We start from the raw sequence: 137,842 nt of genomic DNA on the forward strand, positions 1-137,842 counted from the left end.
GCTTCAACCTCAGAGTGAATTAACCTAAGCGAACCTAAGCGATAAAAAGCCATTGCCCTTGTGATGGGAGGCTATATCATTAATACCACATTAATATAAAGATTAAACTGATGGATAGTTCTCCAGAGACGGTGTTAACTTGCCCGGAGATTAAGTGTGAAATCAATCGGTATCAAAATTCTTCCTGACATTACTGCCTGGCATCTAAATCAACCAATCAGAACGATGCATGGTAAACCGGCCTTATCGCTTGCTAACAGCCTGAGAGACAGATTCTCTGACAGCTCATTCTCTCTTTTTTTCCTTGTCTCTTTCTGTCTTTCATTCTGTCTTTGTTTGGTCTGCCGTCCTTCTCCTCCGCCCCTCTGTTCTGGTGAACAACACCAAAGGGAGAGTGTGCTCCATTCATGGCAGTCCCTTCACAGGAGCGTGGGGGTTGTATACATGGGAGTGGCTGGTCTAATGAAGGTTGATCTACACTTGTTCAAGCATCCATATTTCTACCATTTGAAGGGAGAAGGAGGCTGTTAAACATTCGCTGAGAGGGTGACCCCCCTGACCCGGAGGGCTGCTGTCCATCCGTTCTGGGTGATAACCAGGCAGGCTGGATGGAGGAGCCATGCAGCCTGGGGGACTATTAACCCGTCGCTCTAGTCCTCCCCGCAGCAACCACTTCAGCTAGCCTAGACCCACAGAGAATGCAGCACTGCAGCACACAAGTGGTCTGATCTTTCACTCTGTTAAAGACAGCAAACCATCTTCCACTGCTCGCATTTAGCTTTAGTACTTATTTCTGCCACACCTTTTCCCCCTGCAAATCACTCTTGTTACTGACCATTGAACTCCTTATGTTGGTGACTTGTGTGTAACCACTTTGATTCGAACCCAGATTGCATGGGAAACCAAACATCTAATTCCTCAGTCAAATGGAGCTCACTGTAAACAGTGTTCATTTAATTCTGATAGTGTATAAATGAACCCTCGGATTTAAATTAGCACTCTTTTTACAGTGAGACATTAGGCTTCTGGGCTTCAGACAGGGCTATCCCCCTTTGGCGTCTGCCCTGCTGGGAATCCTGTTCCCGGACAAGCCCTAGTGTAACGACCCGGATTCGAACCCAGGTCTCAATCATCGATCCCTTAGCAACAGGGGGAATCCCCCCCTTGAACATGGGAGGTATTAGAATTCCGACCAGAACGTATGAGTACCCTGGGTACTCTGATGCACTTGGTAAAATGTAAAATAAATAGAAATGTAGATGAAAAGTACAGTAAAACCAAAAGAAGTTCAGGTAACAAAAAAAAATCTGTATTTATCTATTTATTCTCTCATCTTCTTCTTTCTCTCTCTCTCTCTCTTTCTTTCTCATTCTCTCTCTTTCTTTCTTTCTCTCTTTCTAGAAGGTTGTTTTTCTTTTGTCACTCAGTACAGTGGCATCATCTCTTGCTTGTCCTCTTTCTCTCGACTCCCTGAGCCCTCTCCACGTCTGCATGCCGCTGGTTCACACTGGCGATCACAGAGGCCAAAGGTGACATAGTGGAACACATAGACAAAGACTGGACACCGTGTCATCTGTCGGACCCCATGCTGCCGCCACCATCGCTGTACCAATTGGAGCTTTCCTCATCTGTCTCTGACACCCCCCACCCCCCTTTACTCTGTTCATCTAACTCTCTAAGCTGGACACTTTCTGTTTTCTGTTTCTCCACTTTTGCTTTTGATCTCTCTCTCTTTAGCTGTCTCTCTACAATCTATTTCTAACTTACCATTATCTGTTTATATATCTATCTGACCCATCTATCCATCTATTCTATACACCCACCCACCCACCAAACTTCTCTCTCTGCTGTGATTTAGGACAGGGGTCATCACATGCCGGCCTGTGATGTACATTTTCGTGAAACTTTAATATTGCTATTATACGCGGTCAATAATCTTACCAAAAACACATAGACCTATAGCCCTAAATGTATACTAGTGGACTCCTAATATGCCATAGTGTCTATGCCAATGTGTTACACATTTTTTAAATGATAGTATTTCTGCGTTAATTACATTGGTGTCTTACCTAGGCTGAAGAACACCTGGGGACTGGCAAGTCAGCCTCTGTACACTGGCTGTATACAAGCGTCAAAATGCAGCATGGTCCAAGTTCTGTGATTTCAATAATTGGGTCTTATGATCTGTACAGTCAGTGCTTTATTTGCATATTACATGAACAAACTAAGAACATTTTAATTTTTTATCAAATGTCTGCCACAGACAAGTCTTCCACTGACACATTTATCCGTATATATGGACACATTGATGACCCCTGCCTTGCAGGAGAACACATTGGGACAGTTGGTGACAGTGAGGCACACTCAGAGTGCAGCAGATGGGTGTCCTTTGTGTCTGTGGCTGTTCATTCTTTCCTGGCAGGGACCACCTCATAGCTGCACTCCATTGTCATTCATTTGGTACACAGGGGTTTGTTCATTTTCACTCAGTGGGCAGTGCTGAGCCTCAACACCTCCATCCATCACATGGGTAAATACTAGGTTGACAGATGCATACAGTGCGGAGGCTGTCAGAGCTGAGGCTCACACACCTCCAGACCATCACAACCTCTCTGATCAACCTTCATCAAATTTTTTGTGTGACTCTGTACGCGAACCTATCGGTGGAAATGTGCTAAAACATTGTAGTTTAAATTAATATTTTAATTTAAACATCTGCATACTCCTCTTTATTTAACATTACATCTCGAGATCTCGTATATGTTGCCTGCCTCCACAAACGGGGAGGAAGCTCAGTGTTGACAGCAACACACAAGAGGGCAGAAACAGGACAGGACCAAGATGTATTTTTTTTTAAATAAAACGTCTAAAATATAAATGTTGCTTGACAAAAAAAACGAATTAAAGATTCTTAATGGATCATCATAAATGACAATGATAACCTTCATTATGTTTTAGCTATATATTTGTATTATAACTAATAGTTGCCATCAATAATAGCCCATAGTATTTTTAAGATGTCTTAATGAAGGCCTAATGAATGCCCACAAGATAGCCACTCACCCAATTAATTATTCGTTTTTGTCATTTAGAAAGGCAGGGATGTTCACTTTTAACTTGACCAAAACAATAAGAAGACACATGTAGAAACATTTTCATGCTCAGAATTGTATTTGATGTTTAGTAAAAATGTGCTTATGGTATATAAATACAGACACTTGACATTTACTTTTGTAACATAAATTAAGAGGTAGTGTAGTGTGTTTTATACACAAATTAAAGCTTAAAGCTTTTATCAACTTTGACTTCAAGTGAATAATAATAACAACAATAATACAATAATAATATCCTAATTATAATACAGGTTGTATTTACATTGAGACTGACAAAAACATTGTAGAAAGAAAGCTTTTAGACACAAAACACCACCCTAACACAACAGACTCAAATAAATAGAAAGGCCTACATTTCGGCATTTTAACAATTTAAAATTGTCATATAGTTTAATTTAATATATTTATAAAACAGAATATTACATTTTAGACATATTCCAGCAAGCATCCAATGCTGGAGCCTCCTCCTTAAATGAGGCCTAGTTCCATGGTCGATATTCCGGATTGCTAACAGTTAATCCGGTATATGGGAAGTTTAATCCCGTGTGTCTCTGTGTGATGGACTTGTCTTTTACTTCATCCAAGGAGCCGTTGGCTGGAGGTGATGGGACAATGGTGCTTTCCAAAAGTGATCTGTCTGTTAAAAAAAGAGGGGGAAAAAAGGGTTTTAAATTACAGAATAGCAAAGTTGTAAATATGTAGGCTATTATTTGATTAGACCAGTGGCAGTGGTCAGTGGTCTATTGGCTATTGAGCTTTATAGTATTTAAATTATTTGGAACATATATATAGGCTATAAATCTCTTACTTGTGTGAGTTGTTGTAAATATGTGTCTAGGCCTAATTGGTTTTATTTAAGGCAATAACAGGCCTTTCATAATGCCTGTTATATAGGCCTATATGCTAATATTTTGACTATTGGTCTTTATTGTATTTAAAAGGGATATTTCACTTTCAAATAAAATAAACATTTAAATAATGTATAAAAAATACATTTATTTTCTATATCTTTGTTTATGTTTATTTTATTTGAAAGTGAAATATCCCTTCAAATTATTCTGAATAATAGGCTAAAATCTCTTACTTGTGTGGTTTTTCATGTGGTTCTTCAGTGCTTGCACGTCCTGGAACGTCTCCCCGCACACGTCGCAGGGTAACGCCTGGTCCTTGTTGGCGTGCGTCCTGCGCACGTGGCTGTCGTGCGCGGCGTGCGAGGCGAAGGCCTTGCCGCAGTGCTTGCATTTAAAGGGTCTCTCTCCGGAGTGCTGGCGGATGTGTGTGCGCAAAATACTGGAGGCAGTGAAAGCCTGATGGAGAAGAGAAAGAAAAATAATTGTTAAAAAAAAATCCAGTGAGGAAACTCACTTTTAAATAGTATGCATTTTAAGACTTTTTCCTTAAATTAACTACTATTCGATTTGGGAATAAGGAGGGCGGGATAGAAGGGCAATTCGCGCCCCTTGAATAGGCCGTTCATTGCTTTTTACGGCAAAATAATACACAGACAGACTGTACCGAGGCTTCTCTTGATAACGAGGAGGAGGAGAAGGTCAAACAAAGCACTCGTTGGGTAAATAAAAACAGGGAGGACACCAAGGACAATACTTGGCCTCATTCGAGAGCCGTAAATTAAAAGTATAACCTCGGCGGACAAAAGGGTGGGTGTACATCTGGCGATAATTAGCATGTAAGTGTGTCCAAGGAGCGTGCCAGTGATAATGAGCCAAATGTTGCACGAAATGAGGAAAAAAGCCAATTGGTGAATCATCCTTATAAGCATTTGTAAAGATGCGCATAAGAAAAACGACGACAACACATGCCTACTTTATATTCCAGTGGTTCTCAACCGTTTGAGGCCGCGATGACCCCTACACAAATTCATATTTGAACTGGGGACCCCCCACACTGACAAGAATTGTAGGAGTTGAGTCATTACATTTTGTTTGACTCAGATACATAGTGAAAATAGTAGATCTACAAGCTCACAGCCCTGCAGTGCGTCTTTGCCTCTTTCTTATATTATTTGAATTTTAGCTTTTTGGGGGCCAATGTTAGACCACTTTTCGTAGTATAGTTTTTCTTTTCTTTCTGTATAATTTGTTTTAGGGATTAAAAAGCTCTTACAAGTCCATAAATTGTCACTGTCATCTGGGGACCCCAGAACCACTGCTATGTTCCACAATAAAACCTACCTTATTACAGTAGACACACTTGTAGGGTCTCTCTCCGGAGTGCACCCGCATGTGTTTGTTGAGACTGGAGGACTGGGAGAAACTCTTCCCGCACACAGAGCACTGCGGATCACAACAACACATCATAATCATCATTAGTTTAGATAATATTATTCTAGACATGATTTATTCGATCGTTCAATAAGCATTTGCATTTATTTTCTCCATTATGTCTATTGTCATTCAGCGCTATATAGGCCAATAAATGTGTTGTGAAAGTGGAGGGAGCTGTCCTTTCAGCACCAACTGCCCAATGCAAACTAGAAACTACATCTACAAAGCTAATGCTGACAAGATAGCCTAGTTTCCCAAACAGTGGGTCCCAATTGTCGATTTTTGTGGGTCACGAGTAAATATCCCCCTTTTCTGTTTCTTTTCTTTTTTTTCAAAAAATAAAATAAAAATGAGTTTTACATTAAAAAGAAATGTGTCATCATTATTAAATCTACCTTGTGAGGCCTGTGTTTCTCGTGCACGTGCAGGATGTGAATGCGCAGTCTGTCCCTCTTCTCGAAGGACCTGCTGCACAGGTGACAGGGGAACTTGCGGTCGCCCTGGTCCACGCAGCGAGTGTACTTGAGATGCTTGTCTCTGTAGTACCTGTATGCGAACACCTTCCCACACCGGTCACACTTAAAACCCTCTGCAGAATCTGGTCAAAAATGAAAGAAAATATGATATTATTAGGCTATTATTCAAAATTTACTTGAGTAAAAGTACAAAAGTATTGGCATCAAAATGTACTTAAAGTACAAACGTTTTCAAATGTATATAATATGTATAAAAATCTTTTAAAATAGCAGATACAAGCTCACAATGCATTGCATTGCTATTTTCAAATGGCCGAAATGTATATAGCTGAAGTGGTTACTGTATGCTGTGTGATAATAATCAAAATCTACAAAGTAACTATAGTAACTCAATTTGTCAAATAATAGTAATGGAGTAAAAGTACAATATTTGCCTCTGAGATAGTGGAGTATAGAAGTAAAAGTACTGAAATTTGGAAATACTCCAGTAAAGTATAACAAATACTTCAAAATTGTACTTAAGTAAATGTACTTAGTTACTTTACACCACTGATGGGGAAAGGGAATGAATGGCAAATGTTTTTCAAGTATTTAGGCCTATAGGCTATAATACTGACCTTCTGGGGGATGCTGCTGTGCCTCATTGTCCTCCGTGGTGAGCTTCAGGGTGAGTGGAATGCCCAGGAACTGGACATAGCAGTCTCCATACCACACCAGCAGCTCCTGACCCCCCGGTGTGACCTCCTTACAGGCCTCGTAAAAGATCTGACCCTGGACCTGCACCGCAATCAGGTTCTGCTCCTCCGGGAAACGAGCACACTTCACCAGGGACATCCAGTTGCCCGAGGACCCCCTGCCGTCCACGAAATGACTCAACCTGCCGTTTTCGAACACCTGGAGAAGTGCGGATTGGGGGATAGGAATTTCGTTAATATATGCACAAGTTACCCACTGTAGATGTATTTATTTTAACTCAAGGAAAGAGATTTAAAAAAACTATGCCATGGGTTGTATAAATAATTTACCCTGACGTTTAGAATAGCGGAACAAGTTAAAACAACTGACCCATATAGATGGGAACAATCGACCCCACAACGGCATTGGTTGTTCCAGTGCGCTCACCATTTTTAAAGTGAAATTGTGGCTTTCATGTTTGCAATGTAATTAAAAAAACACGGCCAACAGTTCACAGACAGATCCAAGTTATTAACTTTACATCTTCTTGTCATAATTGAGCAAGTATTTATTTAGTAATCGAGTAAAAAGCTAAACAAAGTCACAACATGTCATACCCTTGCCGACAATCAGTCCACCTAAACTTAAAAGTGAGAATGTTATTTCTTCTTACCTCCCACATCAGTGTGTTGTCGTCGTATGTTTTGATCTCGCTGGTATTGACCAGTTTCCCCTGGAAGGGACCGAACCGCGTGCCTTTAGGGACGCCGCTCTTATCCGAGGTGAACACTCCGTAATGGGACACGTTTCCACAGGTCGTCTGGAGAACCGTTAACCCTATAAAGACAGACAATAGTATTATGTGTCAAACTTTGGATCTGTATTAAATTAGAAAGAGGAAAGGGTCATAATTAAGCCTATAGGCCTGTCTAAATAAAATTATATGCTTACCTTCAGGGAGTTCAAGAGTTTCAGTGTCCATGGGGAGAATTCGGCTGTCAGAAACTGCAAGGAAAAATACATAAGCTATTATTAATATATAATTGTGATATAAGCGCAATATGCCATGAAGTGCAATATGGGCTATTGGGCAAGTGCAATATTATACGATATGATTCCCCGTGATCCCCCCTTATTTTAATATTTTAATATTCAAGACTTAAAAAATATAAATGTATTTATTTATTGACCATGATTATTATGTCAGTATTATGACTATGATGGACACGTTTATGCATGGCTGTTGCTCTATCAGTAGCCTAGTTCTTTCTTTGTTGATGCTGCTATTTGTTTATGTGGATGCACTAAACAACATTTCGTTATGTTCCATACAGTGACAATAAACATCTTATCTTGATCTTATCTTATCTTATCGTATCTTATCTTATCTTATGGGAAACAAGCAGTGTAACTGTCTAGGACTTGCATGTATGATAGGCTAATTTTTGTCATTCTCATAATGCCTAATCCTATGCAACATTCACCAGAGAACCAACGCGTAAAACGCACCTGATGACTTTTCGGGCAGCAGAGCCGCGCCCGACGTGCCGTGACCCACGTTCTGCTGTTGGCTCCGAGAAGTCCCGTAGAGGACCGTGAACAGGTCGTCTTCACTGAAGCTGTACGTGCGTGTTTTCTTCAGCGATGGATCCCCGTGGATCCCACCGGATCCCCGGAGGAGGAACGAGTTGTCCTTCGGCGGCGAGGTGGAGGCGGAGGACGACCTGTCGCTGGACGGGCTGAAGTCCGACAGGGACAGGGGTCCGCCGGCGGCGTGGTGGTCCGTGGTCACCATGGCGGCCACTAGCTCCTCGTGATGATGATGTCTGGGGTAGACACCGGGCAGCATGTGGTTCAGATACGGGATGCTGTGTTGCAGGACGTGTTGCACGGAGGCGTGGTGGTGGTGCTGGTGCTGGTGGTGTCCGTGCATGTGTCCGGGGAACGGAGGAGCCCCGCCGGCGAAGTTGAGCGGCATGGAGGCGTGTTGTTGCTGGGTGTCCGACACCAGGCGTCCCAGAGACTTGAGAGGGTGGAGGATGTCAATGTAGTGGTGCTGTCCTCCTCCGGGCAGAGGGGACGGGTAGAAACCCGAGCCAGGGCTGCCCTTGAGCAGGCTGGCGTGGCACTGGTAGCCCTTGTTGTTGTTGTTGCCCTTCATCGTGGACAGTGACACAGACATCACAGTGGCACAGACTGTCCGTTGTTCAAAGAAAGTTGAGATTCTTTTTTTTTTTTTTTTGTATGGGAGAGCGAGAGGGAGGAGAGAGAGAGAGAGAGAGAGGGAGAGAGGGAGAGAGGGAGAGAGGGAGAGAGGGAGAGAGAGACAGTTAGTTGGGAACATAAAGCAAGGAACATACAAAAATAATTCATAACCTTGTATTCTATTACTTTATAAGTAAAAACCGCAGGCAGTTGATGTACGAAAAGTTCTGTCAAGGGCCCAATTTGGATAGGCTAATTAGGCTACAATATCTTGAATTTAAAAGCTTATTATAGGCCTATATTTTAAAACAGTACATCACCCGAGTTAATGGACAAACGTTTAAAAAAAGAGGGTCAAATGGAACAAACTGCTATTGAATAATGAAGACAGAGTTTGCAATATTTCCAGCTGAAGGCACACGGCACACATCATCAATAGCTATCTTTATTCTTTATACGAGTAAGTAACAGCAGATAGTGCTTTCTGTGATGTTTAGGAATGAATCACTTGGTAAATAAATAGGACTTGAACCCCCTGACAAATCAGGGTCATGACACTCTAATTAAAGGACAATGTGGTTCAGCGGCAGAGGTCAGCATTAATGAAGCATAGCTTTTTATAGACTATGCAATAACAACGATTTAAACGTCAGCGGGACATTATTTGACTAATACAGCAGAAAACTCGAACAGAGGGGATTTAGACTAAATTCAAAAACGGAATTCTATCATCATCCAATATCCACAAAGGCATTTTCTTCTTTTACTCTGTTGTCTAGCCTGTATTTTTCATAATACGTAAAGAAAGCTATAACAAGAACTTACCCCGTAGCCTGAGTTTGTCGTTGTCGCGGAGAAATCATTGATGTATCGCTGAAGTGGGTCGAGTCATTTCCATGCGATTATACCAAGTGGTCCGTCCGTGTATAGAATGAGAAACAACGGTATATTATGCTGCAGGTAAACTTCAGAACAGTCCTGTCCTGGTTAAGTGTGAGTGTTCAGTGTTGATCTGAGGGACATTCAGCAGATCTCTATACTGTGGACAGACAGGCAGGCCTTTTAAAGATGCTCCTCCAACACCGTCTCCCTATTGGTCAGAAAACCAAATGCATCTCAATGCCCACAGGAATACCTACCTTTTCACAGCAGTCACAGCATAATCACTGCTCACAGCATGCCTGATGCCCCCATACCATCCATCCACCCCCCTTCTCTTATACCCCCCCCCCCGGCCAGTTCAATTCAACTCAATTCAATTGGGGTTTATTGACATGGGAAACATACGTTTCCATTGCCAAAGCAAGTGTGAAATAAAATTATTATAGGCCTACAATCTCTCTCTCGCTCTCCCTCTCGGAGAACAACGGCGTTGTCGTTGTTGATCAAAATAGAACATTGCCTGTGTGTTTTCAATCATTATTCGTTGTGATAAATTATATATAGGCCACCCCTCAACATAAAATGTGTAAAACACAACAGAAAGCATCTTAAATTAATTAGAATGAATCAGAGAATCTAAAAGGACCGATTAATAAAGTATTCAATCAAGTATTCAATCAATCAACCAAAAAATGAAAACAAATGTTAATTATTCGTTAAAACCAAATCATTCTAATGCATTTCTGTAAATGTAATATTGCTTTATTACACAGGTGAAAATATAAATAACATCTATATACCCTCAATGGCCCGTTTCCCTGCCTGTTCAAACACAAAAAGGCCACTCCAATAAATGTTGCAATAACAGAATTCTTTATTTACAAGGCAAATAGCATCAGCGAAGCCATATTAGTTCACAACTTGCATAATAACTGTGTTTTTAACTTCTCTTCTTGTAGATCTAACTTTTGCATAAAACGCTCACACTATGGGGTTATAAACGTCAATGCGGGTGTACAGTGTGATTTGAAAAAAAAAAAAAATACATTTCGGAACGCGCAACAACTAAGCTTTCTCAAGAAAGTCCATATAATATATTACATATTGCTTCAATATCCACATGTAATCTTTTTTTTTCTCCATACATAGCCTCAAACAGTTCCGTGAGAGAGAGAAAAAAATAATAGAAATTATAACACAGTCTTCAACCCAAGACAGAACAGAGGAACTGAGCAATGAGAGATAGTAATATGTGACTTATTACAGTGGTTCTCAACCTGTGGGTCGGGACCCCACATGATGTTGGGGGGGGGGGGGTGTCCCCAAATGACAGTGCAGTGACAATTTGAGGACTTTTAAGACCCTTTTAATATACCTAAAAAAGAGACCATTACTGCATCAAAAGCAATAAACAAACTTTACTATAGAAACTGGTAAAAAAATGCTAAATTGTCAAATTTCATAAGAAAGAGGCAAAAATTTGGATAATAGCCAATCTACAAGCTCACAACGCCTTGCGTGAGCTTGCAGATCTGCTATTTTCACAATATTTATCTGTGAAATCTAGTCAAACTAAATGTAATGCCTCAACTCAAAAAACTTTGGGGGGTCCCCAGTTCAAATATGATTATTTTGGGGGGTCCCCAGTTCAAATGTGATTATTTTTTTGGGGGGGGGGGGGGGGGGTCACGGTCTGAAAAGGTTGAGAACCACTGGCTTATTATACTTCGTTGCTCGCCGGTGCCTCACACCCAAAATAGCCGATCTACAAGCTCACATCGCATCACAGATCTGCTATTTTCAGTGCCAGACATCTGAGGATGCACAACTATAGTACAAATCAGGCTCGACTAGTCTCCAGCAACTAAGATGAACTGAGCAATAATAATAAATGCACCCAATAATGTACACGAATCATTTAGGCCTATACAAATTTATACAGAGACAGCTTTATAATAATGTACAAGAACGAGAACAGACGAAATCTAAGGCATTATGCTAGGGTTTTAGCATTTCAAGGTTCTTGCATTTTAGCTCTATGAAATTGGCAGACAATACAAAAACTACATTTAAAGTTCTTGAAAACCATAGGTAAAGAAAAACTCATTTTTGTTTAAGTGGGTCCAAAGCCTAGATAATTCATTTTTTTCTCCTTTTTTTTTTTTTTTTTGAGGGGCAAATAATTTGTTTGCACCAGTTCCATTATAAATGCTAAAAATGCATTGCTACCACATGGCTTTTAAGTCATTTCAAAATGTTGACAATCTTTGGAAATTTGCAAAGGGTTGTGATAATTCCTTAAAATGGCTCTAAAATGCTTGTTCTTCACAACTGCTGTATGTTTTGTTTTATATTTTTTACAAAGGAAACAGCATTTATCAAAACGTGTGATCTGTAAATCGTACAGCAAAGCTACTGTAACACAACTATATTGAAAGAGTCCAAAAAACAGCCAAAATGTTATTGTAGACTCCTCTGCCCCAAAGGTTAACTTGCTAGAAAGTTCGAAATTCAGCATTACAATAATTCAAAATAAAAAAAAAAGGTTTGGGCAATATGCTATCTAAAGGCTTAAATGAGCGAAGTGCAACGGCACACCATGCTGTCAATAGGGTTTGACATTACAGTAAATTCTAGATTCTCAGGCCATTAATGACAATACATTCAGATTGTTCCATCCTCAGCCCATACAATTATCCTGTAACATCGAACTTTGAATGCAAAGTGACATCAATTTGTTTCAAACCTGCTTTCTGTTCATGGGCCACAAACCCTTCTGTCCATTAGGTCCTTTTTGTAAAAACCAAATAAAAAACCAAGGCTGGTTTTTATTAAAAAAATAAAAATAAAATTATCATAATAAATCCAATCAAAAAGGCAAGGGATATTTGGCTTGCTCCAAGTCTTTCCTGGGTTAAAATAGGTCATATCAAAAGTTTTCATTTTTATTTGAGGAAATACTTTTTTGAGGTTAGAGAGAAGATGACTTGCTTTTGATCTGGTGACAGAAAAACCCCTACTGGAGTCAAACAATGGCATGTTGTCACTTGAACACTGTATAGTTGAACCAACTGCCTGAGGTCACAAAATATGGCTAAAATTTCTTGTCAGAGAGGGTCAGTGACCATATGGCGGCCATGTATGAGCTAACAGCAACATGGCCACCATGCGATGGTCAGTGCAGTCTTTAACTCTGACCTCTGCTATAGAAGATGGCTGGAGGCTGAGAGGGCATGTGTCAATATGCGGATTAGAGCCCCATTGTCCATTTTACACATGATGGCCATTTTTGCTCTTTTGTCATATTTGGCTATGATGTAAAGAGTAAAATGTCCTCGGTGTAAATATGGTCAAAGATCATCTGCACGCCTCAGTCAGCGCTGCATAATCTAAAAGGACTGTTTGTGTGTATGTATGTGTCTGTGTGTGTGTGTATATGTGTGTAATGTGTATGTGAACTTTCTTGGTACAAATTGCAATAAAAAACTACTACTGCGTCCAAACACAGAGCAAAAATGTCTTTCATCAGGAAACTGTACAAAAATTACAAAAACTAAACAAAAAGAAAAAAGAAACCCTAAGATTCTCAAGTAATTGTTATTGCTTGTTTACATCACACCAGAACAGTTTGCACCTAGCAGCTTGTATGAAGCGTTGCACTCCAAACAACATAGAAAGCACACTTCTGTTTATTTACTTTTTTTGAGTTATTGTATGGCTGTGTTGAATTTGTCCCGTTATTTGACTTTTTTTTTCCTTGATTTTTTTTGTTTGTCATGTCCTACGCGAAAGGCAGAGAAGCAAGCGATTATCTGTACACTGTATACACAGCACACCCCCCGCCCCACAACCCTGACCAGAAGAGAGACCACAAAGTCCTACTTCCACTCAGCCTCCAACCCCCCCTGCATCGTACCAGATCCTCCCATTTACCAAACAAACAAGGGGGAAACACACAGACACACAACCCTGCTCCGAGATGCAGTTTTGACGAGACATTTTTTGGGTGGGGAGGGGGCGAGGGGGTGAGGGGGACGGGGACGAGGGGGACCACAACCCTAAAGGAAGAAAATAAATAGGAAGAGAAAATGTTTTTAGTTTATTGGTATATACAATCTCTGTGATCCGTGATTTTAAAACCGTAATGCAGATTTTGACAACTTGTTCTCGTCTGAAACTACAGGACCAAAGTATAATCCACAATCCACTGTTATTAGAAGAGTCTCTTCAGAAAGAATACAACCATTACAGATAAAATAAAATTTCTTCTTTTTTTTAACAAGTGCCTCGTTCACACTTTTAACCATTTTAGAAATTATTTATTTTTTACCCCGTCATTGCTACTAGAATAAAGAGTCATCTACAATAATTAAAAAGAATCTATACAGAAAAATAAAACTTAATTTAATACATGATAAACTTCTGCAGTGTTTGTCCAAGATCAGTTTTTCAAACCACATCTTCATTCTAGATTCTTATTCTCACTCAACAAAAAAAAAGAAAGAAAAAAAGAAAGAAAGAAAATAAAAAAAACTCAATAACTGAACAGCAAAAGAAAAAAAAAGGCAAAACCGGCTGCATGTCCAAGCTCCATCCATAATCCACAACCTAACATGGAGTCTTTGCTGCCATTTTGGAATCGCACAATCTGAGAACTATGTGAGGGAGAAAAGATGAGGGGTATGTGTAAGGGAGAGGAGGTGTTACGAAAAAGGTGAGAAAAAAAACTGTGAGAGGGAGGGGGGGGCAAAAAAAGACGAAGAGAAAAATCAGTGTACATTGTTTTTTGAGATGAGATTGTAAATGGCCGCAGTCCACTGAGAGGAATACATTCATCAGAGGAGGGATCCCCGCCAGCCGCCACCCCCCCCATCCTCCTTCAGCCAGCGTCTCCCCACCGGGAGGCCTACAGTAAGTCACAAAACGGTGAATGCAGCTGGACAGACAGACTGGCTCATCGCGAGGCTCTCCCCTCTGGTGGGTTTTAGGCGTGTTGTGGGACAGCTTCACTGGGGTGATCCTTCCCCAGTGGCTCGCTGCCTCCGTCTCCCCCACTCCCACTCTCCCTGCCTCCGTCAAGGGCCATGGCTTCCCACCGGAGATCACAAAGCAAAAGACAGAGAGAGAGGCCAGGTTGAGCGAGCATCGGGAGCTGGGGGAGACGGGACAGGGGGCATGGTGGCCTGGCTGATTCAAGGGGCCGTCGGCTGGTTGGGTAGTCATGTAGTAAGAAGGACCAGCGTGCTGCGCTCCTTGAACCAGCGGATCACTGAGGTGCTGGCTGCAGACTCCCCGCGGGTCAACAGTACTTCTGCAGGGAAAGGAGACAATTTTCCACTTAAACAGACGTACACTGTCATTGGATCGAGTTGCAATAACATAAATGACAAAGGTTCATCCAAGTGGTAACCCTGATGACTTTGCGCAATGCATCATCCATACATTGCGCACACACACACACAAACACACACACACACACACACACACACACACACACGAGAAACCATCTCAGAGCCTACAATCAACCCTGAAACCCCACAGTTAATCACCTGGATCTCCACTAATGGCCAAAGAGTTAAATAATTGACATAATCTAAGTGGCAATATATTTCTATAAGCAAGAAAGGGGAATAAATCAAGGGACAGATATACCAGTACCTTATAACAGTCTGACGTGCAGACAATCAAATGGCAGCACTTTGGTTAAATATTCATGGCCTTTTATTGGGCTTAAAAGCATCAGAAGCAACAACACTGTGTTTCCCACATATACCAAACTAACTGTAATGATTGTACATGGTTGACGTTAAATTAATGACACAGACCAGTAATGGAATGCAGACAAAGTAAAATATATATCAGCCATCATACAATCCATTTACCATACACTTATGTTTCCCTGAGAAAAGAGTGTAAGGGAGAGTGTGTCTGTACATGTATGCAAATACATCAGTGCTGCCAGCTCACCAGACCACCGTTTTGATGAGTGTGTGTGTGGCACTGGCTTGCATGATTAGTCATCTACTAGAGACGAGTTTGCAGTATTCTAGAGCTATACCGCATGACGACTTTGAAATCCACACACAGTTCAGACAGTTCATCCTTTGAACATGTACAGTAATGTCTACATGAGCTAATCGGTCTGGCGCTAAAGTGCCCACTGCTAATTACATCATTGTCATCCTCTAAGTTCAAGTCAAGAAGCAGAACTCTGGCCAGAAGAGTTACGCAAGCTAACAAGAGTAAATTATTCACTAGGAGAGCCGCTCAATAAGCGCACGCGGACACTTAGGGTCTTGCGATTAGACATATACCTACTTATGCCACTTGGAATGGGGAGAGGTAAAGAAATGCATTCAATTGTCCGGGGACCCCTTATGCAGTTGTTTATTGCAAAAGAATAATCCTGTGGGCTCCATCTTTTTTTTTTTTAAAGAATGAAGGTACCTTTTATGGTTGAACTGTAGAGCTTCTGTGTTTTAAATCTCTCAAGAGGATCAGACCGTTGTCAAAGTCTCCCATCATTTGTCCACTAAAAGACCTCTTTTCTTTTCTAGCCATAGTCAACAACCCATCTAGGTACAAATACCTGTTCTTGACCCATGGAGGGCATGCTGGTTTGTTGCGTTTCTACCAAGACCATCCAGGTACACATAGCTGTTCTTGCCCCACAGACGGCATTGTTTGGTTGTATTTCTACCAAGACCATCCAGGTACACATACCTGTTCTTGACCCATGGAGGGCATGCTGGGCGAGGGCCCTGAAGCCAAGGAGGTGACACTCATCTGGCCCGCCATCTGACCCATGCTGCTGGTCGCCATGGAGACGTTGAGGTTCATTCCGTTGCCGTTGTACATGTTGCCGTTATTCTGCTGTGCGAACTGGGGCGACGCCTGCTGCTGCTGTGGGAACATACTGGTAGAGAGAGAATAGAAGATGAGGAGAAGATGAGCAGAGTTCAGAACTTCTGATGAAAAGACAAACGTGACGGAACAGTTGATGTTCTTTGGGAACATCAAAGAATGAAGCAATTTAGTTGTATGCAGACACACACACACAGTATATACATTTATACCAAAGCACCGAAAAGTAACGGACCACCGCCTAACGCAAATACACATATTGAGGCAATGGGCAAAGAAAATTGATCGCAGTCTAATTGCACAACAGCTGCTGCTGCCGGTTAAAACGATGTACAAAAACGAATTTCACCCACTTTTTTACCTTGTAAACCTGTGATGTGACAAACCTGATTCTGATTCTGATTCTAAAACCAATCAAAGACAACTTGTGATGAAGGACTTTTTAATATTTCAGTATTTGACATTATGTTTTGATAATTGATCATTCGAGTTCAGCCAATAAGAGAGCCAATAAGAGCTAATTCAAGGCCAGGTGTGTTTAACTTAGTTTAGCCAGGTGCGTTTGATTTAGTATTAGCTTTTTTTTTTGTTTGTCAGTTCAGCATGTTACATGCCGTCGATGAGTGAAGTGAGAGCTATTTTTCTGTTTGGCATAATTCCTTGTTTTTTTTATTGTGTTTGTGACTGTAAACCATCAACTGTACCATCGAAGATACTTCATTATTTTATTATTTGCATTTTTACAGATCCACCACAGTGGTCACACCTTCCCAAACAGCTGCCAACCAATGGTTAATTAATAAAACCAAAGGATTGGACAGAGGCGATCATCAAAAATGCTTGTGTTTCTAGCGCATACTTTTATATATTTGATGAATGGGTTTGTTATAACCATTAATCAGAAATAGATTGGGGAATTAGGAAGAAAATAATAGCTGATTTCTTTCATATCTCAGCCCATTAGTGCTTGATGATGTGTTCTCAAGAAGACTGTGTCGGGTGTGTGTTGGCATGGATGTACTGATTGTCTATTGTAGGGGTAGGCAACCTTAGAAACGGGTGCCAACATTGGCACAGGCGAGGATGATCACTGACACACTGGCATAAGTGTGAGAGAGGGTTTATTTTTAATTTTAAATATTAAAAACAAGTTTAGTCAGTTGAATTAAGTCCATTCACTTCTATATACAAATTACATCCTGCACACAATTCTACATTCATTCAAATTGATAACTCTAACTGGGGAGGGAGTCTGGGAGATAGGTGGGTTATTGCTCATTATATCCTGATGTGAAAGAAAATATTTCTAAAGAAGAAGAAGAAAAAGGGGTTTAAACACTTTCGAGAACGAGAACAGACCAAACAAGTGTGTAGTATTTTGTTCACAGATAAAGTATCAATGCACACACACACACACACACACACACACACACCATACTATACAATGAACTTTTAATTCATGGAAGTATTCTGACTTGTAAATAGCGACACCTGGTGGCGCAAACACAATACTAGCAATATTGAATGTAGGCCCTCAATTCATGTTTAGCAGCTGAAATGTCAGACAGTCCACTAAACAAATCTCCATAAAAGTGTAAAAAAAAAGAAGCTCCTAAGAGGCCAATCAAACAAAAAAGGTCCTGCAATAAGACACACACACACAAAAACAGACATGGACTGTTGATATTTTGCAGGACTGGATGCAGGAATAAGAAATTACAGCTGATGACGACAGCTAGAGCTACTTCTACTTGATGGTAATGGCTGAGTTAAGGGCCAAGCACGATATGCGATTGTGAGCATCCACATTGTGAGCACAAACGTGCTGCGCACAGTCGGCAGCAGTGTCAGAGCGCACACACAGGGGCAGAGAGAGAGAGATCTCTGCCCCCATGACAGTGGTGTTGAAAGACACATGCAAATAAATGACATATTTATAGTTATCGTGCTTGGTGTGTGAAATGCCCTTTAGCTAGGAAACGTAGCAGCGTGCAACATTCTTTCTCACTGTGATGATCGTGGTTGTGTTTCATGAATAAACTCATTTCTATAATTCAAACCAACTGTGAATGAATTACTTTTGAAGGTTACCTATGGTATGAGCGGGATAATGCACTGGAAGCAAGTCGTTTAAGAGGTATTTTCTCTTAAATATAGCAACATGAATGTTTAATATTTATTTTTTAATAAAAATGAGTTCTTCAGGAAAGTGTTGCGTTTTTAGAATCGGCCTCAGGTCTAAATGGGTTAACTGACTTGCTCCTAGTGCATTATTCCGCTTATCCCCCCGGAAGTGAGGTTTTTTGAATGCTCTCAGTGCATTATCCCTTACATACAGTATAGTTCCACTTTTTCCTAGAGCTTAGAATACACACAGCAGTAAGTACAGACATGAGGAATTCACAAACTGGCTGCTTTAGCCCCGGCCAATTATTCTCACCTGTTCCCCCCCACGTTGCCCTGTGGCCAGCCATTCATGTCAGGGGAGCCCTGGAAGGCCGCGTTGCCCTGGCCCGGCTGCATCATGGGGGATTGGGCATGAGCCATGCGGGGGGACAGCAGGGGGCTCTGTGGCGTGCCGGGACCTCCGAATCCTCCGTCTGCTTGCTGGCTCATACCTGCAGTGGAGTGACCGAGACCAGTCAGAGAGGCATACAGTAGTAGCTACCACTCACTAAGGTGAATGGAATAGTTCCAACAACCACTTACCGAAGGCATTACACCTCATGGAATGTTAGTTTGTAACTTTTGCTACAGTCCCTTGGTTTTTACTTACTTACTTTTAATTTGACATGACTTTCTATTTTACTTAATTTGTTAGTGATTTTAATGGATATTGCTCTATTGTTTGACATATTTCTGATTATTCTCATTTATGTACTTTCTATTTTCGTACTGTATTTTTTGCAAGCAATTTCCTAAGGAATGAATAAAGTTGTGTCTGAATGTGAAAATGTACTTTTACACATAATAGTCAAAGATATGCATTAACAATGTGACAAAATGGTAGCAAATGACCCATGGAGTGATTTTAATAACCTCATGTTTCACTGAGGATTGTTCATTATTGGTGAATTGTTCTGGGATGCGTGGTTAAGAGTAAGCAGAGACAAGGTTAACCTACATGCACAGCAGCACATTAGTAGTGAACAGGCAAGGGACTAGAGAGTGGAGGAATGAGGAGGTAACAGAGGGAAGGAAAGGAGGAGACAGAGTTCAATTAACACACAGTACCTTGCGCTTTATGTACCAACCCACCGGCTGGTATCAGATTAAGAATGAGGGATTGATCAAACATGTTGTTATGCCAACTCTGCAGGACAGCGATAGCATCCTAGATTATCAGATTATCCCCCGATTACACCCTGCGAGGTCAGATCTATGGATTAGGTCTTCATTAGTGTTCTCCCTTATTATTTGGCACTCATGAGACATGTGCTACTTTCACAGCATTCAAGCTTCCATGTTCTGGATGCAAACCGTGGCATAGTGACCGATTGTGTCATGTGCCCTTGGCGCCCTCTAGTGGCTCCTCAACAGACGTGTAATGTAATTATGTGTGGTCACCATGAAAGGCACCATTTTGAGCAGTATCTTGGACAATGGCAACATTATGATTGGAATTCAGGGATGATTACAAGTATCAAGTTGACTGACTGGAGTGTTATGATCGGCCAAGTGTAGGACGTGCTACGTGACTTTGACCACATAACGGTGATCATAAAATCATGTGATACTGTGCGACTGGAGCAGTGGTGTAAAAAGTACTCAAATGTTTTACTTAAGTAAAAGTATCAATACTGCAATGTAGAAGTACTCAGTTACAAGTAAAAGTCCGGAATAAAACATTTACTTGAGTAAAATTACAAAAGTATTGGTATCAAAATGTACTTAAAGTACCAAAAGTAAAAGTACTAAAATGTTTGAAAATAGCAGATCTACATTGTGAGCTTGTAGATCGGCCATTTTCAAATAGCCTATGTATACAATGGGGCTAAAGTGGTTAATGTAGGTTTTATAATGTTATAATGTATATCTGCAAAGTAACTACATTTTTCAAATAATTGTAGTGGAGTAAAAGCACAATATTTGCCTCTGAGATGTAGTGGAGTAGAAGTAAAAGTATTGGAAATTGGAAATACTCAAGTAAAGTACAAATACCTCAAAATTGTACTTAAGTACAGTACTTAAGTAAATGTACTTAGTTACTTTCCACCACTGGACTGGAGACATACCATGTCCAGGCGGACAGACACAATGACATACATAAACTGTAGGGTGAACTAACAGCTAAACCCCTCAGTATTCATTTAACTCTTGAGAGGGGCAAACGTTTACCCAAACGGTACACAGTGTTGATTTTGACAGCAAATTTTGATTTAGTTTTAGTCATAGTCTTTTGAATACATTACCATTTAGTCTTAAGTCATATTTTAGTCATATGAAATGTTTTAGTTTTAGTCTAGCTTTAGTTGACTAAATATCATAAGATTTAAATCATAAGAAAAAAGATAAAATGTATTTTGATGGCGTCGTAATGGCAGATTTTACACTTGGTTGTATGCTGAAAAATAGCCGATCTACAAGCTCACAACGCGTCGCAGCGCGACGCGTTGTGAGCTTGTAGACCTGCTATTTTCAGCAGACCGGATGGCGCAACCAAACATAAAATGACTCGTCTTAGTTCTACTGGATCTCTTCTCCACTATAGTCCCTCCCTAACATTTTAGTCTAGTTTTTATTTGTTGACGAAATTGTCACTATATTTAGTCTCAGTTTTAGTCATCTTAGCTTCGTTTTTATTTAGTTTTCATCAGTGAAAAAAAGGTAGTCGACAAACTTTTTTTTTGCCATAGTTTTAGTCTACGAAATCAACACTTCTCTGAGGTTTGTACACTCTCTAGAGTTAAACCAACAATAAGGATTTGGCTGTGTAGGCTGAGTGTGGAGACTATAGAGGTGGAAGGGGGATGGAGAGGGGGAGGGGGAGGGGGGGGGCAGTACCTGAGTTGGGAAACTGAAAGGCACTGTGCTGCATTTGCGGGCTGAGCACGGCCCCGTACTCTCTCATCATGTTTGCGTTTCCCATCATCATCTGGGAGGAGGAAGAGGAGGAGGAGGTGGAGGAGGAGGAGGAGGTGCCATGCAGGTGGAGCTGGGAGTTGGGGGGGAGAGAGGGCAGGCTGGGGGAGAGAGGGGAGGAGAAGGGGCTGGTGGGGGGCGGTGGCGAGGCCAGGCCTGTACTGGTACCGTAGCTGGGCGGGTAGGGGAACTGCTGGGGGTTGGCCTGGGGGATCCGGGGGTTGCTCATGCCTCCTCCGGCGGCGGCGGCGGCGGCGGCGGCCATGTTGGGCGGCAGGTTGAGGCCCTGGGCCCGCATGGCCATGCTCCTCTGCTGCTGCGCCTGCTGCGCCTGCTGCACCTGCTGCGCCTGCTGCTGCCTCTGCCTCAGGTGGTTGGTCACCATCTCCCGCTGACGCTGGGCCAGCATCTGGGCGTTGATGGTCCCCTGGAAACGAGGGGGGGGGGGGCAGGGGGTGGGAGGGGAAGAGAAAAGACGAGACGGAGAGAAAACAAGAGACGGCAGTGTTGAGTTTATCCGTTTGATTATCTAACCCCGGTGGTGGTGCACAAACTGTGGGTCAGGGCCCCAAACTTGGGTAGCGTGAGATGAGTAATGAAAAAATATTCAGTTAAATAATTTAGTTAACCACTTAAAAAGGGATAGTTCACCCCCAAAATGCCTTTTTTTTAATCGATTACACACCCCATGGAGACTTGAATTCATGGAGATTTTTGTTGTTTTTGTCGCATTCCTAAGCCAATAGTTTGATGACCGGCGGAGTCTCTGGTAGGAGACTCAAAGTGTAAATTTTGAGTCTCCCACCAGAGACATAAGCATCTTTCCACCGGTCATCAAATTATTGGCTTAGGAATGCGACAAAAACAAAAAGATCTCATGAATTCAAGTCTCCATGGGGTGTGTAATAGATAGAAAAAATATTTTTGGAGGTGAACTATCCCTTTAAACCCTATACATAGTTGATCCAATTCTCAAGGGCTCTATGATAGGCCTGCACCCGTTAGCGTGCTACACTAGGGGACAATCCCAATACTCTGCCTTCGCCCTACCCCTACTTTTGTAGTGGAGGTAGTGGCACTACCGAACGAAGCCATGGGCATAGGAGATAAGGGTTTAAAATGGGACACTTCTCAACTTCACCCCCTTTGTCTCCCTCTAGTGGCTGTTTGGAAGATGATTTTAAAAAGTGTGCAGCTATTAGAAATATCAATCAGAAATAGCTTTAAATAATATGTTCACTGAAAATGGATCTACAAGCTGTAGATTGGTCGCATTGCGAAGCACTGTGAGCTTGTAGATCTGCTATTTTTGGTGAATGTTAGCTCCAGAATAGGGATGCTAGTGGTTAAATATTCACCTGCACACAAGATGCATTGAGAGGCTTCTGTGTTTAAACTGAATTTTTCTGATAATCATGTTGTTTAATGGTATGGGTATATATATAAGACCACCTAAGTTTTGGTCTGTAACACTAACATTTTTTAGTTCCTAACAATATGTTGTTGAGACGAGGGTAACCGGAAGAGTGGGTCCCTGAGAACACTGGACACCATTTTTAAAACAGTTATACATTTTATATTTGAATTTGAATTTATTTTACAAATGAGGGGCCAAATACATATAACATTCTTTTAAATTACATTTAAGGCCCAATATTTATACAAATGCTACAAATTGCTATAAAACCTGTGCTAACCGTTCATTTTGGGGATAAACAAGAAGTTGAAGGGTAAATGTAGGTCTGATAATGATGTACCGTGCTTGTTCAAATCATGTATACTTTACATTACGTACGACCATTTTCCAAGGCATGCATTTATTCTTTTTACATTTGAAAAAAACATTTTCAATTTAACGTTGAGGTGCCCACAAGGTTTAGGTGCCCACTGGACCGGTTTCCGGGACAAGCATGGATCAGTATGTCTGGGTCATTGATGAAAAAGTTTGTGCATCACGATGTGCCATCAGGCAAAGTGAGAAACAACTGATGAATGTGAGAGAGGATTAAGCAAACCAATGGCACTGCAACTTTGTGTCGCAATAATATGTGGAGTTATGAACGTGTGCAGTGTTTATTGTAACGAGGGCAGTGGAGACCGACCTGGTTAGGAGCACTGGCTCTTAGAGGTAGGTTCACATTGGACACACCGCCAATCTGGTTCATCATTGGCTGACGGTTCTGGTTGAGGGACAGTGTGAGAGTGAGAGTGAGAGAGAGAGAGAGAGAAAGAGGTTTTAGCTCACATCATTCAGTAATACCATCTACTATATACAGGTATAGCATCATGTGATTAAATTTGCCAAGCACTTCTTCGAATTCTTCTTTTCCTTACAAGTGGAAGTCTGCAAGTTCAAATTAACTGTTGGGCAAAACTAACAGTCCATTAACTGAAAGGCAAAGACAAAAAGTACATTGTAAGGTTTTGTTTATTTTATAGCTATCACCTGTTAAACAATGAACACCTATATCATAAATACCACTAGTGGCCAGCAGGTGGCAGATTAACTACCAACCCAAACAATTGCTGATATGTACAGGAGACCTGCCAAAATGTCAACCCCAAGGCTAACTAGACCCTCCCCCATATCTGTGTGCACGATCAAACAGCTATTGATCAACCGTAAGACCGAGTGGTTGCATCAGAGCGAGGACACATAGCCAATCGATGGACAGCATTACTTCCAGCAGTGTGCAGGTTTGTCAGAACACAGACTTGTGTGTGTGTGTGTGTGTGTGCATACCTGCTGTGTGTGTGCCTGTAGCCGATGCTGCAGCTGAAGCCGTAGCGTGTTGGGCTGGTTAGGGACCACACCGGTTGGCCGGAGCCCAGGCCGGGTCTGCATTCTCAGCATGGGGTAACCTGGTCGTGGGCCCATCTGTCCAGCCATGGGGTGGAAGGCTGGGTCCTGCATGGGGCCAGGGTAGCCCCTCTGGGCCATGTGGGAGGGTGGGTGGCTGAACTGCTGGCCGTACATGGGGGGCTTCTGGTCGAGCATCATGGAGGGTTCCTGGGAGAACTGGTCCTGCTCCACTGACTGGCCCTGTCGACGGGAAAACTGTTATACCAAATCACAGACATATCCAAATTAAAACAAAAACAAAACAATTTCACAACCACAATAATTTTTACAAGAACATATTCCCCACGACTAACAGAACAAACCAGGAAGTTGCTGAGCAAATGAATGGAAGGTACCAAGCAGTATAAGTGTCATCGTATCTTTCTTGTTTTAAGTGACTCTGACCTTTCCATATGAAAAACTAAATTGCGCATTGCAATACATCCATGGTAAATATTGTAAACAAAATGTTGCCGCAGTGATACCGATACATGCGGTCCTAGCTAGGTGTGCGTTTACTCAGTATTTTACCACAGGAGTCAAATCAGATTCTAGGATTGTAACTATCCGTTTTAGGGGCAGCCATAGCTGAATGGGTAGAGAGCCCGCCTGGGCAGCAGAAGGTCCCAGGTTCGATTCCCCTGCAATGTGTCGAGGTGTCCCTGACCAAGACACTTAACCCCTAACTGCTTTAATCTGGAGGTAACTTCTACACTGTAATATAATAATGCTAGAAGGCAAAAGTAAAATACAAAATAAATTAACCAAAATATTCTTAATTTTTTTAAAATATTTATGTTATTTTATTTATCTGTTTGTGGCAGCTGTTTTCTCTCTGCCCTTGTCGCTACTTCACTGGCAAAAGCTGCAATCGTCTCTACACCGAAAACAATGGAGGCGGGGCAGGGAACCACCTGCTGTGTGTAAGCACCTACCACAACATTTATGTTGTCTCACCCCTGCACCGACGCCAACGCAGTACTGAGGGGCACGAGGAGAGAAAATCAGGGACCTTGCAGGAGATTTTTACAGTCAACTAAAAGACAAAGGCAAGTCATTTATTGCCTTTGTGGAGGAGGAGCATTTTGTTTTTATGCACCACATATCTGGAACAAACTCCCAGAATGGCAGGTCTGCTGCCAATCTTATTTATTTTAAATCACAGCTAAAGACCTTTCTGTTTGCCGCTGCCTTTCATTGAGGTTTTTTCTATTTTTTTCTCTCTCTTCTTCTTCCGTCATTTTATAATGCATTTCATTTGCGTGATGTTTTGTGTAAAGCACATTGAATTGCCTCGTTGTTGAAATGTGCTATACAAAATAAACGTGCCTTGCCTTCTCTATAAGCACCGACGTGACTCATGAAGCTCAAATGGGATTTAAAAAAATATATATATATATATTAAAAGATTTGCAAACATTTTCACGATTTTTGATAGTATAAAATATGGATAAAGTGGTTAAAATGATTGTGACACAGATGCTTTGCCGGTCGTAATGGGTTATTAGAGCTCAACCACCGCAAAATTGACACACTTTTGTCAGAAAATAATATTAGACACGGCCATCCCTGCCATCTATTCCTACCACCAGTTTCACCACATGCAGTACCATATAATTCCAATGGAAGGTAGAAGAATAACTGAGATTTACTGTTACATACGAGGCCAAAAAGCAGGAATGCCCACACATGAAATGTGTGTATCTTTATCTTAGTGTACTTCTTTTTTTTTTGCCTTTATTCACAGTACATAGTATAGTAGAGAAACAGGGAGAGAGAGAGAGAGATGGGGAATGACACGCAGTAAAGGTTGTCGGGATCGGGATTCGAACACACGAATCCCGAATAAATTGTCAGGCATTAGAGCCTATATATGTGGTATGCGCCTGGACTGCTAGGCCAGCGGGCGCCCCCCTTAGTGTACTTCTTTAAAGTGGCTTCTACACGTAGAATTCTTTGTGCAAAATCAATAGTGGCACTGAGTGTTAAACCTCAAACAAACAAACAAACAAACGTTTCAGTACGTTTACAGTATAGACCATCGGGCCTCTAATTACAACCATATTTCAAAGTTAGGTGAAGTTAAAGGGCGTTGGATGCTTGGACACTGCAGGCAGAAAGCTCCTGTACAGATGTGACAAAGTATGAAATGCAAATAAAATAAAACGTTTGCTGTCGGGTGAAAACTTCATATGTCCCAAATCGTTGCTTTTAGTTTATTTCTTTTAAAACCAATTAAAATAGAGAAGATAGCCTATCAACAAGCTCACAACGCCTCACATCGTGAGGCGCTGTGAGCTTGTAAAAATAAAAAATAAAATAAAAGTTGACTTATGTGGATACAAGGTTTCTGCCTGACAGCAACGATATAGTATATACATTCGCGTTTGGTCCTAAACCTTAAATCAGTATCCTAAGAATTAGAAGTAGCCTAAGAATGTTCCCAAATCTTGTTTTGTGTTGTGACTAAATACTATGATACTAAATACTAGAAGTAGCCTAAGAATGTTCCCAAATCTTGTTTTGTGTTGTGTCTAAATACTATGACAGCATTTGTGCCTTTCAGCTTTGGAAGCATGCATGCACACACACAGAAAAAAAGTCTGCCCGCACAAAGTCACATTTTGACCAACGCAGGTCTTGACCTAAAATGAGTTTGACACCCCTGGACTAGAACAAACAAAACACTGAAGACTTTGATGAAACCCAAAACAAAAAACCCAAGAAAGAACTGAAAGGATTTGTATCACAAACTACATGAGGATGAAGCACAGAGAGTCAGTGAAGTGAAACATACGAATAATGTTATAATAATGTTGGTGGGTCTCACCTGTCCTACCAGTCCAGGGATGCCAAGCGCGCGGTCGATCTCCTCCAGGCCATCAAAGTCCTTCAACACAGTGTAAAGCTGGGACAGCAGGGCGCCCTCGTCTGACACGCCTCCGTCAGCAGAGCCAGGCCCCGTCGCGCAGAGCCCCAACTCGTCCTGGGGACCCGGGTACACCGACCTGAGAAAGGGATGGATTTATTTTGTGTATTTTTAAGAAGCCCTCAATGTGAGGAAAAACAACTTCTTCCAAAATCAAACAAACTACGGTATGCTCTGGAAAGTTGACAGCAGTCATGTCAAATGTGCTGTGAATTGTAGTCAATGGAATTGTTTTACTGTAAGTGATTATATTATCAGTTAAGTATCTTACCTGTTTTGGTTTACAAAGGATGCCTGGTCAATGGGCATCATGCTGTCTGGCCATGGGGCTGTCTGATTGGGAGGGGGCTGCTGCGTAGAGAACTGGTGGCCTGCCATACCCATCTCCATACCTTGTTGGGCTAAAGGACCAAGGAAGGACAACTGATTAGAGAAGACTCGGTTAAGGTGGACATTACACCAAGTTCTGCAATTTCACAACCAATGAGGACTAAGGAGCAGGAGTTGGGAAGCTGACCTGAAGTCATTATGAACTTCAACCCAACGTAGTTATGAGACTGGCTTAGATATTATATGAGACCGAGGTGACGAGTTTAGATTTTCTATGTCGTATCATGGTAAGCCACAAGGTGGCAATCTTTACAACACTGAAGCAGTGATGTTGCTGCTAATAGGGCCAGAATTGATCCAATGAGGTAAACCAACATACAAGTGCATTCAGCTGGTGTCTGTAGTGCAATGCTATGGCACACTTCTTCCCTACTAGTGGGGGCTCTTCTCTATTTGGTCAACATGGACACATGAAACCGGCATTTTTGTTTTTATAGCTACATTCTGCATTGTGTTCAGGTAGGACAGGCTCTCACCATTGGCCATCATTGGGGACTGGAGCATCTGCCGGGGCCCTGGCTGACTGTTGGGCCTGAGAGGGGCACCGTTGGGACCCATTCGGCCCTGCATGGCACCCTGCTGCCCGGGGCCGGGAGCTCCAGGAGGAGGTGCCGAAGCAGACCCAACCCAGCCCTCCTGCTGCTGCTGCATGCCTGGCCGAGGACCACCCGGACCCATGAGTCCTAGACGGGAAGAAACAAGACAGCGAGGCTGACAGTAAGGAACACAGCAAGATGCCAGATGAACTACAGATGCGGTATTGGTCCGAGACGTCAACAATATAGATCTAGAGGATATCACATGTGACAGTGACAGAGTTCTGCTCCAATGTGGTTGCCCCTACGTTTCCTGTGAAAGGAAGTGAGTCACTGCCAGCTGTGACTGACAGAGAGAGAGAGAGATACAAAATGCCACAGAATTGAATCACATATACTGTAAAGAAGAAGAAAAAAAAAAGATTCTGGCTTTCCGCTAAATTTCTGTGAGATCAAGTGGGTTGCCCTGCGGTTTCTCCATTGCTGTGGTTGAAATTACGTCAGTAAACAGTTGATAATAGAGGAAATCCAATTCCGGTAATGCAAACTAGTTTGCGCAACAACAGATCAATCAGTTACTTGTTAACTCCTGAGATTGATGTGGGAAATCCAACACTAGCAAGCAGCCACATTCAACTGAACTGCTGCAGTGCCTGGTGAATGTGTCTACTCCAGCTACCTCTTGGCAGGCAACCAAAAATAATTTAGAGGTTATACTTTACATGTCAGGGAAGTGAAATAAGGTGCTTCTAACATTTTAGATTTACCATCTACGCATTGTTGCCAGGAGACATTTACCCGCCATGCAGTGATTTACTATAAAGACTTCTTATATTGAACAATTATTTGCCTAGCAGAGGTGGCAACTCATGCACATTATACAGACATACTGCATCTCTCAAGATTTGACAAAGTTATTGTTTCAAAAATAAGGATAATAATAATAATGAAATTGATAGAGCTGGACAGGATAAATAAAACAAACTTAGCTGTAACATACAATGATATAAACATTAATCCGTCTTTACATGATCATTTGTCTGAATGCAGAATGTTGCTTTCCAAAGGTCTGTTTTTTTATTTTAGGTTATCTTGCAAAGGAGAAAATGTATCTATTTTGCCAGGCACTCTGACAACTGTTTGCGTATATTTATCAAGGGAGACGTCGCCAAGAGTGGAACAGCAGACAAAACTAGATGACACACAAATCTAGACCAGTGGTTCTCAAATTGGAGTCCAGGGAAACTGACTGGAGGATGATGGGACCCGATCATCATTCAATATGCAAGAAGGTAATTACAACGCATTTTAAAACCGAATGTTAAAGAGTTAAATATAAAAAAAGATGATCGGGTCTTCATGGGTCCATCCATTTCAGATGCTCCGACCCGAGACCCGCGGAAATTGTAATGGAACCGACCTGTACCCGAGGGATAAGTCAATGTTTTGGACCCGACCCGGCTCTGGTCGCAGGTCTTTGGTTCCGGGTTGACCTATGCTACCCTCTACCTCGGGGATCCTTGATGGGGTTCTAAATGGACCCTTACAGGTCTGTAACTCTGAGTATACAAACGTAACCTTACGGGTCCATTTGTACCTAAGATCTCATCTCTTGATTATAGAACTATTTGCTGGCTACACCAAACATACCCGGCCATCTCCACCCACCTGCATTGACCATGTTGGCCTGATTGGCCATCATGCCGTGATTCCCCACAATGCCTTGCTGTTGCTGTTGCTGCTGCATGAGAGTGTAAGGGCTGCTGGCCCTTATGGGGTACTGTAATGAAGGCTGCTGGGGGGACATGTTCATATCCAGGGAGACGCTCCTCACAGGCAGCCCCCTGCCTGGCTGGCCTGATCGGACACCAGCAAAGTCTGAAGGAAGAGAAGGACGTATGATGAGTAGGGCTGGGCAATTAACCGGAAATATATTGATATTTAGAACCAATGACCAACTTAATCTTGCCCATGTAGGTTAATTGAATAACTGAAAAGATTTTTTTTATAATAGACTAAATCAATCGAGCAAACTCTTTTAAAAATAAATTTGCGTTCGTAATTGAGGCAAAAGATTTAAACAATTGGGATATTGATATGTGAAGTGATATCTTCTAGCCATAGTTATGAGCAGAGGGTAGGACAGGGTATAAGACGAGTATATGTATGAACCAAAATAATATCATTTTTGTTCAGCCACGAGCCACTTCCGTCAAGAGCTGGTACATCCACATATTTGTGCTTATGCGTGTGATTACGCATGTAGACAGCAGGGGCGACGCCTGAAATCCTGATGATCAGGTCATTTTACCTGATTTAACCTTGGCATGCCTATTTTAAGCATGCCATTATAGGTGAAAATGTTCAAAAATATGGCTTTTAACTCGGTTTCTTGCGAGTAGGGGTGGGACGATACAGGCAACTCATGATACGATACTGGACATACTGGATATTTGGACCTCGACAACGATGATATCTGCGATAATTGATATATTGCAAGAAATCGGTGTAACTGAAGAAGAACAAAGAACAACCAAAAAAAAGGTATAAAGCTGCAATTCACTCCGATTCTTTATTGGGCATCACAAACTGGCCAATCATACATGAATACATACATGTATGCATTTGTTGTACATGTATGTATTCATGCATGATTGGCCACAATGTCATATTAGTTGTTTTTTACAGGTTTAGCTCTAAATGCTTTTTACAGGTTTGGATCTAGAAGACTGGCCCCAAAAAATCCTTTAGCTGCCACTGTGAGTATCCACAGAGGGAGCAGACAGAACCTACCACCTAATCAGTCACCTTTTGTGTTACACAACATTACCACAATAGACAATGACATCTGGCATCCGGTAAAAGATCAGAGTTCAATCCCCTTGGATGATGGTCATGGGCTTAAATTGAAACTCAGGATTTTGGAGTGCATGGTCATTTAACATGTAACATGTACAACAAATTGCATAGTGTGTAGGGATGTTAATGGTTTAACCAGTAACCGTTAAGAAATGTATTAATGGTAAAGGTTCGTGCTGAATCTCTGCCAGTCAGCGAGCTGCTGTGTTGACTAGGGTTGGTTGTACTAGGGAATGTCTGTTCCCTATCTTTTCATCTGCGTTTATCCTCTTAAAATAGCTTTACCTGACTGAGAGGATGATCAGTAGCCACTGTGCGCTACTCTCATTGCAGTGGTTTTGCGCCAAGAGTTTGTGTTTTGCGGACCAGGGGAATGCATAATAAAGAGCACCTGCAATGAACTATCGATACTTTGCGGCAGTGTATCAAAAAGGGAAGAGGAAGTATGGCGAGAGGAAGTATGGCGACATATCGCAGTATCGATTTTTAGTTTGGACTCACTTGCAGGGACCATGCCAGGGCCCATGCCCCTGTGTTGTTGTTGCTGCTGTTGTTGTTGCTGCTGCTGCTGTGCGACCATGGCTGGGTTGGTCTCCGACATCTGCAGGATGTCGTTGATGATGTTCTGCTTGTCCATGGCGCTGGGCAGCGAGACGGGCCTCTGCTCACAGAACAGCTGGGGCTGAGAGCTCTGCAGGTCATTCAGGATGTCGTCGAGCTCCGATGACTGGGCAGGAGGCACAGAGAGAGAGACACATGTGAGGAAGAAGAGTTTTATAGAAAGATTTTATGTACACTACACACACACAAACAAACAAACATGCAGTGTGTGCAGATTGCAGTTGTTCTCAAAGCATTTAATGTATTTGGCCGTGGACCCCCATCTGAAAAGCTTTTGTGCCAGGGACCCCCATACAAGATTTGTTTAAAAAAATTAAATAAAAAATCTGCTATCTGCTATTTGAAAATAGCAGATCTACAAGTTCACAACGCACATCGCAACAGGTTTTGAGCGTGTAGCTCGGCTATTTTCAAATAACCGATAGGGGTTAGTATATATATAGGGGTTAAAGTGGTTAAACTTAAGGTAGGGTAAGTGATTTTCTTTGTGGTTAAAACAAAAAGGTTTTTGTTAAAAGATTAAAGCACTATATTGTGATAGTAATCATTGCTATAGTGTTTGACAACATTTCATCAGCTTCATTTTTATAGTGTTCCGGTTCCAATTTTGTCTGCTCATTTCTTTGTGTCATCACTTCCAATTGCACATCTGTAACCTGTCTGAGGTCTCTATCCTGATTGGAAAAAATGGTGCCCTGACCTGAAAATGCATGTTCTGTTTAATAAAGAGCTGGAGAGAAATGGAGACTCCTGTTACTGAACAAACACTCTATAGCAATGAGTACTATCAGAATATAGAGCTGTTTAACATTTATTTTAACCAAAGCAAATCACTTACCCTACCTTTAAATGGTGATGATGCAATATTAACTAATTTAGCTGGGGACCACACAGAACCCCCTAAAGGACTCCTGGGGGACGCCGGACCCCACTTTGAGAACCACTAACTTAGACAAGGTCTGCTTTATCTGAGACCTAAGAGGCAGGCTCGGCTTTGCTGATAATACAGCAGCAACCCCAGCCTGAAATGGACCACTTTTCCAGCAAATCTAGGCCACACTTCACATTGGCTTGGCTTATCAGACAACGCAATACCCCTCCGCTGCTTATCGCCTTCTGTTTTCAGACAGACACACTACTACAGTTGCTCCTCATTTCCATGCCCAGTATATCTTTGAAAAACATTATAAAGTTAGTCCCCCACTCACCTCCCCCACACACACTCGATGAATTAACCATTTGAACCCTATCACCCCTAATTCTGGGGGGGGGGGGAGATTCACTAAAAATAGCCAATCTACAAGCTCACAACGCATTGCGTTGTGAGCTTGTAGATTGGCTATTTTTGGCGAAGACATTTAGTGTGTAGCCCATGGGAATAGGGTACAACTAAATACAGGGCCCATGGGAATACAGTCAACTAAAGCATAGGGTTTAAAGTTGTCAAAGCTGTGATATAACAGAAAGTGTTTTTCCAGGTTGACACGATGGGAGAAGGGTTATGAGATGGCTGGAGCTTGGCCGGTGCCAAAGTTTGCACTGCTCTGTGCTCCCCTACTGTAAACAAGTGCACTGAGCCTGCCCAGTGCAGTGCTGCCCAAGGCTGCATTCACATACACACAGGCTGGCTGGGGACGCTCTGTTCACACAACAGCCTTAAACAAAGCAAGGCCGTACTGGGAAAACTTGCACATATATACACATGTGTGTATATGTATATATATATATATATACATACATACATATGTGTGTGTATACATATACATATACACACAAACATACATACTAGTCATTTGCACCGACTGTCCATCCAGGCTATTGGACTGCAACCATGACTGCAGATCCCATCGTCTGCGAGGGCCGTCCACAAAACACTAACAAACGGCATCAATTTTTGGAAAAGTGCAAAAGAGGCTTCGTCACCCTCTTCGTATGCCATTGGTCAATGCCCGTGTGCAAGTTCAGACCGATTGGTCAACCCACTGAAGAGAAAACACGGTTCCAGACAGAGGTTTCTTCATTTTATAGTAGGATAGTATAATAGGATATACTGTACACATACTGTATCCGTATACACTAGGCCTGGGCAATTAACCAAAATGATATCGAATAACTGGTGTAATCTTGATCATGTCGGTTAATCAAATAGCAGGGGTTTAGAAAAAACAACAAATCGACATTCTAATAGATTTTTTGTAATAGACTAAACCGATTAGTCCAATTAAACACTTAACCCTGCATTATACAAAAACAGTGAAAATAGCTGCTCTACAAGCTCACAACGTGCTGCGATGTGAAGCGTTGTGAGCTTGTAGATGGGCTATTTTCACTTATTTTTTATCCTTCATTAATCGAGGTAAAAGTTCGAGATAATTGTGATATTTTAAGTCATATCGCCCTGCACAAATACACACAATCTGTAGTATATTATATTATATGTATAGTGTGTGTGGGTGGGGTTCCCAAGCATCATCGTTGTGGACTGTTCCTAAAGCGTGTTGGATAGAGATGGGTAAAGAAAAACGTTATGATCTGCCAAGGCCTGCAGGAACATTAAAAACGTCTAGACTTTACTTTTAACTAAAGTCACTGACCAATAAAGAAAAAAGAAAGCTTTTTTCTCCAACCTCTCTCTCTCTAGTCTCTATCCTTTTTCCCCTCATGTTTATTCATTAATGTTATGTCAGTAACTAAATGTGCAGCAGCTGTCTTGGCCAGGTCTCCCCCTGTGTGAATTGGATTCTCGACCTCAATGGGATTTGTTCAGATAAACAGAGGTTAAGTAAAAAGCTAAAAGGAAAAAGATGCTCACTACAATAAAAAGGAGTATAGTCTACATTATGCTGAAACATCAACATTGATTTTAGTATGCGCAGTGCTTCAGGGCGAGGGGGGCCCAGGGGACTAAGGTAAATAAGTTGTACCGCCTGTGAGCCGCCACCAGAGAGCAGCACACAAAGTATTCCCTGCCACAGGGCCTGAATGTACAGAGAAACAGACTGGTTGTCCCTACATGGGGTCTATATGCTGGCTGATAACGTGACCTTAAAGTGACATGGACCGGTCCAGATGCCCACCACACTTCCTATAATCCTATTAAGAAAAAAAAAAATGTATATCAAATGTGTGTTTGTGTACATAAATCATACTGTAGAAGTCAACATATTGCTCAGTATAGTACATGGTGGGGTCAGCCATATTGGCAATGGCACAAAAGACCAAAACACCATGACTAAGGCAAATTATTGACAGGAATTAAATAGTGTGCACCAAGTAAACCACGGAGTGCGCTGCGAGTGTGTCTCCGTCGATACTCGACCTTCTGTGTTCGTCCACAGCTGTCCATGCATACAGCATCGACAGCCACATACACACACACACACACACACACACACACACACACACACACGCTGCTGTTCATTTTTTCTTACAGTGCCAGCCATGTCAAGATACAGGATATGGAGGGAGGGAGAACGAGAGAGACAGAGTGAGAGAGAGAGAAGAGAGAGTCCTAATGAGGTCAGGAATGATGTAATTCTCCTGTATGCTCTCAGATTGCTCTCTTCTTCCTCCTCTCCATTTCCCTCCCCTCCCACATTCTATTCTCCCCTCTCCTTTGGTCGTCTCTCTACACCCTTAATGGCTCCTATTTCTATCAATCTCTATTATCCTCTTCTGTCCCTTCTGTGCATCTCTCCTCCTCTCTTGTGTGTGCATCTCCAAGCTCAGTGTTTGGAGCTACAATGGAACGGTACATTATTATTATTATTACACACAGCCAGAGGACGGGGTGGTGTCGTCACCGCTGACGCTAAAGAATAATAAAAAAAACATTCTGCTTCACGGTAATGTATTAATCCATTAAGACCGGGAACGCATCTGTGTCATTTTGAACCCATTAAAGACCTGAGGCTGATTCTACAAAATGTCTTCTACAGAGGAAGCGACTTCTACAACGGTTTTCTGAAACACTTATGTTGCTATAAAATCAGTGGTTCTCAAACCTTTTCATGTCAAGGACCACCCAAAATTACATGCATTTGGCCGCGGACCCCCCCATCTCAAAATGTTTAGTTGCAGGGACCCCCCAGAAGCAAAGATTTGACTTACAAATGTTCACTTTAAAAATATGTATATATATATATTCAAAGATTTGCACAAATTGCACAACAAAAAAAAAAAAAAGCAGATCTACAAGCTCGTAGCGCGGCACTCGGTGCCGCGCTATGAGCTTGTATATCTGCTATTTTTTAATAGCCAAAGTGTAAAATAATGCTTTATAGCTCAAATCTAAAAATGACACAGATGCGTTCCAGGTCGTAATGGGTTAAGATTTACTTGGCTATTCAAAAAATAGCAGATATACAAGCTCATAGTGCGGCAACAGAGTGCCTCGCTACGAAGCTTGTAGATCTGCTATTTTCTTTGAAAAATCTTGATATTTTTTGCAAATCTTTTAATATATATATATATATATACATTTTTAAAGCGAGCATTTGCAACTAAAATCTTTGCTTTTCTGGAGGCCTTAAAGGGTTAATGCTACCTACACATACCAAATGATCATGTTCTAATGTCAGAGCAGGGCGGGGGGGGGGGGGGGAGGGGGCATGAGTCATGACATTTTAGAAGAAAGGGAACTGAGAGGAAGATGTGGAGAAGCAGAAGTGACAGTCCTGCAGAAGAGTGGGGGGGGGGGGGGGGGGCTTAAAATAGGCATGTTGAGAAAATTGGTGTATCCTCAAAAACACATGAAAAAGCCTCTTGTTGAAGTCACAAGCGGGGCTGCTGCTGCGGCAACAACAACCACCAAGCAGTGTTACTGCTGTAGGTGGTATATCACATTTGGTTCTCAAACTTTCTCGTGCCAAGGACCCCCAAATTGATATATTTGGCCGCGGAACCCCATCTGAAAATGTTTGGTGCCAGGGACCCCCAGAAGATCAGATTTACGTAAAAAAAATATTGCTGGTAGATCTGCTATTTTTGAATAGCCAACGTATAAATGAATGAAGTGGCTGAAATGATTGTGACGCTACATTAACACACTTTTGCTGGGGACCCCCTGGAACCCTCCCAAGGACCACACTTTGAGAACCAATGGTATATGAAGCCTGCCCACAGGGTGGGGGGGATAGTCTCACACAGAGAAAACCCTCACACTCTCATTTTATGAGTTACAGCGTCACCTTACCGCACTTGTTATCTTGTTATGCTTTGAGCACTTAATCAGTGTTATTTTGTTCTCTATCGTTCCATCTATCACAATATGCCGCCGAGGCTTGTGGTTTTGGAAGGCTGTCACCTGTTATCATGGAGGAGTTGTATTTTTATTGTTGCAGTTTATAAAACTGCTCTGGGGTCTTGTCTGTGACTGTAACAACTCAGCATGCACAACTGCTTCTCTATCAATGTGTTTGTTAATGTAAACAAAAATAAATAAGTGATGATATGTAGACTTTATTGTATCGTCCTGAGAAAACAACAGCACTTTGGTGAATGAGCGATTCTCATCCATCATTGTTGTGTTTGGGGAGAATAGCAGGCTTTCAGCCTAAGGATGGGGGTAAAGTTTGACGGAGTTCAATGACTTGAGAGATGCTTGTTTAGTCAACATTGGTTTCCTCACAGCTTTATTATTCAGTCGTATTAACCAACCAAACATCATGTTTGACGTAAACCTAGTAGAGATAGGAAGATCCATTTACTTCCGACTGAAAATGTCAGTGGACCTAAAAATGTCAGTGTTTTTTTCTCATTTTGAGCAAAGCCGATGTGTAAACTGAACATTCCTTTTTGGGCGGTGAAACCGCCCCTATAAGTGAGGTTTGGATATTTGTACAACAAATCCTGCGCTGTGATTGGCCAAAAATGTACCCTGCCTAACCCTGCACCGTGATTGGCCAATCACAGTCTATTCAGGACTGTGATTGGCCAGTGTCACATGACACATGTGCATAGCCCTATATAAGAAACAGTAAATACATTTATTGAAACACTCTTTATGATGGAAGAAACCATAACTAAAAAAAAACAAATTTATGTTTTTTTTAAAGTTATGGTTTCTTCCATCATAAAGAGTGTTTCAATAAATGTATTTATTTTTTGTACATGATTGGTTGACTCCATTCAGTATTGTGATTAGCTAGCAAGACACCGCCCACTTCACACAGGTTGTTATTTTTTTTTCTTCCTCCGGCTTATGCAGACATGTTTTAATGGTATAGTGTGCACCAGTCCACACACACGTGTACACTGTTGATCTAGAGATAATACCCTGAGGCTGCAGAGATGCCTGCAGGTGATGCTGATGGGAGACCAGTGTGTACCGTTACTGTACCATACCTTCACTACTTTCAGCCATCAGCCCAGCCTCTAGTGCCGAGGCATGGCTCTGATTTCTCATTTAGCCCTGCTCTGGCCATCAATAATTCAGCCCTCAAACAATGATGGAGAGAAGGAGAGGAAGAGAGAAATAGAGGGTTTGATACATGGATAGATAGCTGGAAGGGAGGGGGGGGGGGTCAGCATAGGGGAATGATTTTGCATAGTACAGTCACTCTTCACACATGGCCGAGCAGTGATTCTCTCATAAAGAACAGAAACTCACTTGCACAAATATTAACCGCTCTAATGAAGTCGTGGCTCGCTTAATGCCTAACAAAAGCCCTCTTTCTGGGATGACAAAGGAACCGATGCTATTGTGGCCACCGTTAAATTTGCATTAGTCCTCGCCATCACTGCTTGAAGCTTACGAGCGCTTTAATCACTGGACAACTGTGAAATGAGACATCCCTCTCCTCTCTGCTTCTTCATATTCTTTTCAGTTTGGAAGTCAGGGTGTAAAATCAATGAATATGTGGTGCAATTTAGCGTGGTGTTGCGTAGCACACACTAGTATCGTCATACAGTATGACTGACAATCCGTCCAGCCTCAGTGATATTGGATTCAAGTCAAATCGTTTGTCAGTTTTGCACAATAGCAGCCACTGTAACATCGAAGTGCTCGATCCCTCAATCCGATCACACTTTCCGAGGTTGTGCGGTTCAATCTCAAATCTGACCCCTGACAGTAAAGACAAAAACACCCCCGACTTGGTGATAAAGTTACTCTGCAAACACACACGGACTGTGTTTTCCATTATGCCAGCGATCGCAGTTGTTCTCCAAGACCCTCCGAGGGCTCGACGACGACCTGCTATGTTTGTTGTTCCTGTGAGTCCGTCGACTCCCCTACTCCATCTGTTTAACCTTATTCTGCCTCGGAGGCGCCATCTCACCATACCTCAATATGAGCGAGATGTTCCATTGTTTTTTTGTACAGTTTTTCTCGTATCCACCCTCCCCTCCCTTTCTATATTCCCAAGCACCTCCTCCCGCCTTCTCTCCTCCATCGCCATGGTAGCTGGGGTGGACGGGGGGGAGGGGGGGTGTTATGCACGAGGCACGAGCATATGGCTCATCATTTTCACTGTGCCTGCCGAGGCTGGACTCTCTCCTGCTGGGAAGTTTCTACACCTCTCTCATCATCATCACCACCTCTCCCTCTCTCTTTTTCTCTGTCCTGCCTCATCTCTTGTTCATTTCAGCAGCAAAAACTCATTATCCGCCCTATCTCCTTCTCTCTGGCGTATATGCCCAAGTGGCCTGGCATATACATGCAGCTTACAAGCCCCCCCCCAGTCGTCTGTTTCCAGGGAAATGTGCCACATAAAGGGGATAGAGAGAGAGAGGCAGAGAGAGAGAGAGAGAGAGAGAGAGAGAGAGAATATGAGAGAGAGATGTTCCTACAGGCTCACTGACACAACAACAATAACACTGCTTTCTCTCCCTCGCTGCAGGAGGAGTCCAGGGCTGGACGCACTACAAAACATGACCTCGTCGCTTCCTCCGTTACATGGAAGTATCAGGTTTCAGCAGGCAGCGCCCTCCTCCTCCTCTCAGTCTCTCTGCTCAAGCTCTCCCTTCTCCTTTTCCCTGCCTCTCTCTCTCTCTCTCACTCTTCTCCCTTCCTACTCTCACACTCCGTCCAAAGTGCCAGGTTTGACCGGAGCTCTTTGCCAAAACCCGATGACGGTGAGCCAAATGTAACCAGGATCAAATGTGCTTGAGAGCCACAGGGGCTTTCTTCCAAATGTCACAGTTGTTTGAAGCCCGGGCTGATGGCTTCCCTCGGCCTGAGCCCGAGCCTGCACACACAAGAGCAGTGAATACAACCAGATGCAGTTGCGCGGATGTGCACGAAGGAAACCGTGCATGGTGTTTGCAGCGAGTGTGTGTGGAGAGAGGGAGAGAGACAGAGCATGAGAGAGAGAGCAAGAGAGAGATTATGTCTAATATCGTCGACAATGCCTGTACCCTTCGTACCATGTGTGCATCCCGTGCGAATGCACGACTTGGTGGAGCATGCTAGACATCTGCCGTCTAACCCAGATTAACACTCAGACACAGCGGGGGAAGCAACTGGAGCAGCACAGGGTCACAAAGTTTTGGGGCCTTTCTCGCTGCAATGGGCCAGTGAGAAAGGAGGTTACAGTAAATTAAATGGAGCCTCGTGTCTCTTAATTTCGACGAGGACCCGCGCACAGAGTCACACGGAAGCCCGTGATTCAAGCATGACGACAAACTCTTAACATCTTTTCCCCGGACGTCCTTTGAGGGACTGATTTAGGTAGGGTAACTGAGGTAAGTAGCACACAGGAGGGGTGGGATGGGGGGGGATGAACCAGTCAAAACGTACCTGTTCAGCTCGGTCGTATCCCGCGTCCTGCTTCTCCGTCTTGATCAGAGGATGTTTCCCTCCCTCCACTTTCACCTCGCCGGGCTCCAGCTTGGGCACTTTGTCCTTCAGCCCTGAGTCGTCCTTATCCAGCAGATAGCGCAGGAGCGCGTTGTCCTTCTTCTTGGGGCTCAGGGGCTCCTGTTTGGGGGTGAGCTCCCCGCCTGCGGCAGCACCCGGGCCTCCGCCCCCTTGGGCCTGGTCTGCCATCTCTTTGCCCGTGGCCTCGGCGGTCAGTTTAGCCAGGTCCACGGGGGAGGTGCTGTTCTGGAGCAGCTGGTGGAGGATTTTGTGTTTCTCTTTGAGGGACGTGGCGTGGGCGCTCCCCGGCGGGTGGCCTCCTCCTCCCCGGGAACCCGCCGCGGCCTGGTCCTTGCCATCGCCGCCCCCCGCGTTGGGCGACAGGGGCGACTCCAGGGGCTCCGACTTGGTGGTGAGAAGCTGCAAGAGTTTGGTGTGGCCCTTGTTGTCGTGGAGACGGCCGTGTGCGTCGTGGCCCTCGGGGGCCGGCTCCCTCTCCTCTTTGGGTTCTGCCAGGTTGCCGTCCGTCTGGCCCTGGGCGTGACCCTGAGCCAGCTCGGCGTGAGGTCCAAACGACTCCCCTCCTCCGCCGCCGGGAGCGCCGTTGCCTCCGCCGAACTTTGACATCAGGTGAGGGTTGCCCCCCGACCCCAGCGTGACTCCACCCGGGGAGCCCATCTTCCTGTCGGGGGACCCCAGTGCGTGCGGGTGGGGATGTCCGTGCCCGTGCCCGACCCCGTGGCACTCGCTGAGGGCCTGCAGAGCAGACAGAGAGCTGCTGGTGTAGCTGTTAGCTTGACCGCTAGCCGCGCCGCCGTTGCCCACACTCGCGGGCCCGGGCCCGCCGCCGCACATCCCCACCGGCGAGGGCGAGTGCAGGCCCCCCGCGACGCGAGGACTACTCGCCCCTCCAGGGCTGCCGCGGTGCCTGGGCGACAGCATAGAGTTCTGTTGGGGTGGATGAGGTCCTCCGGCCGGGCTGGGGCTGCCGCGAGAGGGGCTGTTCATCCTCCAGTTGGGGCCCTGCTGCTGCGGAGGCTGCATGCCCGCGGCGTGGCCGTGTGGCGGGGGGCAGCCAAAGCGGTACCCCGGCATGTGGCCACCCATGGCCATCGGTTCCCTGGGGCCGGCGGGGCCCGGAGGGGAGAAGGGCGTGGTGTTGCTGCTGACCGTCGTGTCTTGGCCCTGCAGGGGCCCTGAGCCGGGCAGACTGCCCGGGATCGGAGGAGTCATGGAGGGGGTGGAGGAGGTCACAGGTTTGGGGCCCATCCCTGTGGCCTGGCTGCCAGGGCCCATGTCCTGGCCCATACCACACACGGTCTGCTCCCTAGGAGGTTAAACACACAACACACAACGCAAGTTGGTTAGCTTACAGTTCTTTCATGGCCTCAGGCGATCTCATCACATACCAGTACTTCATAACCACAGAGAATGAAGGGTGTTTAACTTCCACACAGAGACGTCATTGTAAGTTCCCTCGGCCGTGTGAGACCGCAAATAATCGCTGATCCACTGCGATGAGTCCATGTGAACACTGTGATTCCTCTACAAACAAATGTCAGCTCATCTGCTGACTCACATGGGCAGACGCACCATCCGCGTACACAGAGCATGCAGGTCTGCACTGTGGCTGCAGCTTAGTCTGCCTTGATCCCTCTTCTTAATGCTTTTTCACGATACTCAGACCTACTGTTGAGCTTGCATTCATTACTTATCTCATGCACACGGGATATATGAAGCCATGAGCGCCGACAGGTCAAAACAAGCAAGTGCCTGCGTCTCTCTCTCACACACACACACACACACACACACACACACACACACACACAGTCAAAGGTAGGTAACAGGCATACCTCTGTAGAATGTGCAGTGACATGTAGAGCTGGGGTTCGTTGGTAGCAGGGGAGCGTACCAGCTTACTCTTGGTATGGGCTGATACGATGGTTCCATCAGAGAGGGAAAACCGGTAGATGGGACTGAACGCTTGGCCATGACGCAGCACTACGAATGCACAGACCCACACACACACAAGCACAGGAATTCGATACTTTAATAAGCCATTCAACATTTACCCACTTCATTTTGATAGAATGTCACATAATATAATTTTTACAAAGACAGTTAGTTTGTGTTAAGTCCATAAGATAACCCCAGCAGCCATATAGATACTTAAGGTAATACTTTAGCAATTAGTCATTTTAACCACTTAAGCCCCATATACAAGCTCACAACGGATTGCACGCGAGCGTGTATAATCTAGAGCAGTTATTCTCACATATAATTACATGCTCAAAATAGGGACACCAGGTTGAGTGTGATTGAGAAAACATACGGATAAGAGAAGAAATGTTGCATTTGAATGCCATTTTGCATATTATGTATCATCCTGAATACCGGTAGAGTTTATATCCAACAGACAGGGACAGGTTTTAACTGGGATGTTCCTAGCTGATGGCAGGGCTCACCTTCCTGCTGGTGTCTCTTGGCAAAGGACATCTCCCCATCATTCTGTAGGTGAAACCTCTGGATGCAGCGCCGAACCAGGTCCTCCCAGCCAGGCTTCATTGACGCTCGCAACAGGCTGGTGTCCAGGGACGTGATCTTACCTGTGTGTATATACACACACACACACACAAAAACACACACACACACACACACACACACACACACACACACACACACACACAGTTAGGAACCGATAGCTGTTTTCATGGGGTAGTAGAGTGCACCAACACAACCACTCTCTTGTTTCCGAAATCATGGACAAGGTCCTGGATTAGTATCTGAAGTAGAACAAAGACCCATTTCTTCCCCAATTGAATTCCTACTGTGTGACAGCTTCAGCGTATTGACCACCCTCACACAGCAGCCATTTTGCTCTTATGTCACCGTTGCTCAGCGGTGGCTGGGTGTTAATGGAGTATGTGAGTGAGGATGTTTGACTGTGTACTACAAGTAGGCACGCGCGTATGCGTGTGTGTGCGCACGAGCACACACACACACACACGAAGCAGCATGAAGCGGTGTAGAGGGAGTCCCTTGTCAGGCTACAGTACAAATGGAGGTAGTGATGCGTTTAATGGGCTGACAGACAGACTGCTGGGGAGAGTGACAGCTGCTGAGACTGACTAAAGACCTGTCACCTCAACACACAGCAAGGACACCACTGGACTCTACATGGGACACACACACATGTACTGTACATCCCAACACAGATGTCTGGGAGGGAAGCTAAATTACTGTCGGCCAGTGTGTGTGTGTGTGTGTGTGTGTGTGTGTGTGTGTGTGTGTGTGTGTGGGGGTGTGTGGCTGCGTGTGAGTATGCCACACACAGACAAAACTATCACATCAAAGGGCAGGTGAGAGACAGCCAACTGTCTGCGTCTACATGCCAGTGCTCAGACAGGTACTTTACCTCCCAGAGAGCTGGGACGGGAGAGGCGGGAAGTCAATGCATGAAACATATTTTTTTTAAAGGGTATTTAACCAAGGATATAATCATGTTTTAACTGTTTGAATCTCGCAGGGATGAATTATGATGTGGAAGGAGGGGGATGGGGTGTTTCTGCTTTTCCTTAAGCCGTTTGGTATGCTAACCCTTTTAGCATTGTTTGGATTCAGTCGCATGTATTGCGCATTGACCAGGTTCACACAGTGGCCATTTTGCTCTTATGTCATACTCAGAGGGGACCCTCAGGTCAGGGTGGGGTTTCCCACCCCCACCCCCATGCATGACGTAGAAGCCAAATGGCCACCGTATGAACATAGCAAATAACAGTAGCATGGCATAGAGTACAACTTTACTGTTTGAACAACTTTACTGCCAGAAAAGCTGTCGTTTGTTTCATCTAAAGGCAAGGTAAGTAAAAATACGAATGCTTGAGATCAGCGGCATATTATTTTGATTACGGCATTAGGGAGTAAAAAAAAGAATAGTGCTGATCTACATGACACGCATGTTAGCAAATGTTGTCATTTGACAATATTTTCCACTTGATGCGTTCAGAATACAGTGTTTCCCATAGGATGAAGTTGTAGCCACTGGTGATTTTTTTTTTCTTCCTCAAAATAAGAAGTCCAGTGTCTTTGATATTGACAGGTGTCGTGGAGTCACAGTGGCCCCGCGGACCACCTCCAGACAAAACACAAGCATATGGGCAATACGGAGGCTTCTGCCTTTTTGTTTGTCATTATTATGATGGATCTTCCAAATGTTTATTTCACAGATGTTTCCTTGCACATTCCAATCAATTGATTTTCATAATTTTTCAAAAATAGCAGATCTACAAGCTCATAGCACGGCACATTTTTTACTAAAATCTCTGCTTCTGGGGGGTCCCTGGAACAAGACATTTTGAGATGGGGGTCGGCGGCCAAATACATATCATTTTGGGGGTCCTTGACATGATAAAGTTTGAGCACCACTGATATATATATACGTTTTTTTCAGAAAACCGTTTTGATAATGATTTAGAAGACATTTTGCAGAATCGTAACCTCAGGCCTCAATGGGTTAACCCGTACCTTGTAGGTCTTGGCGTGTGGTGAAGCTCTCGTGTGTGGGCAACATGGGCCTCTCCTTCATGGGCACCCTGCGAGCCACGCAGATCAGACACGACTGGAAGTCTGTAAAAAGGAAGTGATAACAGCGAAGGGAGGATGGGAAACCGATGGAGGAGAGAGGGAACAGGGGAGGAGGAACGAAGGAGGACATGGGAGAGAGGAGGGAAGCAGAGGAGGAGGATGGGGATGTAATGAGAGAGAGAGAGAGAGAGAGAGAAAATGAAATGCATGTTATTCCCAGGCAGCGTTATTAATACAGTTATTAATGAGCAGAGGGAACACAGCCCATAGCTCCCTTCATGAGGGGGAGGAGTCGCTATTGCTGCTGGTGGGGGACATGATGGAGTGTGACCTTTGTGAGCTAGGTGTGTGTGTGCGCGCGTGCACGTGCGTGAGTGTGCATGTGAGTGGGTTCCCCCCCAACCGAGCCTTCTCAACACTGGTGACATCTCCCCTGGCCCAACATTAAAGGCTGCTATCCCTCACTTCTGACAGTCGCCAAACACACACACAGACACACACACACACACACACACACGAGACCGTGGCCAAGTCCAGGACTGGGGGTGACCCCGAAAAATCTGCCATCCCAACCTTCCAGTGCCAGTAATTCCCGCAGACACACAAATACACATTCCTCTTGACTTGTAAACAGGCCCTCTTGGGTGGTCTGGGCTTTAGATCTGCAAGTCTCTCTCAACTCTCTCCTTTTTTCTTGCTCTCCCTCCTTCCTTCCTTCCTTCCTTCAATCCTTCCCCTCTAACTCTCTCGCTGGATGCATTCGTGCAAATGTAACAATTGATCCTACTTTCATTCTCCCTCTGACTCACACTCACACACACACACACACACACACTCACACACACACACCTGGCTTGGGTCCTAGGTGGTCCTTTTGCCAAGGTATGGCAGGCAGTACTGGCAGAACAGCTGGCTCACAAAGAAAAGGCCCAAAGAGGGGATAAAGACACAGAGAGACTGGGGCTTTGGAATGAAACTGAAGCCTTTTCACTACGTCTGTGTTACATTTAGGCAGAGCTGCAGTCAAAGAACTGGATTTAATTAGCCAAGAAGATATTGATGCATCTTATAGGTGTGTATTTGGTAAAGCGTATGGCGCCGGTGTTGCGTAACGTTGCTGTCGGGCAGAAACCTTGTATCTCCACATTTCAACTGTTGTTTTTTCGTAAATGAATGATGTACTTCATCCTACTACAGTGTCACACAAAAGTGGCAAAAACCCAATAAAGCCCTTTGGCTTATTTCCATTGTGGTCCTCTAAAAAACACAGGACAGTCACAACAGCATAAACAAAACAAAAGAGCTTGTGACTAAATTATAACTACATTGGATCCATTGGAACACGGGTTATTTTTTCCATTTCCAGGTAACCGTGTTGGACATAGTGTATAAAGTTTCCACCCGACAGCGACGATATGCCATTTGATGTCGTTCGTCTTTCAAAACAACGCTGATGAAAACAAAAATTGACTTTTTTATTGCGGTGACGTTCATACTCCAAACTTGCGGCATGTGCAAGTTCCAGTGTAAAGCCGGGGAAAAGCCAGCTGACCTCTCTGTGACTGTGAACAGACGGAAAAGAACAAACAGAGCGAACCAACCGGGTTCTGAGGAACGGCTTACAGATGTTTGCACGGGTCACTACTGCAGCACCGTCTCTCTCTTTTCTCCCAACGCGTTGAAAATGTGAGAATGTTGGGAGAAAAAAAAAGAGGAAAAAATAATTCATGTTTTCCACATGCTGCTGCTGCTCCTGCACTGAAACGATACTCGTATGAATCCAGAGCGAAATCGTCAAGAGTCAGAGGAACCCGTTTGTGAGGAAATGTGGATGAATTATGAATGCACTCTGTAATGAATGCTGTCCAGAGTGGAGGCGGCAGCTCCGACGATGCAGAGGATGGAAAACGGACGGGCAATGACAAGCTCTTCACATAGGAATCATGATACACGTAGGAATGATCTTGTCCAACTTATTTACTTTTACCGTGACAACTTAACTACCCTCCTTTAGAGCCAGGCCGAGGTACATATCGGTTTTGCAAAAATATCGGCCATATTTTTACTTCGGTAATTATGCAGCCGATGTATCCTGACGTTTAAACACTTCTACCTGGCATCCTCATGTCATCATAGGTTCAAACATTTTCAAAAATAGCCGATCTACAATCTCACCGCACGTGAAAATGTCTGAATAGGGCTTAAGTGGTTAAATGAAAAGTTATGTGTTGGTCAATATCGGTCAACATCAATAATGGATGGTCTGGGACCAGAAATCTGTTATCGGTCAGGCTCTACCCTCCTCTCTGGACATCGTGTCCCTCACAACGGAGGCCAGAGAGGGGGGGGGGGGGTGGTCACTACTGCACTGTGCTCAATCAAACCCCATTGGCCCTCTTTCTCTTCTCCTCTACGTACCGTCTCCTTCCTCCTTAATGGATTTGGGCTCCGACACGGCGAAGCACTGCATAGTCTCGTATTTCTGCTGCTGGGGCTCGTGCTCGCGGGACTCATCCTGGTTGTCGCCGTGGGGGTTCACCAGCATGCGGCAGTTGAACGTGTGGCTGTTCCTCCTCGGACCCTCGCTGGACCACGGGACGCCGTTGACTAGGAGAAGACAGGGGAGGACGAGAGGTTGATTTGACAAAGAGGCTTCTGTGTATTTTTAGATTTCTTTGGCTATTAAAAAAATAGCAGATATACAAGCTCATAGCGATCTGCTATTTTTGAAAAATCGTTATTTGTTTTTGCAAATCTTTGAAAATACATTCTTAACTCAAATCTTTGCTTCTGGGGGTCCCTGGAACAAAATATTTTGAAATGGGGGGGGCAGACAAATAATTTGGGGTACTTGACAAGAAAAAAGTTTGAGAACCACTGATATTATAGCAACAATCATTTTTTTCAAAAGAACTGCTAGGATTTTTAAGACATTTGTAGAATCCCCAGAAGCAAAGATTTGAGTAAAAAAAATTAGCTTTAAAATATATATATATTCAAAGATTTGCATACATTTTCATGATAAAAATAAATAAATAGCAGATCTACAAGCTCGTAGCGCGGCACCGCTCGAGCTTGTATATCTGCAATTTTTGAATAGCCCAAAGTATAAAATATTGGTTTTAGCAAAAAATCTAAAATGACACATATATGCGTTCCCGGATTGAATGGGTTAACATCCACTAAAAACACCTGCAATAAGTGTGACGATCCCTCCTTACCCCAAGAAACAGGCACTTCAAAGATATATGTTAGTGCACACAGAAGTAGTGAAAGAGAGAGAGAGAGAAAGTAAGAAGGCAGCAGAGAGTAGTTGCGGGGTAGAGATCAGTCATGATAAGCAGTTGGAAGTGTGAGCCCTGAGCCATCGCTCCACAGCCATGCATCACAGCCAGGGCTCCATATGCACGTCCTCTAAAACGCCCTTGCCAATCTTTCCCCTTCTCTCCTGACGCACGCATGCACGCGCGCACACACGCACACAACTTTGGCGCTAGCGAACTCCCTTTGCACTCCATCTGGTTGGTGATCTCATTGGGCGCATTGATAATCTCTCAGTATCTGGGACACGCAGCCCTGCTGATCATTTCCAGGGTGCTCGGGCTCTGCTCTGCCACCCAGATGGACAGGCACTCACAGACCTCCTTCTGAGCACAGGGGTGGAGGGAGGGAGGGACGGATGGGGAGGGCGGAAGAGGAGATCAGAGTGGAAGGGAGTTGGGGAGAGAGAGATAGAGAGGAAAAGGGAGACTGGAGCTCACTGCTGATGGAGGGCACTGACATACATTATCGCCACCTCTCTTTGGGAGAGGACCAGAGAGCGGAGTGGTAATAGGTGAGAGAGAGTGAGAGAGAAAGAGAGAAAGAGAGAGAGAGAGTCAAACAAATATCAAGACAGAATAGTCTCGTTTTCACGTGACAACAGGAAAAAAAAACACAGAGAAAATAGACTTAAGGGAACGTAAAAAGTAGGAACTTGACGAGTGAGTGAGTGATTGCGTGTGTGTGCGGGTGTGTGAGAGCGTGTGTGTGTGTGTGTGCGTGTGTGTGTGTGTGTGTGTGTGTGTGTGTGTGTGTGTGAGTGAGTGAGAAATACAGAGAAAGCGAGATAGAGTTAGTTAGGGAGAAAGAGAGAAACAATGAAAAGAGAGAGGAAAGGAAGGGCATGCGATGAAGAGAGTGCACAGGAGTGATGCAGCTGACAGGGGAGAGAGACGACAAAAAAGGAAGTTAATTAGTCGAAATGGAAGGGAGGGAGGGGGAGAGAGAGAGAGGGAAAAGGCAGAAGACCAAGGCTGAGCATCAGCAACAGAGAGAATGAAGGGCATATACTACAGTCTCTCTGCATGCTGCCAACCCTTGTGGATCCATTTGGGTAAATGTTTACACCCTCAGAGTTAAATGGACACTGAGGATTCTACGGTGCATACAATTGCTTATAGTATGCTTTTGAATTAGCCAGCTGTTCCATTTCAGGTCTGCAGCCGTATAACTGGAAAACCTTTCCAACACATGAGTAACGAACGGAGGAGGAGTAAAATAGAGGGTGATGAGAGAGAGAAAGAACCGTGTAGACTGAGACTAGAAAAGGAGGGGTAGGGAAAAAGAGAGAAAAAGAAAGAAGGGAGAGAGAGAGAGAGAGCGAGAGTGAGAGAGAGAGATGGAGAGACAGAGAGAGAGAGAGAAAGACACAAAACCAACAACAACAGAGATCCCGTCAGAGAAGGAGAGTGAGGCTAACCGAGGGATTTGGGCAGCAGGTTCTTGATGAACTCGGCGTGGTCCCCCACATGCAGGACGCTGTACACGCTGGTGTTCATCAGCTCCTCCTGGTTGTAGCGCAGATACTGCGTCACGTTCTCCGACACGAACACGATGTTGCCCTCCATATTCACAACAAAGAAGAAGCCGTCCAGGGCCTGGAGGAGAGGAGGAATCAGAAGCACATTTATTGTCACATCACAGGTTTACAGGTGTAAAGAAGAGGGCGAAATTATTCGTTTTTGCTGTTTTCAGAAAGAGAAAAGAAAAGAGGGGGGGGGGGGAGCAGGGAGAGCCAGGAGAAAAATCGGTAACACTTTACTTAAAAGGTAGGGTCTAGAATGCATTATCACATTTATAAATGTTTATAATCATGTATGACAACTTATAACAACGTTTATAATGTATTATAAGTGCTGGTCCGAATGCATTATAAGCTGACGTAGCTAAGCTAAGCTAACGTAGTTATAAAGTGTCTTTGTTATAAGTTATTATGCATAATTATAAACATTTATAACGAGTGTTATGAAGCATTACAAATGCATTATAATGCATCATGATGCATTTAATGCACTATAAAAGGTGATTACGATGCATTATCGACCCAACCTTTAAAGGACGACTTCACCCATTTTCAACCTATCTTTATATAATTGGTCCTCACTAATGGTCATGATAAAATGGTACAATATTATTAATGTTATATGGTAGTGTTTTTTTATATGGGGGCCCACTTGCAATATCCTCAGGGCCCACAAGTTGGGAATGGCTGTTATAGACACTACTTATAATAACATAAGGTCTTTAAAGCAGCCACGGTGTGCATTGGCACATCCATCACTTTGTGCACATTCAATGCTGCCAAGCAGCATGGATGACGGGGGAGCAGGATGATGGGTACATGACATGTGCACGGGAGGTGGATGATGAGGGAGGAGGAAGTGCCTAATTGAAAGAATACAGCCCCAGGTCAGCCATTAGGTACAAGACGGTGTCAATTAGGCCTTCGAAACGCCCAGGACCCTTGGGGGAAGGGGGGGGGGGGAGGGTGTGACTGTAAAGCTCCAAAGGGCTGGTGTCATGACGAGAGACGCCTGCCAACATAGCTGCTCAATTGCTTAAGAGAGCAATCAACTAAAAATGAGTCTAATGAGTTATACAGGATATGAATCAAATGAAACTCCATACAGGTCGAGATGGTACGCAAACTTTCCATTAAACTGCACATTTTTCAGGATCAACTGGAAAACCCACTCTGGATAACTTCAATCTTTCGCCGTATGTTAGGGGTGCCATTTTAAAGAGAGCCGTGTGGTTGTGCAAGTGCCTTCTCTGCACAGAGGCTGCACACTGGGCAAGTAGGGCAAACAGACAGAGCAAACACTCTCCTCTGCCAGATGTTGCCTTTCTTCCACACGTTCTTTCACAACAGCGTTAGCAAACACTTTGATTTACAATGCCCTGATTAAATATACACTGCAGAGACGCCCAACACAGCGATACATGTACACAATCGATTTCTCAGTCCTTCAACATCACCCCCCTCCCCTCTCTCTAATCTTCCATGTTATCTCTCTGCTCCCAAACCACTTGGCAACTTGCTCACTCCTCTGCAACATGACATTATGTTGCATAACTGCCCACGTTAACTGCGGTATTAAATGATGAAGTGGGCAGAGCGTGTGGCAGGCCACAGGTCACAATGCCCCTGGGCGATACTGTTCTAAGTCTGGTCCCCCCCGGAGATGCAAACCAGCAATACAACTAGGTGTTAGGGCTAATCTCACCAACCTCCCTTACAGTAAGGACTGAAGGAGAAATATGTGCTCACAAAGTGCTATTACATATATATGCCAAAGCCATAGAATGATTTAATGTTATGACTTCTGAGATATAGTAGCAAGCAGTGGATCTCTCCTTGTAAGAGGAGAGGGAACTGCGGCTGACCATTGCGGAATTTCGACATGACACTAAAAGCAACAGTTCTGATTAAATTCATAAAAAGCAGAAGTGTCCAGGGGCTGTAAGTCATGCCACACAACATGCCAAGTAGTAGCGGCATGCATGGCATGCAAACTGTATGCCTGGGGAGGTGTGTGTGGCACAACAAGGCTGGCTCCCAGAGGGTTAAACCAAAAGCACACCGTTTTCGCAGGGACTTCTGTCTGCCCATGCAGGCATAAGGGTGGGCAGTCACGACGGGCCTCGGAGGAAGGTCGCACAGCCGCGTTTCCGACCGGCGGCCATTGCCCACAGACCATGATGTAATGAGCTCCTGCTGGAGACAAGAGCCGTGGCTGAGGCTGATAGCGGGTGTGAATGGCTGGTTCTTGTGTTTTGGGGGCTGCTGAACAGATGGGAAAGCATGCGGCCTGCACTGGGCTATATTTAGACATGAGTTAGCATGTCGATTCAGTGACGCTGGACCAGGAGAGCTATAAATAATCCATGACGAGACAGATCGAGCTGTGAACAGAGGGAAGAAGGGAACACCGCGCAAGAGCACGAGAGAGAGAAAGAGGAAGCAAACAAGAAAAAGAGTGGGAGGCGGGTGGGAGGAAGAGCGGAGAGACTCAATGGACTTATTCATCCGCGGCTGTTGCTTTCTTTCCCATTAAACGTCAGCACTTCAGTGGCCCTCCGTGGGACAACGAGGCCATTGCTCTGCTCTGTGATTTACGGCCATTCTGAGGCACATACAAGACGCTGGCAGCATTATTCCTGCACAGCTACACACTCAAGACCCTCTGCTGCTGGCCCACTTGGATGGCTCTCTGTGGACAGCATTCTTCATTATATCCCTATCATGACTTGAAATGGGGAAATATATCCCATTTTAGGAAGGTTCCTAATCTTTTGCCATGTCTGATATGCCTCAGTGAACTCAACTCAGTGAACTCAACCCCCTCTCCCTGGGGGGGGGGACAAACGCTACCCACCTCAAGCATCATTGGTCCCAAGGCATCTTTGTCGATCAAACTTTGGCCCGTCGATGAGACGTCAGCCTTCTGCACCTCTTCCTCATTGGCAGCTGCTGCCTTCTCTGTGGATGAGAGAGGCAATAACAAAATAAGAAAACATTTAAAAAAAATAAAAATAAAAGAAATCATAAAAATAAAAAAGAAAGGTACATTGCTCAGTTTGCATGCTCACTTATGAAGCTATAGAGTGATTGTGGTCCCAAAAACCTGGCAAGTGAGTCCACAATTGGTTCTTTGCTTTTTCTGTCCATAGAGTTTCGTTCTATGACAAATTATGGCTGTAAATCACAACCCTTCATTTTAAACTTTACTTTAGTTATAGTGTTGACTTGTGGAGATTATCTTGTTAAGTTAGTTTTAACATAGCTGTGAGGACAAATGGAACCAAATGGAAGTGATGCAGTCAAGATGACATGGAAAAATACATAGGGCTGTAGTGAATATCATCTACCCATCCATCCATCCATCTATAAATTCACAAAACCTGTGTGTGTCTGTGTTAAGAGTTGGGCGTTATGTCAAAATATTCCTATCGATGGCCAGCCCAATATACAGGTATATATTCACACGAGAACAGCGCCCCAGTCCTCAACACGTTCAGTGCCACTGTGGGGTTACTATAGTAACGTGACAGGTGAGGAACACAAACAAGAGATGAGATGACATGACTTGTCTTTCTGCTGGCAAGCACCTATCTCACCATCTAGCTGACCAACATTTGTTTATACAACGAAGAATTGAAAATCATATCACTTCCATAGGATGTTCTTTTCAGGTGTAAGCTCACAGCAATGAGGAGACGAAGTGAAGTTCAAGCAGTGTAGGCTCTCCACTGCTTGAACTTCTGAACTTCTACACTGTATAGAGTACTAGCCTACCCCGGTTTGCAACATTGAAAGCAACAATGTGGCAAAACACACACATCCAAGTTTTCTTTTTACGTAGTTGTCGTCTTTTTAATAAGACGGACAAAATAATAAATCCTGCGGGCTAATCACCCAGTCCCCTCTCTCTCTCTTGTAAGTAAAGGGACGTGCAAGGCATGTGGGGCAGCGAACTTACATTTTAGATTGCACCCTTTGATTGACTGGTGATATAAACATAACTGACACAAGGAATTCATATCCAGCCTTTGCAGATTACAGAGAAATTTGAATGACAGCAATCAGTTAAGAATTAAGTGCAGGATCTCATGAGACCGGGGGAAGTGCGCCCTTGGGTCGTCAAGCTTGCATCGCACGGCGATGCTTTGCATTCTACATAGAAACCAGCTACTGTAGATAATTAGGTTTCACTTTCATTTTTTACGGCTTGTCTTTTAAAAAATAAACAAGGCTTTGCTCTCAGCGTGGTACAGTAGCTAATAAAGAGACGACTAGGAAAGCAAAAGCTATTCCCCCTCTTCTCCGCTCATTCAGTACCGGGAACTGTGTTTTGTTAACCCCCAAAATCGGCCAAAAAAACATACAGTGAGTAGACTATGGACTCATCCAATCACTGATATATGAATCCAATTGCCCAAGCCTAGTGTGTGTGCATATGCATGATTTTTCCGGGCATAACTCGGGCCTCCTACAGAGCCAAGCCATAAACATAATAATAAAATGATCCATCGGATTAAATGAGTCTTTTTTTTATTAGGCTAAATCAACGTTCTTTAAATAGAACCCATCAGTTTCATCAACATAAGTAGGCCTAGATGGCTAATCCAAAAAGGGCATAAAATAATGATGAAATAATAATCTCGCCCTGGGCTTATAGCAACTTGTAGGTAATGAACAAAAACTGTTTTTGATTGGTAATGCCAATGGAGTGAGGGCGGCCGGCTTGTGACATCAGAGAGAGAACGAGACAAGAAAAAACGCCCAACTGTTCATTCAGTGCCTACGCTACAGAAATGACAATAAAATAAGAACACTACTTTAACCCAAGACCTGGAACGCATCTGTGTCACTTTATATTTCTTTGGCTATTCAAAAATAGCAGATATACAAGCTCATAGCGCGGCACCGAGTGCCGCGCTATGAGCTTGTAGATCTGCTATTTTTGAAAAATCGTGAAAAATTTGTTTTAATATTTTTTTAAAAAATCTGTTAGAATTTCAATTTTTTTAAATAATCGCCTCAGGTCTTAATGGGTTAAGTCACTCGGGTGGTGCAGTGGTGAAGTTCCTGCCCACTACCACGGAGGTTGTGGGTTCAAATCCACCGCGTTGTTGTTGGTCGTCTATGCGAACACTATTGGCTTCGGGGGGAGGGAAGCTGGGCAGGGACTGGGTGATAATTGTCACTGCATGTAATCCTACAGACTGGGGCGGTGGCACTTGTCAGCAGGGAGTGTTGGGTGGGAGGAGTAGGACGAAGGCCCTACTTCCTCCCGGTGGGGGCTCCTCACTGGCAGGTGAGTCAGTGGGATACAACAACAGTGACAATGCAGATATGTGTGGGGAGGAATTAATTGGCACAACGACTATATTCGGGAGAAAAAGGTGGTAAAAAATGACTGGCTACTCTAAATTTAAAATAAAAAAAAATACTTTTAGGCTTATAGCAACATTATGCTACATGGCAATGGCAGAAATTTTAATCTTTATTTTTGTGACAAAAAAATAATTAAACAAAAAACACGGGGTGCCGGAACAGTAGCCTCTCAAAAGAGAGGGTACTGTTCAGAGTGGTATGGGACTTGATAAATAAATGTTGTGGAGCAAGTACAGTATATCAGCTTGTTTAGACTGTACACCATTGTCACTACTACTTTAAAATAAAAAGAGAGGCTACCGTTCCCAGTGGTCTAGGACGTGATAACTGTTCTGGGACAAGAATATCAGCTTGTTTACATTGTCTGGTAGAGCGTCTACTAGAGTTGGAGTCGTTTTGGGTAGCATTCTGTATTTTGTTTTTACACCAGCGGCCCAGAATCTACTTTTGTACTTTTGTCATTCAGGTAATCCTGATGACGTCTTCCTTGTCCACACACTGTAACATGTCCATACATCTCCATTTGTCAGTCTTATGTAGGGATATTAACAATTAATCGATTATCGATTAATTGCCTTTAAGAATTGAATCGATTAAATGAATCGATTTTCAATTAATTGACTTGGGGCAAGTGAAAGTTACATGTATGGTGTGTGTGATATCAAATGTGAGCTTACCATAATCACAGTAATCCTTTATCATATTCAAGGGCTTTTGGAGAGAAATGAGAAATGAGTGTGTGTCTGTGTCCATCTGATGCTCATTGACGCTCGTTAATGTTATATACTGCACATCAAGGCAATTAATTAATAATCTGAACTCATTTCCGGTTTGGGACAAGAATTTTCCTTTTGGTCTTAAAAATGTTATTACACCGCTTATGAATTAATCGATACTATACGGATCGATAAGGTTATAAACTATCAATTAATGAATTAATCGATCATTTGCATCCCTAGTCTTATGATTTTCCGCTGGATCTGCGGCTCCCTTTTATGAGCGATTGGTTCCCTGTAGTGCGGTGAACTGCAGCCCAAGAATAAGTTAACCACTTAAAATTTAAGTTAAATAAAATTTTAAAAAACTCTTACTTAGTAAACTGGACCTGAGTTGTCTCTGTACTTGGACTGCTTTTTTTCTGTCTACATCAAAAGTCTTTGCCAAAAATAGCCGATCTATCAAGCTCACTGTTTTTATTATTTTATGAATTCAGCTGTCTTTTACTAGGAGAAACATAAATTTAGTTTATTTTTCTAACACTGCTTGCAGATGGAAAACAAATGACAAATAAAGCTATCTTGTATCTCACAGCGTAGATCTGCTATTTTTGGCTAATGTTCGCCCACAGAATACGGATGCTGGGGTTCAAGTGGTTAAGTAAGTAAGTAGCCTTGGAAGTTGGAAACCAAGGTAAAAAATAACAATAATGATACAAATCGATCTACTAATTCACAAAATCTCTGTCTATGTCTGTCTGTCCCAGGCATAACTCGGGCACCAGTTTTCTAGAACCCCAAAAAAACATATCTGTGTCTGTCTGTGGGTCTGCGGTGGACCCACGAAGTGTTATGGCTCAAGCGGGTGTGGGCACTGGCTTCCCTGTTTGGCCAACCCGACTTGTTACCTTCACTTGGTGGAGCTTTGTGTCACATTTGTGCCGCTGCACCAATATAAGTGGCGGCATGCATAATGACATCAAGGATCCCCTTATCTCCATATTTAGTTGATTGGTCGTATGTTAGTGGGTACCGCACTGGGTACTCTGACAACTTTTGCACATTTCAGGTGAATAAGGGAAGTGAATTATCTGTTCATTATTTGGTCATTGTATCCTATCTATTATATCGTTGAGACAGTGATGAGACTGTTAGTTCTCTGTGTGCGGAGTGTGTGTGTGTATGTGTGTGCATACACACACACACTCCGCACAGCAACAGAGTTGCTCTGATAAATGCAACACACAACCATAATAAATGTGACTCTCTGTCTCTCTCTCATTGACCAACGTCCTGGTTGAGACAGACAGACTGGAAGGTTGGTTGAGTTGTTTACAATGCGTTGATGGCTTTATAACAATATAATTGATTCTGAATAGATGGGGGTGTTAACGATTTGAGTCCCATACAGTGCCGTTAAGTAGGCTATGACGTTTGTTTTCAACTACCCAAAGCAGTAGCTATTGAGCCATAGCAGTGTTGATCTGCTTTAGAGGGGGTAAATATCAGTAAAGATCTGCTTTAGAGGGGCACATAATCAAATATAAAATAGATATAATTGTTGTGCTAGAGCCCTTTCAAAAACAGCAGTCCATATGACAACGCGGGCCTACAGCTCACTCATTCAAGCGAGCACAACAGAGGCAACACTGATCTCATGAGTGGCAACAGAAACACTCTTATACACTGTTAAAGGGGTTTACTTTCTCTTATAAAAACAGTCCTGTGTGCTTCAAACAGGTCACTTGTGAGCCAGACCTTTTAACAAGGCTCTCTCTACTGTCACAAAGCATTCACATGCTGCCCCATTGTCCAGACACGTTGCCATGGTGTAAACCCAGGCACTTAGCAACCGACGGGGTGAAAGGTTGCGGTAAATGAGTGCAAGTGAGTTGGAGCATGCAGCTGCCACACTGGTTCCAGCCATGATGGGATGGATGATATTGTCAAACTACAAAAAAAAAGAAGCTATTATGGAATGAAGGAGAACATTAGCTTCTTCCACTGGGTAAACAATTCCTGATGGGAGCTGGTTTATCATTTCTGTGTAAATCGGAACTAGGCATAATGTTTGCCCCAAAAACTGAATTATAACCCTCACCTGGCTACACCAAACCTCAACTTCATGGGAGATCCTAACCTTACAAAGTGACAAGATGCATTTTATGATCATTGGTCTTTGAAGAGATGTGTTTGTTGCTTTTCAGCTTAGTGTGAAATATAGACTGCCTGAGAGACAGCTGAGTGATGAGCAAGAGACGACACTTTGGTATACAGCAGGGGTCTTCAACAGGGGGTCCGGGACCCCTAAGAGGTCCTCAGAGTTACTACAGGGGGGCCACGAAATCTTTCTGTGATTGGAACTTTTTTTTTTACATTAACCACTTTAACCCTAGCATCCCTATTCTGAGGAGAACTTTAATCGAAAATAGCAGATCTACAAGCTCACAACGCCTCGCAGCGCCATGTGAGCTTGTAGATCTGCTATTTTCGGCAAAGAGGTTTGGTGTAGAGGGAAAAAAACAGCAGACCAAGTACAAAGTGAAAGGTCAAATTTACTAAGTATCGACAGTTTTAAGTGGTTAAATGTCTGAAAATACACAGCATGAATCCAACATGATAATGCTGTCAAACAAGTCTATGAAAAAGTTGAATATGAAACACTACGTTGTATACAGTATGTAGCAGGGGTCCCTGCTTCATCTCTCTCAGCTAAGGGGTCCTTGGGCTGAAAAACGTTGAAGACCCCAGGTTAACGTTACACCATTGACAACATCATGTACAAGGAGGCCAGTTCATATACAAGACAAAAGCATTCAGTATGTCTCGTCAGAGGTACAATCCTGTAGCCTACTACAGATTGCTTTCATCTGCAGTCATTTTTCAGGCAAGGTATAGCTGTTATTAGGTTATTGTTTTGCCCTGAAATGAACATATGGAGTATACCGCAGGCTCCCAGTCTATCCTGTACCTGCAGAAATGATGCTCCCTATTTTTCTCCATGTGAGTGATTGGGTTAATAGCCGTGCAGAGAAGCCTTATGTTCAGAGTGCGGGCTGCTGCCCTACTTTTGAAGACGATCATGAGTGGAGGAATGAGGGGGCCATCGGAGTAACTGGAGGGGGACGCATTTTGATTGTTGCACTGCGCCCATGTGACGGCTGACCATATGGTGTGGAAATTCTGTGGCCCTGAAAAAGGGGAACAAATCCATTGCCTTTCGTTTTCTTTTTTTTTTTTGGTGGGGGGGGGAGGGGGTGCAGATGTGTGTGAGGACGGAAGCGAATGCCGGTTTTGCCCTGCTGCGCAGGCACACGCACCGACTCTCCTTCTCACTCTCTCACACAGTATTAATGATGTGTGCATCAGCAGGGCCTCTGCAGGCCCAGCAGGGCCCAGTAAACCAGCACAGCTGCCCCGAGAACAAAGCCATCACTCAAGGCACCGTGGCACTCAGGCACCTCAGTGACTCCCAACTATCTCCTGCCAGGCTCTACTGTCCTTCTGCAGCCCCTACGCCAGGTACACACGGCTGAAACTAATGGCCACTTGCAACCATCCAGACATCTACCAGATGTTTCAAGCAGTATGTTAGTACAGTTCTGTAAACTGGTGGCATTTTAAATGATATTTCTCTTTGCATTTAGAACACTGGAAAAATTTAGGATCACCACTTTTATTTTATTTTTTAACACAGATCGGTGTTCAGTAGGGTGAATGTAAGAGAACTCCTCTCTGATCCAATTGCAGTTCAGAGCAGATCAGGCCCCAGCCTATCAGAGCTGGAGCTGTAATATAGTATTAGTAGGCCAGCAGCCCAGAGTGTAAAAGTAGCTATAAAATTCCCTGCTATGCCATTACTTTATGGGCACTATAAAGAAATCAATTACCCGCCATATTGTCTATTAAGACCAAACAAGCTTGAAACATTGCCTAGGCTTAGTGGGTGAGTTTTTCCCCCCCTCCAAGTACACAAATCCACCCTGATTTCAATTAAGGAAATGTATGCAGACAGCATGAGATGAACATACAGGGATAAATTAACTGCTGCCCCAAGGAGGCCTCTTTTTCAAAGTCCATCCTCAAAGCGAAAGTGCTTCTTCCCTGGGCTGTGCTTCTACCCTACTACCTCTACCATAAGCTGAGAATCTGTTTTTACACAGTAATGTTATTGTGTACACAGTAATGTTGCTGCAAGCATGGGGGGCTACTTAGGCCAATAGGAAATAAGAAATATTCTCCACTACCAACAGTTATTTCCACAGCCTTGCAACCCCCAGTCACGGCATTGGACCAGGATAAGTTCTAAAAGAGCTTTTTGAAAAAGATGAGACGAGTTCTAAAAGAGCTTGTTGAAAAAGATGAGACCAAACGGATCAAGCACCGTCAACTCTAGGTGTAAACGCTTCTAAATGAGGTGCCAGGGCTTACATGGTTTATAAGAAGGGTATCAGGGAACATGAAACAGACTTTTTGTGCCCTCCCTGAACTGTACAAGATGAGGTACGGAATCGCCATGTCATTCTCTTTCATGGCGAATAAGGTATCTGTAGTTGCCGGTGAACACAAGAAAAACAAGTACTGCTACCATAAGCTTGTGTGTGTATGTTTTTGTTAAGTTTTGTCCTCGGTGGTCCATGTCCAAACACAATAACTGCCTTCAGAGGGCAGGCAGGGGATGTCACTCCAGCCTGGCATAAAAATGGAGAGAGCAACGAAAGCAGCTGAGAGAGGGAGAGGGGAGCAAAGAATTGAGTGGGGGAGGGGGGAGGGGGGAGGGAGGGATGGATAGCCAGAGAGTGTTTGTGTGCGATTTTTTGCATCACATTGCTTGCCATTACATAACGCTTGGCTCTATGCAAGTCACAAAAAAACAAGTCGACATCCTAAGCCAGCCAGTCTGACTCACATTTACCTAGAGCTCTCCGCTCATTGCTTAGCAGATTCATGCTACTGCTTCTCACAGCGGGAGTCACAAAACAAGTTTTAAGGTCTTATTAACCATAAACCATATTAACATCCTATAAAGCATATCAACATTTAAACAACCATACCATTTGTAGATAGTCAACTCACTCTATTCAGTCTAATTACTAACAATACCCTTATCCTATTCACAACGTACAAACCACAATACAAACACTCCTATTCACCTAACCATTATACACATTACACACAGTTTAATTAACTAGGTTATACACCACACATTATATGGAGGCTTTTAGGCTGACTAGCTTCAGGCGCGAGCACAAAAGGGACAAGGACTGACAGATACAGAGATATCCATACATTACATGGCATAATACGGGCATATTGTTCGGATTGGAATCGGCGGTGCGCCGTAGGTGTGAGGACCGCATAATGGCCCGAACTCTAGATGTGAAGTTTTAGACAAAGCAGCCAAATTGAATGGTAACTAAGGATTCATTACGGCAGTGGCTCAGGAGGTAGAGGATTTCCAAGCTCCTCTAGTTTAAAAAAAAAATGCTGTGTTTATAGAGCACCATGTTTGAATTGCAGAAGGTGTACAACATAAACGGAGAGAAAAATAAGAAACGGAAGAAAAAAAAAACACGTTGCTAATGACATTTAGAAATACATTTTCCTTTTCTTTTTCCCCATTCTTCTTTCCTCCTTTTCCTCTCCTCTAGTTTTAGACAAAGCAGCCAAGTGCCAATGGGTGTGTGAATGTGTGTGTAAATGGGTGAATGTGAAGTACATTGTAAAGCGCTTTGGAGAAAAGCGCTATGTGAATGCAGTCCATTTGCCATTTACTATGCTGAAAGACCTATTCATTAGCACTGAGACTTTATAGAACAGGCATACACCGTAAATACAGCTTAAGCATCAATGCTGAAAATGGTGCTCCTCGTACCTTGCTCCTTTATCTGTCTGATCTGCTTCACAGTTTCCTTAAGGATTGCACATTTGTCAGGCTTGACGTTGAAGTTGTCGATGTCGTTGAAGTTGGCGAAGATCAGCTCGGCCAGCTCCTCGATGTATTTGTTCTCGTGCTCGCGATTGCGCTTCTCGTTGCTCCGCTTGGGGCTGTGAAAACAAAAGGGGAAAATCATGTAGTGATAAGATGGAACAGGGAGGAACAGGGAGGATGACAGAGACATTAAAGCGAGGGGCAACCCAAGACAAAAAACTGAAGGAAAACAAGGTGAGAAAAAAGGGTGAACGAAATTATGCTAGAACTGAAGCAAGGGTGTTCATGTGTGTTTTTGTGTGTATGGGACTGGCAAGGAGAGAGAGAGAGAAAGAGAGAGAGAGAGAGAGAGAGAAGGCCCGCATTCCTCATCCTGCTCACAGCAGGAGAACGAATGGGTGAACAGGGCACGGAGCGTGGGGCAGAACATCAAAGCAGTTCAATCTATACACCTCCACCAAGGTTCAGTGTCATCAGTCATCTGTGGACATGGCTCAAGAGCCCTCTCACTTCCATAGCACAGCATCCACGCTAACCTTGGCATGGAGCAGAGTTCGGAACGACGGTGAGGGCCGGGGTCAAACTATACCCCCCCCCCACAACACACACACACACACCCAACAGATACACAGCTCTAGCTAAATATATCTGCAGTCAGCCAGTCAGCGTTTTCTTATTTTTTTTTCTCTTTTCTGTTTTGCAAGCATGGAGCACCACTGCATCAATAAAGACAACCCCTGTGTGCCTGTCTGCAGATGAATTATGCAGATTTACGTTTATAGGCTTCAGCAGACTCTCTGTACCCCAGGGTTAGAAGTCACAGTAACAGTAAGCTATTCTTAGCGACTGCTGGGTGGCGACCGTGCCTACTGCATCACAGGGCCCCATCGAATTAAAGTAGTCACAAATTGAGTATCCACTATCCAGTTAAATGTCTTAATAAGTGCTACGATCGTCTTTGTTCTACTAATTTCACAATAGGGCAGAGATGAACTTGGTACAAGGTCTCAAGGGGCCTTTGGAAAATGGTATTCTGCTGGCTACGAACCTAGTGCTGGTGCTTGGCTGGTGCTGGTGCCAGTTCACAGTTGGTTTGTTTGACTGTGAACCTTCGAAGCAACGGTTTGGTTTTCCACAGGCTACTGTATATATGCGCACAAAGCGCCTATATATTTCCTTGTAGAAACAAGACCTCATTGCTAGGCATATACTGTAGTTGATCATCTGTGCAAGTAAACATCTCTCTCATTGCCATGTATAATGGATCATCTGTGCATGTAAATATATTTTTTTCCTCTCTTCAAAACGCTTATTTACACCAACATTGTTATTGTGATGCAGTTTTGTTCATAGGGGTTTAGTATTCAAAGATTTGTCTGTGATGCAATGCAAGGCTGTGCAGTGGGCAATAAACTGTAGGCTTGTGTCTAAACAGACAGGGAGATCTTTATAATCTTCACCAGTAAGTACAAAACTACACAAGAATAATGTTGGTGTAACTAAGATGTTCTCTGAAAAATATGTTCTACATGCATGGATTGTCAATTACAACTTTCACTGTAGGCATTTCCTGGATTCATATACACGGACAAGATGCCAGCGCAGCTTTGTGTTTTGTTGATGTTAGTGGTTCTCGAGATGGAGCTTCCCTTTTCCGAAAAAAATAATAATCAGATAATCCAACACCCAGCCTCTGTCATAAATGGTTCTTGGTTCTAGACCAGCAAAGACCAAGAGTTGGTGCCAGAGTTGAACCAGTTTTTCTCGCTGAGAGCCAATTCTTTTGCTGCCAAACAAAGAACTGGTTAGAGATTAGCAATGGATCCAAACCAGCCCTCAAAATGGCTTGGTGAAAAAGGGATAACAGTGGGTTTACTTTCCAATCATTCCATAACCTTTGTCCAATGACACACCGCCTTTGTTATAACTACTTAAGATTTTCTTGAATAGGTTCTCCATGGCGCTCCATGGCGCTCAGGGTTCTTGTGGTGTGGGGTCCTTTGCGTGTTCAGTTACAAGATTAATGAACAATGTTACTTTCTGTATTTATTTTATGTGAAAACTGCATTGAAACATTTTCAGCACTTTGACCTTCATCTGTACCCAATGATTTCTGTCATTCACCACTGTGTGTGCAACGTCGATTAATGATGAAACCCTGCCAAAATTAGGGCAGCAACAGTTAATCGAACTAATAGATTGAATCCCTTATTTTCATATTTTCATCATTGCCGATCTACCAGCTCACAGGCTTGTAGCTTGTGACCTTGTAGACCTGCTATTTGTGCTATGTTTGTGCGACACTGTTGCAAGGACATAAAATATAGGGCTTCAGTGATTAATCATACTAATTGATTTAGTCGATTATAAAAATTCTAATCAATGTTGATTCGTTAATAAAAAAGATAAGAGAAAGAAAATACATTTAAAAAGACGCCCCGCCCCCACCCCCATGTGCTTCTTAATTATTCGATTAATCAAAAAAGTAATCGGTAGCATAATCGCTAAGAAGATAATCAATAGTTGCACTTGCAGCCCCTAGCCAAAATAATAGTTTACCAGGAGGTATTTTGGGAAAGTCTGTCCCCCAGTTTGAGTGGCTGAGTGTGGAAGACTCACCTGGGGCCTAGAAGTTCGGTGGAACATTCTTTGCGTTTTCGTGACTCTGCCCTGGCAGGGTCAGATGGGTTTTCACCGACTCCACTCATCCTCAATGCATATCAGCGTCTGTGGGGAGAGAACACACATACACGCATACCAAGTTAGGATTTAATATGTGACGGTACAGACAACACATGCCAGCACACAACTTTTGATGGGTTGACCCAAGCATGCCCTGAAATGTAACAACTGCATGCGTGGGGGTGTGCCAATTTGTTTCCGAGCGCATAGCCATGGACACGCACACTTACACACAAGCACAAACCTGTGCTGGGGGCACTGGTTGATCCACTCCGGGAGAAATGAGTGAAAATGGAGCGGAGAGAACGAGATTCAATCATTTCTCACTGATGGCGCAGCATTCCCCAGAGAGGGAGAAATGGGAGCACAGTCCCCCCACCCCACAGCCCAAGACTGTGTGTTCAGCTACGCACTGAGAAAAACCCATACAATACAATATAAAAAGGCAGGCCAAATCACAGCAGCAGAAAACAACATGTTCCTGTGTTTACAGACTAGAACTTGTGAAGAAGGGCTGAACAATAAATCGACAAATAATTTCTAAATCGCAATATGAGCTATTGCAATTTCCAAATGGCAGAGGCTGCAAGTAATTGCATAAAAAAGAGATGGGGGTCCAAAATGGACGTCTAAACAAAGGAATTCTAGAGTTTTAGGTAGTATTTGGTCCATGATTAACTACAATATTAATTTTACCCTTAAAACACATGATGTATAACAAGATGGCAGCGGGTAATGGAGTCTCATTTTGCGTACCTGTGTGAATGTGTATTGCGTAACTGTATAGGAAATTACAGTGTAATGGGCCATTCACACCAAGCACGATAACGATAACACAAACATATGTTGTTTTATATGTTGCAAAAATTCCCCAATATGGTCCTGTTGGTATTTGGTAATTTTGAGCGACCTGCCAGTCATAGGTGTGTGACTGGCACCTAAGCATGGGTCCTACAACTTTGACAGAGATCTGTCTGTGGTACCGTTGTGCAAATCTTGCCTGTTAAATCTCTGGAAGAAAGCCTATGGTTCCTCAGTGAAGCAAGGGTGTTGTCACCCTGGGACGGCCACTTCGCGGTCTGTCTTTGACTTCACCAGTCTCACAGAACTTGGTCCTAAGTTTGGAAATGGTACCAGGGCTGACACCAAATAATGCTGCCACTCTGCGTAGCGGAACACCAGCTTCCACTTGCCCTATTGCACGGGCCTTATCCTGAAGGGACAAACATGGCATCTTTCCATGGGGGCAGTGTTGCTGCTTGGAGCATACACAAACTGAACAGTTACAGGACCCATTGTCAGGTGCCAGTACACCCGACGAAGGCCGCAGAGGCCGCAACATTGCGACCTTCTCCTTCTCTACAGGTGCCAGTCACACACCTGTGACTGGCACAGGTGCTACCCACACGTTTAGCTGTGTGGCTCATTCCACGATTGCACAATCCTTACAAGTTATACCTCGTTGTAAAGGTGACTAATCAACGATATAAATACAATACCAGTTGGTATTATTGAAAGGGAGAGATAATCAACCGAAGTCGGTTTATACTAGTGGACGATATGGTTTGGGTGACTTTCAGTGCGATTTTATGAACAATAGAAGCATTGACAGCCATTGAAAATCTGGGATGCAATATTTCACCTGCCCTTGGAACGTTTTGTTTTTAAAAAGGTAGTTGAGGAGACTATTATGAAGCTAACACTAGTTGGTAGGCCAACTGTCATTACCTCAGGTAACAACAAGGTACAAAGTAACAAGGTACAACTATCTCACCTCAAATGAACCAAATATCCTATTGCATGCGTCTTTCAGCACTCTGAGATCCCTCTCTCCATCCCTCTCTGTGTGGGCTGGATGCACAGCACATTCTGGTGCCACTGTTTACAGAACGTAGCCTATCGTACATCAGTGTGGATGCTCACGCAATTATCGTTATCGTGCTCAGTGTGAATACTACAGGTTTTGCTCACTGTCTAGAAGTAATACAATATATACTTTTCTTGACTTTACCCTTTGCCTGACTTTCATTTCAGTATGGTATGCAAATAAACTATACTTAAACTTTCTTGAGCTAGGTTATCCATCACGGTGAACTTTACGTCGCCTTTATTTTACGTCAAAGTTATTGACTTTTCCCATCGACTTGTAGACAACCTGCTAAACATGCAATAACACAGGTATTGTCTTTTAAATATCAAATTATGTTGACAGTATCCATCTCATGTTATTGTAACAAATACACTTTTGGGCTAATATTGCGCAGAATCTATTCATATTTTTTTCCAAAATCGTTCAGCCCTGATGAGAAGGCTTCAGGGAAAGACACATTATCAAGGGGTACCATGATGGTTCCAGGCTAGAGGACCTCACTGCCCTTCTCGCTTCTTTATCCTATCTGAAAAACCCATTTCTAAAAAGCCACACAAAATAAAACACATTTTATCATTGCTAAGTAAAAAAAACAACAACATATATTTGCAAAGTAAATATGCAAAGAATGCAGTGGTGCCTGGTTGCTACAGATCACTCTAGCAACAGAACAAAAGCCCTGTGGGTATGTTCATTTTGTGTATTACTACTAGTGTACACACGTACTGACAGACAATATGGCTGGCTCCAGTGTAAGTGACACTGCACACAGCACTACCTTGGATTTCCTTCTGAGTTCTGACCTTAGATTTAAATGCCATCAGGTTATACTATTAATCTGAACTGCGTCCGTCCTCTGAAATATAAACCTCTAAAAAAAGAGAGACATGACAAGATGAGAGCCCCCCTCTGGTGAGGCATGCCCAAGTTCATGTCCTCATGAGATCCGGAAAATTCTCCATAAAAGACATTTCTCCCTTTCTCCCTCAGCCTGCGAGTTGACACAGACTAAACGCTACAGCAGTAAATGAAAAATGATGAATTATTCAAAGGAGTAATGCCTTTTTAATCACCACCATCATGTGCACCACAATCTGATGGCAGTTAATGGAGTTGGCTTTCAACATGGGTGGATATATCAGTGCAGTAAATCAGATGCGTACTTTGGCACAATTGTGCATCCCTGCATCTACTTTCAGACAAAAAAAGTGCAGTACCCCGAGAAAAAAAACAAAAACAAAAGAGTTGACAGACAATGTAGTGAGAATCCTGCTCTGCCTGTCGGCCATATGCTGCGTTCACACTTGCGGCGACAAAACGGACAGGATATAAGTAATTTTCAATGGAAGCCAATGACACGAAGCTACAAACTGACGGCCAACACTTGTCGCTGCATGACGGGCAGCGCTCCAATGACGCAGTGAGGCGTCAATCAATTATATGTTTTTGTTTCCCCAGTTCCACTCCCCTTCCCTCTCCCCACAATTCCTGCTCTGTTCCGTAAAAGGAAGATAAACTCCCTTCTTGCCGCTAACCAGTTCGCTGTGCTATTTAAACCTTAACCCTACCCTTTTCATTTACGCAGTGTTCCTTGAGCAACACTTTTAACGGCGACTTGGCAGCAATGTAGCAGCTGGCTACGATTGGACGTTTTGTAGCTTTTGTCGCCGTTAGTGTGAACGCATCAATACTTGTTGGTCCAAGCAACAGGGTCAGGTCGTATCGAAAAATGTACAGGAGGACAAAATGAGAAGCAATACACAAGAGCGACATACAGAGACAGTGGCTATATAAAAATAATAACAAAAGGAGAAAATGGTTATTTCTCCCAGCACAGCACTCGGGCACTTGGGGCATACTGTGTTGTGGATGCACTCTGAGACACTCTAAAGCCTCATTTATGCTTCTACAAGAACGTGTTAGGCAACGTGTTTTTTTTCTCCAATAACGTCTATTTTCAAATGAAAAAAAATGGACACTTTCTTGTCTGTGACACATTGTACGACATTTTGTTGCTGCTGAGGCATAAATCAGGCATAACCATGGAAACAGACGACAGCACACAGTGTTCGGCTCCTCAGCCATTACATAAGGCAGAGTACAACGCAGCACAATCTAGAGCAGAGTGGGGAACAGTGTAGCTTAGCAAGAAGCCTGCATAACCGAATGGAGAGCTAGCCACCATGCTAACAGTACCTTCAGTCTGGCTCCCTACTGGCCAGCAGTGGCCTACTTAAAGCTAATGGTAGGGGCCTGTGTGCTCAAATGGCTGAAATCAAAGCCGCGGTGACTGGGCAGAGAGAGGAAGGAGACTCGGAAAAGGGTGGAAAAACACGCAGACTCACTTTCGTGACAGTGACTTGAAAGCAAGTGGCTTTCATCGGCTCTCGTGTAACGTATGGATTCATTGGTTAAACAAAAGGGCTGGCAGCAATACAGAGACACAGATAAACAACAGGGGAGTGTTTGGGTGTGTTGTCACGCTTTGTCCTCACATTACATGTCTTTTTGAGAGCTGTAAGGGGCGTCTTTATGCTGTGGTATGTTTCCGTCCCCTGAAATTACACTAAGAGTGTCTCTCTACAGCAGAGGTTACACGCCTTATTAATGACAACAGAAACGGGCCATTAAACTATCGTAGCCCGAGCTACGCGCTCTCCGTCCTCATTGGCCGTCTCTTGGTCTTCCAGCGCAAGTTACCATGGGGATTCCGAAGCCGATTGGCTGCGCTGCACTTGTCCCTTTGGGTTGAAAATGATTGGTTGCCTCCCTCTCCTTGACATGGCAATAACGGCGGGGTCACCGTTCATTGAGAGAAAATCAGGGAGACACTGGATGTACATGGCACGTCTCAATGACACCAATACAGACGGTTGGCCGGGACAGCCAGGCCGGTAAGCTGACAGACGGCCACGGCATTGCTGTTGCTGGGGGACCCAGTTAGAAAAATTGGTTCTCAAAGTTGTTCATGTCAAGGACCTCCAAATGAATATGTATTTGGCCTCAGCCTCGGACTCGCCCCACCCATAACACATAAAAAATTAAATATCTATAAATATCTAAAAGCTCACAACCCGTCGCGATTTTGAAACAACCAATGTATATAGGTTTAAAGTGCTTAAAGGTAGGGTAAGTGATATTTTTTGGTTAAAACAAAAAGTATTTTGTTAAAAGGTTAAAGCACTATATTCTGATAGTAATCATTGCTATAGAGTGTTTTTTCAGTAACAGATGTCTCCCTGTCTCTCCAGCTCTTTAATAAACAGAAAATACATTTTTCGGTAGGTGTCAAAATCTCAGCCAATCAGGAGAGAGTACCCATTTTTAAGCTTAATTTGTATCCACCTGTTTCCGCGGGAATTTACTGGAGCAAAAATCATGTGTGGGAAACATCCTGCGGACGGACCAGAAGTAGGAAGTAGCAGCTCAGTGTGTTTACATTTGCCAGCAGAACGTAGCTGTAGCTTCACAGGTCGCATAGCGATTCTGACTCCAAAGCTACAGCTACGTTCTGCTGGCAAATGTAAACACACTGAGCTGCTACTTCCTACTTCCGGTCCCTCCGCAGGATGTTTCCCACACATCAGGAAACTACCCGCGGAAACAGGTGGATAGTGTTCCAGTTCCAATTTTGTCTGCTCGTTTCTTAGTGTCATCACTTCCAATTTCACTTGTTTAATCTGTATCCTGATTGAGTTCTCTGTCCTGGTTGGATAAAAATGGAAATGAATCTGAAACGAAAATGCATTTTCTGTTTTATATAGAGCTGGAGAGACAAGGAGACTCCTAATACTGAACAAACACGAATCCACGGAGCGCTGCCCTGCGCGCAGCCATTGCTGCGGTGTCAACGCTCCGCGGACGCGACACCGCAGCAATGGCCGCCTACAGGCAGCTACAGGCAGCGCGTCTGTGGATTCGTCTATAGCAATGAGTACTATCAGAATATAGAGCTATTTAACAATGATTTTAACCAAAGCAAATGACTTACCCTACCTTTAAACCGATTTTGAAGCTCAACTCATCAAGCCATTTTGCAGGCCCCCCCCCCCCCCCCCCGGAACCCCCTCAAGGACCCCCACTTTGAGAACCACTGTCATAAAATTCTCAGAGAATGCCCCAAATCCCTAGTCGACTCTGAACAGCCGGACGCTGCATTTAGCATGGCTACTGTAGGGTGCCATGTCATTGAGTTAATTATCTACATCGGGACAGTGGAGAATAGCTTATTCCCCGAGCAAAGCTCAACCATCCCTCGCCAAGGGTCAGTAATGCACAGTTATAGTGCTACACTGCTCTTTTCACTGTGCATATACAGGGATATTATGCTCACCACTCTTCCTTACATTTAACCCATTCAATCCAGGAACGCATCTGTGTCATTTACTCATTTTAGATTTGAGCTATAACCACTACAATAACAAATACTTTGGGCTATTCAGATATAGCAGGTATACAAGCTCACAGTGCGGCTATGAGCTTGCAGGTCTGCTATTTTTGAAAAATCTTGAACATTTGTGCAAATCTTTGAATACTTTATTTTTTTTAAAACAACATTATTTACTCAAATATTTGCTTCTGGAGGTCCCTGGAACAAAATATTTGACAAATGTTCACTTTAAAAATATATATATTCAAAGATTTGCACAATTTTCACGATATCTCAAAAATAACAGATCTACAAGCTCATAGCGTGGCACTTGGTGCCGCACAATGAGCTTGTAGATCTGTAGCCAAAGTATAAAATAATGGTTAAAATCTAAAATGACAGATGCTTTCCCGGTCTTAATGGGTTAAAATAAAGCCTATGCTGTTCCCATTTAGTGGGAAGTTAAAGTTGGGTCCAGTTCCAGTCTACGCATGGGAAGGAAGCATACGCGTCTATTCCTGGGATTCCGTTGTGTCATGTGATGAAAAATTCAAAGAACGTGATTCATAGCAGTTGATTCCACACGCACGGAGGACGCACGAGCACACAGGCTTTTATGATGGCAATCAAGCTTTAATAACAATGAAAAAAGTTAATTCCCACACATACTGATCTGCATTGATTTATTAAAAAGAAGGTTGACACACAAGGAACTTTCTCAAGCTTTATGCAGACTTTCACACAACACTACTGCTGTTTGCTACACATATATTGATGCAATCCCCCCCCACCCCATAGGCCTATACGTCACAATTAACAAACAGTGGAGCTGATGATGATTACAATGACAACAGTGTTTATGCTTTGAATGTGCTCAAGTCTCTGTGCTCCGTCCCTGATGATTCCTACCCAATTGCTCTCTGTAGGACAAAATGCCCATTCATTACACAATCATTGCCATAACAAACACACAAAAAAATATACAAATAAAATAGATAAACATAAAATAATAACACGCACACAAAACTATTTTCACCTTGCCATTTAAATAAATGGCACTGAGAGAAAAAATAAGGAAAAGATATTATCATTTCGCAATCTTCATGACTTTTACTTTCACTTCACCAGGGATTGCTGCATTCTTAAATGGCCGAGGTGTCCATTTCATGAGGTCATGTATGCATCAGCGTGAGCTGTGATTGGTCTACTTTTTGGGGGGACTGACAAACAGTTATACATTTTGTACGTACGTATGTATGCATGCATGCATGCATGCATGCATGTATGTATGTATGCATGTATGCATGTATGTATGTATGCATGCATGCATGTATGTATGTATGTATGTACGTACGGTATGTATGCATGTATGTATGTATGTATGTATGTGTATATATATATCATACATACAATCAAATACTGTTATAGACACTGTGGTTGAAAATGTCCAGAATGCAGCTATAAAGATGTTGCAATGTTTTTTAAGTGCCCACTCTGGTTGTAAAGAGTAGGAGATAGTGAGAGCCAGAGAGCAAAAATCACTTACTGCTAGTTTTATAATTACATCAACATTGGGGTATCTGGCCAGTAGCTGATGTAATAACCTTATGGGGTCACGTTACAGTTACCAGCCTGCTGAATGGCTCTGGAACCGCCAAACCATCCAGGAAGGGCCGATACAGCAGAACATATAGGGTTAAATGAAATCCCATATAAGTACAGAATTACACCTTCATGCAGTTTGCCTCAGCTCAGAGTTAGAAGAGAAGAGAAAGGTGGTGCTGATAGGTCAATGAAGCCATAACTTCATTAGTCGTGTGATTGACTGGCACTTTCTGGACAGCCTCTGCCATCACTTATACAGTTCATCAGGCTGTCAACTCTGGGGTTCATTTGGACCGGAAAGTCGGGAAATATGGCTCATCAGTCATAATACACTACTTTATGTCAGGCATGGAGACCCTGGAAATGGGTGGGAGGGGGATGTCTAGATTCACATGGGAATGACAGATAAATCCATGACATATTTTACACACACTGCTCTCCAGCTACCATCTTTCAGAACTCAACTGACCCGAGTGACTAAAGGGCAGCACTAAATCATTAGCAGCTAATGCCACATTTCCATACCAGCAACAAAAGGGGAGCCGTGGAAAAGTGTGGTGTCTGCAGCACTCGAGCTGAACCGTCCACTGTATCTATGAGCATGTTACAGTGTAAACAGGACATCACAGGAAGGCAGTAGTCACAAACCTCAACCTTCTAGGAAAATGCAAGCAGGGAAGGCAAAGTGGTTATGTAACGTTAGCCACCAAGAAAATAAAGCAAGAGTAGTTTTCAGTTGGTGATAAGCCAATGTCACACAATACGGGGGTGGCTTTTCACACTTTTGGGTATGATATCAGTGTCTTCCGTGACGTAGGTGTACTGCTTGGGACGTTTTGTTTTTTACTTGTGACAAAAACAGCGCTTTAGCTGAGAATCTTACTGGAAATGAAAGCTGGGAATATATGACAGGAAAAGAGGCAGAAGGCTAGGTGGTGTACTGGTCCACTATTACCCTCCCATATATAGTTGTGTTGCTGCTTCCAACAGTTATGATGGAGCTTGGGTTTCCACTCACATAACTGTAGTAAACACCCCTGCCCTGGGCGCGCGCACACACACACACACACACAAACAAACAGAGGACAGTAACCACACTTCTCTGTTTGCATGCTGACGGGTGAGCCCTGCCTGTGTGAACTCAGCATTTCTCAGTTCATTACAGCGTTTCATCTCCATCAGGGCTCATGTGTTCGGCTGACTCAAGGGGTGCAAATGATGGGTTTGATTATTATGGCAACGTAGCGGCCATGCCACCGCCTGAGCCACATGGCCTCAGAGCAGTGTCGTCAACTTTCCAATACCTCAGTGCCAGTGGCTCACCTTAGAAAAGTTCAACAAAACAAACGGCAGGTACTTGTCATAGCTGCAAGACATTTCGAACATTCTTTCGGCAAATTCTTTTGGTACCCTGCATCTCTGACGCATTTAAATCCGAAAGGACGCACTATTGGACTCACTATTGATGCTTCCAGGGACGCACCCAATTCTTTACCCTGATAATGCTATTGTTTCAAGTTAAAACCATTCAACCCCTCTTTTCCTATGTGTCTCATGGGGAAAAGCTCAAGACAATTCAACTCTGCACGAGCAGGCATGTGCGTGAGACAAGCACAACCTGTCAGATTGCCAGCGCCTCGCTACCCGTCTGCTCGCCTTCTTGTTTAACATTAATTATTATGCGCTTCACTCGCTTCTCGTCTGAAAGACCTTTACGCAGCAAGCAGCTTACCAAAGCCTACTTAGCAGTAGCGAAGTTCGTTTGACATTGAACGATCAGTGATTTTTCAGGAACATTATAGACAGCGTGGCTAGTTAGTGATGTAGTACGAGAGTAAGCTTTTGACTTCCGGTTGGCAGACTTTAAAAATAAGAGCTACATTGACTTGTAAAGTGATTTCATGTGCTTTGATGAATAACCATTAACAATTATTATAATGACGAAGCACACAAATAAGGAATTGTTAGTAACCTAACCATATTTGACAAAAAAAAAGGAAATGAGAAAGGAGGGAAAAGACGTAATATAATGAGGTTTTTATGATGTAAGTTAGCATAAAAGAATGATGTCTTTCAAGTGATGACAGGGCACCCACAAAACAGGTATGGCAAGGTAAGGGAAAGTCAACTTTATTGTACCCAAAGTTGAAATATTACATGGTAACTTTTATCATACATAGTGACAATGTTGCTAAACATGATCTGCTTTATCCAACTAGCCGGCAGGGACAGAACCACAACAACAGCAAGCTTAAGAAAGACTAAACAATGAGACAGGACAGCTCAACAGACAGACAGACAGACAGACGCACACACAGATGAAACGCAGCCTAAAGTTTGAAAAATCAATTGACTTTGAGATCCCCGAGTGTAGTTGAGTGTAGGTGATTGGAGGTGTGTGTGTGGTTGCTCATATCTTAGGTGACACAGGAGCAGACTCTCCTGGCCTGAGCTGGAGCCACACAGTCTGGCTAGGAGGAATGCAAAGACAACGGGGGGAGGGCTGCGGCTCAAAGTGCATCCAGACAGAGTTTCTCTCTGTGGTGCATACAGCGCATAACCCCACTGTATGACAGCACTACAGAAAACACTTCAAAGCACTACAAACAAACGCTTGTACCTTCACCTGTGACTTAATGTCATGGTATTAGGCTGTTCACCTGTCGGAGGACAGACAGACAGCATCTGGCAAATTAGTTTGTCAAGTGTTCAGTTGCTGCCGTTGGGGACTCAGAATGTGTGCGTTTGTTGGAGTGCCTGGCTCTTGACACCGTGTGCAGGTTTCCCTGTGCATGGGCAGAGGCTCCGTGCCGAGGTCCTGATCTTTCTTAGTTGTGTTTAATTTATTTCTGTTGCTCTCTTTGCTGGTGTAAATAAACGGCAACAAAAAAATGAAAACATCGAGGGTGACCTGCTTCCTTAAGAGGCTTAATCAATAGATTACAGCACTAAAGATGACAGGGTCAAGGCTTGCAGAGGCATTATATACTGTATCACTTTATCCAACAGCGAATTGTACTGGCAGGAAGTAATTGACAGATGATAATACAGACAGTAGTGTCCGTGTCTTCACCAATGTCTCATTATATACTCTCCTGCTGATAATCATGTATCTGTATCACACAGTTCTGCTGACATTGTTGACAGAACCACACAAAGGCGAACAAGGCTGTGTGCGGAACCTGAAGGGGGGGGCATTGGGGAGAGGGTTATTAAAACACTGAATCACCAATTCCTGTCATATTATTAGAAAAAAGAAAAACAAAACTACCAATGCAAATACCCCACCAATCTCTGCCAGCGGTTGACTGCCAAGGGGGGGGGGGGGCTTGCGCCAGTGTGCCATTCCAGTAATCATGTGGGTTAGCAGGGCTTTGGTTGTATGAGGCACACCCAGTGCTTACGGGGGCCCAGAGAGTGCCAGGCATGACTGAGCATTACACTGCTACGTTTACATCAAAAGCCAGTGGGGAAGTGTTTGAAGTCTCGTGCACTGTAATAATGAAAGCCCTTGCAGTGGGTGCCAAACCACTCCAAAACAGCTTGAGGAGGGCACTGAACAATGTCTGCTTGGTTCCTGGGCTGTCCTTACGCGGCCGAGCAAAAAAAGAAAAACAGGACTGTTGAGAGAGACAGAAAGAAAGAGTAAACTGTTACTGAATACTATTGCTGCTGTGCTGCTGGTCGATTGCATCACTGGACATTGAAACCCTCCCCCAACCACTCCGGAGAGCAGTGACTGAAGGGGGGTGAAGAGAGGGGGGGGGGGGGGTCATTCTCAATTTACAGCTCAATATCTGCAGGGGTGGGAGAGTTGCCGGGAGAGCCAAGACACATACAGAGACATGTTGGGATCGTGTCAGATGGTATTAAAGACAAACACGTGTAATTAAAAACATTATTGATTTCAACACGGGCAGCTGGAGTGAACCCTCCGGTCTTGCCGACAACTGTGTTACCTCAAAGCAGATGTTCTGCCATTGGCTCTCTGGGTCCACGCTCGAACGCAGCTGGAGGGACGGGTCAACTAGAAGAACGCCATGGTGTCCAACACACCCACAACGTGATTTTCTCTTAAACTAGATCTGTCTTACAGATATGTAGGTCTCACAGCAACACTATGGGATCAGATCAATGGGGGAGCACGAGCGATAGGGAACGAGAGCGATTAAACCGTACGTGGAGAGAGAGAGAGAGAGAGAGAGAGAGAGGGCGAGAGAGAGAGGGGGCGAGAGAGAGAGAGAACAGAGGAGGAGGGGAAAACAAAAGATAATAAGCAGGTCAGGAGTCGGAGCATGTCTGTCTTTATTCCTGTGCCATATATGGTTCAGTCTCATTCTTTATGCAAAGGGGGTGGGGTGGAGAGGTGAAACGAGTTGGGTTCAGACTATATAACATGCATCCGACAGAGCCAGCTCGGCATGCATACGCACAGACTTCTTTTGCATTAGTCCTCGACTGCCACACGGTTCCACTCAAGAGCTTCTCCACTCCAGAATCAGTGCAAGGTAATGGCTCTAAAGTGCCAGATTGCAACCAAGAGCGAGTCCCCCCACAAGTCCCCCACCCTCCCATTTACCGAAAGCTGATCATGCTCATGAATCTTTAACACTAGGAGTCACTTCAGAATGTCGCAGGAAGAGGAGAGGAGGGCGGTGTGCATAATAAGACATTAAGTTGAGGAGTATGGAGCGAGAGGAGGTACAGTCAGTGGGCTGGACATGGCTGTGGGAGGGACATAGTGGAGGGAACGAGAGCACTGGGAGGGGGGCAGTGAAGGGACAGATCATTGATTTACTGCCCTAAACGAGCACCTCTCCACAACAGTCCAGCCTCCAATTAATCGGAGGCTCTGAGCGAGACGCCGTATTCAGAACCAGATTATTGTGTAAGGTTAAATATCTTGTGCTCGATTGTAAATGTGTTACCTACGTATCAGTTACTGTTCTGTTCTGTAATCCACAACTGATACATGTGCACACAACACCTCATACACACAGAGACAGTGGGACACGTTGTTGAAAAAAATTATTTTCGACTAATGCAAGCCTCTAATTTCACAACAGCTGCTGTATTATGAGACAACGGTGTGTGTTGGCAAAACTCCAGGCAGGGTACATCAGCGTTTTAACGTGTTCAAGCTAGCAAGCAATACAGTCGCACAGAAAGCAGAGGAGACTCCAAGTCTCCTTGAGGCTCGAAGAATTGAAGAGGCTCCTTTACAGAAAGACAACACAGTGACAGGACTTTCAGATGCAGCCCTTAGTTATATACAAGAAAAAATAACTGTTGGATGTGGCCATTTATTGGTTGACTGGAAAATTACTGGCAAGGAGAGGGGAAGAAGTACAGATATGCAGGCCATCTCCCTGCAGCAGCTGCGCTCGTCATGGTGGCCAGAAAGGGAGATAAAGCAAGATGCTCACACTCACAGTGTCGCACATCAAATGGAGGAGCAACTCGGCTCAGATATCGCAGCCAACATCACCCCTTTCCGCACTCAAACTACAAAAATACAGCTGAGAAAACGCTTTACTTTGTCCAAATCAATGAGCCTAGATGGAGGGACACCACACATGCAAACAAAAGCAAAACACATGCAGCAGTAGGGGCATGCCTGGGGCTAGTTCCAATGAACATGGTTTAGGCTTAAATGAGTAGCCCTTTAATGAACAGGGAGAAGCCTTTAACGCGGCTGTTCGTGTCCCTCACTGTAGTGTTGGGAGGAGGTTATATTGGCCTGGGCTGCAAGGCATTATTACATAAGCAGAAAGATGGCCATGACTGCACTTCTCACCTTGGCTTCAGTCCAGGGGATCCCTCAGGGCATAGCTGCAGGAATACAACACTGGGAAACCTTTTAGAATCATCCACGCCTCCCTGCTGAAGAACTGTAAAAAATGAAGAAAGAAAAATACAATAAGGATATACAGTATATTACTCAGTATTTAGACAGAAACGGCACAACTCAGCAACGTGGTCCAGTTAAGGTAGCAATGGTCCAAGTAGTAGAGGTGTGCTTAAAAAGACATGGTGCTGCTCAAAGACCTGTGATTGTCCTGCTTCAAAGAAGGTAAGATATTACATCATACAGTTCGGAAATGCAATGACTTCAGAACAGCAACGTCACAATCAAAATATTGCAATATTACAGCCTTGAAAAAGTAAAAAATCATCAGTGTCATCGATTAGCCATTTACTGATAAATCAGTAGGATGCAGAACTGACATTCACACACTGAAAATAATAAATGCAAGACCAGCAACTAGCTATGAGTTTGTCAATAGTTCCACTAAGCTAGTCGTTAGAAGACTAGTAGTAACAGGCCTACAGCCCAGAAGTCTGCCATTATATGATGCACTGCACATCATTAGCATTAGTTTAACGTAGAGCTCTAAGTGAAGAGTCTACAGGGTCCATATCCTGGGAGACCTTGCAACCTTATTACATCCTGGAATACACCAAGTCTTTTTAATCATGACACACAATTAATTAGACAGGAACAGGATGAAGGGGGTTTCAATTTAAGTCATCTTCTTGTTCAGATAATTAGGAAAAGCAACTACTTCAAAGAAAAGGAAACAAGAACAAATGACATAAGTAATGTCATTGTGACTGGGATAACGTCACGTTTTAATGCATGAACGCTTTCCGACGCTCTTTTATTTGTAAATCTGTGTATATAAAACATATATCCCTTATCGAATCTCTTAATTACACCAATGATAAAAATCGCTATTGTCATTTTGCACTCTGTCTCCGACGGTGTAAGCGAGCCCCTCTGGCCAGGCACATAGCTCGGCAGAGCGGGCACACAGCCGCCTTAATGGCTGGTGACGAGTAAAGGAGACAGTCAGCAAATGTACAGTAGGATTGTCACAGTGTGGGGAATTTTCCAACAATTAACAAATGCATGTCAACACCGGAAACACCACGTATCCCACTTTAATTACTTTCATTAATATATTGTCAACCAGCATCCTACTCGACATGCCTGGCAATGATCCAGAAACAGAAACCAAACCACCCCGCATGCTAATTTCCAAACTGATGAGGTGACTTTAGGTGCACCGTCAAAAAATACAACGAGAAGATATACAAGCCAGCAGCACTCCGTAATGTTGGTTTCGTCACCGAGACCAACAACGGACGTGTTTCAGCTCAAACAGCTTTCAATGGTGTTGTTGAAGACTCAAACAGGAAATAATTATAAGATTAATTGAGAGCACATTGTCTATAGGTTGTTGTGAAGTAAATAAAGCACTCACACTCATGGAAGTAGAAGCTCGTACTGAGTTCAATGCAATATTAATCAATACTGAACAACTACGCAATCTATTTATCGGCTAAAATGAATAGTTTGTTTAGAAACAAGCTGCGGCAGTCCTGTCGGTCTGTCCTGTCTGTTCCCAGCCCTGGCCAGCGAAAGCCGCATGCGTGTCCGCTCTGAGGAGCGCTGTGGCCGGCCACCGTGGCCAGAATTGCTCGCTTATACAGCGAATCTGTGACCACCCCTCCAGAGCATGGAAGCGATAGCGGACGATGGGAAAAGAAGGCCGTCCTTCAACCATTCGAAACAATCATCAAAAAGTCAACAGTCTCGCGAAACGCCCTCATTCCGACATGTAGATATAAGACTTGGGATGGTATCCCAGTCAAAAAGGACTCCACCACGGAATTTGGCAATGCGGTAATGAGGCTCATTTTAGAGGCAGAGCTTGCCCCACACCAAAAGTAGCCCGATGGAAGTAGAGTCAGCCGGCCCGTCCACACTGTGGAGATTTCTCTCAAATACCTGCCAACTGAGCCAGCTGAGGAATGCGTTCATGTGATGTCATATGTGATGACGTAATTGGAGACTGAATCCCCTTTTGAACCCTGGCCTGCACAAGTTCACAGCCAGAGAGCCATGCGGAAAGGCTATATTTATTAACCGTTTGGAGTGCTGCTGCATGGCACGCCACTCACCCAAACAAACAGGATGTGATGAATGTGTGGGCTTTTCAAAAGATGACAGGAGATAATAAAACAGATATTTATTGGAATATATGTTTTATTACTTGTAAAGCAAAAAACATTCTTCGATTCCCACTTGGCAGATCCATAATAAACAAAAACTATGGTTTGTGTTCCGCTGTCACATCTGACATTTCAAAACAGTGTTTCTCAACTCCGCCTTCCTCTTTGCCGCTGCTTACGCTCTCCACTGCCCCCCGACCCACCCACCCACGCGCCCCCCTCCCCCCCCCGCTTGGCTCTCAATTCTCATCCTCTGGAGGAATTTCCTCTGAGCATTAGTGCTCCGTCACATGTTCAGTCTCAGCGCTGCCAGTGACACTCCACCCTCCTACACACACACACACACACACACACACAACCCCCCCACCGGCTGGTCTGTGGACAGACTGCCTTGGCCCCATTATGGAGAAACTATACAGAGACAATTTACCATATTGATTGAAAAGCATCAGGATCCATCGCAACCCATCAAAAAGGGTGGATTCTTATATTGGACTTTGATTTTCTTATTAAATGTATGGGCATATCTATGTAAAGGATCAGTGGTTCATAGTGAGTCTAATTTGAAAATCAAATAAGCGGGTACAAACAATGATAACTTAATTTAAATAATAAAATTTACAGATGAAACTTTACCCTTTACCATTAAGTACTATATGCTCTCGTTTAACCACTTAAGCCCTATTTTCTCAAAAATGTAAAACATTTGCAGTTTTGCACTCTTTTTTTTTTTTTTTTTTGTTGCATTGCCACACATTGTGAGCAGCTTGTAGACCTGCCATTTTATTTTTGAAGTACCAGCAGTGACAATCAGATGACGTGATCTCACTATTCAGATCGACCAAATGTGTCAGCCAAGCTGACAGGTGATGGTGGGATCTGTGGCCCCTGATGGGAGGGGGGCTTCATTATCTGTAGGCAGACTGGACCTCATCATGTTAGGACCAGCTGGGCCCTGCCAAAGTCACTGTAACCTTAGACCATTAACGGTGAACACATACAGTATAAGACCCAAGATCAGAAGCAAGTGTCATATTACAGGTACACACACAGTCCAGGAAAAGACAATTATTGTTTACGAACTATGTAGCATAACTAGCAGCAATGTAATAATGGCTCATAACGAAATAGAGATTCATAGTGTAATAACTTGAATGTAATAAAAGCTGGAAATGTAATCAGCTCATAAAAATTTAATATCAGCTCATAATGTAATAAAACCATGAGCGCGTAATGAAATAACGGCTTTTTACATGTAATAATAATGCATTACACTATGAACCTAATGTAGCCACTCACAATGTAATAACAGCTCATAGTGTAATAACAGCTCATATTGTTGAGAAAAGTGTTACGTTGTTATCAGTGGCGGAACAAGTCAAAGCCGGGGCGGGAGGCAGGGCGCATGAACGGCTCAAGCTAGGTCAAAAGATGATGCAGCGAAATGGCTGGCAGCTTGTCTTTTTTTTGTGACAGGTGGCTGACCCATATTCATATGGCATAATGTATATAGAGATTTTTAACATGTATAACATGTATGCATTTTCTTTTACAGATTAAATGAAGGTGGGATAAATTGTTCGTTACCAATATCAGACAAAAGGTATCTTAAGTTCGGACAATTCTACACCCCTACACAAAGCTTTGTGCAAATCGGTCTGGTAGTTTTTGTGTGATCCTGCAGACAGACAGACAGCATGATTACGTTTGTAACGTTAAGCTTAATTTATACTCCATCGCTCAAGGTGTTGCTTTCTTGACAATACAAACAAAGCTACTGTTGCAAGGTGATTTCATTGATTTGTAAATTTGATTTGTTATATTGACACCTGTGACCCATAGAAAAGTGTTACCCCTAGAAGGAGCCACCTCACAGGAGACCAATGCAGAAGTGTTATCGTTAGGTTACATTAGGTTCATGATGTAAAGCATTCGATCATTACATTATGCACTCCGTTTTGTATGCATTATGAACTGATTATTACATTATGAGCTTTTATTACATTTTAGTTATTACATTATGAACCGGTATTACATTATTGAGCCGTTATTACATGAATAGTTGCTACAAACTATTCTACTTGGTAACACACAGAAGTGTTGAATAACACATTGGTGTAATCTAAACAACCATACAGACACAGCCCTGCCAAGTCTGACACTGCGCTTTACCGTCCCTAAAATGTAAATAAAATAAAATAAATAGTTAATGAAAACACAACTTAAAAATTCATACTCCTTACACAATGCTTTACAGGACATGTACCTGAAAACACATGTGAACACAGATGAAAAGTCCCACATTACGCAAAGCCGTATACTTGCAGAGGATCAACGCTTTGGCTCTCTGAGTCTGACCAACACATCCACTGTCCTGCCATCTGTTGGCATTTTGTGGGAGGTCAGAGGTCAGCAGGTTAAAAGTTCAAGCTCCCACTAAACAGACAGAAGCCAATTAAAATGCACCTTTGGAGAGAAAGAAAAGCCATGCATTTCATTATGAGTGTGCCGTGAAAAGTCACGGTTTTCCATGGTCTTTATGACAAACAACTCGATATCTGTCAAAGGAAAGTGAAACTAAACCTGAATTGGTAAAACAAAACTTAAATCAAAAAGGCTTGTGAGCACGGCTATACATTTAAAGAGCGTTGCTGACGCGGCCGGACTACAATTTCAAGTTCACGCAGTGGTGAACATGATACTCTCTCTCTCTCCCCCTCTCCTTTAAGCTTCTGTGTACCGTTTTGTGACCTCTGAACTCACATTTCCAACTGTGCGGAGAGATTCTCTGGGCCTACCAACAAAAGTGTCCGGTAGACAACTGGCTCGTCTCCTGTCAGCACCATTTAGTGATGATATGATCAGAGTATGCGAGCAGGACGGTCTTAAAGCCAGAGATTTGGAGTCATTTGTAAATCCACTACTTTCTCCTGGAGCTGAGATGAACTCCACTTGAGTTAAAAGGCTTTGTCGCCCGGGCACTGCTAACAACGCTAACAAGCCGGGCAGCTAATCATCAGCCCTCTCAGGAGGCCGGGGATTAGATGGGCACCAGCAGCAAATATTTCACAGAACAGAAATTGACCATAATCGCCAGGTCACGGGGGCTAAACACCAATGGAGCCCCTGCTGGCAGCCTTTTGAATAGCCCACTAATGGCCCCTCGATTCAATAAGAATCAGAGTTGATGTCTGACCTAATGGCAGCACCCTGGGCTTGTGCTGCTCCAAAGAGGTCAGGTCAAGGCTTAGCCAACATCCTGCTCCTAACCAATAATCAATAGGCTTTGTTCCACCTTGGGAAGCCCTGCAAACGAACAATTACCCATCTAAGGTGTTGTGAGACAAGATTTCATAGCATAACCACTATTGCAACATCAACCAAATGTGATACAGAATGACAGTTAAACATTTAGAATTTAATTTCAGTTTATTTTGATGGTGGTTAGGGAGGGAGAGCTGGCAACTGTCAGGCCACTGGTTCAAAGCAGTGTACTTGTTTGGAAGATCTTGGTTGGGAAAGTGAATATGTCATGGTCTAGTGAAGAAAAAGTCATGGCCTCCCATTCATCATCAACTACTGTCCAAATGTAGCCTACAAGTTTGCTGGGCTCAGGTGGCTCAGGTGGTACTTAGGGGTGCAACTGTTCAGTTTAGCCCACATTTCAGTTCAAGCCTCAGTTTTTGGCTCACGGTTTTGGTACAGTAAAAATAAAAGTTTAATAAATAAACAGAAAATACTTCCAAAATGTTCAGTTTATTTTACTTATTAGCAATAAAAAAGTTTTTTTCTATTCAGAGTCACATTCCAGTATTTTCTGCCTATGTATCTTTTTTCTATTTTCAAGGGAAAAAAGGCCTTATATACTTTACTTTATTTTCTGCCTTTCATTATTATGCTCAAGGGAAAAAAATGCATCTTATGTCACTATGCCTCACACGTGTGCAGGGAAGGGAGGGGGAGATTCTGTCGCAAAAAAAATTTGTTGTTTAGTGTACGGCAATTAAAGATCGACATTTAATCTCTGCATAAGGATTTAAGAATATTATGCTTATAATGATAACAAGATGGAGTATTTTGTTGGGACTTGTCTGACGGAAATAACTTTTAATGGAGAGTGGAGAGCACAACAACGTCAGCTTTAGTATAGGCTAATCAATATGCTCATTTATTATTCCGATAGTGTCGCCCGCCGAATATAGACGATCTACAGGTTCCCAATGTGACGTGATGCTTGTGGATCGGCTGTTTTTGGCGAGCAACACCAGCTGGATTCACTCCATGAGTGCTTTTTTTTTGTTGCAAAACAGAAAGATTGCGATCTATAAAGCCATATTGAACAGTGCAGGGCGAACCGTACGGTTCGGTTTTAAACCGTAAACCGCTGCGCCACACTGTCTGGTACAGTGGCTCAGGTGGTAGAGCTGCCGCTTGGGAATTGGAAGGTTCCTGGTTAAGACCGGGAGAGCATGTGTCATTTTAGATTCCTTTCCTATAGAGCACCGAAGTCCTGACGTGACTCGTTCATCCCCAGGTTTGCGGAAGTAATTTCTCTATGGAGAATAACATTGGGTCATCTTAGAATCGTCTCATATAAGAATTGTGGTCCAAAAATAAACACTGCGTGTCGGCGTTATTGTCAGGGAGGGGGTTCTGTATCGTTTATGATAGTCAGTCACTTATATTTGATACAGTCTGTTTCTGGCGAAAATGTAACTAATTCAGCGGAGGTAACATTAGCGTTTTCTCACCGTCAGTTGATGCTTCATATCCATAAGAGTCAACACGCCGGGGTCATTTGTTTATTTTTGGAACACAGTTCTTATTTGACGCGATATTAAATACGTCTATGGGATTCAGAACGGGGGTGGAAAACTGCGAACCAGGTAGACAAACAAAGGATGTGTAAATGACGTCAGACTTCGGCGGTCTATTCAAAAATGGGTTGAGTGCCGCACTATGAGCTTGTAGATCGGCTATTTTAGTTAATCTTGAAAATGTGTGCACATTCTTAATATATCTATTTTTAACTCAAATCTTTGCTTCTGGGGGGTCCCTGGAACAAAATATTTTCAGATGGGGGGGTCCGCAGCCAAATACATTTTGGGGGCCCTTGTGAAAGGGCCCCCCTTTGGGGGCCCTACATGAAAAAGTTTGAGCAGCACCACTGATATTATAGCAACATAAGTGTTAGGATTTAGAAGACATTTGTAGAATCGTATCTCAGGTCTTAATGGGTTAAATCCCCGGCTCCTCCTGGCTGCGTGTCAAAGTTGAGCAAGACGCTGAACCCCTAACTGCTCCCAATGAGCAATTTTTTATTTTTTTTTGCTTTGTAAGTATCGCATGTGGGGGGCAAATTAGTTGGCCTGTTTATATATAAAACCCCAGATATGTTGTGAAAGCCTGAGTGCTCAAACGTGGATATTTTTGGGGATAGAAGAGATGTAGGGGAGACCAAAAACACAAAAAAAATAAGGAAAAGTTCAAATTCATGGTGTAGCTCCTTTAAAAAGAGGCTGACAAACATTTCCATGGATACATACAGGCTAATAATAATGGCCCTGTATGAACTCCACCTTCAAAAGACACTATTATTTATTGCACTGGCCACGTGCCTGCAGATTTCAGCTCTCTTCTGGGTGCAGTTGCCTCATGTCTTTATTCAGCCATATGCCAAAGGCCCTTACATCTGTTGCTCAAATAGGAGCCCGGTGCCAGCTCCTTCAGCTGTGACCACAGGGAGGATAAACACAAATGTGTTAGGCCTATTATGAGGCTGATAAGACGCGTTGTAAAAAAAGGTGAGTCATACCGACACGACAAAGCAAACGCGTGTTTAAGAGAGTCGGATACAGATATGCAGAGTGAACGAGAGAGAGAGGGGGGAGAAAATGACGTATGTAAAACTGTACCATCCCTTTAAGACGTTGTGCAGCTCATCTTGTGACCACATTCTGCACGTCTACTGCATGTCTATTGTCCCTGCTTCTGTGTGTGTGTGTGTGTGTGTGTGTGTGTCCATGATCCCCTTCCTGGCCGAGACTGTCACGGTGAGTTAGGAATTAGTTCCCCCAGGGGCCCGGAGGCTGTACAGTAGCAGCAGACCAAAGATAAAGCAGTGCCATCTAAGCAGCAGCAAGAGGAGTGGAGAGAAATCAGCTGACACAAGTCTGTCTCTTGATCAGCTGCGCACTCCAGGAGAAGAATGGTGCGGACGTCCACCAATCAGGTTCACAGGGGAGCACAACATGCACATTGTACACAAATCACACGTCACGCAGTAATGCATGCTAACCTAAAAGAATTCCTGTCCTCAAAATACAAGTGAACATAGTTTAACTCCTTGAACACCTTGATAGTAGAATTCTTTGACTCCCCCCCCCCGCTTCTCTGTAAATATACCTTATGAGTCTACTGAGCTTTATTCCAATATGTTTTGTTTTGTATGAATTACATGTGTTACTGATTAATTGAGTACAATGGACCACAATGGAAACAAGCCCCTGGAGCTTTTTGTGTTATGCTACTACCTGTACTGTTGTTATACTCGTGTTAATACAATATTCAATCAATCAATCAATGCACATACATCAGGACCCCAATGGAAACAAGCCATAGTGCTTTCTTGGGTATAATCCTCTTAGCAGACCTTGTATTGAACTGTACTTTCCTGTGCTTTTCTTTCTGCAAACTGCTTGAATCAATCAATCAATTAGTGCATGCCCATGTGCGCACCCACACCAAATCTGTTCATTGTCGATGTTTTTCATAGTCTATAGAATAGCCTTCGTTGCTCAGCCAGAGTGCTCACCTTTGGATTGCAAGGTTCTGGGTTCAATACCGGGCGCCACCAACTCAGCGTATGAGTAGCACGGCTTGTGCGCTAAGTGTCGGGAGCTGACAGGAGGTGTGGGCCGGCACTCTACCTCAGCAATCCATCTCTCACTGGTCTAGTGCATTGTAAAAGGGGATAGACATGTACACCCTCATTGCTTGGCTGATACAGACAGTAAGCCACTCCGACCTGATTTCCTTATAGAAACAACAATATTTACGACAAGGAAAATCTCTCTATGCATGTTTCTTTCTGCCTCTCTCTGTGTTTCTACACAATCACATCCCACGATGCATTTAGCAGGAAAGCACCAGCCTGGCACGCCCACACAGTACTTTGCCTTCATTACATCAAACCAATTAAATCATTCTGACATCAATTATTCTATGTACACACAGCGAACAAGGACAATGCTGCCAAAGCTAGCTAAAAAACCACTCCAGTGACATCGCTGGAGTAAACCTTTCAGCAGAACTTAAGTGGCGTTTCAGAGACACACAGATGACTGGACTGGTAGTGCAACATTAGCCAGATAGAGAGATAACATTTCAATTTGTGATAGTTATTACTTTAATGCTGGTTGATTTGTCAGAGCAGAATTCTCTTTTTTTCCAACCAATGTTCTAGCAGGATAATGGTTCTGAGGAACATGCTCAGGGTTGGACTCTTAAACCTCAGTATTACCTGATTAAGTCCTGCAGCCTGCTCTGACAGCGGCACACATAATTGGAACAGACAGAGTGAAGCGCAAACTGAAGCGGCTTTCTCTTCTCATTCGTCATTTGCCTCCCATTTGCACGGTCCCCTGTTGAGACACTAAGAGACAGCCGGGTCAGGTAGACCCTACAGCTATTGGCCATTTAACCTTTATAGTGAAGTGCGTATGTGACAGTAGTCTTCAGTGCATAAGGTCTTAATTCACCATCACTCGATCTAGTTTGAGGTACAGGCTAAATGCCAAGTAAGGGGGCTCAGGTCTGATTCTTCTACAGTACACCCAATGTTGAGCTTTTACAAAGTCAGTAAAAGACAATTATAGTGTTTGAGAAAAGGATTAGCTTCTGTTATATAGTAATACATTTTGTATCATTTTGTATTTGACCTAAATGTGTAAATAATTCATTTTTTCCTTTTGAGAAACAGAATTACGGTTGATTGGGATTCAAATGATTTTGATCTGGTGGTCTTACTTTTAGGTCGTCTCAAAAACAGCACTACAGTGTGAAATGGATTTTGACGTCGTTCCCGTCACACCATCTTTCGAATCGCTCTGTGGCAACAGTCGAAGCCCCACCTGGTCAAACGCCAGCCATTTTTACTATTGGTGCTGATTGCCTGCCCAGTTTAGTATGGTTTAGGGCTGCAGAAAAAATTTATTGTCATCGCAATATCATACATACATGTGCAGTTAACATATCGCAAAAGACAGCTTGAACTGCAATAAAATGGTATATTATTTACATGCCATGTATGTAAATATACCATACGAAATAAATATGTACTCTGCATTCAATCAATACACTTGGCCTATCACTCGGGAGACATGCCAGTTATTTAACTAATTATATAAGCCAGGTGCAATGTTTTCAGTAATACCATGTTGGAATGGAATTACACAGTAATCCATTTCTTATTTTTTCAGAGTGTGCATACAGTAGGCTTTTCATTGTCTGGGTAATATGTTAGCAGCAAACCTAAGGCAGAAATCATCGCAATATGCAACAATGTTATCACATATGTTGTTTGTTTTCCTAATATCGTGCAGCCCTAGTATAAATAAAGATGGGGAATCCATTACCCATTTAATGACACACAGACAGATCACAAAAGCATACAGTAAATGTCATACTACTGTTGTTCTGTCTGAATTGTTCAACGCTAATCACTAGTCTGTGTGTCCAAACTCTAATACAAATCATCTAAGAAGAAGCTTAGCCCATTGAATCCGGGAACGCATCTACAAATGTCTTCTAAATCCTAACAGGTTTCTGAAAAACGTATGTTTCTATATCAGTGGTTATCAAACCTTTTCATGTCAAGGACCCACAAAATGATATGCATTTGGCTGCCAACCCCATCTCAAAATATTTACAAGTTCCAGGGACGGCCAGAAGCAAAGATTTGAGTTACAAATGTTCGCTTTAAAAATACATATATTCAAAGATTTGGACACATTTTCACGATTTAAAAAAAATACAGTACCTTGTGAAAGTATTCACCCCCATTCACATTTTCCACATATTGAAGAGTTAAAGCCTCATAACTCTTTTTTATTAAATTAAATGTTTTGCTCAGAATTCTACACACAATGTCGCATGATGACAAAATTAAAACGTTTTTTTTTTTTAATGTTTGTAAATGTGTTTAACATTTAAAATGACAAAATCACATGTGCATAAGTATTCACACCCTTTACTCGTTACTTCGTTGAAGCACCTCTGGCAGCAATTAGAGCCTCAATTCTTCTAGAGTATTATGCTACACAACTTGGCACACCTATTTTGGGGCAGTTTCTCCCATTCTTCTTTTCAGATCTTTTCAAGCCTCATCAGGTTGCTTCGGTGCACGGCCATTTTCAGATTTCTCCAGAGCTGTTCAATGGGGTTCAAGTCTGGGCTACGGGTGGGCCACTCAAGGACAATCACAGACTTGTCCTGAAGCCACTCCTGTTGTTATCTTGTCTGTGTGCTTAGACTCCCATGTCCTGTTGGAGGGTGAACCTCTGCCTCAGTCTGAGGTCCAGAGCGCTCTGGAGCAGGTTTTCATCATGGATCTCTCTGTACTTTGCTACATAAAATTTTCCCTTGATCCTGACTTGTCTCCCACTTCCTGCTGCTAAAGAATATTCCCACAGCATGATGCTGCGACCACCATGCTTCCCTGTAGGGATGGTGTTGGCCAGATGATGAGCGGTGCCTGGTTTTGTCCAGACATTACACTTGGCTTTCAGGCCAAAGAGTTCAATCTTTGTTTCAACAGACCAGAGAATTTTTAGGTGCCTTTTGGCAAACTCCAAATGGGCTGTCATGTGCCTTTTACTGAGGATTGGCTTTTTGATTGATTGATTGAATATTTTATTAGGCAAAAAAATGTAAAACAGCACAGTTACATTTTAAAATACTTTGTCTAACAGGTCCGTTCATAAAAGTCCTTGCGGACTTGTTTCCAATGAGGGCCTTGGTATTCAATTCATAGGCATATATAGTGGCACCACAGTTCAAATATCATTACAAAAAAAACAGCAAAAAAATAACACTATGTACAACAAAAAAATTAATAAAAAAGGGGAAAAAAATATGTACAAGAACAGGGGGGGGGGGTCTGCTGTCTAACGGGAAAATGGTACTACCTCCTCTTTTTGCCTCCTGAAAGGTGATTTTTTTAAGGCTCTTTTAAATGAGCCCAGCGAACTGCATTTTTTGAGGGATGGAGTTAGACTATTCCAATCCTGGGTGGCAGTGCTGTAGAAGGAGAATTTGCCCATGTTTGTTTTATGGGTGGGTGGTACCAAATTGTTGTTAACGCTCCCTCTGGTATTGTGACTGTGGGTGTCGCTAACCTTTTAGAGGTATTTACTCAGATATGCGGGAATAGGGGGCATATCGAGCAAATTTGCTTCCATCAGGCCACTCTACCAATGAGGCCTGATTGGTGGAGTGCTGCAGAGATGGTTGTCCTTCTGTAAAGTTCTCCCATATCCACAGAGGAACACTGGAGCTTTGTCAGAGTGACCATAGGGTTCTTGGTCACCTCCCTGACCAAGACCCATCTCCCCCAATTGCTGTTTGGCCAGGTGACCAGCTCTAGGAAGAGTCCTGGTGGTTCCAAACTTCTTGCATTTACGAATGATGGAGGCCACCGTGTTTGCTGGGACCTTGAATGCTGCGGAATGTTTTTTTGGTAACCTTCCCCAGATCTGTGGCTCGATACAACTCTGTCTCAGAGGTCTACAGACAATTCCTTTGACTTCATGGCTTGGTTTGTGCTTCGACATGCACTGTTAACTGTGGGACCTGATAGAGACATGTGTGTGCCTTTCTAAATTATGTCAAATCAATTTAATTTACCATAGGCAGACTCCAATCAAGTTATAGAAACATCTCAAGGATGATCAGTGGAAACATGAGGCACCTCAGCTCAATTTTGAGTCTCATAGCAAAGGGTGTGAATACTTATGCACATATGATTTTGTGTTTTTTACATTTATATTACATTTGCAAAAAAATAATCTATTTTTTTTTCTCATTATGGGGTAGAGCTTGGAGAATGTTGAGTAAATGTTTTATTAATTAATCAATTTTTGAATAAGGCTGTAACATAACAAAATATGGAAAAAGTGAAGGGGGTGAATACTTTCGCACAGCACTGTAGCAGATCTACAAGCTCATAGCACGGCACTCTGTGCCACACTATGAGCTTGTATATCTGCCATTTTTGAATAGCCTAAATACATCTAAAATGACGTTCCCGGTCTTAAAAGTACTAATCTCTAATAATAATATGGCATGGTGGCTTTAACACTCATCTGCACACTTTTTTGTTTTGCCCTCTGCTACCAGAGATGGAAGGCAGGTTTGCTTTAACGGCCCAGACCTTGGTCCTTTAGGTGCCAAAACGACAAATTTTTGGGGCAAACATAGAATGGAGAGATTTGTTAATATGCAAACAAAACAAACAAACAAACGCATGCTCACAGGCTTTCTGGGATTAATAATTCAAGGGTTATTTGTAGTGGCATATGAAAAAATAAATAAACTAGAAGACCATCTTGCGATGGGATCACACTATAGCCACAATGCCAAATCGGTGTGACATGGAACACATGACGACATGAGATGAGAGTTTGGTGAAACAGGTAAACTGTGCCAGATTTATTAAATATAGGCTACCTAATCACCCTTGCATCATGACACATCTGTCATTTTAATATTGAAAGATATCCAAGCCATTCAAAAATAGCAGATCTACAAGCTCATAGCGTGGCAATCAGTGCCATGCTATGAGCTTGTAGATCTGCTATTTTTGAATATCTTTCAATATTTTTGAAACATTTTAAAGCGAACATTTGTCAAATATTTTGTTCCAGGCACCCCCAGAAGATTTGAGTTACAAATGTTCGCTTTAAAATGTATACATATTCAAACTAAAGATTTGCACAATTCTTTTCAAAAATGGCAGATCTACAAGCTCATAGCTATGAAGTTGTAGATCTGCTATTTTTGAATAGCCACAGAAATCTAAAAATGACACATATGCGTTCCCCGTCTCAATGGATTAAGAGAGGTGATGGCTGAGGTGGGCCCTGAGTAGGTCTGGAGTAGAACTGGGACTGGTGATTGTGGTGATGGCGTTGTACAGCAGAGCGTCCCAGGATGGGGTTCTGAGATAGCGAAAGCTTCAAAGTAAAAGTAGGTGTGCACCAGGGATCAGTAATCACTCAGGCCAGTGATGTTTAGGTACACATCTTGTGTCTAAAAAAAAATTATGGAACCAGATTTATGGGGTAAGCATACCAAACGGGGGTCCTTGGAATTATAAGGTTTGAGAACCACTTACACTATAGTCTTGTGTACACAGAGACACATCCTCTAATTCTCACACACACCACATTTTCTCTCCCTCTTTTTTCACACACACACACACACACATATAGGGGCTGCTAACTTAAGTATGACGTATTCTTCACTAACAATCAAAACATTGCACGGTGGCACAACAATCCTACATTAGCCTGAACAACCATAACAGCACAGCAGCAAATTATTCACTATTACAGGTCCTGCTTGCATAATAAGTTGATTGTTAACTGCACAATAGAGCAACGAAGTCTGACATCACTTCCGACCATTACAAGTTATTTTCTCCATTTTAAATTCCATAGACATTTTTAACATCACTTCATATAAGAAGTTTTTCCCCAAAATAAACAAATTAGTTCGGCGATTTTACTTATACATTATATGGATATTGCCTTAGCCTTGCATTCCGGTGTGTTGCTAATTAATCGTCTTAACATCATGGTGTTACTTTGCATATGCAAAGTAACTAAATAGATGGATAGACAGCTAGACTTGTCAACCATCCATTTCTGGCTCGTCAGGTTTTATGATGCAAAAAGGAGGTTTCTTTTCTGACACGGTAGCTGATAGAGGGAGTCACAGGCACAAACTAGGTTCAACCTCTTTGAACAGTGGATGCTGAATGTTTTTCAAAGTCAGTTGTAATTCCAAGCATGATGTTGATCTGTTTTCAGACCACCAAAAACTTTAGTCAGGTGGTCAAATCATATTCTGCTGTGACTGTGAATCAACCGTTTCATTCGGGCATTTAGACATAACATGGAACGGAACTTCCATGTTTCTATGTTGAAGACGCGCTCCTAATTGCTGTGATTGGTTGAGACAGCTGTGTAAGCGAATCCTAAACCAGTTGTTCTCAACACCCCTCCCCCAAAATCGCTGTGATTGGTTTAGCACAGAGGGTGTGTTCAGACTCAGGAAGCAATGAAATTAGTTTAGACCAATATATGCCCTAATATTTTTTATATATATATTTCATTTTTAAGGGAGCTATCGATTCTCCTCTGAGAAAGCCCTCTCCTTAGTCTTGTGAAGTCACCCCAGCTGCCTGCCTGCGGGTGCATGAGTGTGCCGCTGCCTGGCCCGTAAATCATGCAATCCCCAACAGAAAATAATATAAATTCAATGTACAGCCCTTGCTGACCATAGGGTGAAAGTGAAGGTGGTTTAACAGTTTGCCTCCAGACCCTCAACTGAGGAGAATCGCTGCTGGATACTGCCCTGTACGTCTGAAGAACAGTAAAAGGTAAGCACTGCAGGCAAAACACATATGTCACCCAAGAAACACAGCTGAGTCAGCAGCAGGGAGAGAGAGACACTGACATTCCTTTATTTCAGTGACACCTGGTATCAGGCTGGTCAGAGTTTGACCCTTGCTCTATGTACAGAGTGAAAAGACAGAAACTGAATCCACACATTCCTCTGGCTTTATGTCAAGAGGACGAGAACCACCGCTGTTCTCACCATGACGTGCCACACACACACACACACCTCAGCCCAACGCATGGTGCACCAGCAGTGGTACAGTGTTGCACTACCTTCACTTGAAATAAAACACTCAACAACTCAAATTCCTCACAAGTCATTCTCAGAACATATTTTTTGGGCCACCCACCCACTCTAGCAGGCGGATAACTCAATCCAACTTCTCTCTACCCGGTGCCAAGGATTCATTCCACCACGGGCAGTGGGCATGTTGCCAACCACATGCTAGCATCCAGCGCCACACACACACACACACACACAGAGGGTAAACCAAATGATGGAGCAGCATCCTTAGCTCATCCCAAACTGAATATGAATATAAATAAGCAATTCATTTTCAATCTAGTCTCTTAAAGGCCTTGAAATGATGAGAAGACAACACAGACAAGCTCTTCCCAAATTGTAGTTGAAAGCCTACATGTTTCAAAACAGCACCATTACAACAAACTGCTAGTTTCTCACAGCTCAGCAGTTTGGGACCTCAGCCTGTGCCGGCATACGACGCCATGAGGGGAAAACAGCAGCAGAAGCAGCACTGTCACACTCGGTCGTCATGTGACCTCTGTAGTCCCCTCAATGCAAGTCAACCTGGCTGAGGGCACCTTCTTCGCAATGGGGAGCAGACAACACAATATCATCTGGCCTGGGGAAATCAATATGCACTTTACTGTGGCTGACCTATGTAAGTGGAGGAGCCTGGGCTGTCAGAATCATTGGGTTGCCTAAGGGCCTGAAGATCACTGGAGCCCTGCCGAGTTAGTTTTTTTTTCAAAAGGAGGTTACCGATTACATATTCTCCTTCTTCTCGTATTGCAGTATTCCGTTACATCACAGCTATCGCTGTGGGAAAATAACAGGTGTTTACAGCAACTAAGTACTTTGTTAGTAACCAAAACAGAAAATTAACAATATTTGTGGCAAAACAGAAAAATAACAATATTTGTGTCAAACAGTCGTTTTAGTAGAAAGTTGGTGCATTGTGATGCTGCTATTAGCAATTAGCAAATTAGCAAGCATGCACCTTACTGCAATAGTCTTCCACAAAGTCCTCTTTCCTTATTGACACTTGACAGTAGTATGACTGGCTAATGTGTCTGGTTCTAGGTTATTTGATAGATACAGTCAGCCCATCGAATTATATAGGCTACTGTAAACAAGAACTGTAAACTGTAAACAAGAGACGACCAACTCTTTAGCATTGATGGATATGAGGTCAGCTAATAATCTAATGAATGCATTAAGAATCAGAGTGGAACCTGAGAAACCACAACTTCTCCTCCTCCAAGTCCTACGAGCTCGTACGCTCCCAGTTTTCCTCCTACCCTTAGCTACTTTTCCTCTCCTCTCTCTTCCTGTTGTAAAAAAAAAAAAACATTGCCATTACCCCACAGCTCATCCCTCACGCCCACCCAGGACCTGTCACACTGCTGTTGCCATGACAACACAAACGCAGAGGCAGCAGGGTGAAGATGCTCACTTGCTCACTGAGGAGACAAGGCTAACAGATACAAGGGGGAGGGGTTAAAAGGTCTGTGAGTCATGTAAATAATGCACTGTAGGGTCACATACAATATGTGATGGACAGAATACATCTGTAGCTCGGTTACAATTTGAATCTTCTGAAAATGACTTGCATGTTGTTTAAAGCTTTACCTATTGCTGATTAGTCACATTATGCCGACCCGGCGTCTATCCGTCAGTTTAGATTGAATTATTCAGTCATTAGCAAAGGGGGGAAACAAAGAAACAGCTGCAGATTACTTAACTCAGAAGGGTGCACTACGTCTTTCATTGCCAAACACAACGCAGCAGCGCTGTAGTGTAGTTCCTTCTAACATTGGGTCTTTGTGTGCAGAGTGTTGTTTTATGCAGGGCCAAGTAGCAAGTTGCAACATCATTATGGAAGCCTAGATTTCCTCCAGCCTCTTAGGCCTGAACACTGTCATTTGACACCCCTTTTTAAAAGGAACCAGGGAGTACACATTAAAAGAGCCTGTGTGAGACGGGAGGCATGGCGTTGTTCAGGAGATCGCCATGCTAAGCACCAGAGACACGGATGTCATTTTCCAGCCTGGTTAAAATGACTCAACCTAATGTGTTAGTAAAGGAAAACAGTGTGGAATCCAGAGCAGCGGTGTAGTTCACTAGTATTTTTTGTCAAGTTTGAAAAGAGTGTCCACATTTTATAGTATGCCATACCTTAAACACAAGGATAACTAGCCTTAAGGAACAGTCATTCAATTAACAGTGTGACATTTCAGTAGCACGTCACTTCACAAAGTGTGAAGCCATACGTTTGTCAGTAAAATGTGTATGAGCCCAACAGTAACGGGTAACAACTCAAGAACAAACAGGCAGCGTATGCTAGTAGATGCAAGAGAACAAGGGTCAAATGATTACAGTATCACTCAAAGTGACACAACAGAGCCATCTATCACAGGGCAAAGGCCAATGAGTACAAGATGAGAGATTTGACTCAAAAGCACATTGGAAGAAGTTCTGTATGCAGCTCTGATTTCTCTTGTGGGTTATGAGAGTATGGCATACATGGGACAGGAGGGAGGGAAGCAACAGTGGGGAATTAATAAGGGTAAGAGAAAGATGGGAGTTGGTTAGAGGTAAAGGAGGAACTAAGTGGGGATAGAGAGAGAAAACAAAAGTGAACTATGGAGAGAGACAAGAGAAAGCGAAAGAGAGTGAATCAGTGAATAGACACCAACATTTCCCACATACTTGTATGAGCGTGACAAATAAATCTCTTGAATCTTTAAAGAAACATAAATTGTTTTCAAGTCATGTGATGAGCAGGGCATTAGTTTGTCACACGCCTGTTGCTATACAGTAGCTCTAAAAGCATTCAGGCAGAGCCATAGCTCTAGGTAACACACACACATTGTGCCAAGTTAGTGTGAGAAAACCTCCAGTCTGATATCCTTGTATAAACATCCACATACTCACTCACATGGATTCCTAAGCTGTCACGATCCCACCAGCACCCTCATTCTTGCATTGTTATAAAGTCACTAGTTCACTAAAATGACATTTGTTTTCACATGCAACAGAATGCTAGTTTCTAGCTAATGCAGACTATGCAACTAAGCATTTATGATTATATGTATACAAGAATACTATAGCAGTGTGTGCTGCCAAACTGTTTCACTATCAAGCCATGGATCTGTGTGCAATATAGCCACTGATTTAATCAGTGGCTAATTTAAGCCATTGTCCTCACCTACCAAACACGACACACAATGAGAATATGTTCACTTGAACTTGCAGTCTTCCTTTTCAAGTGCTTTGCTGTCCAATAACTAGATCAGGCACCGTCCATATGTGTAAGCAAAACTTAAATATTTTGCAGCAAACGATAGATAACACTAACATTAGGCATTAGTCTATGCTTTGGAGCCAACCGCTTGAGTGACATGCGTGTCTACAAATAAAATACACATGCGCTCATATGAAGCGACTAATTCATATACCCTACATTGGATGCAACCAAATAGAGGTACTAACCCAATTATGTGTGCTAGTAAGCTAAAATATGACCCACAATCCACGAGTTGAGTCTTGAGCCTCTTAAAAGGTTTTTGCACATAACTATCTCTGGCTGGAACTTATCCCCCTGTCATAGATGGCCAACATGTCATGCCTCATATCGGTGATGTGTGACATGAGCCCTGCTCACCGTCAGGTAAGGAGAGAGTGATAATGATGTAACAGAAAACTGCTTGACTGGTTCCACAGGCTGTGTGCGTTCCTAGAGCATTAGGAAGAGCAGCATTGACAAACATTGAAATGACACAAGCTATCTGCCTGTATAGTCCTGAATCAGCCAAGCAGCAGTGCTCATGCAACTCACAACAAAACAAAACCCACGAGTTGGAGCTTCGATTTGAGAGAGCAGTCTATTCAATCGACCCCACAGTTTCTACTTCATGTCCACAAAGTTCTAGAATTATTATTATCATTAGACGTTCGAAACATAACGTGAAACCTTGTTGTGTCTGCGAGTCAAGTGGCAAAACCTAGAAGACATACCAGCACAACATCCGAACAATCATTCTTTTACTCTGGTAGTCCTCTCTTTCCTTGCTTGACTGTGGCAGCTGCACGCCACGGTCCTGCGATTTCGGTGGCCACTTAACAGCAGATGATGCGCAATTTATAATCTGATCGGAATGGTTCCGAGTAACAAGTTCAAAGCTAGCGCGTTAACGCGTGTGATTAAAGGGAAGCAAAAGCAGCATCACACAACAGCCAAAAGAGCCAACAGTCGTTCATTTGCACAGTGCAGTACAAAGTTCACACACAACACACACTAAACTGAGCCGAGAGAGAGACGATCTAAGATACATGCTACATTATTCACTTTGTTTTCAAGCGACAGCAACGTGTTGTCAAAACGACACCGATAATAAAACAATCAAATTAGAAGAACAAGAGAGCATTAAAAGCCCGCTCGACTCGAACACACAGACTCGGATCTTCTGGAAGCTTTGTGTCGCTTGCCAAAAATAGTAGATCTACAAGATGAGATAACCACGCGTGTTTGTTGTTAGCTTGTAGATCGGTTGTTTTTTTTGGCAAGCGACACCGCCGTATTACGTTCATCCAAGACAGACGAGCTAGCCAGGCACTAGGCAGCAGTCAAGCTGAAGAATACCAAAACGCTCGCCCCAAAACACAGTCGTCCCGGGGCAACTCCGGCTACCTAGGAACGGTCGCCACCTGGTATTCCTAAACGTCACCGCAGTAAACTATGCCTAAACCTAACCTTATTCCTAATCGTAACCTCAGTAAAACGGTGCCAAAACCTAACCTTATTCCTAAAGGTAACCTCCTCTAACAATGCCTAAATCTAAACCTCATTCCTAATCGTAACCTCAGTAAAACTATGCCTAAACCTGACCTTATTCCTAAACGTAACCTCAGTAAAACTATGCCTAAAAACCTAACTTTATTCCTAATCGTAACCTCAGTAAAACGGCGCCGAAACCTAACCTTATTGTTAAACTTAACCTTAGTAAACTATGCCTATTGCCTACCCCCATAAACGCATTTCTAACCTTATCCTCAGTAAAACAAATACAAGAATACAAGAACCACTGGGGGCGAGCGTGTTTTGGGGCAAGCCTTCCGGTTACCAAGCTGAACTAGCCAGTTAGCATGATGCTGCTAAGCAGAGAGAACTTGGTGCCCCGGTGCTCCGCTGCTGTGTTGCACTCAGTGCACTCACTGTCACCCCGCTTCACACACACACTGCCTGGACCGTTTCTATTCTAAACGTCACTCAACACGTTATGTCACACATATAACTTAAGTGACCCGTGCAACAACAACTAAAAAACAAACAAACAAAACATTTCACACTTTTTTTGCACATTTGTTTTTTAGGTTTTTTTTTTATCGTCACGCGAGTCTTTCCTTTCGCTCGACAACACACCACTAAAAGAAAATTACGTTATTTATTTTCACCGTTTAAATAACAAAAAGTGTCGATGCGACTATTTTCCTCCCCCCGTTGAAACTAAAGCTGCGTCTTTTTTTGTCGAGCGAAGCGAAAACAAGGCTCGCGCGACGAAGTATAACAAAAAAAACAAACATAAACGAAGTGAGTTCCTTCAGCCGCTGCAGAGATAATATAAACACTGACACAACATTAGCAACGAAGCTAACGCTAGTAGCATACATCAAGCTAATGCTGAGGCAGAGAGACATAGATAGAGAGATAGAGAGAGAGAGACCGCTGGCTCAGTCCAGACACAACCGAGATTGAAGCCCCCTTCTTTTCTCTCTCTCGCGTTCGTTGTGACCCCACATCTCATAACAAAAACACAACAACCGTTGGAAACACACACTCGCAACGTAGCTCCGTACTTACGGATGGTAAACTTTTAGGGCTGTTATCCACCTTTTTAAATCCCCGTTTTTAGCGTCGCGCCGAGCGGCTCTTCTCGTTCTCCTGACCTTCGCAGTAGTGGAACAACATTCGTGCTGCTGGCTAACTGTGCCGCCATGTTAAACTCCTCCTGCTGCCTTCAAAACCCCCGACCAACGCTGCCTGCCTGACTGTTTATCTCGCTGCTGCTGTCTGTCTGTCTGTCCTGGCTCCAACCCCCCCACACACACATACACGCGTGTAGGCTACGCACACACCACCAGATCACGGGGCACCCACCCAGGATCAATTCAGTAATACCGGGGGTCTGTGTCAACGTTCAGCGGTGAGTAACCTGTCAGATGACCGATATATTATAACTCTATGCAGATGACACGGTGTTATTTCCTCTTCTATGAGTTGATTGTCAGATCGGAGATTATGATCTCATCTCACACAGTCAACATTATATATATATATATATATATATATATATATATATATATATATATATATATATATATATATATATATATATATATATAATTCTCCACTTTTCGAGTTGCCCATGTTGTAGTTGAATTGATAAATATTTGAGCAAATTATGTATTTTTATTTTTAGTATGCACGAAATGATCTAGACTGCAGCCACGGAAAAATAAACTGATCAGGGATCATTACATGTTGATAAACATGTTAAAAAGATGATTGTCCTTAAATATATATACTGTTCATGAACTGCTAGTTAGATGCGCCTTTTAAATCAAATTTTGTGCTACAGTGCCACCAAGTGGATAGTGCTTGGATAGGAAGTTTTCCTGAAAGAACCACCTAACCCAAATAAATCCCAGACCCTCTTGAATGGTCACCATAGCAATTAATTATTTAAGTGTTTTCTCTTTTGCCTGGAGGTGCAAAGTCTTATACAATATCCAATAATAGCCCCATTGTATAAACTTGGGTCGTTGTATAATAAACCGTAACACTATTACGAGTTAATAAATACACCAAACAATAGCAATATCTCAGTCGTGGGAATCTAAAATCAAAGTTCACTACATTTGATATGTCTGTAAATTACTTTTTAATGGAAATAAGTGAAATGGAAAGTAAATACCACATAGCCTATATAAATGCTTTATCATACTGCTTCTCAATTGGCACAAGTGATGGTAGGCAAAACAGAAACACATAACAGGATGTACTCATTCCCAGTCCATGAATTTACGACAAATTATATTCTTGTGGACATTTTCAAGGTACGCAATACGCACGGGCAAACAAATACAAACCATTCCTCAAATCGTACATACAAAATAAATGCGGACCACACAAGACTTGTATTTTCATCAACCTTGATACTCTTCCATACAGTCTACCTTTTCATCATCTTTACAGACTCATTCGTAAATAAACCATGAGTTTGCTCATTGGTTTAGTGTTTTAATTAAAACTGTCCAAAGTTTAATACACGTCATGTTGTATACATGTTGTATTTCAAGTGATGTGTTCTATGGTGGATCTCTTGGTATGCTGAGCTGACACTAGATGTAGCCACTTGGACACCTTAGCTGGCAGTGTTCCATTAAATATTTAGCACACTACAGGGCTGAGAATCAACCTATTGCCACTGTAATGTTACATCCTTGGTTCCCTTTTAGCACTCTCTCCACTATTCAGTACAGAACTGGACATGGAAAGCAACTTAAGGTTTCTTGTATGTACACATTCTCGTGGCCCTCTGTAAATGAGTCAGTGACATACAAAAATGTTTAGGCTTTTAAAAAAGAAAAGAAAAACAGGGCCACGGTTCATTTTACAGCTCATAGCAAATAGAAACATAATTACATTTGTCCCACTTCTGCTAGTCACATACTACATGATTTGTAATAAAAGATTGTGTGAAACTGTCAAAAATGGAACAGTATTAAGTGAAGGAGAATTACAAGGTCCCAGCATAGAATGTGTAAATAAATCTCTCATAGAAAGTATAAGAGGAGATACAGGTCACTCAAAGGCTCCAAACTAGCAATTATAAAAACGTCAATACATTTTGTTTAATTGCCAAAAAAATGAAAGAAAAAAAATCTGGTCTATAAAGCATCTAATACAAATGCATGAAATGATCTGACTAGGAAAAACATCAAACACTGAAGTCATCATTCCTGAATTCTTAAATCCAAACACCCTGTACAAAACAACTGGTATCAATAGGCACTTTTAAATAAGATCTTTTTTTTTTGTCCTTTTTCTTTTTTTTTGTTTATCCTTTTATTTGTTTGTTTTCGGTTTAATTTGTGTTGGCACAGCAGAGCAATGATTCTTAAATCAAGGCGTGCTGGACAAACTGGCAACAAGCAAAGCTAAATGCATTCTGGCCCTTCGAGTCCAGCTGGGAGGTCAGTCCTGTGTGGGAGCTTCAAATGCATATCATAGTGGAGAGCTGGAGGATTGGTTAGTGGGATACAGCCAGTGAGGCTCATGGAGGGAGGGGATCTTTGGGAGGGAAAAGACGGGAAGGATCCTGCGGTGAATATTTATGACGACTTCTCTTTTCTTGCTCTTGGTGAATCCGCTCCGTTGGCACTGACTCCATTCACCCCATTAGCTGAAAACAGATGACAGGTCAAAGTTACACCTGCTGGGATAATTAGTTATCCAATACCTAGGTAAGCATATAAATGGATTTTTTTCCAGTTTTCACAACAGGGAGTTTGCGAGGATAATTCCTAATACTGTACTTTGATAAAGGGCTGTTTCCATGGTAAATACACTCAATACCTAGTGTTTTTCACTCACCTTTGTCTTTCTTTGACTTGCTCTTGGCAGGAGCTGCTTTCTTCTTCAAGGTTTGAGCCTGAGCATGCTCCCTCCACCGGCGAAGCTGGAAGTTGATGAACTTCCACATCATGAAGGCCTGAGTGATGCAGATGGCGGCCAACATAGTAATCCTGGCAGAGGAAGAAGAATCGGTAAATTTCAAGTAACTTGAGATACCAGTGTAGATACAGATTCTTTAGATGACTTCTCCTTATTATATTGGAAACTGCACTGAAGTATTTTGAATGACTCGATAAATGATCAAGTTGAAAGGCTATTGCTTGTAAACATCCATAGCAGAATGACTATTGTTGATGTCGTCGTTAAACAACTTAATTTGAATAATAAAGTGATTTATTCTAGAAGAATATTGCCTTGTTTCCCTTTTCACGCAAACTTACCGAACAAAGAGTACATTAAAGTTTCCTGCAGCCAGATCGAGGCCTTGTTGATCAGCTGTGGCGAGGCCAAAGCCCACAGTGAGTACAGATAAGGACAGAGTCAGCAGCCGTCCAAGGACAAACAAGACGGCCCATATGGTAAACCTAGAATGCACCGTTTAGAGTTTAGTGTTTAAACCACATCAAGATATCTATACTCAAGAACATCACTAGAGGTGTTCTTTCAATATAAAGCATGGGCTAGTGGACTATTTCCTCTCATTTCTGTAAATTATTTAGAACTCATAATATCAGCATCTCAGTTTGGGTAAAATAGGATTTCCTTAAACAAAAGGAGGTGAGAACTCACCCAGTCTGCCTGTTCTCATTGCTGAAATAGACCAGACGGGAGACGTGGAAGAGGAGTTCAACAAAGTAGTGCAGCACAAGCAGGACTAAACCCAGACGATTCAAGCTGGGAGACACAAAAAGACATCATTATTCTCCTTTGTTACCAGCAACATCGACAGGACAGAGGGAGACCCTGGAAGAGCCTTGGGCCGCGTTCTGATTACCTATGATGTTCTTTCACAAGTTACATTCTCTTCAAGGACAGGCTACAAAGAGAGGAAAGCTCACATGTACCGAGCAATCAAGAACACACTTTTAAGGCTCTGCAAAATGACAGTTCTTACTTCAGAACATAAGCGCCTGCAATGTGGATCAGGTACAGGGAGATGTACACCAGCTGGCGGGGAATGTCCTCCTGAGGAGAAAACAGAAAGACAGCCATAGTCAGCCATGAACAAAATATTTACAGCAGTGTGCACGTGGATCTGCATGTACACCATCTTCCATTGTCTCTGTATTAATAGCAGTGCTCGTACGCAAAAAGAATGGTTCTTTGAAACAATGCAATCATACTGAAGGAAGTCAAACAGGAAACAGCCTCTGGGTCCAACGCAGAGCCACGTCACGTCATGCAATTATTTAAATATTGGGTCAACCGTAGGTGCAGGTGTGTGCATGTGCGTGCGTGCGTGTGCATACTCTGCAACTCACACCACTGCACACACACTCACCCTCTTAGTCTTTTGGAAGTACAGTTCTGGGAGGGCATGTAACCAGTATCCCATCTGACAGATATAGTAGAATTTCATCTGGAATCTGAACAGAAAACACAAAAAACAAACAAACACTTGTTTTGACATAATCCACCTGGAATCTGGATTGAACTCTACCAATGTGTTAGTGTTATAGAGACCCACTGTGAGCATACAAATGAGTGAAATCCAATCCCATCTCATTCCTGAACGCTTATGCAAATGTGTGCTTAGAAAGGCAAAATGGCAAGCTTGGCAAACCGATGGCTTTAACTAGGCTATTCAAGACTGGATTAGCTAGTAGCTACTGTTTATAATGTCATTTTACAACTGTATAACAAGAAATACTGAACACGAAGACAAAAGCAAAGGACATCTACAAGGCACAATTTCAGAGTGAATGCAGTTAGTCTGTGAATACTCACGGCATCAATGTATGGGGATAACCTTCCCACAGGCTCACAGGATTGGATAGGAAGTTTTCCTGAAAGAAATACCAGGTAACCGAGTTGAAAGTCACAAATCGCATGTGGACAAAATGAATAATGAAATACCAGTGAATACCAGTGAATAACATACAGACATCAGGATGCTTGTACCCCAGCCAAAGGAGAAGAGGTAGAAGGCACTGAGCTGGCCAGACTCGTTGAACTTGCTGTGCTTGGTCTTGGAGAAATGCATCTTTCTGTTGATTTTCTGTACAGATAAACAGTAAACAAACGATACATAATAATGAATTAGGGTGTAAATTGTGTTGGGTTCGTATGTACTGTATGTGCAAATATATACTATAGTAACACTTACATCTAGCACATACTCCTGGATGATGGCATGCATAATAATGGCGACGAGCATGTAGAAGAAGACTGTAGCTAGGTCCTTGATACCATGATGGAAATGGTTGATAGCCGTCTCCTCTGGGCCTTCTGGAACACAGAGGTCACTCAGTAAATCAACAGGTACAGTAAAACCTTTTGTACAAACATCATTCAGTGTTTCAGTCCTTGATTAACGTTCATTATGAAAGTGCTTGGATGGCCAAAGCTCTACTGTGACTGTCTGACAGTATACTATGAGGTTTAATGTAAAGTTATAATAAAGAATGATGACAGTTGTGTGAACATATGCATTTAAAGAAAATCAGTACCTATCATAGCAGCAGAAGTAATGACAACAATAATGATAATAACTGTATTTATGTTGCACCTTTAGAGCCAACAGCAAAAACTGCTTCACCACACTGAACCCTCAAGAGTCAAATCAGAGTAAAGAATAACAAAAAAATGTAGCGGTGCCCATCTTATTCTAGAGTTTATCCCTTATCAAACATACAGAGTATGACCTAGTTCTCTGTTCATACAGACTGAAGCAGAATCCTGTGTGTAGTCACAGTCAGCATACGTAAGTCAAGTAAGTGTGGGGCAGTGAGAAGACAAGTGACACAGTACACAATGCTATAGTGACACAATAGCATGCACAAATAAAAACAGTAATCCCACAGCACCTACAAGAAACATAAAGGGCTGTATGTAAGCATATTAGCCACAGAGAGGTTTTGGTGGTGCACCTGTGGTTATTTATCTTATTAGATACAATGAGTAAATGAGTTACAGAGATATGCAAGTATAAGGTCTCTCTGATAAGGGCACAAGCTCAACCAGCATCTGGCATTCTGCATGCACAGCGCAAAGGCATCTAGAATATGGTGACTGTAGAACATTGGTTTCCCAACATTTTCATGTAAAGGACCCCCAAATCAATATGTATTTGGCCCGCAAACCGTGGATATTTTGTGCCAGGGACCCACATAAGAGAACTTTGAGAACCAATACTGTAGAGAACACATTCTGAGGATCCACCGCCACCACTAGACACTTTCTAATCTATCAGACATTGGCAAAGAAAATGTTAACCTTGAGATGAGCAGGACTTGATTTGAGAGGCCTATATTGCACCTTAGCCCAAATTTGCCAAGAACAACCTTGCCACAAGAGAACTTTATAAATCAGGCAGACTAAATATAGCTCCAAAGGGAAGAAACGTGCTCTCAAATGGGTTTTCGTGTAAGGCCACGCAAGTACAGCTCTAGAATCCTAATGAGTAGTATCTAATAAGACTTCTGCCTTTTGGCCAGTGCACTCAAAATAATAAACTACCGTCTGACTTACTCCACACTCAAAACAGCACAGACATTATACACACACACACACATATACTGTATATATAAACAAATAGAGAAAAAAACGTACCATTCGTTGAGATAGTGACGTTGTATTGGACCGTTATGAATAACACCGCAACTTTTGAAGTGACCTGTACAAAGGGAAATAATGTTTTAGTCGATTCCAACTACATTAACATATCAACTTTCATAATGTCAGCCCAAATATCAGTACAATGTGTGATTACGTTCTTTTTGTGGCATATTCTGAAAAATGTACAGACTTACATTTGACCATACATGATTCTCCATATGTCAAGGAAGGGAGCGATATTTTCGGAGTGGCATTTTCAAGGGTTTGAAATGTAAACACTGTTTATCTACAATTATGATTCTCTGGACCTTTATGGATGACATTTTTGATTGATCGATTGAATACTTTATTAACAATTTGAAAATAGTGCAGTGGTACGAATACAATGGTGCTAAAAGGATAACACAAAAAGCTCTAAGGGCTTGTTTCCATTGTGGTCCAAATAATATGTAATGTACATGACGCTTAACCACTTAAACCCCAGCATCAGTATTGTGGGGAAAGCTTTTGCTGAAAATAGCAGATCGACAAGCTCACAACACAACGCAACGTGTCGAATGGCTATTTTCAGCTAAAGCTTTCCCCACAATAACAGAAAAAAGAAAAGACAGTAGTATTGAGCCCTGAAGAACTCCAGTTACCCATATGGGGTTTAAGTGGTTAAGAATAAGGACATTAGATGTGCACCTCAAACTCAAAGCATACGCATCACTGTAGTCGTGTAATGACCAGAACAAAAACTGCAACTCCCATGATGCAAGTCAATCCAGGAGGAAGTCAGCCTAGCGCTCAGTTTCAGTAAAGGATGAAATGCACTTGATTTAAAAAGAAAACTCATATTATTTGAGGTGGAAAATATCAGTCCACCGTATAATGTAAAGCCACATCACAGTGTGTCTATATCTTAAGCCTTTAGGGGTGTTTTCAAAACCATCTTCACCTCCTCCTAAGTCAACTTAGGGTTTGTCTCGATCAGGCAGGTTTTTCGTTGACAGTCGCTCTGTGATTGCCACGTATAACACACTGTCTACGCATAAAACCCAAACCATGTTGTTGTATTGCACAATACTCTGTAACCATGGCGTCTGGTGGTCCATCGCCACTCCAATCTAACAGAACGTGTCATTCCCTGATCAGTTTTGCATAACAGTTTTGTGTTTTAATGTCTGTACTATAATGATTCGTAGTATTGATTAATAACACGAGAAGGCGCGAGAGGTGGACGATCAGGGATACCACAGTTATATGTCCATCATGCTCTGGTTTTTCCATAATGCTCTGATTTTTCAAAAAATTGCAGATCTACAAGCTCATAGCGTGGCACCAAGTGCCGCGCTATGAGCTTGTAGATCTGCAATTTCTGAATAGCTAAAGAAATCTAACGAGAAAGGCGCGATGAGGTGGACGATCAAGGGATACCATGCAGTTATATGTCCATCCTGATCTCAAAAACCAAACACTTCTATATCACGACCAAAATGATCGGGAATAGCTTTATAACCCCCGAGAGATAAGATAGACCAATAAACCAATCAAACCAAAATGATCAGGGGAAAACGTTCGATTTCAAGAGGAAGTAGTGTGAAGAGCAAAAAGGCAGACATCAGCCATGTCAGTTTCCAACAGGGGAGATGAGGACATCAGTCCTCTCTCTGCATCATCATCACTATATATAGCGACCGGGTTCACTGCCACACAAAACAGTATTCTCTCTAAATGGTCGCAGACATTAAAAAGCCATTCAACATGTGGACGGGGTCCGGGGACCACCATTTACCTCAAACATGAGTCCGAGCAGGAACACCATAGCAACACAGGAAACAATATCTGCATGGTTCTGGATGACAAACTCGTGGCTGAGCACCGGCGGCGTCTTGGTGTTGGTCTTTTTTCGGATTCCCATTTTGAGAGCAAGATCTATGCAACTTTTCTTGCAACGCAATGCAACGCCTGTATTGTTGTTATTGACTCTTTATTGTCGCTCTTTCTGTCCTGCTCCTCACAACCATGGGCCAGGCAGCAGTTGAATGGCGTGTCACTCTTCTTCTTGTGGGAGGTTCCAGAGAGGAGGACCCGAGCCCCCGATCCCATAGCCCGTGTGTGTGGGGACGATCGGTCGTGCTGTGATTGGCTAGTTGGTTGTCGGGCAACCGTTTTTTTTTCCAAGGCTATAATTAAGAAGGTACAGTCAGCCTACGGGTCGGGCAGACGCCATTGACGAGCATGGGAGCCAAAACTGGAACAAACACTATTTCTGAACGATTGAAACCTTTGTCTGTTAATCGGTTCAGGAATATAAAAGAAGGCATATCACAGGTTGTTTTCCAATCAATTGTTTTTCGATGTAAACACTGTATTGAGGCATCTAAACAGTGGCATGAATCGTTTACTGAATTTTCTGGCTTTTCCTCTTCGATCAATTGTTTTTCAATGTGCACACTGTATTGAGGTATCTAAACAGTGGCATGAATCGTTTACTGAATTTTCTGGCTTTTCCTCTTCGATCGTAGTAACTTGGCAACGCCCGCTTCTGTGACACACACGGAACTGCTTCACCCCTAGTCACTGCATAAGTGTCATTCAAATTAGACCCTGGCAACTACCGCCCTATTTCTATTCTTAGCTCCATCTCGAAAGTCATGGAAAAAATAGTCTATGAAAAGGTCGATAAGTATCTTGCAGAGAAAAATCTAATCTACAAATTCCAATCTGGTTTCAGAACAAACCACTCCACTGACACATGCCTTCTCTATTTGAACGACTCTCTCAAACAAGATGTCGACAACGGCAAATATTGCGGCATGGTCATGCTGGACCTCCAGAAGGCCTTTGACACCGTTAATCACCCAATTATGATCAATAAGCTCAAAGCAATAGGTTTTGATGATACGTCAGAGATCCTACCTGGAAGGGAGGGAGCAAGTGGTGGAAGTAAACGGCACCCAGTCCCCCCCCCTCCCTGTGACTTGTGGTGTCCCACAAGGAAGTATACTAGGACCCTTACTGTTCCTGATATATGTGAATGATATGTCATCAGCCTGCGACTGCAAACTGTTCCTGTTCGCAGATGACTCGGCCCTGCTAGTCTCGGACAGGGACAGGCTGCAGGTTGAGAAAACTCTCAGCTCCGAACTCAACAAGATCTGCATCTGGCTCTCTGACAACAAACTTTCATTACACCTGGGTAAAACTGAATCCATCCTCTTTGGGTCCAGTCCTAACCTTAGCAAGGCAGAGAGTTTCACGATCAAAGTGGGTGATGATGTCATCAAAAGAAAGGATGAAATTACCTACCTAGGCTCCACCTTGGAGGCAAACCTCTCTGGTAACAAAAACGCCGAAAAAGTGATCAAAAATGTCAACCAAACAACACACTATTTGTGGAGGATTGATCGTCTAGTCAGTAAGAAAGAATACTCTGAAGATTCTTGCAGGGGCCCTCATTCAAGGTCATTATGATTATGCATGCACTTCATGGTATCACAACACCTCCAAGGCCTTAAAAACAAGGCTCCAAACATCCCAAAACAAACTTGTAAGGCTACTTCTTGGCCTCAATCACAAAACCCATCTAACCCCTGCTCATTTTGCTAGGATTGGATGGCTTAGGGTTGAGGACAGAGTACAGCAACTTGCTATGGGCCTGGTCTTCAAGATACACCACAACATTGGGATCCCCCTGTATTTGTCAAAATACTTCCAAAATGTTAATGAAGTCCATGATCATAACACCAGAGGCAGCTCCACAAATCATGTTCAACCCAGATTTGGCTCAACTAAGGGAATGAACTCGTTCTCATGCTATTCATCAAAAATGTGGAATGCCCTACCAAAAGGAGTAAAGGAGTGTAAAACCCTACTCACTTTCAAAACTGCCCTAAAGATACACCTTCAGGAGGCTGCAATTCGAAAATGGCCCCTGTCTAAGTCTTAACCTACCCCCCCCTCCTTCATTTTCCTCTTTTGTATATATATATTTTTTCTCTCTCTTCATACCAGTAACCTGAAAGCTGATTGTATGACATTCTGTATAGTAGTGTGTATATCTGTCTGCCTCTTATGTCATCATGATTTGTGTGCATGGGGTTCTCATCTTAAACAAGCTTAAGTGCTTAATGAGAGTTCCAGTTTAGTAGACCTTGTATTGTGAATTTGTACTTCCATGTACTGTTATGTACTGTCATGTACTATTCTCATGTCTTACTAAATAAACTACATCAATCAATCAATCAATTCCAAGAGAATAGCATTGGCCGGCTTTCCTCCATGATGGAAAATAGTGCTCGACGCTGGCACTGCCTGGGGGGGCAGGGGTTACGATTCTGTCCCTATCTGTACATAACTTGAACAGCGCTGAGTAGGCTCTAGTGGACTTCGCAACGTTCGGCACGGCGAAGTCCACTAGAGATGGCGTGCCTACGTCATTGTAACTGTTTTTGCCTACTTACTAACTTAATGTTAGGGTCTGTAGTCTGTTCTCACCAAGTGGGCCGAGTGGTCCGCTTCGCTGGGGGTAACAAAAACAATGTCTAAACCTAATAGAATATTCTGGCTCCGCAGTATCGCGAGATTTGGTTGTCTCGCGATACTTTGGCACGTTCATAAACTTACTTTGTGCTCTTTAGAGCAAAGAACATGTTTTCTGTACAGGATCAACTTTCTAGTCAGTAAGAATATTCTCGCAGGGGCCCTCATCCATTGTCATTTCGACTATGCATGCTTCTCATGGTATCACAACACCACCAAGGCCTTAAAAACAAGGCTCCAGACATCCCAAAACAAACTGGTAAGGCTACTTCTTGGCCTCAATCATACAACCCATCTAAACCCTGCTCACTTTCCTAGGGTTGGATGGTTCAGGGTTGAGGACAGAGTACGGCAACTTGCTATGGGCCTAGTCTACAAGATTCGACATTGGGATCCCCCTGTATTTGTCAAAATACTTCCAAAACGTAAATGAAGTTCACAATCATAACACCAGAGGCAGCTCCACTGATCATGTTCAACCCAGATTTGGCACAAACAAGGGAAGGAACTCTTTCTCATGCTATTCAACAAAAATGTGGAATGCCCTACCCAAAGGAGTAAAGGAGTGTAAAACCCTACTCACTTTCAAAACTGCCCTCAAGAATCACCTTCAGGAGGCTGCAATTCCAAATTGGCCCCTGTCAAAGTCTTAACCTACCCCCCCCCCCTCCCCTCCTCCTAAAACTGTCTATTGTACATATTTCTTGTTTTTCATACCAGTAACCTGTAAACTGATTGTATGACGTCTGCATAGTAGTGTATATATGTATGTCTTCTTAAATGTCATCATGATTTGAGTGCACAGGGATCTCATTTTAAATAAGCCAAGTGCTTTTATGAGCGATCCAGTTTAGAGGACCTTGTATTGTGAATTGTACTTCCATGTACTTTTACCATGTCTTTCTAAATAAAGTATTCAATCAATCAGATAGCTCAATAAACTTATACAGAGTACACATCGAAAAGCAACACAGCAGAAAGCAATGTGCGATATCGCTTCTTTTATTTTCCTGGGCCGAGTATTTCACAAAGGTCGTTTAAGAATTAGTGTTTGTTCTAAGGCTCTCATAGACTCCAATGTATTACACGGCTGCAGTTTGGGCTCCCAGCCGACGAAAAGGATGTTGATGGCCGTACCTTCTTCTTATATACCTTGCCTTTTCTGTCTCTTCTTCTCCCTCCTTGTTTGTGGTTGTCAAACCTTTTCATTGTAAAGTAAAACCCTAATATGTATTTGGCTGCGTGGACCCCCATCTGAAAATATACTACAGTGCCAGGGACTCCCAGACAAGATTTATGTTGTTAAAATGCTTCACAAATATACCACTTAAAAATACAAATATATATATTTTTTCTTTTAATATAAAAAAAACAAAACATTTTAAATACCTGATCTACAAGCTTTCACACATTGTGAGCTTGTATATTGGCTATTTTCAAATAGTTTACGTAGTGGCTATTAACTGATTGTGAACCTATTAAACACATTTTGCTGGGGACCCCCTGGAACCCCCCAAGGACCCCTGGGGGGCCCCGGACCTCAGGTTGAGAACCACTGTAGTAGCACAGTTAAAGCCCCTCAAAACTTTAGATGTGTGGAAACCACGTGTAAGCTAAAAATACATTGGTCAACGTAGCATAGAGAGAACCACTTCTAAAATACTAAAGGGGGAAAAAAGTACATGTACTCAAGTACTGTACTTAAGTACAATTTTGAGGAATTTTTACAGCTGGTATACAAATCACTCACTCCTCACCACTCATTCACAAACACACCAATGAGGGGGAAAACACACAGGAAAATACATAATATGACCTAGGGTCATAACACTACTGGAGTATTTTCAATTTCCAATACTTTTACTTCTACTCCACTGCACCTCGGCTCCAAATATTGTACTTTTACTCCACTACAATTATTTGAAAACTTTAGTTTTTTATTAATATTACAAAACATAGTATATATTAACCACTTCATCCCTATAGGCTACATTTAAGCCATTTGAAAATAGCCAACCTGCAAACACACAATGCGTTGCATCAAGCTTGTAGATCTGCTATTTTCAAAAGATTTTTATACATTTTTATACATTTGAAAACGTGTGAAAATGAGACATTCTGCATAATGAGTAGCCTACTTTCTACTTTTGGTAGCCCTACTTTAAGTACATTTTGATACCAATACTTTTGTACTTCTACTCAAGTACTTCTACTTTTAATTGCAACAGAGTATTTCTACACTGCAGTATTGATACTTTTACTTAAGTAAAACATTTTAGTACTTTTTCCACCCCTGGAATTGAAACGTCAGCGGTTCCCTGAGAACAAACATCCATCATCACAGCACAGCCATCCCTCTGGGCCATGGGATCTTGTTGCAGAGAAACGTTTCATGCACAGGCGAGAACATAGTTGTGTGTCGCCCCCTGCATGTTTGGAGTAAGGAGGGCACCATAGCCCAGTGGTTCTCAATCTGTGGGTCGGGACCCCCAGGGTTCCCTGCATGCTTTGGGGGGGGGGGGGGGGGGGGGGGGGGTCCACAGATGGCAGTAAAGTGATAATTGAAGGAATTTTAAGACCTTTTTAATACCTAAAATATGAAATGAAAAAATGAATAAACTAACTAAAAACTGCATGGTCAAACATTGGCGAAATTGTCAAATAATATAAGAAAGAGACATTTTTTTTTTAAATTGACGTTCTACAAATGAGCGTGTGCTATTTTCACAATATTTATCTGTGGAACCGAGTCAAACTAAATGTAATGCCTCAACTCCTACATTCCAAGTGCTTATCAGGGTGGGGGGGGGGTCCCAGTTCAAATATGATTTTTTGGGGGGCCACAGCCTGAAATGGTTGAGTGCGTATTTATATATATATAATGGCCACTGTTTGTATTGTAATATGGCCACCTTTTGTATTTGTAATCAGCATAAACCTATGTGTAAAAGTGCTCAATATCTTGCCAGAGTCTCGAGATATACTCATTTTATTTATAGAATTATGTTTCTCTTTTAAATGTGTGAGGAGAACTGATAAAGATTATAATGTTACTTGCATCCATTACCGTCCCCATGCAAAGATCAGTCTCATCATCACCATTCCCTTCCTTTGTATAAAACAGTGGTTCTCAAACCTTTTTATGTTAAAGACCCCCCAAAGTTAATATGTACTGTATTTGGCCGTAGTCCCCCATGTGAAAATATTTTGTGCCAGGGTTGTGCTGTTAAAATATTTCTAAATATTCCAAATGTTTCACATTTCTTCAAGATATTTTTAAAGTAGGCCATCTACAAGCTCACAATACATCGATGTTGTAGATGGAACCCCATCAAGGACCCCAAGAGGTCCCTGGACCCGACTTTGAGAACTACTGGTATAAAACATGGATTTCACAGCTGTAAAGTGAAAATAGCAATTACTGGAAGGCACGACACTGGCTGCCGATACAGGCCAGAGCCAACTTCAAGGTGCTTCTCCTGACCTATAAAGCCTTAAATGGACTTGCTCCATCCTACATGTCCAATTTAATAGAACCTTACATCCCTGGACGACCACTACATTCCCAGGATGCTTGTCACTAGCCTGGTAAAGCCCCTCCCTCCGGAATTCTCATTTCCATTTGATTTCAGGAGTGAGTCTGGCCTGAAGGCTTATCTGGGCGTTTCTTGCTCGTCCACCAAATGGACTCTCCAATCAGCGTCCTCGCTCATTGTTTTGTGATTGACAGCGGAGGTAGGCCAATCAGGTGGAACCGAGTGGTTCACACATCATTAATCAATACATCTTTCATACAAGCTGCTCGTTAACATCAAAGACAAACCAATTACTCCTGGTGATAATCACTGCAGCCTAAAGTGGCTTAATTGGACATCAAAGGGCCACTTGGACATCACAGCTACATTACTCCCGCCCAGCTCCAGCCCACAGCCAAAAAGCCAAACAGGCCATCATGCCAGACTCACTCCTGAAATAAAATACAAATGAGATTTCTGGAGGGAGGGTTTACCAGGCTAGCTTGTCACCTCACAGTCACAAAATATAATAATACAAAAATAAAATAAAAAGAGATGTCGACTCTTTGGACATTTTCAAATCTAGGCTAAAAACCTTCCTTGCATTATGGTTCCCCCTAGTTTTATTGAATTCATTACTATGACCATCCCTTCTTGCCCTGTGGTTTTAAACACTGTTGTAAATGTTCTTTTCTTTTTTGCTGATCTGTAGTCTGTACATTTTTCAGCTGTGCACTGCCGCATGGTAATTGTTTGACCATACGTGTGGGCACATTTTGTTTCTTTGCTACTGTCTTTTTGTTGTATGACCTGTTGTGAAGTGCACAGAGACCCCTTTGGATGATGTTGCACTATAGATACAAATAAACTGAAAGTGAAACTAAACTGCATGGGAAGTGACTTGACAGGTCTCTAACTCTGTAGCCTCGGAAACCCATGCATTTTTTTTTGTAACTCTGAGGCAGACAGGGCGGTGACTACAGTGTCACAAGCCAGTGCAGTGTATGAAGTAAGGGTGGGGCTTCATGAGCCTAAGGAATGATAATTAATCACCAATGAGGTAAATACATTCTAGGAGGACACACAAACCGGTTTTCCAAGCCTCTTTAAATCTTTATCTTTAATATCCCGCTTTTCATGTCGAAAAGGTTCATGGCCCCACATTAAATTGCCTGTTTTTAATGCAAAAAGGTTAAATGGCTCCTTTAAAATGTTAATGCTGGAAGAACTTGCATGAACATACAATGCTGTTTAATTTATCTTGAGAGACAATAAAACTTTAACTCATCATGCTTTCAACCTTTTGGACTTTTTGTGGTCCTAGTTTCCATGACACCCGCTGCCTGTCACGCAGCGGGAACTGGGAACTTTTACATTTTAGGAAGTTAGTCTGTGGCATAGACATAAGGGAGCATGACATGTGAATTTACTATACCACACACCACAGGCATGTGAATGCAATCACATGCACACATACATGCCCCCACGCACACGCCCCCACACACGCCTCCACCCCCACACACACACACACACACACACACACACACACACACACGCACTCTGAGGTGGAGCTTGTCACGTGACTTTCAAGAAAGAAAAACTCCATGCCGAGTGAGACACCTGCCACTATGCTTGAAATAGAGCACTGTTGAATGGACAGAAGAAACCTGTAAGTAGCCTACTAAGATAATTTATTTTATGGTTTGTTTTGTGCTGCGTACATTTGTCAACTTAGCTTAATTATTTGACATAGGTCACCTATTTCATAACCATGTTTGATTAAACTGTGATTTGTAATATGTGAACGATTCACAATTCATCTACAGGGCCTGTATCTAGAAGTAGATAAATAATATATGGATAGATAGTGTTTGTGTGTTGCAGAGGACTGAACCAAAGAAGCTGTCTTTTGTGATTTGGTGTTACCTGTAAATAAATCTAAACACGTTTAAATGATATCAAGAACAGGATATAGAAAGCAAAACATCTATTTTACCTATCTTATATGTTAATGCTCTTGTCAATGTATTAATGTGATCTAGTCAAGGGATTTGAAAATATCTCTCCTCTCTGGTGAGTGTGATAATAGCAGGGCTGGGACATTGCAAACTAGTAGATTAGATAAGTAATCAACATTATTAGCCATGGTTTTATCTTGCTTGTTTTTACAATCTTGCTTGTCCCATTGCACAGATACTTAACTTGTTCTACCTGGAGTCATTCATGTCTTTGCAAAGCAAAGGGCAGTGAGACATGATGTAACAATTGCTTTAAGTTTACATTTCATTTTCACTTTTATTCATGAAGTTATGTGAAATTGAACACCCACACACAAACACATGTGTGTGAGTGAATCACTATCTTATGTTTATGATGCACAACTGTAGGTCCTTTTGTGTGTGTTTTTTTACAGATAGTCCAGAACCTGCAGCAATAAGACATCCAATGAGACGCAAAGGAAACACGGAACCATCTCAAACCACTTGAAACATCTACATTTGAATAAAACAGTCAACATGACAGCAACCAGAATGCCAGACCCTCGCTACACTAAACTGCGATGGATATTAGCCTTAGTTGGACTGGTTCTGTATGTTGTGGACATTGGGTCAGATATCTTGCTGGCAGTGGAGTATTTTAAAAACGGACATTATGCATGGGGTGGGCTGACTCTTGCTTTTGTACTGACTGGGCTGGCTGGGACACAAGTCTTCAGCTATGCCTGGTACAGTGAAGAGATGGAGCAAGAAAAGACAGTTTTTGGCCTCCATCTATTTGGCATGGGCATCTTCACCAGGTATGAGACCCAAAATGATGCTGCTGATGATGATGATAATGATGATGATGATGATGATGATGACGACAAGGGTGCTGCTGTTGCAGCTTTGACCACTATAATGATGAATGTTCTTGACTATCTACAGTATGTAATGTCTGTAAACAACAACAAACATTTTGGTACATAATACCAAGATATATTGATGAATACTTCTCCTACTCTACACCTTGTTGGTTGACTATGATTGGTATGTGCGCCATGCTGCTAGTGAATGATGGTATCTGTAGCATGTCAGTAGCTGTTCAAACTGGATGGACTGCATTGTGTACTCTCAAGACTGGAAGAGTCTTGAGAGTATACATTTCTAAGTTGCCTCTCCACTGTTTATGCTTGTCCACTGTTAGGTATTATCGCCTGCTGAAGAAAGGGTTTCCTGTGGTGTGGAAGACACCTGCACTTGAGGAGAAAAGCCAGCAGCACAAGATGCTGGTTGACATGGCTACTGATCTGAGCATGCTCATCATGTTTGAGGCATTCCTGGAGGGCGCCCCCCAGCTGACGCTCCAGGTCTATATCATGCTACGCCATGATACCAAGGAATCCACCATGCGATGTGAGTATGTACTGTGGTAATTATTCAGTATAATTCAACACACTTGTCTATTTGAATCTCACTGTCCACAGGCCTATATTCAGTATTTGGTGGCAACATCAACTAAATCAAGGCAAGCTAACATTAGAGCTTTACGTAGTTGAGCCTTGTGGCTGACTAATACATGAAGTGTTGTGGAATGTGGGCTTGTTGTGATTAGGTACTGTACAGGGTGACATACAGACACACAGCCTCATCGTCATCATTGCAATAGCTTCTCAACTAATAATTTTGATGTTAATATCTGTTACCTTTCAGATCTAACCACAGCACTATCCTTCTGCAGCATCTCCTGGGCTTTGGTGGATTACCAACGCTGGCTGCGCAGATCTCTACCCCAAGTCAATGAAATGCCATGTGGCTCACTAGCCGTCTACCTTCTCTACAAACTCTTTACTATCACCGCCAACATCCTCAGCTACTGCCTGTTACTCACACTGAGCACCTACAACGTCGTGGCCATTGCTTTCATCTGGCTTCTGGGAACAATCTGGGCCTACCTTCTTGAAACTGACTTCTGCGGAAAATGGACAAAACTTGAAAGGCTCTACAGGGCCATGATAGGAGTTGTCCTCACATTCAGCTTTTTCAATGCCAAAGGAAAGGACACAAAATTTCCCATGATCATCTATTACTTGTTGCACTTCATCGTAAACACTGTGGCTCCGATACTGCTGGCACTGTCCGAGCCAGAGGTACGCAGTAGTAATTATTTTTTGCCAGTCACTTGGGTGATCTTTGGAGGCACACTGCTCGGGTTGATCTGTCTCTGTGTTTACTATGCTGGCCTGCATCCCAGTAGACATCCGAGCGTGGGAGATGAGCCGGATGGCCTGCAGGAAAAACCAATAGAAACAGCTGCCATGCAAAGAATGAGGAACTTTATGCAACCTTGATACATTTCCCTCTTCCACACTAATCAATATATTATTATGGGAGAGCACAAAGCGTAAATTCTCGCCGAAGCTTAACCTTTGCAACATTGTTACGTGTACAATCGAAGTGTTCTCTCTGCTCATTGACAATGACATAGCCAAAGCTTTATTTTGAAAGTGAGCTAACTTATGTAAATACATTCAATGTGTACATCTAATCATTAAATGTAACAGAAATACCCCCCTCCCCATTTAGGATATTATATAAACTGTCATCATTTAGCTCAGATTATTATACCAGACATGCTAACGTGGGACGGTTTATGCTACCTAAAGCTAAAACAAATATATGACAATATATAGACATGGAATTGTTTTCCTGTGAATATAAACTAGGAAAGTAATAGGTTAAAACTTTACTAAAATAACATATCTTCACTCATCTTAGGCACTTTAAATAATATATAATAATAATAATAATGACTATATGGGAGAATCCTGGTTCAATACATAGAGCAGAGATATACATTATTGAATATTCACGTAATATATTTGGGGTATATAATGATATCTAGCTGATTAATTATATGTATGTGCGTGTGTGTTTGCATCCATATATATATATATATATATATATATATATATATATATATATATATACACACACACACACACACACACACACACACACACACACACACACACACACACACACACACACACACACACACACACACACACACACACACACACACACACACACATACACACACACACACACGTTGCTATTTCACTATTATAATGTACTTACAGTACATTCTTATTTTGATATGGTATTATATAGAGCTATATAACACAGTATTGTTTAAATTATAAGATGTATAATGCCAAATGTAGGGACAAATTGACATAGAAATATCTTATTTTTTTAATGTTATTTATTTGTATTTGTTTTTTTTACTATTTAAAGCCAGGACATGTTTACGTGGTTTTGTTTGTGGGTGAGTATGAGTGCATTTAATGATGTAAAATAACTGCTTCTTTCAAATGAAATTAATTTAGCCAGAAGTAGTTGCCCATAGAAACCTTGCACTTTATCTTTTTTATGAAATGGATGACTAACCATCTCTCTTGACAATGTATGAAGTTTTACATGATTCTGCGATTGTGTCTTGAATTCTGAGGCCTTGAATTTATACAATGTCAAAAACGCTGTGTCAAATATACTGTAGTTTCTCTCAGGGTTATAAATAAACAAGTTTCTTCAGGGAAGTGACAATAGAATTGTGATGTAGGATTCTTTCAGCTAAATGGCTCTTTTTAAAGTTAACAATAATTTGACTGATTTCCACTTTGCTGTCCGCAAAAGTCACACAATTATAGCAATATGTCGCCTGATTTAGTGTTGTGTACTGTACTGGAGGCAAATTATTTACTGTAAACCTGCAAGACATAAATTTAACACAAGGTGGCACTACTGGCTAGATTGACACTTTTGAAACAAGTTGATGTAGAAGACAAACACTATGGTGTCATTCAACACCACTACAGGGCCAACATGATAATGATTAAAGATTGTATCAAACATTTTTATTTTTCCAGGGTTACCAATTTATGATCTCAAAGTACAGAACCGTGCTTAATGTGTCACCACAATTTGGCCACTCTCTTAAAGGGTCCATGCATCAAAGCTGTCTTTCGTAAAAAGTATTTTGCAGATCGTTCCAGTCCCTGGCTGTAGCAGAAATGATAAAAAAACAAACATGGTAGAATAATTTTTGGAACTTTCAAAAAAAGTTGATGAGCAGAACGGGTGTTGTAGGCCTAGAGCAGAACAATTGACAGGAGTGTTATGTAGTGGGGGGACAAATCAAGAGTCTTGTGTATGAGCATGAACTACTATTACAATATGTGTAAAGATGGCCTTTAGATTATCTGGACAAAACTGGGGCGACATTTTTTTTATTTGAGTTTTTGATATTCCATATGGTTTTGAAATTAAACATTTTTAAAAACCTGTGTCTTTAAGTTACATTTTATATAAACGCTCATTAATCCAAATGGAATTAAGCTATTATAACCAACATTGGTAAATGTGCAGATGCTAGTCCAAGCTCATTAACCAGTCCTGGGATATTTTACACATGTTCAATTCAACTGTATAAAGTTCAAGAATCAAGAGGGGTTTATTTGTCACTCTGTAATCTCAAGACAGATTCTGACTGAACATACATATTTAATTTCATTCTTTGAGATTTGTTTTTGTGTAACTTTGATACAAAACACTGGTGTTATTCTATACAGCCCACAAATGTGATTAAAGGTCATTCCAGCAATAACAATATGACTCCATTAACGATTATTACGAACAGAAATATTTTCCTTTTAGCTATTTTTAAGACATAAAACCACAAGCATGCACATATGGACAATATATTTTACACAGTTTTAATATTATATCATATTATATTTATTTACTTTTTTATTTATCTTTTTAACCCAATTCATTCCTCCCCACACTCCCCACAAAACATTACATTTACCAAAAAGAAAATGTATGAAAAACTGAAGGTACCCCAGTTAAACCGTGTATATACCAATGTTAGTTTAAAAAAATAAAAATAAAAGGCCTTCTAAGACTATCATGATTTAATGGGGTCAGGGATATGTAGTTATGGGACTTGGTGATAAATATTATTAATATATATTTTACTGCCCTCTTCTGGCCAGCCACTCTTCCTATAAGGAAAAACCATAAGAGAAAACCTGCAACAGCAGTGCCATCTGCAGAGGATGCACTGTACGTGATGCGTGGCTTTAAAGGGTTGGATCTCCACACCAGGGAGTGTTATTCAATTCTTATTCCTGGGTTTGTTCAGATGAACACTTGTTGTTGTTGTTGTTGTTGTTGTTGTTTTTGTTGTTGTAGTATTTTGTATTAAAAAGCTAAAACATTTTGTTCGAACGGACAAAGACTGAGTAAACGTGAGAAGTAACGTAAATGTAATGTCTTTCTTGGGGTAGTGTATTGTTGAAGACAGACTGGTGGTGTCCGTTTACTCTGATATCCTATATAAAAATTGCCTTAAGGCAGGACTGGCTGGCCAGCTGGCCGGCCGGTGGGCGAACGGACCTCTGACGTCACACTCATGTCACCATGACTCAGACATAAAGTTCCCAATGCAGCTACGGCCAAATATGGAATGTGTTGTCTACTAGACTGATTTGTTTGCTGATACCATGACGACACATTGGGTTAGACAATGTCTAACCCAATGCGTCGTCATGGTATCAAACAAATCAGTCAGCTCCATATTTGGCAAAAGTGGGCATACTCATATATATGGCCATACTGATGACATCTGGGATCTCCATATATGGGCATAAAAGACACAAGGACTGACAGATACAGAGATCTTCATATATGGACATATCAGTATGCCCATATATGGGCATATACTGATGACATCAGGGATCTCCATATACAGTTAATAATATGTAATGAAGGCTTGTCATATGGTTTGTTTGGAAGATCGCCATGGTTGCATAGCAAGTTTGGGTTGCTATAGTTGCCATCTCGACTGTCCTGACATCATGAGCAGCTCCATATATGAAGCCGGTGGAGACATCTAGTGCTGGCATCATGCTGATGTGAAACTCCATATATGTTTATAGCTGACTCATTGTGACATCAGAGAGGTGTCACGAGCATCCAGCCAAGCATTATATCAAGGGTTGCGGTCACGCCATGAGAGCAGATGCAAGCAACGGTTCCCCGAATCTCCAGCTATCTCCAAGACAAGACGTCTCAAGACTATCTTAACAATCAACCTTCAAGACTCTCGACCAGCTCCCACCAGGAGAGAGTCCAGCACCTTATGCACGAACCAGGATATTTGGCCTTACAACCCAAATACCTCTGCATTGTACAGGCCATACTCGGTTAAGTTCTTATCTAACTCCCGGTGGGTCTTTGACAACCAGTCCCCTTTCCTTTGAGTAGTATATGTTATGTTACTTTACGTAACAGACTACTGTTACTATACGTACTATTATTGCAACTCCGGTTTGTTGGGAAAAGATACCGCTTAGGTAACACAACGGTGCTAATAAAACTTGAAAAATCGATCAAACTAAATACAACTTCTACTACAGCTGGAGTTGCGGATAAGAAAGACCAAACTGATTCCTCACATCATGACACTAGGAATTTACATTTGTCAACATTCAACTGTTTTAAGTAAACTGACATGATTAGCTATAAACATACTATTAAATGTATTATGAAACCGGTTTCCAATAGGTCTGCAACAGTTAATTGAACAAATCGATTTCATCGATTGTAAAAAATGTAATAAAAATTGCTTATCAATAATTTAATAAAATAATTGTTTAGTAATCAATGCCTATTTTGGGCTTGTCATTATGGGTGAAAAGTTTCCAAAAAAATCACACAGAAATGAATGACCAGGCGAGAGCAGTGAGGGCTTACCATTACCATTACACTATTTGTTGTGTTTTTAGTTCACGGACATCTATGGGGTATCTAACCAACGGTGTTATCTTTTGCTTCCCTGTCTCTTTTCCCCCAGGCCAGTGTCAGCCAGTCATCGTGACAATCAACCAAGAAAAAACAAGTAATGAGTTTAAATGTATGTAACCAGTGTGGCAAGACCTTCAAGACCTTGAGTTTGCTGACAAGACACATCCGTATCCACACAGGAGAGAAACCATTCAGCTGTAAACAGTGTGATAAGCGTTTCAGCCAGTTAGGTACACTGAAAAAACACCATCTTAACCACATGGAAGAAAAACCTTTCACCTGTAAACGGGAAAAGTGTGGCAAGTCCTTCAAATCGTTAGATGCCCTGCAAAGACACGAGCGTACCCACACAGGTGAGAAACCTTTTCACTGTAAACAGTGTAAAAAGAATTTCTCCCAGTCAGGTAACCTGAAAATACACAAACGTATCCACACAGGAGAGAGACCTTACCACTGTGAAAAGTGTAACAAGAGTTTCAACCAGTCAAGTGCTCTGACGATGCATAAGAAGAGACACGCAAATTACACTGTTGTGTATTGAAAATTACATGTATTGAATGTTTCAAATGCTTGTGAAGGTCATTGCATAATTGAACTTGCTTTACTTGCTTCATAGATTACTGTTGTGTTTAACTAATGGATAACGGTTTCATGAAAGAATATGTTTGTGCAAATTTCTAAACTTTTGGGGGAATCTGCTATTGAGTGAGTGTGTAATTTGATATAACTCTTTAATATCATTAAGACACATAACTTCAAATGAGCCGCCTGGTGCCTTATCTTCAAACGTAGCACTACATTAAAGGGCTATCTTGAAAGTTATGGCAGATATCGTATTAAGGTCTCTGTAAACCGGAAAGACCAAAGAGTTGAAATAAACACACAAGCTCTGCAAACCATGAATTCAATGAGTGATTTTGTGATAAATGCAACAACAGTGATTCTTCCTCAATATAGCGTTGAGTTTGGTTACTTTCACTGTGAACAACCAAATAATAATAATAATTATTATTATTCAGTTTCTTCATCATCTTCATCTTCTTCTGACAGTTATCATCTTTATCTTCATAATCTTCCATGTCATCATCTTCTCATAGTCATCTTCTGTGCTTTCTGCTTTGACCCCTTTAATTGGTGTTTACTGCTATTTGACGTTATTATGGTCATCTCTTTTACGCCGGAAATTGTTTTATTCAACTCAGCTGCCTGTAAACAGTTTTTGGCCCTGCCAGTAATCACCCTTTTAATTATATATCCTTTGAGCTTCCCTTCCCCCCCCATAATGATGTGTTCGTACAAATCTCTATTAACCTGCACTTTCAACCTGTTGTCCCTATAATTTTGGGCATGTTATTACAGTATAGGCAACATCTTTTTAAACTTTGCGCAAAATTCATATTTTTTTTTACTACAAAAATAGTAGCTTGTAGATTGCAATTTTTGTTTTCAATAGGGCTTAAGCGGTTAAATAAACCTACCCCTCTCTCAACTACCAAACATTGATTCTTGGTCATGAGTGGCAGCTAAAACGTTCTCCCCACCCAAGAAATGATGAACACAGGGGTCATTGACGAGCTAACTAGGAATAACAAACCGGGGCTAATTTTGTTTTGACTACCATCAAAATATTGTGCAAGTCAAGCTGTAGAGCTGAGGACACCGTTTCCTCCAAGCTGGGGCAGGGGAGGATGGCGCGTGCTTGACTGGCCCACTGTGAGCTCACCTGGGAGGAACGCTGACAAACCACAGGGTCCACAGACCACAACGGTAGTTGGCTCTCAAATAAACGCAGGCTCTCTCTCCTCCCCCCCTTCCCCCTCCTTTAACTCTGCCAAACCTGAGGCCTTTTGACTTGTTTATTTAAAGGGGCCACTTTCACTTTCATCTGTCAGTTGCGTTCTGTCAAAGGTACTCTATAAAATGACAAATTTATAGGCGAGGAACTTCTGTTGGATCGGAAATTATTTGCTGCCAGGTAATTACTAGAGAGTGGAGTTTTACTTCATAGGTGACAGCACGTCACCCTGCAATGGTCAGTACAGCTCTTCAATTCTTGTTCTATATTGAACCGACAGAGCTATTCTCGCACATCAGATGAGATTTGAGACAAGGAACAATAGTAACACTGGTGGTTATTCCACCTGTAGAGAACTCTCTGTCTATGGCTCTTCATTAAAAAATAAAATAAAAAAAGACTTAATCATCTGAGGGGCAGATGATGAATGCTTTCCTTTCAGTGTACAGTATATTTCCATGGTTTCAGTGGTCTAATGCAGTGTAAACCTGCCAGGGAGAGATTTTATTGGGAGGGGAAGATGCATTATTTTGTCCTGAAGCCCTCTGCCCTCTCTCTCTCTTTCTCTCTCTCTCTCTCTCTTTCTCTCTCTCTCTCTCTCTCTCTCTCTGGCTACAGATGCCTTAGGCTGTGACTCACCCCCATAGCCCTGCCAGGGGCCAGTCACAACCCATTGAGATGAGAAGTGTTGAGTAAAGCATTACCTCCCTCTCTCGAGGAGAAAACAAGCAGAGAAAACTCTGGCGTTGACAACCATTCGGTAATTTCCACTTCTGGCACTGAGAGTTTAATACCTAGTAATCTCTCACTCTGATCTCACTATAATGCACCTCCAGAGGGCCTGGACAGTATGGTGAAAATCTGAGAAAATAATAGCAAATCAACGATGATTACACAAGACAGTCTGAGATTAATCCAATACAGTATACTGTTGGCCTTCGTTTATTGCGGCGGGATAAAAGAGGGACCAACATGCATGAGAACATGCACGAACATGCACGAACATGCACGCACAAGCCCCACCTAGCATAACACAGATATGTACACATGCACACACACACACACACACACACACACACACACACACACACACACACACACACACACACACACACACACACACACACACACACACACACACACACACACACTGAAAAACACGTGCACACGCGCGCGTGCACACACACACACACACACACACACACACACACACACACACACACACACACACACACACACACACACACACACACACACACACACACACACACACACACACACACAAACATCACTATCAAAATACTACTTTGTTTGATTAAGAGGCTCTCATGGGCCTTAACCATTGCCAGTCTCTGACCCCTCTATAGCCATCACTAGACCTACTGCTTTTCACCGAATCTTATCTATTTGTTTTCCATCACCACTTCCTGCAACACACGGTCAGGAGCGGGGCATTCCAGCGCACGGCTGTACCCACAATTTGTACAGACACAATAAACCCCGGAGAGGCGGGCTGTTTTTCATTAGGGCTTCAAAGTCCATATAAACCATGATTAATGAAGCCCTGAGATGTAGTATGTCTTTAATTATTATGACTTGACTGCTGCACCAGCGCCTCAGATGCATTAGCAGTGCCGGCGATCTGTACACGTCTGCCTGGCTCATTCTGACATGGACCCTTTGCCTCATTCCTGGAGAATTCCCCAAATTTGGGACTTTGGGGGTTGGGGCGGAGAGAGTGGTACATGCCCCCCCCCCCCTCTTTTGCAATGGCACAGAAGTTTCTTTAATCACTGTACACGCACGCTAACAAATGAGTTTGGGCAGTGACAGATTGGAGAGCGGGCCAAGGCTAATTACGTGCGGTGGGTTGGTGTGTGATCAGAGGGTGGCATTGCATTACCCAGAAGGTTCTGTAAATAAAGTCCTCATGCAATGAATGAGGATACTGTAAAATGCATTACGCCGAGCACAATGGCCCCAGCCATTGTTACTATTTGGACCTCTGCCCCAGAGTACCTAGCTGGCATACTGTGAGAAAGACTATAAATGGAAAGGCAATCTGGGCTGGAGCAGAAATAAAAGTGAGGTCAGTTGTTGCTATAAAGCTGACAAGAGGCACTGATTTGTAGCCTGTGTTGCCTGGCTGTGTATACACAGAATCAACTTCAGGTATAGGCACCTCCGATGTGGGGGTGAATCCATGACTCACGCTTGTTTCTCATTCTCATAGAGCTTTTTTAATAGGCACTTTGTCACCTGTAATTCAATAGGTGGCAAGGGAATATTAATAGCTGGACAGACTTCACTGCACACAGTAAAGGCATGGCTGCCACCTTAGCACAGTTGTACTGTAGTAACTGTGAAATAAGAATAGGCTTTACAGATATAGATCAGCCCTGCGAAATTAAAATGACCTTTGCTTTCTTTTTTTTTTTTTTTTACCACTTAAGCCCTATACTTTCTTAGTATGATGAATACCCGATCTACATGCTCACAAACAAATCACATCGCAATGCATTGTGAGCTTATAGATTAGGCTATTGTTCCTATTTTTGGAAAAACTTTGAGAATTATTGAACATTTTTGCCTATAATGACATGCCCAAAATAGTCACACCAGGTTTAAAGTGGCTGATTGGTGCTATTGCCTGCTGGAGTATAGTGTAAGGGAGGTCTAACACTGGGACACAACATATCGATAGTCTACTGTACATGGAGTTGGGGATTTTAGTGCCTTGCTAAAGAGCGCTACACTAGTAGTTCCCCCAACTAAATGTTTCTAACTGGTCCATAAATTCAACATTCAACTTGGTTTGTGAAAATAGGACTTATTCTGTACCATTGGGGCTATCGCTGCCCACAATCCTAATAAGGAATGGTCTATAAATATTTTATTTGCACTGAGACAGAGGGTTTATAGCCAAACTAATGTCTAACAAGTACTGTAGAGCGCACAAAGATGTAAATTGGATTAATTATTCCAAACTAAATACCAACAACCATTCTCAACTTGATAAACTGTTTATTATAAAAGTAATCAATTACCTTAGAATGACCTAAGACTCTTGAGATCCAGACTCTTGGCCAGAAACAGCAACAGATTTTTAATTAACATTATGGAAAATCAAATGTGTTCCTTCTTGGATATTTCTGAGTACAGAATTCACAACTTACTTTACTGATTTGGAAACTCTGAGAGGATACAAGGTTTTTAAGGTGTGCCGATTCGCTCAATGCTTCTTTCCAAACATCAACTGTACATCACAGTACAGTTGCGAATGGGCAACTTCGCCCATTCTCAACTGTACTGTGAAATCTCCCGTGGCCTGTTCCGATATCTCGTTTTATAGGCAGGTGAAGATGCCTTTGAGAGGGAGCTATCAACACTCAACAGAACACGTTGGGAGGTGTTATGTCAGATTTTCACACGTTAACCTCGCAATATATCAATATGGGCTCAGGTTCCAAATTGGCAAAGTTGACCTTTAAAGCCACCAGAGGCTTCAAACATTCAGAGGCCAGTGAAATGAAATAGAAAACAAGCCACTCTGCATGCACTGCACTCCAGCCTGCATTCAACAGGACAACAAAGTAGACACAGACTGGAAGCTCATTTGTATTATCGTCGTTCAGAGCAGGTGGGTTGTTTCACAGTCGTGATAATCTGTGAGTCCTAATAGAGCATCCACACCTCATATGCTCTCTCTGCTTCTGTCTCTCTTTCTTTCATCATCTCTCTTTCTGCTGCTCACTCTTTCCCTCACACACACACGAACACGCACACAGACACACGTGCAGTCGCGCACACGCACGCACGCGTGCACACACACACACACACACACACACACACACACACACACACACACACACACACACACACACACACACACACACACACACACACACACACACACACACACACACACACACACACACAGAGAGATAGAAAACAGAAGCCATGTTTGTATTGGGCATGCTCCCGGTGCACACAGGATGATGGATTATAGAGTGTTCCTGTTTATTTATGCTGGGCTGGGCAGAGGGATATGGGCATGAATCTCATGCATTTATCCGCCCCACACACAATCAGCCTGAAAATACAATTGTATGTTATGAATGGGCAACAGGGCTCACACACGCGCATGCAGGCGCACACACACACACACACGCGCACACGCGCACGCACGCACGCACGCACGCACGCACGCACGCACGCACACACACACACACACACACACACACACACACACACACACACACACACACACACACACACACACACACACACACACACACACACACACACACACACACACACACACACACACACACACACACACACACACACACACACACACACACACACACCTCCCATGGAAGGGGAAGCTTGTCTTGATTAACCTGGCCAGTGGAGGCCGACATGTTTTCCCTCATACGTCATGGCCTGTTCCCAGCGTGGCTCAGTGGAAGCCATCAATTCTAGTTTGTCTGCACTTTGTCTGTTTGAATCTTTTCCTAATCAGTATTTTTCAGCGATGTCCCACCGGCCTGATCCAGGAAGTGGTGAGTGATGACTGTCATGAAAAAAGGAAGTTTTACTCTCTTTACTCTCTCTTCCCCGTTGTTCTTCTTTTTCTTCCACAGGCGATTGGAACTACTGTAGTGAATAAAAAAGCTATTTGGATTTTTATATGGCGGAATAAAAACGTGGGAAAAGTATTGCTTGTCAGTGCGATTCACTGCTTAGCTAAAACTAAATTCCAGACAGAAGCACACGCGTCCAGCGGACAGCCATTTCATTTACCAGGCAGTAAATCTTAAGGCACCTAATGCCCCACAGCAAAGCCTGCCAGCGCCACATACACACGTACAGTACACACATACAGTACACACACACACACACACACACACACACACACACACACACACACACACACACACACACACACACACACACACACACACACACACACACACACACACACACACACACACACACACACACACACACACACACACACATAACATAACATAATACAGGGAAACTGTCTTCAGATAAGAGTTGAGGGAGGAGAGCATCAGCATGAACCATGAAAACAGTGAGGACAGGAACACAGCATCTGTGTCTGCTTGACCACGGCGACTGATGTTTCCCTTTCACAAAACGTCTCTTCGGGCCGTATACAATATACACTACAGCTTAATGCCCCCTCGACAACACTCAGTGTCACCCCAATAGCAGTAGGACCACGGGATCTTTGGATGGAGAAAAAGATGCTATGCCTGATTATAACAGGAGGTCAGGCCTTTGATGCTGGTCTGGTGAAATTTGTTATACGTTAAGCCAGTGCTAATGTGATTATGGACATTGATCCATTAAATCTACTGTAAAAATGCAGCCTGCACTAGTTTTGAACTCGATACTGGGGAGAAACGTGAGAGGCACTGTGAAACATTAAAGTCTCTTTGATGTAATATTTAACCCATCTGCAGCGGTCGGGGGGGGGGGGGGAATGTCCATAAAATGCATTTAGGTCCGGAGCGAGAGGGACAGGGCGGTGTGTGAGAAATTGGATGTGTGATTTTCTCTCTGGTCTCTCGCGGTGCCGTTGCAGTGGGCATGAAAAAGGGGCAACTTGCCTGCCACGATTACCCCGGAGGACTTTTTATCCGGGCAATAAAACCAGGCTCTCGGTGCCCCGCCGTGGAACGCCCCCGCCTGCCAGGATCAGACTTAAGTCTCAGAGGACTTGGCGAGCGCCTGTCACCCCCTCCTCTTCTGCCACGGGTAACAAGGGCACGGTTTTACTCCAAGCATACTTATGCAGGGGACTGATCTTGTGCTTTTGCATGTCTGTGTGTTGTATGGGTAACAGGATAGGTGGGCACCAAGGAAGAGTGGGCACCTCAGTGTTAAATTGGCTATTCTTTCCACAAAAAAAAATGTTGGAAAATGTTTTAAGTAAAGTAAAGTATACATGATTAGAACACGCTTAAACATTTGACAATTAAGGTCTAATATGTCTACAATTGCTACACATTGCTACAAAACCTGTATATCCAGTCATTTTGGGGCATAAACAAGAAGTTGAAGGATACATTTAAGTCTGATAATGATGTACCGTGCATGTTCACATCATGTACACTTTACATTAAGTACGACCATTTTTCAAATATTAAATGTATTGACATGTTGGTCAAAATAGCCAATTTTACGTCAAGGTGCCCAGATGTCCCTAGTGCCCACCTATCCTGTATCTGTTGTATGCTATTCGTGAATATGTTCATTACTCAGTATGTGTAATATATAGCGGCAACAGTCAGAATATGTAATCTTGTCTAACAACGGTGTACGATTCTTTCAACCTGTTAAGAATAACCAAGTTTTAATGCGTTAATCAATATTTTTCCCTGCTTAAGTTTTCCCCCAAATGGAACATATCTCATTTTGGAATTGCCTCTTCATTTATAATTACCTACATTCCATGGTGAAAAGTAACTAAGTACATTTACTCAAGTACTGTAGGCCTACTTACTGACAATTTTGAGGTATATTTTACTTTACTTGAGTAGTACTTTTACTTCTACTCCACTACATCTCAGAGGAAAATATTGTACTTTTACTCCAATACAATTATTTGAAAACTTTAGTTATTAGTTACTTTGTAGATTTTGATACAAGCCCACAATGAGTCGCGATGCAACATTGTGAGCTTGTAGATCTGCTATTTTGAAAGGATTTTTATACATTTTATACATTTGAAAACTTGTGAAATGGGACATTCTGCATAAGGAGTACTTTCTACTTTTGGTACTTTAGGTACAGTTTGATACCAATAGGTTACTTTTGCACTTTTACTCAAGTCAATTTAGAATTCCAGACTTTTACTTGTAACAGAGTATTTCTACATTGCAGCATTGATACTTTTTTTTTACTAAGTAAAAAATTACTTAATAAAAGTTTTTTCTTTTTCCACCACTGCGTACATTTACCTACACCAACATTTATTTATTCATTTTATTTTATTCACTTAATATGAGTTTTTCTAAAACTTTACAATAATTTAACATGGATGGATACATTAAGTGGATGAATAATGTTAGTAGTGCTAGACATGTGGCTTGGTCAAGGAATAATCAGACTAATACATTTAAACGGATCAGTGAGCATGAATCTCTCTTTTTTTGGTGCTTCGTTTTATACCGGCCTACAGGGACTCCCCAGTCAGAAAGTGGTGTCAAATAAAACCGTAAACTGCATGTTTTCATTTATGCACATGGGTAGAACTTGATCAACTTCCTTCCATTTAGAAAAGGTAAAAACACAGAAGTGAGATCAGATTAGCATCGAGGGGCCGTCCGTCTGTCTGCGCTCTGTGCGGGTGTCAAAAGGCTGTCAGTGCGGGGTCTCCCTGGGATGTCTGCAGGGCACGGTCTTTCACTCCGGCCCATAATGCAACAAAGGTGTGGTGACTGAGTAATCTCCTTAAACAGGGTCCCTGGTGAAACCAGGGGTTCAGTCCCGGGGCCCCCGGAGCCACTACCGCTCCGTTCACAGAGGGGAGGAAACTATGCTCTGTTCCAGCCCAACCCCGCCCCCCATTCAGATCCCAACTCAGATAAAACACACCAGTGACATCATCGTCTCCCCCTGTTCTAAAAAAAAAATAAAGGATCCCAGTGGTCCCCCTTATTAGCATGTGCAGTGTAGCGGGCAGCGGAGAATAATAATGTGTTCTCCCTCTCACACTGACTGGGCTGTTTGGGCCTAAACCACAAAGCCCCAGTCAGCAGCCAAGCTAAATAACAGTCAGGGTGGAAGATGGTCGAAGCATCACAATTAGAGATAGTTTATTTTGTATGCTGCCCATGCCAAAGGGAACTCAGGCTATAATTTGCGCCAAAGATGTTTGAGAGTTTATGCTGTTGGAGAAATCCGTGCAAGGTTTATGAAGTTTCTTGGAGATGTGGGAGCCCCGGTCAGGGTTGAGGCTGGGTGAAACGCTTGGTAAAGAAGCAGCGTGTTATTCTAGATGTCTACAAGGCCTGGAGAACATTCAAGAGAGTTGGTGCAAATCTCAATACCTCAAAGCAGGCATTTATACACACAGAGTGAGAGAGAGAGAGAGAGAGAGAGAGAGAGAGAGAGAGAGAGAGAGAGAGAGAGAGAGAGAGAGAATTCGGGTGGAATTTCCACTGTGGAAATAAGAGCTTGTTATTCGAAAGCCACTGGAGGAACTCTGCAAACTCTCCCCAGGGCTCCAATATTAACAAACTACTCTGTGATAGGAGCTGTAACTGTGACTTATGATTATTATTGATCATTTTATGAACACTGTGAAGCACAGGTATGGTTTATGCCGCTCCAGGGTCCTCTCTTGGCCGGGCCCAACCATATAGACCTTGGGAGGGCCCTGAGTTCAGGCAGACCCCCCACTCCTTTCCCCCCACCCTATCCAATCACTCTCACACACACACACACACACACACACACACACACACACACACACACACACACACACACACACACACACACACACACACACACACACACACACACACACACACACACACACACACACACACACACACACACACACACACACGGATCATTATGACGCTCCCACAGCACCTGTATAGCAGGCAGTGCCCCTCAGGGTTGTTGGCTTATTTATGTGGCTTATAGGGCCCCGGGCTGCCGCTCCAACCCAAGGGTGAGACGGGGTCGGAAGAGGAAAGCACAAACTTTAAGGTGACTTTAAGGTTGCTAAGGATACACAGTCAACCAGCCACAGTGACAGTTGTGGACAGACCCTGAGGATTCATTAATAAAGTGAAACACTATATGCCCCCCCCCCCCTGTTAAACATTCCCACTTGCCATTGACAGAAATATGCTGCACTGTTATAGTGCATCTATCCTGCTCATTTAGGAATTGGTTAAAACAAATCTGAATTTGAGGAAAATGACCTAGATTTATGTATTTCTGTGTCATGCACCAAAGGTGCCCATGCAGCCCACATGGACTTACAGGACACAACATATAAATCATTGCATCATTGCATAGGTGTACAATATAGAAAAATAAAAACTCTTCACTTCAAACATACAGAACATTCTGTCTTTTTTCCCCAAACCTTACACACGAAATCTGCCAAAAAGAAAATACCTTTGCTTGAACACAATTCAAGTCTTTCATAATCATCTAACAAAAAAACAAAAAAAATAGATGACATTTTTGAAAATAATAAATGTCTTAATATATCAAATAATGGGCAGTAAAACTCAAACTTAACCTCACTTTCAATTTCCTCCAAATCACACAACAAACAAACTCTATCCTCCTCGGGAGTACCAATGAATCTACCTGTTTCTATGGCTGTACCTAAATATGTTTGTCTGGACACCGGGTTTAAGTTAATTGTAGAGTTATTTGAGACTGATAAAATGTTATCAAACAAGTTATCATATTACACTTCCTTCAACTATAGCTACTGTTAAGTGCACGTAGCCACATAGCATTTACTCTCTTTGGCCAGCAGATGGCGATATATATGCATGGAAACGATGCACAGGGCATCCAGGCCTGGCAGAGGTTTGTATTATTGACAGCGGTGGAAAAAGTACTAACATTTTTTTACTTAAGTAAAAGTATCAATACCGCAATGTAGAAATACTCTTGTTACAAGTACAAGTCTGGAATTCAAAATGTTCTTGAGTAAAAGCACAAAAGTATTGGTATCAAAACGTAGGCTACTTAATGTACCAAAAGTAGTATTAGTAAGTACTCATTAGGCAGAATGTACCGTTTCACAAGTTTTCAAATGTATACAAATCTTTTGAAAATAGTAGATCTATGACCCATTGTGAGCTTGTAGATCGGCTATTTTCAAATGGCCGAAATGTATATAGGCTAGGGCTGAAGTGGTTAATGTATGTTTTGTAATAATAATCCAAATCTACTAATAATATAATAAACAAAACCTGCAAAGTAGCCTAACTAGTTAAAAAATAGTTTTCATATTGTGTTAGTGGAGTAAAAGTACAATATTTGCCTCTGAATGTAGTGGAGTGGAAGTAAAAGTAGGCCTACTGAAAATTGTAAAAACTGAAGAAAGTAAAAAATACCTCAAAAGTGTAGGCTACTCAAGTAGCTACAGTACTTGAGTAAATGTACTTCGTTACTTTACACCACAGAGAGAGACACTTGATACGGCGTCATTACCGTCATAGCCACTCCGTGCTAATTAGACCCAAGCTTTATTTGGTGAAGTTACACAAGCCAAAAGCTCTTTGCCTAATTACTCTTTTAATAAAAATCCTACCAGACTACTAGGTAGTAGGTAATAATAATAATAATAATACTAATAATAATAATAATGATAATAATAATAAATGTTATTTGTATTGCACTTTACATTTGAAACAAACCTATAAAGTGCTACAGTACAGAATTAAAACATTTGCATAAAACAATCTTTTAAAAAAAGGAGGGTAATTAAAAAAAGGTACACCATTATGTATTGTTTTAAGACAATATTGCCTCTAACTCATGTTACACCGTTGGAGAAACAATTGCCAAGCATTGATGTTTAACACATCCTATGTTAATTAGGTTCTGTTTTTCTGTCTAAAGGGGACAAAAATTGGTTGAAAGTTTGTTGCACAAAAAGACCAAAAATAAAATAAAATAAAATAGACAATAATAATAACAACAACAATCATAATCATAATAATGATGATGATAATAAGAATATATATGTTTTCAAACATGCAAGTAGTAACAATATGAAAAGCACAAAGGCACATATAGGCCTACAGAATTAATTGCTATAATGATTTCTAGTCTATTTGAGTTTTTAAGGCAATTTTACTGGGTATCATAATTATTAATTAAGCTTCGCGCCTTAATTAATACATTATAAATTATTCACGTAAATATTTATTTATCATATGATGCCAAATAAATAACTGCAACTTTGTTAGTAAACAGAATAGAAATAAAGCCTCATAACGTAAATCATTTTAGTCTGTCGATATTGAAATGATCATGCGTGAAATTATGCTTAATATGCCAATTTTAGCATTATTTTCGATGGACGTATAAAAAGTTACAGAAATATAGTAGAATCAAATAGGGCTTTTAATGGATTTACCTCAAGTTATATTAAATAACATTGGGCTACAACTATTTATGCATTAGGTAGTAGCATTTATAGGTTAATTGGTCAATATAATTTGTAATACGCCAACCAGTATCAATATCGAATGTGAATATCTATATAGATAAATATTATTTTATATACATTATAGGTTATTAATCTCTATATAAACATTTCTCTGTTGGCAGTCGAAATGGCCGTACATTTTGCACAATATTATTTATCGTTTATTTACTCAACAAAAAAAGAGCAAGCTGTGAGCATCTCTCTCCGGTATGCTACAGCGATTCCCAACATGTGGGTCGGGACCCCTTTGGAGGTCCCCAGATGACAGTGAAGTGACAGTTTAAGGACTTTGCCTACCTCAAAAAAAAAGAAGAAAGAGAAAAAAAAAGACCATTAGCCTACTGCATCAAAAGTAATAAACAAACTATAGGCCTACTATAAAAACTGCATGGTCAAACATTGGCCAAATTGTCAAATAATATAAGAAAGAGATACAAATTGTGAGAATAGCAATATAATAGCTCATAATATTATTTATCTGTGGAACCAAGTAAAAAATGTCTCAACTCCTACAATTCCAAGGGCTTGTCAGGGCGGGGGTCCCCAGTTCAAATATGATTATTTTGGGGGGGTCCCCTAAATAGCATTATTTTGGGGGGTCCCCAGTGTCCCTAGTTCAAATATGATTATTTTGGGGGGTCCCCAGTTCAAATATGATTATTTTGGGGGGATCCCCAGTTAAAAAAATATAATTATTTTGGTATGATTATTTTGAGGGGGTCCCGAACCACAGGTTGAGAACCACTGTGCTACAGTACAAGCTACTGTAAATGTCCCCACTCATAACACCAGGTGATCAATAATAACGTGACGGTAGATTCCATGAGAGAGGGAGAAGCTTGACAGTAAAAGGATGATTGTGTTTCAAGACGCCTAGATTGAGAGAAGGTCAAGTTTCACGTCTAAAATGAAATGGCCAGCACACGATTAAAGGAGTAGTTCACCCCAAAACATCACTTATTTTCCTATCAATTACACACACCCCATGAGCATGAAGCCTTGAATACATGGATTTCCCCCCCCACTT

General features: G+C 42.5%; 4 protein-coding genes across 11 annotated transcripts; 1 reads left to right on the forward strand and 3 right to left on the reverse strand.

Moving 5' to 3' along the window:
* Positions 1 to 1,423: 1,423 nt before the first annotated feature.
* Positions 1,424 to 8,710, reverse strand: prdm14 (PR domain containing 14; the record flags this gene model as incomplete). Its single annotated transcript, XM_080417464.1, has 9 exons — positions 1,424 to 1,507; positions 3,626 to 3,750; positions 4,198 to 4,420; positions 5,306 to 5,407; positions 5,794 to 5,996; positions 6,492 to 6,768; positions 7,223 to 7,386; positions 7,501 to 7,554; positions 8,059 to 8,710. 9 exons carry the CDS (start codon positions 8,708 to 8,710, stop codon positions 1,424 to 1,426), a joined length of 1,884 nt encoding a protein of 627 aa, XP_080273590.1.
* A 1,776-nt stretch (positions 8,711 to 10,486) lies between these two features.
* On the reverse strand, positions 10,487 to 100,579 carry ncoa2 (nuclear receptor coactivator 2). Of its 7 annotated transcripts, none has more exons than XM_080417114.1 (22): positions 100,345 to 100,578; positions 78,337 to 78,430; positions 64,633 to 64,740; positions 61,957 to 62,129; positions 52,844 to 52,947; positions 49,885 to 50,062; positions 47,562 to 47,750; positions 45,084 to 45,185; positions 43,025 to 43,165; positions 42,413 to 42,560; positions 40,500 to 41,886; positions 31,640 to 31,865; positions 29,948 to 30,157; positions 28,220 to 28,426; positions 27,625 to 27,754; positions 27,264 to 27,432; positions 24,326 to 24,625; positions 23,685 to 23,762; positions 21,505 to 22,009; positions 18,941 to 19,118; positions 16,360 to 16,552; positions 10,487 to 14,947 (listed from the first exon to the last, which is right to left on the reverse strand). In XM_080417114.1, the coding sequence occupies exons 3-22, from the start codon at positions 64,719 to 64,721 to the stop codon at positions 14,936 to 14,938; spliced, it is 4,719 nt and encodes a 1,572-aa protein (XP_080273240.1). In that variant the 5' UTR covers positions 64,722 to 64,740; positions 78,337 to 78,430; positions 100,345 to 100,578; the 3' UTR covers positions 10,487 to 14,935. The 7 variants fall into 7 exon arrangements, with proteins under 7 accessions (XP_080273240.1, XP_080273238.1, XP_080273237.1 ...); XM_080417112.1 differs by having other exon boundaries at positions 24,326 to 24,640; XM_080417111.1 differs by having other exon boundaries at positions 24,326 to 24,640; positions 27,255 to 27,432.
* Positions 100,580 to 101,401: 822 nt separating this feature from the next.
* On the reverse strand, positions 101,402 to 108,939 carry tram1 (translocation associated membrane protein 1). 2 transcript variants are annotated; one of them, XM_080417131.1, is made up of 11 exons: positions 108,677 to 108,939; positions 106,894 to 106,957; positions 105,449 to 105,567; positions 105,224 to 105,340; positions 105,070 to 105,128; positions 104,624 to 104,708; positions 104,237 to 104,307; positions 103,912 to 104,016; positions 103,563 to 103,706; positions 103,141 to 103,292; positions 101,402 to 102,949 (listed from the first exon to the last, which is right to left on the reverse strand). In XM_080417131.1, exons 1-11 carry the CDS (start codon positions 108,800 to 108,802, stop codon positions 102,879 to 102,881), a joined length of 1,113 nt encoding a protein of 370 aa, XP_080273257.1. In that variant the 5' UTR covers positions 108,803 to 108,939; the 3' UTR covers positions 101,402 to 102,878. The 2 variants fall into 2 exon arrangements, with proteins under 2 accessions (XP_080273257.1, XP_080273256.1); XM_080417130.1 differs by having other exon boundaries at positions 105,449 to 105,570.
* Positions 108,940 to 116,554: 7,615 nt separating this feature from the next.
* Positions 116,555 to 121,349, forward strand: xkr9 (XK, Kell blood group complex subunit-related family, member 9). Its single transcript, XM_080417908.1, has 4 exons — positions 116,555 to 116,610; positions 117,355 to 117,738; positions 118,125 to 118,333; positions 118,631 to 121,349. Exons 2-4 carry the CDS (start codon positions 117,458 to 117,460, stop codon positions 119,266 to 119,268), a joined length of 1,128 nt encoding a protein of 375 aa, XP_080274034.1. The 5' UTR covers positions 116,555 to 116,610; positions 117,355 to 117,457; the 3' UTR covers positions 119,269 to 121,349.
* Positions 121,350 to 137,842: the final 16,493 nt, after the last annotated feature.

The sequence above is a fragment of the Gymnoscopelus braueri genome (genome assembly GCF_963280865.1).
Source record: "Gymnoscopelus braueri genome assembly, chromosome: 21".
NCBI classification, from domain to species: Eukaryota; Metazoa; Chordata; class Actinopteri; order Myctophiformes; family Myctophidae; genus Gymnoscopelus; species Gymnoscopelus braueri.

Bases quoted from the DNA above. Each gene is read 5' to 3' on its own strand.
- ncoa2 (XM_080417111.1), bottom strand. From the start codon at position 64,721: ATGAGTGGAGTCGGTGAAAACCCATCTGACCCTGCCAGGGCAGAGTCA. The intron at 24,641-27,254 runs GTGAGACCCACC...TTGGTATAACAG, and splicing joins TCCCTGGACTGGTAGGACAG to TTTTCCCGTCGACAGGGCCA. The intron at 19,119-21,504 runs GTACTGCCCCCC...ACTCCACTGCAG, and splicing joins CTTTCAGTTTCCCAACTCAG to GTATGAGCCAGCAAGCAGAC.
- tram1 (XM_080417130.1), bottom strand. From the start codon at position 108,802: ATGGGAATCCGAAAAAAGACCAACACCAAGACGCCGCCGGTGCTCAGC. The intron at 106,958-108,676 runs GTAAATGGTGGT...CCCTTTGTACAG, and splicing joins TGCTCGGACTCATGTTTGAG to GTCACTTCAAAAGTTGCGGT. The intron at 105,341-105,448 runs GTAAGTGTTACT...TTATCTGTACAG, and splicing joins TCCAGGAGTATGTGCTAGAT to AAAATCAACAGAAAGATGCA.
- xkr9 (XM_080417908.1), top strand. From the start codon at position 117,458: ATGACAGCAACCAGAATGCCAGACCCTCGCTACACTAAACTGCGATGG. The intron at 117,739-118,124 runs GTATGAGACCCA...GTCCACTGTTAG, and splicing joins GGCATGGGCATCTTCACCAG to GTATTATCGCCTGCTGAAGA. The intron at 118,334-118,630 runs GTGAGTATGTAC...GTTACCTTTCAG, and splicing joins CAAGGAATCCACCATGCGAT to ATCTAACCACAGCACTATCC.